At 39.7% G+C, this 123,160-nt stretch overlaps 2 protein-coding genes across 10 annotated transcripts; both read right to left on the reverse strand.

Annotated features, from left to right (window-relative positions):
- Nucleotides 1-4,085: 4,085 nt before the first annotated feature.
- PDCD1LG2 (programmed cell death 1 ligand 2) lies at nt 4,086-60,994 on the reverse strand. Of its 5 annotated transcripts, none has more exons than XM_043891469.1 (7): nt 60,665-60,994; nt 48,603-48,668; nt 40,084-40,389; nt 26,804-27,070; nt 19,445-19,498; nt 16,178-16,227; nt 4,086-4,819 (listed from the first exon to the last, which is right to left on the reverse strand). In XM_043891469.1, exons 1-7 carry the CDS (start codon nt 60,684-60,686, stop codon nt 4,814-4,816), a joined length of 771 nt encoding a protein of 256 aa, XP_043747404.1. In that variant the 5' UTR covers nt 60,687-60,994; the 3' UTR covers nt 4,086-4,813. The 5 variants fall into 5 exon arrangements, with proteins under 5 accessions (XP_043747404.1, XP_043747402.1, XP_043747401.1 ...); XM_043891467.1 differs by having other exon boundaries at nt 16,202-16,227; nt 19,445-19,582; XM_043891466.1 differs by having other exon boundaries at nt 19,445-19,582.
- An 18,670-nt stretch (nt 60,995-79,664) lies between these two features.
- CD274 (CD274 molecule) lies at nt 79,665-109,364 on the reverse strand. Of its 5 annotated transcripts, XR_006338662.1 has the most exons (9): nt 108,633-108,793; nt 104,314-104,379; nt 102,850-103,191; nt 96,695-96,979; nt 94,641-94,748; nt 93,173-93,232; nt 91,943-92,140; nt 79,828-79,914; nt 79,665-79,710 (listed from the first exon to the last, which is right to left on the reverse strand). XR_006338662.1 is itself a non-coding variant. In XM_043891383.1 (7 exons), exons 2-7 carry the CDS (start codon nt 104,363-104,365, stop codon nt 92,118-92,120), a joined length of 870 nt encoding a protein of 289 aa, XP_043747318.1. In that variant the 5' UTR covers nt 104,366-104,379; nt 108,633-108,793; the 3' UTR covers nt 89,012-92,117. The 5 variants fall into 5 exon arrangements, 4 of the variants coding, with proteins under 4 accessions (XP_043747318.1, XP_043747317.1, XP_043747315.1 ...); XM_043891383.1 differs by lacking the exons at nt 79,665-79,710; nt 79,828-79,914 and having other exon boundaries at nt 89,012-92,140; XM_043891382.1 differs by lacking the exons at nt 79,665-79,710; nt 79,828-79,914; nt 91,943-92,140; nt 108,633-108,793 and adding exons at nt 92,150-92,727; nt 109,322-109,364.
- Between the last annotated feature and the right edge of the window lie 13,796 nt (nt 109,365-123,160).

Here is a 123,160-nt window from a genome sequence, read left to right on the forward strand (position 1 = left end):
AATTTTCCACAGTGTGTTGTGATACACACAGTCAAAGGCTTTGGCATAGTCAATAAAGCAGAAATAGATGTTTTTCTGGAACTCTCTAGCTTTTTCGATGATCCAGCGGATGTTGGCAATTTGATCTCTGGCTCCTCTGCCCATTCTAAAACCAGCTTTAACATCTGGAAATTCATGGTTCACGTATTTTGAATGGCTTAGGGAGATAGGAATAATGGAGTAATATATCATGTAACCTATGTGTCTTTCCTCACCTTGAAAGGGTCCAAGGAATGTTTCCCTCATTAAAGCATTGAGAAATGTGTTAGTGAGGGAGCCCCAGCAACCTTGAATACCTCCAAGGAGCTGTTTTCTGTAGGCCAAAGTTGATGCTGGGTAATGCTGCCACTGAGATGGGCTTCCTGATTTCAATGGAGATGAAATCTGGATCCCAGAGTGGGGGGTGGGGCGGTGGGTGGCTGGCCTACCAAAACACTACTTGACCCGGATGATAGAAATTTGACTTAGCACAATTGAGAATCAGCTTCTTACCCAGTTCCTAGACCCAACCAGTTCACAGATCTGAATTTCCTGGTTGAAGAGGAAAATTGGACCCTTAAGAAAGGACTGTGCAACAATGCTGCAAATACTTAGCGGAGGTCTTCCTCTAAAATATCCCTAAAGGGACATAGTCATTTACTAAGGTGTCTGTGCATTGGGAGAAATGGAAATACCCAAACTTTTCAGGGATTCCAAAACACTACTCTGAAATCACACTAATCCTTAGGAACCCCAAATACCACTGTGATCTAATGGTCAAAATAGGGGCCTAGAGTGATCAGGTGATAAACAAAGTTTGGGCCCAAATCCAGCTCATCATGGATCTGTGACCCATGCATCCGTTAAAAATGATAATTAGGAAGCCTAGTCAGCAACGTATTTGTGGTTTTACTCATGCGTGCTCAGTCGCTTCAGTCATGTCTGACTCTCTGAGACCCTATGGGCTGTAGCCTGCCAGGCTCCTCTGTTCATGGGATTCTCCAGGAGAAAATACTCGAGTGGGTAGCCATGCCCCCCTCAGGGGGATCTTCCCAACCCAAGGACTGAACATCTCTTATGTCTCCTGCATTTGCAGGCAGGTTCTTTACCACTAGCACCACCTGGGAAGCTCATCTGTGAACTTATGTACAATGATGGATTTGAAAAAAGGACAGAAAATGACATGTTAACAACTATACAGAGATGATGTACAAGTCTGGACAAAGCAAATGCTAACAGCAAAAATGAAAATACTTGCTGGATGATGGCGTCATAGGTGATTTTTGCTTGTTTGGCCTTTCTTAAGTCCTCAAACTCTCCCAAATGCTGTTTTTGCTTTCTTTGTAAAAGGGACTTTTTTTTTTTTTTTTTTTTTTAAGACTTAGAACTCATTTAGCTCTTCTTCTTTGAGGATTACCATTGTACAACTTTCTGGCCAATCATATTAACGTCATGGTAAGTAAGAACGTTAAGTGTAGCCACTCTGTCCAGTGTTGTAATGAGTTTCAGAGCCAGTCATGCATGAGGCATTGATCACATACAAGATACTGCAGGAATAACAAAATCTCACTCTTTCTCTGCCCTCTAAGAGCATATAGTCTCAGGGGACGATATAAAATGTGCTCAAATCCATATGATTCAAAACTGAAAAAAGAGAACTGTTTCAGAGAGGGACAAAGAAAACACTGCCGCGCTCAAAGTAAAGAGAGCTCATATTCAGCAGGGAAAAAAAAAAACAAACAAACAGAAAATATTCACTGGCAGAACTGCCATCTAAAGAAAGCATAGGGTTTTGTGAAGGCAAATTGAGGCCCCAGAAAAGAGGTGTTCTGGGTGCAGGGGACAGCACGAGGCATACTGGAGGACTGGAGAGCCCCTTGACTTAGCTGGGGTATGTGGCATGTACAGGAGAGCCTGGGGACAAAACCTCTTGGCTGGAAATCCTTGGAGCACAGCTCACTTCTCCCTTAGGGTTAGGATTTAGGAGAAATATCCTGCAGACAGACGAGCTTAACAGTGTCCAGACATTGCCCATTTAGCAAGAAATAGTGGCTGGTACATAGGGGGATTACCAGTGGTACTTGTCATTTAACAGGTACTTACCATGTGCTGTACATGCTAAGTGCCTGATAAAGGAAGATGCTAACTGCCTTTTTTATATTACAGTTGGGCCTTCATATTGAGTTTCCACATCCAACTGAGGATTGAAAATATCAGAAAAGAATTGCAGAAAATTCCAAAAAGCAAAACTTAAATATGCTGTTCAACTATTACATAGCATTTGTATTGTAGTTACAACTATTTTACTTAAGCACTTACTGATTGGGTCTTATAAGTAATCTGCAGATGATTTAAAGTATATGGAAGAACATGAATAGATTACACAAAAATATGGCACCATTTTATACAAGGGACTTGAGCATCCACAGATTTGGTATCCAAGGGAGTCCTGGAGCCAATTCCCTGCAGATACTGAGGGAGGACTGTATTCATCTTTTAGATAAGGAAACTGAGGCTTAGAGATCAGATGATATGTGCAAAGTTGTGTAATTCATATACAGTTGAGGTGGGTTTGGAATCTCTGACATCAGAGTCTGTCTTCTACCTCCTGTAGTGCCTGTTTGGAAACAGTAAGAGTGAAATTAATTCTAGACCAGGAAGAAGGACTACAGGGTGTATGTAACCAGTAAAATTCCACCTTAAATCCCATCCAGTAGGAAATAAGGACACATGGTGGGGTGTAATGAATATGGTTCCATTGTTCTAGTTCTATCCTTTCCAAGCTAACCAGGCAGCCTTAGCCAAATTTCTTAACCTCTCTGTGCCTCAGTTTCCTTATCTTTAAAATGGAGACATAAATAGTGCCTTTCTTAGAGGGTTTTGAGAGAATTCATTTTAGTAATATGTATAAAATGCTAGACAACCTCAGTAGGAAGTACTTGGTAAATGTTAATCATTATGGTTGTTAGGCTGTAGTGCAGAGCATTTCTCACACTAGGACACAATGCCTAGTGGTCTTCTTCCCCAAAGAACCCTGAATTTTGGGATATTGGAGCTAGGGAGCCCTGTCCCAATTTGGTGTTTAAGAAAATAACCCTGATCTAGGACTAAAGATGGTGGTATTTTGACAGAAGCCATTATTCCACCAGGTTCCTATAGAGTTAAATATTACCACCCAAAGATGCAGCAAGCCAATCACATATCAGTGGATATGTGTAGCCCACATGGACAGACCTGCTTCCTCAGGGAGAAGGTCCTGTTTGCCTGCTCTGACATCTGCACAATTAGGAGGTGCTGCTTCCCCAGCAGGGGCCCCAGACCAACACATGGGACCTGGGAGACAGCCATGGGACCTGCCCTTCTAAATAAGGCATTCGGGTGTGCTGCAAAGGCTTTTACACCTATGGGAGCCAACTGGCCTGATGGAATGTTAAACTCACTGGATGGGCCCTGAGGAAATCACTTAGCCAAAAGCAGAAAGAACATCTGGAACATTTTGAAGAACTGAGTTTTATTCTTCAATGGTATTCTTTGATTTTGAACAGAAGAAACTAAGATGTTACATAATTGTCTGTTACTTTCACCCCCCTTCATTCTCATTAACCTAAAATTATTCTTAAGTCTGTGTATCAGTTAAAAGAGTTTGCTTGAAGCCCGTTCATCATGTTATGCTTGATAATGTTTACATTTGGATAGTTCATAGGTTAGCTAATGCCTTGAATGTTCTAGCACAAAGACCAAATTGAACATGATCAGCCCGATGGACCACATTCAGCTACCCTCCTCCTTGACACGTGATAATGCAGTCCCATAGGATTTCTAGTACTGACCATCAGAGGCCATAGCTAGTGGCCATCACTCTATCACAGACTGAAAACTGAGCTACTGAAAGGTTAAGTTTAGAGTCAAAGAGAAGGCTAGGAAAGGAGCCTTAGTTTGGTGCTTTGACCATTATAGCTACTCATCTGAAATTTTTGCAGAAATAGTATATTAGTATGACAAAACTCAAAATGTGTATGATTGGCTTCCAAGGTTAAGAAGACAGGATTTTTTGAAGGAAAGATGTAGTTTGCATTTGCTTTTAAAATACCATTCAACACAGTGCCATTACAAGTTAAAATCAATGCTTTGTGATTTAGATCTCAGAAAAATACTCAATGGTTTTTCTCCACAATCTGTAGTTGACCACTCTGTGTACCTCAATGCTTAAACACTTCATTAAAACAACTCAGATGTTTTCTGGCTTCCTGTAAACCATAAAACATGTCAATTATGGCTTGACTTTATATAAAGTCCTGTCTGTGAACTCAAAGTCTCAACAGGTTTGTTCAGTATCCAGAGGAAACTACACATAAAAATAACTCTACTGGCAATCTTCTGTCCATTTCTGTAACTGGAAACTTCTACTTGTCTCTGCTTCTGGAAACCGCTTTGGAAACTTAAGGGGAAATAATTCCCTCTGTTTCCAGTCTGGAAAAAAGAAAGAGCCAGAGGACCCTCAGTGGGGTCCAGGATCCAGTGTGGTTGTTTTCTAAAGTGCAGTAGTGTGTGCATGGAGCCACGGGCTGTGGGGGAAGGAGCCCAGATCAGTGGAGGGGCAGTCGCCTGACTTTCCGTTACACGGTGGTAGGTGCTGCCTAGTCGTGCTGCAGTCTCCAGAATAAAGTGCTGGTTTATACAAAGACAATTGAAAAGTACAAACAAGAAGTTCTGCAGGCCAGGGGATTCTTGCTCAGAGTCTAGAAGTTTCTTGAGGATGTCCTATCAGGTCACCCCAGCTCCTGAGACCACAGGTTCAAATCTGGAGAGAAAAGTTCACAAACAGAAAAATCATTTTTCTGACCAGAAAATATACAAACTCTCAAAGTCTGATTGGAGTGAGAAAATTGGAGTTAAAAAAAATAAAAAAGCTCAAAAGGCAGCAGGGCTTAAAGCTTTCTTTCCACCCCCTCGACCATTTGCCCTGGTCCAAATCTTTAGTTTCTCTCCCCAGACTGATGGCAAGAAGCTTCTCTCCTCTGTTCTCTGAGCTGCAGGCAGCTGAGCAATACTGGAGCAAAGTTCAAGGGGCTTCCCTATTCAGACCTTTGAGTTCCCCATTGTGTCAGATATTTCTGCTTATTCCTGGAGATGCATTTTTCTCCACCCTGCTCAGCCTGTGCACATCCTAGGACTGCATCACTGGCCTCTCTTTCCTCTGGTTTCCATTCCATTTTTTTCCCTCAAGTCTCGGAGAGGAGATTGCATGGGATAGGAGAGTAAGGTTGGGAGATCTCTTCTTCAGTCACCTCCTGGACAGGCTGCAGGTTTGTTTTATCCCTCCGTTAAAGCCTACAGCTCTGTGGTCTGCCCTTTCCTCCTGCGGTTCTCACTAGGCTTCTGGAACTGCTCCCTTCCCTTTCCCCTTCAGTTTGAGGATACTGGGCCTCCTGAGACTAGCAAGAGCAGGGACCAGTGTCCATCTGTATCCTTTATCATATCCTTTTATAATGAATGGATAAAACATGTACACTATTTCCCTGAGCCCTGTGAACAGCTCTAGCAAATTAGCTGAACCCAAGAAGAAGCTCGTGAGGACCTCAGATTTATAGCTGATTGGTCAGAAGTACAGGTGACAACCTGAACGTGTACCTGGCATCTGAAGTGGAGTGGGAGCACTCCTGGGAACTGAGCCCCTAACCTGTGGAGTCTCATGCTCTCACCGGTTATTGTAGGACACTCACCGTGTGATGCAGAGAATGGTTTGATGTGGGGAAAACGTCCACACATCTGGTGTCAGATATGCTTGAGTTTGACAGTAGTATGAGAGTAAAAGAGGAATATAGCAGGAAGACTCAAATTTTTTCCTACTCAAAATATATATTTGTATGTATATTAAGGGTTATAAGAAAAAAGAAGAAAAAAAATTAGAACCATTGGCATAGGAAAAAGAAAAGGAGACATGTCCATGTTGCTATAATAGAATGCCAAAGCTGTGGTTGGTTCTCTGGTGGAAATTCTTAGAGGAAATACAAGAGACTCAAGTGAAAAAGCAAAACAAAACAAAATGCAGAGGCTGGACCAATTACTATATAGGTATATATAGGAAGCTGGCCTCATATTTTAATATAAGGTATATAGAAGTATATAGAGGTATACAGAAAGAGGTATACAGAGGTATATAGAAAGCTGGCCTCATATTTTAATCTTAATCCAAACTATGGCAATGAGAGCAGTTTTTTGAGTGCCTCATCTCTAATACTTCATTGTAAGACTCTTAGATGACTAATGTGCTTAAGTCATTTTTAAAATTCTCCCATGGCTTACCTGACACAGAGTCTTGCAAATAGCAAACACAATACATGTTTGAGAGTGAATGCATAAATAAGTAGTATCACACTGGGGATCACAAGATCTTTTAAATTTTTTTTGTCATTATTTCATCAATAAAGTCACTTAACATGCCTTAAACTCAATCTCATGATCTCTAAAGTAGAGAAGTCAAGCTGCATGGTCTGGATGATCTAATAAAGCATGACATGGATTATTAGAATAACTTTTTTTTTAAGGAAGCATGACACCTATCTGGCCATAGCAAACACCCTCTTCCAACAACACAAGAGAAAACTCTACACATGGACCTCACCAGATGGTCAAAACTGAAATCAGATTGATTATATTCTTTGCAGCCAAAGATGGAGAAGCTCTATACCGTCAGCAGAAACAAGACCAGGAGCTGACTGTGGCTCAGATCATGAACTCCTTATTGCCAAATTCAGACTTAAATTGAAGAAAGTAGGGAAAACCACTAGACTGTTCAGGTATGACGTATATCAAACCCTTTATGATTATACAGTGGAAGTGACAAATAGATTCAAGGGATTAGATCTGATAGACAGAGAGCCTGAAGAACTTTGGATGGAGGTTCGTGACATGGTACAGGAGGCAGGGATCAAGACCATCCACAAGAAAAAGAAATGCAAAAAGGCAAAATGATTGTCTGACGAGGCCTTACAAATAGCTGTGAAAAGAAGATAAATGAAAGGCAAAGGAGAAAAGGAAAGATACACCCGTTTGAATGCAGAGTTCCAAAGAATAGCAAGGAGAGATAAGAAAGCCTTCCTTAGTGATCAATGCAAAGAAATAGAGGGAAACAATAGAATGGAAAAGACTAGAGAGCTTTTCAAGAAAATTAGAGATATCAAGGGAACATTTCATGCAAAGATGGGCACAATAAAGGACAGAAATGGTATGGACGTAACAGAAGCACACACTATTAAGAGGAGGTGGCAAGAATACACAGAAGAACTATACAAAAAAGATCTTCATGACCCAGATGATCACAATGGTGTGATCACTCACCTAGAGCCAGACACCCTGGAATGTGAAGTCAAGTGGGCCTTAGGAAGCATCACTACATACAAAGCTAGCGGAGGTGATGGAATTCCAGTTGAGCAACTTCAAATCCTAAAAGATGATGTTGTGAAAGTGCTGCACTCAATATGTCAGCAAATTTGGAAAACTCAGCAGTGGCCATGGGACTGGAAAAGGTCAGTTTTCATTCCAGTCCCAAAGAAAGGCAATGCCAAAGAATGCTCAAACTAATGCACAATTGCACTCATCTCACATACTACCAAAGTAATGCTCAAAATTCTCCAAGCCAGGCTTCAACAGTACGTGAACCGTGAACTTCCAGATGTTCAAGCTGGATTTAGAAAAGGCAGAGGAACCAGAGATCAAATTGCCAACATCTGCTGGATCATCAAAAAGCAAGAGAGTTGCAGAAAAACATCTATTTCTGCTTTACCAACTATGCCAAAGACTTTGACTGTGTGAGTCACAACAAAATGTGGAAAATTCTTCAAGGCATGGGAATACCAGACCACCTGACCTGCCTCCTGAGAAATCTGTATGCAGGTCAAGAAGTAACACTGAGAACCGGACATGGAACAAGAGAGTGGTTCCAAATCGGAAAGGAGTACATCAACAGTGTATATAGTCACCCTGTTTATTTAACTTATATGCAGAGTACATTATGAGAAATGCTGGACTGGATGAAGCACAAGCTGGAATCAAGACTGTCAGGAGAAATATCAATAACCTCAGACATGCAGATGACACCATACTTATGGCAGAAAGCAAAGAAGAACTAAAGTGCCTCTTGATGAAAGTGAAAGAGTGAAAAAGTTGGCTTAAAACTCAACATTCAGAAACCCAAGACCATGGCATCTGATCCCATCACTTCATGGGAAATAGATGAGTAATCAATGGAAACAGTGACAGACTTTATTTTGGGGGGCTCCAAAATCACTGCAGATGGTGACTGCAGCCATGAAATTAAAAGACGCTTGCTTCTTGGAAGAAAAGTTATAACCAAACTAGAGAGCATGTTAAAAAGCAGAGACATTACTTTGCCAGCAAAGGTCCGTCTAGTCAAAGCTTTGGTTTTTCCAGTAATCATGTATGGATGTGAGAGTTGGACCATACAGAAAGCTGATAGCCAAAGAATTGATGTTTTTGAACTGTGGTGTTGGAGAAGACTCTTGAGAGTCCCTTGGACAGCAAGGAGGTCCAACCAGTCCATCCTAAAGGAAATCAGTCCTGAATATTCATCAGACAGACTGATGCTGAAGCTGAAGCTCCAATACTTTGGCCACCTGATGTGAAGAACTGACTCATTGGAAAAGACCCTGAGGCTGGGAAAGATGGATGGCAGGAGGAAAAGGGGAAGACAGAGGATGAGATGGTTGGATGGCATTACTGACTCGATGGACGTGAGTTTGAGGAAGCTCCAGGAGTTGGCGATGGACAGGGCGGCCTGATGTGCTACAGTCCATGGGGTTGCAAAGAGTCAGACATGACTGAGTGACTGAACTGAACTGAGCTGAACTGATACATATATATGTTATCAGAATTCAGTTCTAATCGTCCAGTCATATCCGATTCTTGGTGGTTATACTAAAGTTATACTGGTTGACAGCTTGTTTGCCTGCATAACAAAAAGCCAGAGGCCTGAATAGCCCCACAAGTGAGTCAAGTTAGCTGCAAGGAGAAATTCCACAAATGGAAAGAGTAGTATACCACAGAAGGATTCAGGAGGTCTGGACTAGGACTTGCATCATTAAGTTATAACATAACCTTGTGCAAGTTACCTTGTCTGTTACATCTTTGCAGTATGTGTCCATTCCTTCTTGGTTGCCTGAGCTCGGAATCTGTGAGAGGTAGCTGATACATGTCCTTGAAAGGGAGTAAAAGCGTTTCCCTCCCAAAAGTTGAGAAGGACCCTATGAAGAGCCCTACATAATGCATTTGACTACTGAGATATAGAGAGATGAGTGGGGGATGGTTAACAGGGCTCAAAAAACTCCTTTCTTCATCTAACAGGCACCCCTGGGTACTTAAAACAGTGACACATTGGGGAATTTAAAAATGTATTAAGGTACAAACAGAATTCAGGAAAAATGAAGAAAATAATATGAGGTTCCATCACACAATGATAATTATTATGGACATTTTTTATGATTATGAGCAGTTTAATGTTTTTATTTTTAATGTTTTATGTTTTTGTCTTCATTTTTGGGGGAGAAAGCAGGTGTGGTGGGTATATTAAAAACTTATTTTAAATAGAGAACTAATTATATGGTGAACTAATTATAAAGTATATCCTTATACTTTATCCTTTTTTCTTTTTTTATATAGAAAGCATTTTTCCTCAGAAACAGAATGTTAAATGGTAACATACGGTCTATTGTTTCCCTGTTGTATCAGTCAGGATAGACTAGATTATGCTGCAGTAACAAACAACTCTTAAATCTCAATATAATAAATAAAGGTTTATTCTTGCTCATGCTCCATGCCCACCAAGGGTCAGCCGGGCACCCTGTTATTTGTTGTTACTCAGAAACCCAGGCTGATGTAGAAATCACTACCTTGAATGTTTCAGATGAAAACAGAAAATACAGCAAAGCACAGGCTAACTATTATATATTCTACCCCAAAGTAACACACATCATTTATGCTTACATTTAGTTGATCAAAGCAAGTCATATGACCACACTTATGACCTAATTAATCACAGAGAAGTGCAATCCTATTGTGTACACAAGAGCAAGAGACCTAGAAATGTGTGAAATAACACTGATGACTACCACACTCACCATGGAGAAGGATGGGAGAGGGCCATCTCCTTGGCTACAGTTAGTTTTTTCTGAGTTTTTAATTTAATAATATTAAGGTTAAGGCCTTGAAGGCCCATCCTGGGTGATTGAGAAGTCTGGATTTTCACAACAATAGGAACAGGCATTACCTTTCCCAGTATTCCCTAGAAAGTTAGGGGTAGAAACATGGAGTGGAAAACCCAGCCCAGAGCAGCTGTTACTTGAATTACTGAGCCCTTCTGGACACTCTCACAATAATCAGGCCTCACTTCAGTCACCGGTCAGTGAGGCAAAACCAGCAAGCTCTTCCTTTCTTAGGTGGGAAGCAAGAATAATCATTTGAATAAGAAGTATGTGTGACATATATCTCAATGTTCACAGAAGCACTATTTACAATAGACAAACATGGAAGCAACCTAAGTGTCCATTAACTGATGAATGGATTAAGAAGATACAGTGTGTGTGAGTGTGTGTATACACACACACAATGGAATATTAGCCATAAAAAGAATGAAATGTTGCCATTTGCAGCAACATGGATGGACCCAGAAAATATTATACTTAACGAAGTAAGCCGAAGAAAGACAAATATCTTATGATATCACTTACAAGTGGAATCCAAAAAAATAAAAATAAAAATGAACTTATTTACAAGACAGACTTACAGACATAGAAAGCAAACATGATTACCAAAGGGGCAGGAGCGAGGGATAAGTTAAGAGCATGGGATTAAGAGATACTACCATATATAAAATAAACAACAAGGATTTACTGTACAGCACAGGGAACTACATTCAGTGTCTTATAATAACCTACAATGGAAAAGAATCTGAAAAACTATGTATGTATTACTGAATCATTTTGTTGTACAACTGAAACTAGCACAATACTATAAATCAACTATACTTCAATAAAAATTAAAATCAAATAAATGAAATGAAATATGTCCAAAGGACATGCTCAGAGCAAGTCCCAAGACTTTATCTTCTGAGATGATAGTGAGTAAGAATATGAAGGCCCAGGATTGCTCCTGGAAAGCCTAGAACCTAACACTGTCTCCCAGTGGTGGTTTTTGGGGGTGAGGCAGAGCTAGGGTAGCAGCGACTGTGTGTCGGAGAGTGAGAGGCTGGCTCGGCCTAAGAACTTCCAGCAGGCTCTGTCCTCAGACTTCACGACGCTGACATAGGAGTGGGGGTGACATTGCATCACTTAGCACAGTATTTGGTTGGCCAAAAAGTTCATTCCGGTTTTTCCATATCTTACAAAAAACCCTGAACGAACTTTTTGACCAACCCATTACATTTACTGTGGAAGGAGGTGCAAAGCCTGGGAGAACCTCTAGGTCAGAAGACAGCAAACTTTTTCTGTAAAGGGCCAGATTATAAAAAATTTAGATTTTTATAGGCTATATGGTCTCTGTTGCAATTACTCAACTCTACCATAAGAAGCAGATGAATGGATGGCAAATTAGGGGGAGGGACAATATGAAAACAGAAAGCATGATTAAGTTTTAATAAAAATTTTGTTTACAGAAACAGGTGGGGATTTGACCCCCTGGCCATGGTTTGCCTACTCTTTTTTTTTTTTTAATTGATACACACCAGTGGGTGGGAGAGTGTTAACTGTGGTTGATTCTCATTAATAGGTGCCTACTACAGTGTGACAAATGTTCTAGAAATCATTATAAGTTGTTCTCTTTTAAGCTGGCAAGCTCAACTAAAATTAAACAAGATTTTTTAGTAGCAAGCCTGATTTGGTCAAAATCAGTCACTTTCTTTTAAACTGATCATAGAATAAGCTAAAAGAAGTATAGAAAAACAGAGAAGAAAGCAGACAAAACCAAATACCCAATAGTTTTATTAACAGTAATATCTCACTTCATTTCATTGACTAAGTAGATATAAAATATGTACACTTAGAAGAAGCCAGGAAATAATGCTGTGACCACGCACTTGAGAGTGGTACAGACTGTGTGTACAATGCAGAGGGAAAAACAAAGAGGGCTGAGCTGCAGAGACAGTCTTACAGACTAAGAAAGGGAGTAGAGTTTAGTGTATAGGCATGGGCTCTGTACTGGCATACTTGGGTCCATTTTCTGGCCCATGCATTCACTAGTCATACGACCTTGCACAAGTATCTCCTCACCTCTGAGACTGGAGGTGGTGGGGAGGAAGTATATACCTCGTAGGGCTACTGTGAAAATTAAATGTACCTCTAGAGTGTTTAGAACAGTGGTCTGGCATTAAAACAATAATAATGCTAACTTATTATTCTATACAAAGGCAGATCTTACAAGAAGTTTGAGTTTGAGTCAGCAAGAAGGAATGAGGAGGGCATTCCAGGCAGGAGACACAACACAAACAAAGGGGCAAAGGTAGGAATGAGCACGGCTTGGGAACAGGAAAGGGAGAAGGATGGCCTGAAAAGCCATGCAAAAGAGCCCAAATCTAGAGACAGGAGATTGGCCTGATGATGAAAACAGTGTAGGGGGAATCAGATCTTGCAGTGTGTGCTGCTCCGTTCAAGGGGACTTCCCAAAGCTATCCATACACAGCTATACATATCTATCTATAGTTCTCATTGGGTATTGGCAATGAAACAAGATATTAGATAAGTCAAATCCAGCTCTTATAATTTGTTCATTTTACTGAGAAGTAAAAAAATTTTTTTCAAAAAATTTGTTTGACTTTATCAAGTAATTTCTTGACTACAAGTTTGGAGTTTTTTTTTACCCCTCTAGATCTACTCAGATATTCATTACTGCAAAATATACAAAGTAGTAGATTCTGATGTCACAGATGCCTTTTGTTACTGAATGGTTGACAGGCAGGGAGTTGAGGGAAAAACATCTTGCTGAAATAAACAAAAAACCTTAAATAGTCTACATGCAAATCTGGAGTGGCAGCCGCATGGATGAGCAGGTATTAGACAAAGTCCTGGTCATTTGGACAACTCCAGTGACCAGAAAATAGATGGCCACATACTTGTATTTTCAAAGACTCAAGGAAGTCTGACAAACTGACTTACTCCGGGCAAGACTGTCTCCCTCGTTTCTTGATGCCTGTGATGGTTTATTTTATGTTAATTTGGCTAGACTGCTGTGCCCAGCTATTTGGTGAAATGTTAGTCTAGATGTTGCTCTGAAGGTATTTCGTATAATAGATGTAATGAGGCTCTGAAGAGACCGGCAAACAGAAGCCAAATAAACAAAGGGAACCGCTTCAGAAGGGACTGGTGCAACAGATTAAAATCCCTGTAGAAAACACCGACTTCACCGGAAGGGCCCTGTAGATATCGAGAAGTGTAAGCTGGAACGAGGAGCTATCTGAAACTGAGCCGAACCCACACTGACCGCAACAGCTCCAGAGAAACTCCTAGATATATTTTTACTTTTTTTTTTTTCTAAGTAAGGAAAAAAAAAAAAAAATTTTTTTTCTTTTTATATTTTCTCTTTTATTTTCCTTTAAAATTCCCTATTACTCCCCCATTACTCCTTAACTTTCATTTTCATAGATTTTTATGATTTTTTTAATTAGGGGAACATTTACCATCAGCTAACTTTAAATAGATTACCTTCCACAATGTGGGTGGGCTTCATCCAATCAGTTGAAGACCTTAACAGCAATCAGAGGAGGAGGAATTTTGCCTCAAGATTGTAATATAAAAAATCCTACCTTAGTTCCCAACCTGCCAGCTCTACAGATTTCATACTTTTCAGGCTAAGAATCTGCCTGTAATGTAGGAGTCATGGGTTTGATCTCTGGGTTGGGCAGATTCCCTGGAGACAGAAATGGCAACTCACTCCAGTATTCTTGCCTGGGAAATCCCATGGACAGAGGAGCCTGGCGGGCTACAGTCCGGGATCACAGAAGAGTTGGATGTGACTTAGTGGCTAAACAGCAAGTGGTTCTGTGGTTGTTTTTCTGGAGGAGCATGAAGTGCCCCTCATCCCCAGCAACACATTCCAAGTTTTCTTAGCTGTCCAAACACTTGGTCCCAGATCTCTTCTCTTTCTATCCCTCAAATCAGTATTTCCATGTCCTGTTCCCTCTTCTTCCCAGGGGATATTATTCCAAATGTTAAATCAGTTCTCAATAAAGAGTTAATAACTGATGAGCAACTTTTTAGGGAAGAACTTTAAAAAAAGCATCTACTGAAAATCTAACACATTTGTATCTGCTTTGACAAAACCATAATACATTATACTAAATAAAAATAATTTTTCCTTTAATACTTTGCTAGTGATTATCAACCAAGTTCTATATTTTATGCAGCTCTAAACAAGATTAGAAAGACTTCAATCAATCTGAAAATAACTTTGAATGCAATCAAAACAAGTACTAATAGACCATAAAATAATGTCATGTACGCATGTACATGATAAAGATCAGTTCCTCAAATAGGTGTTTCTGCCTTCATTACTCAGATTCTAAACTCTTCCCTTACAATATTATGTTTCTAGGAAAGGACTTGAAAACTGATCGACAGGCTCAATTAACCTACAGGCATGTTTTGTTTAGTTTGTTTGCTATTTGAAATACTTTCAGCTAGCATTTAATAATTAAGATGTTTTATATAAAAATCTGGATTTCTATCTTCTCTGGCAATGTAAGGCTAGTGCTAAACTGACATGGAAAATGCTCTCCAATTTGTCACAATCCCTCCCCTCCCCCACTCCCTATCTGGTTATACTAGACAGTTGTTACTCATTTCATCACTGGCCTGAACGGCATCTGAGTTTATTACTTCTGTGCTCACATTTTTCACTATTTCTTCCTTATTCTGAGCAGCTGAAGGAGTCACTTATTCAAACATTTTGACCTCATGAAGTTTAGTAAATGTTGGGCCTCTCTCATGGGAACTCACCTGGAGGCCAAGGAGATCAATTTATAGGAATACGGGATTTTTGTTTCCCAAGAAACAAATATTTGTATCAGAACTTCCAGTGTTGATCTGAAAGTTGTCTCATGATTCAGAAATCTCAGGTAATGGGATGTCAAGCACAGCAGGCTTAGGCTGCATTTCTTCCCTGGCACTGGGTCCAGGAATGAGTCTATAGCGACAGGATGTATTTTCAAGAATCTCTTTCAGGGGAGTGGTGGAGACAGGGAGGGTGCAGGAGTCTCTTTTCATTTCATTCTTTTAAGTCGTATTTTGTGCTTATGAACTGCCATGTGTGATAGATAAGCCAAATGCAGACCCTGGTATTTGAACGTTTTCTAGGGTTATTTTCACAATCGGTGTCACTGGAATCTGGGCAATATATTCAAAAGAATTTAAAAGTAAACAGTTCTTAATATTTTGAGCAGCTGAAAATACTAAGTTATTTAGAAATGTCTACGAATTGCCTATCACTATTTTGGTGAACTCATAAAGTCATGTGTGACACCATGTGATCCTTAGATTACAGGCAAAGGCAGCTTTCCCAAGAGAGCCAGAAATACCCATTTTACAATGTGACCTAGATCTGTGAATCTCGAACAGACCACTTCCCCAGTGTCTATGCTTTTCATCCGATGAAGCTGAATGGTTTCAGCAACCCTGCTTCTCCTGACCTCTAGATCACATACTCTCCCACAAATTCCAGCTCCAAGCCTTTCAATCTCATGAAGAGGCTTCTACATCTCCAGAAATATCCTTAACCCACAACCCACAGTGTACTTAATGACTAAAAGCCCCAGCTGCTGATTGTGTAACAGTAGACTATCTTCCTTTTGCTGTTAAATTTAACCATGTTTCTAATTTGAGCCCAGATGTCCGTGCATCATTTTCTAGGAGTGCTTAGGAATATAGACAGACTAAAGGCTATATAGTTGTTCTGTGGCTATTCAACTGACATCATCTTTATTTTCCAAAAAAGGTATGGAACAATGCAGGATTGCAAGAGAAACTAAATGCCACTTAGCAGGAAGATTCTGCCCAGGCTATTTGCCCTTGGTGCAACAAAGCAGAGGTTTTATTTCTTAATTTAATCTGGAAGAGAAAAGAAGGTGAAACAGAAAAGAAAAATCATGATTACTCACAGCTCTGTCTACTTCTTTCCTTACCATGGTGGCAGATCTTTTTGTTGCATCTGAAAAAGAAAAATTCCAGGGATGGGTTAAGATTAACGAGGAAACTGTTCTGTTTATAGGTGAAATGATGGCAGAACGAAAAGTAAATCCAAATAAATCCACATAGAGAAGAATAAATTTCCACCATGGTTTGAGACTTCAGGCTGGATACAAACTAAAACCATACCCTTAGGAGAAAATTGTGAAGAAAGAAGGCCTCCGCTTACTTCCCATTCCCTTGTCTGCCTAAGCCCCCAGGTCCTCAGAGGCTGAGGGACTGCTAATTTGGGTATTTGGCCCAGGAAATACCTTTGAAATTCTCTCTCCCTGTTTTACTTTAGTCTTGAATGCCACTTCCTTCCTTTCTCCCCTACACAGAGCAGAAGGTCTAATCAATAAATCTGCACTAAGGTGTCATTGACTGATACTGGTTCAAAGTAACTTTGGTAGCAGAAACACAAGTTCACAAGATGGGTTGCTGCTCATCATTGTTTCCGTGGCTTTATCTCTTTATCAAGCCCTGATTTCACATACTCCCTCTTATTCTGTTTTTCTTACAGGGTTCAATACCCATGTCCTGCAGTTGCTTGGGTTCCTGAACTCAGTCCATCCCTAATCTGCTTTTGTTCTGTTTGTCAGCTTCTTAACAACTCCTTTGTATTCATCCTGACCTTGGCCCAGATTTAGAGAGCTTCTATCCAGCATTGCAACCTCCTCCAAAAGCATTTGTATTTGAAAGGGGTCAATGGCTAAACTATAGGAATTGCCCTTGAATGTTGGAGATTCAGTGAAGGACTCTGATGCCTGAGGTCAGTGCTGTCATTCTCTGTGGTTCTCATGCAAGCATTAGTCAATATATTTGGCCTTTGGTTTAAATCTCTGCAAAGCTCTGGCTCAGTCTTTTAGGGCAAAATGTGGTGCAGAGGCTAGTACTGGTGGGCGAGTTGATTATTAACAGTCCACAAGGATATAGGTATAGAAATAAAGTGCAAACATTAGAAATTTTTATAGTAATTCTTCTAATATGTTAGGTTTTTTATGATCATATTTATTGAAATACCATATTATGTTTATTAAATCCAATAGAAATTAGAAATACTTCTCTATCCCATACAGTAGCTACTAGCCCCATGTGACTATTGAACACTTACAATATGTGAGCACTTAAAATATGACCCAGGACTTGAATTTTTGTTTAATTTAAATAACCACATATGGCCATGTTGTACGGAGCAGGTTAGCACACATATCTGCATATCAGAGGTTCAAAGTCTAAAATTTTATTGAACAATTTTGTTGTATATGCCAGGTAATGTTTTAGACACTGGACATATACCGATGAAAAAGAGAAACCATAGTCCTTGAATTGATGTGTATTTGTGTACTCCCTTCTAAGAGAGCAGATCCCAAAGCACAAGAGTTACAGAGGAGGGCTATTACATAGCAATGGTGATTTCGCTCTAGTTTATTAAAAAATAAATCACTTGAAAATGTATTTACTTAACTCTTGCTAGTAACAAATCTCTCCCACTCTATTTGGTGCCTGAGACTCACACTCAGCTTGGTGCTACTTACACTTGAAATTGGGATAAGGGATGAGGGGAAGATTTCTTTTCTCCATTCTATCTTTAAGAAATGTGGCTCTATTTCATTTCCTCAGAGAGTAAGGATGAAAAACCTGCTACTCATTTATGAGGTGCCTAATGGGTTCTCAGGCCCCAAGCCTGGAACCTTGGTTGTAAAATTGCGTCTGAGGGGTACACATGAGGAAAGTACTAGAGGAATGCAGGAGTTTCCTGGTGGTCCAGTGGTTAAGAATCTGCCTGCCAGTGCATGGGACATGTTTCTGATCCCTGGCCCAGGAAGATTCCACATGCTACAGAGCAACTAAGCCTGCATGCCACAACTATTGAAACCCACATGCTCTAGAGCCTGTGCTCCACAGCAAATGCCACCACAATGAGAAGCCCACGCAGTGCAACTAGAGTAGCCCCTGCTTGCCACAACTAGAGAAAGCCCATGCAGCAATGAAAACCCAGTGCAGCCAAAGAAAAAGAAAAAGAATACAGAAGATAAGGTTCTGATGAGCTGCATCTGTCATGCCTCTCTGAAGTCACAGATTTGCAGAAGAGATTCTGTTTAGTCCAAGATTTTTTGGGCAAGACCCTATAATTCCTCTAATTCCATTCTTTCTCCCCATCCCATTTTTTCTCCTTTCCTCCCTCCCTTCTTCCCTTCTTCCTTTCTCCCCAACCCCCCTCTTTCTTTTGACAACAGTTCATGGATCTTGGATTCTACAGAAGAGGGTTTGTGGTCACTACCCAAGCTAATGCACACATAGGTCAACGGACAAATAGATGATGACAGTATTTCATGGCAGATGAGAATACAGAAGCTAGATTGTAAATGTAGGATAACAATCACTGAAAAGCACCCCCGTCCTCAAATAGTGACCACTTCAAATTCTTAGTGAATTATTCCTAGCTGTTATTTCCTTTACTATAGGCTGTGTATAGATCTTGGGAAGAGGCTCACTGGGTGCTGTGTAGGAAAGCACCAGATGGGCTTGCAGGTATTCTGGCCTGGATTTAGACACCACAGGCATGCTCTGTCTCACTGTCACAGTAGAATGGAGTGGGTTGGTGAGCCTGTGACGGGCTGAGGAGGGAGCTGCTGAAACATCTCAGGATACCACCAGTCAGGTGCTTTCCCTACACCAGATGGCCTCACACTTCTTTCCTTTCCTTATCCAACCAGAAGATTCAGATTCCTGTGGGTAAGAGGACGGCTCAGCCCAGCTCAGACCCAGAATGGGCAAAGGAGGAATGAAAACTAAAGGAGTCCTCATGAAGGATCCTGCCATCTTCCCACCAGTGAACTCTGACTGTACAACTGTCTGCATTGCCCAAATAACACTGATCTCATGAGGCTGATGACACTTCTTGGCTCAGAGAACAAAGCAAACCATTTCAGCTACAGGAATGAAACACTCATTTAAAAATATTCAGTTTCTTAATTTTTACTTTTATCAATATTTTTATTCAAAAAAAAAAAAAACATTGCATCTTACTGAAGACCAGAGGCATTTTCTTCTGGGAAACAATCATCAGGACAAGCCCCAAGAAACTCATGAGCCCTGAGTGGACACAGTGTGAAGCTACAGGTCGGTGGGGCCAAGCAGGGCCTCACACTGCAGACACCCAGACTACTTGGTTACCATGAATAAAACTCACTTACCTTCTCTAGGATACAACTTCTGCAAGAGTCGTTTTCTTAGGGCTACCATTGTGGCTATGAACATGAAAGCAATGATGAAGGAGAGAATGAAAACATGAAGCAGTGAAGATGGAGGGATCTTGGGGTCTTCCATAGGACCTGGCAGAAAGAAAAAGCACCAGAATCCCATTGCATGGTAACTCTGAGGCAACCCAACAATGTAGCCAAGTAACTGAGTTATAACCAACATGACCAACTTGCATTGAACATTTACTCCATGCCAGGTATTTTTCTGTGAATGCTGAATGTATATGAATCATGTCTGTATTAGCTCCTTTACTCTTCATGACCACCCTATGAGGCAGGCTGTACTATAACCGTCATTTTACTGATGAAGAAAGTGAGGCATGGAGACCTAGCACACTTTCCTAAAATTACACATTAAGTGACATAGCTGAGATATAGTCCAGGCTGCCCAAAAAACATTCCATGTTTTTCACCATTCTTATATACTTATTGTATTATGTGCTCTTTCTTTCTCTTCTTTCTTCCTCCCTCCCTTCCCCTTCCTTTCTCTTCCTTTCTTTCTTTTTCTTCCTTCCTTCCTTGCTCTTTTTCCTTCATCATCTCTCTTTTTATAGTAGGATAGTCCCTCAGCCCAAATATGTCTCCTTCTCCACTGTCAAGCATTCATGATGCTTAGAATATATCTGATCAGTTATTCAATCTCCAGGATTAAGAGGATCCTTTTGAAAAAACAGAATATCATACCTTAACGTGAATCATTACAACTAGTCATTTTCCTTTTCTCAGAGAATCAAGGTCTGGCACTGAGGAAGAGATGAGTTTAGTAGAGAGGTGGATGAGAAGAGTAAGTTTGGAGGTTGGGGAAAGCCTTGTAAAGGAGTGCTCTGGTTAGAATGAGGGCTCCAGACTGACCAAGGACAGGCCTGGATGGGGGTTCACTACAGGGAGATGGAAGCATACTCAAGTAAACTGTGCCCTTTCCAACAGGCTGAATTTTGCCTTATGGAGTAACTCATAAAGAATAAACATAACAGGGAATTCCCTGGCTGCTCAGTGGCTGGGAGTCTGCACTCTCACTGCTGAGGGCCTGGGCACAGCCAAAAAAAGAATAAAGGTCACAGCCTGGTCTTGGAAAAGTCTGGCAGAACTGCTCTTGAAGAAGGGCTCAGTCCTGCCATCTGTCTCCCCCCTTCCCCATCATAGTGTTATCTGAGTACCACAGACAGTTTTAGCTAAGAAGGGACTAGATGTCATTTAATTTGAGGCTCTCATCTTAGAGTTGAGGAAGTAAGGCTCCAAGCTCTAAGGTCATCACTGCTAATGGGCTGGTGGCTCAGTTGTAAAGAATCCATTTGCCAAGTAGGAGACGCGGGTACGATTCCTGGGTTGGGAAGATCCCTTGGAGAAGGAAATGGCAACCCACTCCAGTATTCTTGCCTGGGAAATCCCTTGGACAGAGGAGCCTGGGGGGTTGAAGTCCACAGGGTCACAAAGGGTCAGACACAACTTAGTGACTGAGCACACATCACTGCTAAGTAAGTGGCCAAACCAGGACCGCAAACCCAGATCTGTCTGATTCAAGGCTCAGGCCCCACAGGTATTTGTCTCTAAGTTTAAGATTGTAGTGAACATAAAGATAAAAAGCATTAAGAAGTTTGGTTCATCTACACGTTGGAAAATCCATATTTTTAAATTTTAATTGAGGTATAATTGTCATATAACATATTAGTTTCAGGCATACAACATAACGATTTGATATTTGTATACACTGTGAACAATCACCACAATACATCTAGTTAACAGCCCTTATCACACATAACCCATAGTAACTGATATCTTCTTGGAAGTGCTTACTGGGGCTTCCCAGGTGGCGCAGTAGTAAAGAATCTGCCTGCCAATGCAGGAAACGCAAGAGATTCAGGTTCAATCCCTGGATTGGGAATATCCCCTGGAATAGGAAATGGCAACCCACTTCAGTATTCTTGCCTGGAAAACTCCATGGATGGAGGAGCCTGGTGGGTTATAGTCCATGGCGTTGCAAAGAGTTGGACACAACTGAGTGACTGAGCACACACACACAGGAAGCACTTATTAAGCACTTGCTGCGTGCAGCACCATAAGTCAAGGAGTTCTTACTGTTCCCACAGCAGGAGACATCCTTACCTCAGTGCCTTTATGCAAAAACCCTTGTCCTGTAAGGTTCCCTCACAGTTCCTTCCATACACAAATTCTACTTATTCTTAAAGATTTTCTAACACTGAACATGCAATAAGACATCAGTCTGCTTAGAATGTAAGTACATGAAGTTACAAAGACTTTTGCAAAGTCATCTCTGAATCCCCTATAGAGCCAAGCACCAGCTACATGAAAGGTATCAATAAGGATTTGTTGGACTGAATTGACTATCTGTCCATCTGGTCTACCTTGCCCAATCTTTCTTATCATTAAATCTTGTGGCAGACTGCTAAATCCATTCTCTGTTTCTTCTCTAGTATTAGCTAGGTGTTAGCTGGACACATGGTTTCTCTTGAGGCTACATGTCTAAGCCTTCCCTGCAGTTAGGTGTGGCCAGCCTAGGTGTGAACTAAGTTCAGGCCTAGAGAACGGGCTTTTTGTGTCTTGGCCTTCAAAACACTGGGTGTATCTTTTTCTTTCTGTGGGCTGAAACATGAATGTGGCAGTGACCCAGCTTTGACAGTTCAACAGGGTAACATCCTGGAGAGTGCCAGAGCAATAAGATGGAAAGAACCTAGATTACTGAGTGACTTTATAGAATACAGCAACTTACCTGCTCTGACCCACTTTCTATCTCTAAATGTGACATCAAAGAGAATACTCCTGCTTTACACCACTGTATGTCGAGGTCTCTTAGCCTAAATCCTAATGCATATTATTCTAGACTATTTTATAATAATTGCATGCTACTTAACAATGAGATGTCCTCATTGGATGGGAAAAATGTTGGATCTGTCCTTATCCACAGTCTCACGCACTTATAAGGAAACCAGACTTCTTGCTGGACAAACCATGTTTGTTTGTTTGTTTGTCTGTTTCTATCCTTTCTGACTGCTAAAGACTTTACGTATTTCATTTAATCCTCATGACAACTCTATTAGGTATCTACCATTATTTATCCTTATTCTACAGATGAGAGGCTGAGTTCTAGAGTGGCTCAGTCATATGTTCATGTTCTCAAAGCTAGTAGGTAGCAGAGAGAGGATTTGAAATTATAGTCCATCTGACCTCAGAGCCCGCGCTCCTGAGCACTGCCAGAGAGTCACCTCCAAGTCTCCTGGGAGAGCTTCTCTGCTAGCCCTACAAGGGTCTTGTTATAGTTATTTCCTGTGCTCCCATCTCATTATATTTCCTAATGAAAATGCATCACTGGCTGAGTGGAAGGAATCCTGTTTCAAAAGGAAAATGGTGTCACTGCTCCTTAATTTCTGATTGAAAATTAGGAAGTTTAGTCATCTATTCTGGAGTTACTGGAGCACCTTGCACCCCAGACTCTCACTGCTGTATGTGTTTTATTCATTGACTTCTGAAGAAGTATGTGTGGGTCACAGAAGTCAGCAGTGAGGAGCCAATTTATGAGAAAGAGCACAGTCATAAGACAACTTAAAAATGTCTTTGAGAAATAGGAGCAAGGAACCATGGGAGGATGTGTGACTTTGGTCATCTTGTTGCTGGTATTTGTACCACAAACTAGGCAATCATTTGTATCCACACAGACTGGCAGCTGGGATGATGGGACTGGGTTAGTCCAAGAGTAAGTCTCCAAGCCATTAATCTAACATTTACTGAGCACTTACCATGGGCAGAGCACTCAGGTTTTACTTTAGTTTGGATATAAAGAAGACTCATGTGAACAATTAAAATCCATGGAAAATAAAAGAGCAATGAAAGAGAAAAGACAACCATAGTTGCAGGCAAGCAAAGAAATAGGTCTTAGGAGGTGAGATGAAGGAAAGATGCCTTGTACTCTGGAGTTACTTCAACTACCCTGAGAGCTGGTGAAGACAATGAAGAATGATATTTTGTGTGGAAGAAACTGCCTGAGCAAAGAAGTCATGGTGACCAGAGAGGTGCAAGTAGGTTCAGAGAGTACAGGGTAAGGAAAGGGTACCAAGGATGCTGTGTACCAAGGGACATGTTGTACCACATGTAAAGTTATAGCTACTGCCTAGTCAGCTTGAGCTCTATTCACTGTCAGGCCAGCGGGCAAAGCAAAGAATCATAATACTGGTAGAGAAACTGATCTTGATTCCCATGTTGTTGCTGTTCAGTCTCTCAGTCATGTTTGACTCTTTGTGACCCCGTGGACTGCAGCATGTCAGGCTTCCCTGTCCTTCACCATCTCCCAGAGCTTGCTCAAACTCATGTCTATTGAGTCAGTGATGCCATCCAACCATCTCATCCTCTGTCATCCCCTTCTCCTCCTGCCTTCAATCTTTCCCAGCATCAGGGCCTTTTCTAATGAGTCAGGTCTTCGCATCAGGTGGCCAAAGTATTGGAGCTTCAGCATCAGGCCTTCCAATGAATATTCAGGACTGATTTCCTTTAGGATTGACTGGTTGGATCTCCATGCAGTCCAAGGGACTCTCAAGAGTCTTTTCCAACACCACAGTTCAAAAGCATCAATTCTTTGGTGCTCACCCTTCCTTATGGTCCAACTCTCACATCCATACATAATTACTGAAAAAACTGTAGCTTTGACTATACGAACCTTTGTTGGCAAAGTAATGGTTCCCATGAAGAACTCCAACGCTGCTACACAATGGAGGCAGGGAAGACTGTCTGGAACTCAGGGATCCACTGATTCTCTGAGTCTCGTTACTTCCATACTCAGTGATAACAATAAAAAGGCAATTGCAGCAACTGCAGTCTGCTGAGGGTGAGGCGACTAACGGCTCAGGTCTCCCAGTGTTGAAAGTCTGAGTAACCCCCACACCCCTCCTTCCCTCCACCCTCCAGGCAAACAAACAAATTATTCCATCTGAAATGCTGAGTGAGGAAAAGCTAGAATGTGTGCTGGCTGAGAGAGATGACAAATATCAACTATGGCTTGGGATCAGTTGCAGCAGCAGAAACTGTAACTTGTTTCATGAACTCTGGTATATGTATCTTGTGCAGAGATAGTAGCTACTTACCTGCCCAAAGGCTTGGAGACAGTAGTTTGAATATAGGGCATGAAGGGACAGACTTGAGCAGTGCAAGGGATTGACTACTGTTGTCCTGCCTCATTTTCTCTCAGCCTCTCTTCTGAGTTTAGCCACACATTGGGTAGAAGTCTGGGTGGGCCTCAAATCACTTCATGGTCAGTGACTCCCTCAGTTGGACACATTGCTTCCTGCCCTGAAATGACTTTGATGCCATAGACGCTGGGGGAGCTCTCTCAGCCCACATGCATGCATAACTCACAGCAGAAGGAAGTTACGCTCCTGGGGACAACTGCCCACCACTGGGGGTGAAAGCAGATAGATTAGTCCTTAAGTCTGAAGCTCTTTTGAGTAAACATCTTAGGAGATGATCTATACACTTCTCATGAGGTTCTTGAGTATTTCAGCTTCTACTGTTCATGCCAACAATTGGGATAATGCACGCTTCTATTTTCTCTTCCTTCTTTCCTGTCTTAATTTTTGAACCTCTCACTTCTGCCCCTTGGGGTCACCACCTAAATGCCTGCATGCCACACAAGTCCTCATCATAGGCTCTTTTATCATCTAACTAAGATAGACAGCAAATAGTGGAATATAATGACAATATAGCAAATCTTCTGTAAAGTCAAATTTAATCATTACTAAGGACTGTCTTTGTTCTGAAATTATATCCTTTATTGGTAAGATAGCAGAATAATGGCTCCTCTTAAAGATGTCCATGTTCTGAAACCTGTGAATGCATTACCCTACATAACAAAGGATTGTGCAGATGTGATTATATTAAGGACCTTGAAATGGGAAAACTATCCTGAATTATCAGGTTGAGGCATGTATTGGGGGGAGGCATCTAATGTAATCACAATGGTCCTTAAGAGGTAGAAGAGAGAGGCAAGAGAGTTAAAGAAAGAGATGTGATGACAGAAGTAGAAATCTAATGCTGGCTTTGGAGGTGGAAGAAAAGGCCATGAGCCAAGGAATGCAGGTGGCCTCCCAAAGATGGAGAAATCCAGAAAATGAATTCTCTCTTAGAGCCTCTACAACCCTGTGACACCTTGATTTGAGCCCAGTAAAGCTCTTTTCAGACTTTTGACCTCCAAAAGTATGAGCTGATAAATTTGTGTTGTCTAAGCCCAGAGTGGGGACTCCCCTGGTGTTCCAGTGCTAAAAAATTCACCTTGCAATGCAGGAATATGGGTTTGATTCCTGGTCGGGGAACTAAGATCCTACATATAGTGGGGCAATTAAGCCTGTGTGTCACAACTAGGGAGTCCATGCATTGCAAAGAAAGACCCACATGCCACAACTAAGGCCTGACATGGCTAAATAAATAAATAAAGTTCTTTAAAAAAAAATAAAGCCCGTGATGGTTGTGGAACAATAGGAGACTTATGCCTCTGCAAAAAAATGACTTGTCTCACAAAGTGATTATGATACTAAATGTTAGCTCATACTAAATGATCTGATACTAAATGTCAGCTGCTCTTATTCGTCAAATGAATGTTCTTAGCAGATAAACAATAAGCAGACCATGAGAACTGTTATAAATTTTACTGATGCATGAAGTTCTAAAATATAGGATTCAGCGTAGCCACAGAAGTCTGTAAATAATATTTTTAAAGAGGTCAGTTTTCCTGGAAAACTCTAAAACCACTTGGCTGGCAGAAAAGCCAGCAAAGTAATATTCATACTGCTGACTCATGGCATTATGCCTGAATCAAAGTGATCAGCCCTTATGCTGGGTATTTTCAGTTTCCTCTTTGGGTCCATTCACTGCACTCTAACACTCTAAGCCCTGAGAGGCTGACCTTATGAACATATCAGAGGACTTCCTTGTTCTCTGACCTCACCTGGGTTCTGCCAGTGGAAGGCTCCAGCAGGAGACTGGAGGGTGGGAGAACAAGGTTGGGGCATCCATTCATCACCTTCTGCTCTTGGGAGTGGCCGCAGGTGGCAGCACCCCTGTACTGGAGGCCCCCGGTCCCTTTTCCAATTTCCAGCAGTCTCTCCTGGGTTCAGGCGCGGTACAGTTCCACGATTTTGGAAGTCCCGGGTGTTCTATATTCCTTTTAGTAGTTTCTCTAAACCTTAATCACTACCTTTACTACACTCTTCTCAGCTTATTCATTCTGACTGTGCCATCCATTTCTTGCCTGAACCCTAACTCGTAGAGCTAGGAAGGGTGGGCAGCTCTTACCTTGGACAATGGTGGCCGAAGTGAGTTCCTTCATAGCGGCATTCCAGAACACACAGGTGAAGTTCCTGCCTGGGTGTGGCTTTAGGCGCAGAACACTGGTGACCTGGTAGAGGCCTTCAGAGATCTTGGTATGGCTGGTGATGGCAGGAATACTGATGTTTGGCCAAGACACTTCTGCCAGGGGATAGCCTTCAGCCTGGCAGGTGAGCTCCACCTCATCTGTCCCTGGGACCTTGAGGTGGCGAGTGTGTATTTTCTTGTAGGAAGCTGGGACAAAAAAAAAAAAATGAAGAAATAAGTCTTTCTTTTCCTGATTCCTATAGATCCCTGTACTTAGTGTCATATGAAATAAATTATCATTATCAATATTAAATAATAATGGTTTTAACTTTTAAAACATTTCCTGTGTCCCAGATATCATGCTCTTTTACATCACTGATTTATTTAATTTTTACAACAAAACAGCATTGTCAATATTCCCAATCTTTGTTGAAGGTAATTGAGGCAAGAGAGGTTTATTTCAGCCTAAGTCACAGGGTTATTAACTGGTGGAGCCAATTATGCACAATCGAGGCTTGATTCCAAATCTCAATGGTGCTTTATCCTATCACAATCTGTGGCTGTAAATTATCTCACAGTCAGAGATTGGAGAAAAAAAGAGGATGGATAAACAAAATCATTAGATAACCTCTACATCCCACTTTATTTAGTATTTTCTAACATCTTCGGGAGGAAATTTTCTTTCCACTTCCCCCTTTCCTCTGTCTTCTTCAAGATTAGGAGGGGAGAAAAATAAAGACGTATACATCTGTTGGAGGTCAAATTCATTGCCATCTTGGCCCCAGCTGGTTCCATCTGGATTTGGGTTTTTTTGTGTTGTTTGTTTGCTTTTGTTTGCAGCTTCCTTTCTTATCTCTGGACCCTTTAATGTAAAGATTTATTTTCACTCCTGCTGAAGGTGGGGGTTGATGGGTTTTGAGCAAAGACCTGGAGCAGCTCTGGCAACACTTTGAAGACGAAATGAGTTAATACATGCAAAGTGTTCAGAAAAGGGCACGTACAGTAGGTACATGATAAGTGCTATTACTTTTTAAAGACCTAGATTCTGTCTATAAATATTCAAGAATAGAGTATATTTATTAGTTATTTCTCCTCTCTAACACCCCCCCACACACACACACCATTCTGTGCAGTGGATGCTGAATGAATTAACCAGATATTCCTCCTTGCCCTTAGAAAACTGAGATCTAAAACAGATACAAGTGACACTGAGAGCACCAAGAAGACACAAGGACAAATTGTCCAACTGTTTTAGACTATAGCTAAAAATAAATGTTAGCCACATATGCAAGTACAAGGGAGTGCAAAAAGTAACCTGTTGATTTTTGGTGAAAGGAAGAGGGAGTGGGCACTAGCTTTCATTAGGTAGGAAATAGTTTGTTTAAGAAATAGAATTTCAATACAATCTTTGAATTAAAGATATAATATGGCACAGATATGAATAAACATTTTTTTCTTAAATTTTTGGGAGGAGTATAAACGAGTACAAATGGTGAAAAGTGATTTTTCTGCTAAAATAATGGTAACAGCCACATGGAAAACATCAAATATATATGACTTACTAAGCATTTTCTAGGTACTGAATTCATGTTCTGCACTTTTACATTCTGTGGAGGTGCAAGGAATATTCAAGCCCCTCTCCACAACTTTTGCCTTTTGAGAGCCTCCCTTGTGTGTCTATGTTATGAGTTGCTAATTTGATTGTGCTAGTCACTCAGTCGTCTCTGACTCTTTGCGACCCCATTAATGGTAGCCTGCCAGGTTCCCCTGTCCATGGAATTCTCCAGGCAAGAATACTGGAGTGCATAACCATTTTCTTCTCCAGAGGATCTTCCCTCCCCAGGGATTGAACCTGGGTCTTCTGCTTCACTCCCTGGGTCACGGGTCACCAGAGAGGAGGATGACTGCACCTCGAAGAGCTGTTTATAACCGTGGCCTTTTCTTGAAGTTCTCTTTTCCATGCCACTAAGCATACTTGGCCAGGCCTGCTGGGTTGCCTGCCTGAAAAAGCTCTCACATTTTCCTCACTCACACTACTCCAGCTTCTGTTTGTGACTGAGTGGTGGGGCAGATTTTCTTATCTATGAGGCTGGATGAATGAGTGACTTCAGGGTCTGATTTGCAAATCTGGACTCAGTTTAAGACAAGGGAATAAGAAACTAGAAGTCCCTATTCTGAGTCATGTTCTCCAGTGCAGATTATAAGAGAAGGCTCAATGTGGGGAGAGGCAAAAGGAAAAAATTACGTGTTAATTCAGTTATTAGTTTAAAAACTGGGGCTCATTTCCCCTTTGGCTACTAATTACTCTGGGTATAGCTCACTTAGTCAAGAACTTGGAGACAACCAGGGTGAGTAGTTCTAAACCTGACTCCATCCCCTTAATATACCTCCTCTCACTTAAACCATGCAAAGACCCTATGTGGTAGACTAAATTCATACTCCAGGAATAAATAAGGAAATGGCTGGAATCTGGGGTGACTGAGGGGACTTGAACTCAAGCCCTTCATGGGTACAGCATTCTGAATTCTGCACTGGAATCATTAGAAGAGGATGGTTCTCTAAGTAAGTACAAAAGTCTAGGGATGAAGCATTAAATATGGGAAGAGGGATGTTTTCAGAGGGACTTGGGAGTACCCAGAAATAGAAGAAGATGAGAAGAATTAGGTTCTGAAGAACTTGAACTGGTTAGACTCATCGGTCTCCTTGGAGCCAATTTTGGTCTGTCTCTAGCAATCCAATAGTACCTGAAGCATGCATTTTAAGTACTTGCTTTATCTCATTTTGTTACTTTATCTACACTTATTTTTCCTTGGTTTGATGTCCCCTTATTATCATTTCATCCTAGTATGTTGTAGATTATGTCTGTAAGCTCTAGCATTTGGGAGGGGCATAAAGTAGAATAAATGGATTCATAGGAATAGTGTCTTATGGATGAGGACTTGGCCTACTCCAGCAAGGCAGCTTAGGACAAGATACAGGTCTTGGATGCCAAGTTGACAGGTGATTTCAGAGGTAGGAGGGCCAGGAGTCAGGAGCTGGGCTGAGGCTTTGGCTATATAAATAAGGGAGCAGATGGGAGAGATGTTCTCCTAAAAGAATAATCAAGAAATGATGCAACTGACAAGGGATTAATTTCCAAAATATAAAAACAGTTCATAGAACTCAACATCAAAAACACAAACAACCCAATTAAAAAATAGGCAGAACACCTGAATAGACATTTTTTCAAAGAAAACTTACAGATGGACATCAGGCATATGAAAAGATGCTCAACATTGATAATTATTCAGTTCAGTTCAGTCGCTCAGTTGTATCCGACTATTTGTGACCCCATGAATCACAGCACGCCAGGCCTCCCTGTCCATCACCAACTCCCGGAGATTACTCAAACTCATGTCCATCGAGTCAGTGATGCCATCCAGCCATCCCATCCTCTGTCGTCCCCTTCTCCTCCTGCCCCCAATCCCTCCCAGCTAATTATTAGAGAAATGCAAATCAAAACTGCAATGAAGTATCATCTCACACAATCAGAATGGCTATCATCAAAAGGCTACAGAGAATAAATACTGGAGAGGGTGTGGAGAAAATGGAACTGTCCTACATTATTGGTGGGAATGTAAATTGCTATAGCCATGATGGAGAACAGCATAGAGGATCCTTAAACTAAAAGCAGAATTACTATGATCCGGCAATCCCACTCATGGGCATATATCCAGAAAAGATGAAAACTCTAATTCGAAAAAATACATGCACTGCAATGTTCACAACAGCACTATTTACAATAGCCAAGATATGGAAGGAATATAAATGTTCATCGACAGATGAATTGATAAAGAAAATGTGGTGTATGTATGTGTTCAGTTCAGTTCAGTCGCTCAGTTGTGTCCGATTCTTTGTGACCCATGGACTGCACAGCATGCCAGACTTCCCTGTCCATTGCCAACTCCCAGAGCTTGCTCAAACTCATGTTCATCGAGTCGGTGATGCCATCCAACCATCTCATCTTCTGTTATCCCCTTCTCCTCCAGCCTTCAATCTTTCCCAGCATCAGGGTCTTTTCCAATGAGTCAGTTCTTCGTATCAGGTGGCCAAAGTATTGGAGTTTCAGCTTCAGGATCAGTCCTTCCAAAGAATATTCAGGACTGATTTCCTTTAGGAAGGACTGTTGGACCTCCTTGCAGCCCAAGGGATTCTCAAAGTCTTCTCCAACACCAAGTTCAAAAGCATCAAGTCTTCGATGCTCAGCTTTCTTTATGGTCCAACTCTCACATCCATACATGACTACTGGAAGAACCATAGCTTTTACTAGACAGATCTTTGTTGGCAAAGTAATGTCTCTGCTTTTTAATATGCTGTCTAGGTTGGTCATAGCTTTCCTTCCAAGGAACAAGAGTCTTTTAATTTCATGGCTGCAGTCACCATCTGCAGTGATTTCGGAGACCAAGAAAATAAAAGTCTGTCACTGTTTCCACTGTTTCCTCATCTATTTGCCATGAAGTGATGGGACTGGATGCCATGATCTTAGTTTTTTGAATGTTGAGTTTTAAGCCAACCTTTTTACTCTCCTCTTTCACTTTCATCAAGAGTCTCTTCAGTTCCTCTTCACTTGCTGCCATAACGGTGGCCATCTGTGTATGTGAGGTTATTGATATTTCTCCCAGCAATCTTGATTCCAGATTGTGCTTCATCCAGCCCAGCATGATGTACTCTGCATATAAGTTAAATAAGCAGGTTGACAATACACAGCCTTGACATACTCCTTTCCCAATTTGGAACCAGTCTGTTGTTCCATGTCTGGTTCTAACTGTTGCTTCTTGACCTGCATACAGATTTCTCAGGAGGCAGGTAAGGTGGTCTGGTATTTCCATCTCTTTAAAAATCTTCCACAGTTTGTTGTGATTCTACACAGTTAAAGGCTTTGGTGTAACCAATAAAGCAGAAGTAGATGTTTTTCTGAAAAACTCTTGCTTTTTCTATGATCCAATGGATGTTGGCAATTTGATCTTTGGTTTCTCTGCCTTTTATAAATCCAACTTGAACATCTGGAATTTCACAGTTCATGTACTGTTGAAGCATGGCTTGGAGGATTTTGAGCATTACTTTGCTAGCATGTGAGATGAGTGCAATTGTGCAGCAGTTTGAACATTCTTTAGCATCGTCCTTCTTTGGGATTAGAATGAAAATTGATCTTTTTCAGTCCTGTGGCCATGGCTGAGTTTTCCAAATTTGCTGGCATATTGAGTGCAGCACTTTCACAGCATCATTTTTTTAGAACTTGAAAGAGCTCAACTGCAGTTTCATCACCTTCACTAGCTTTGTTCGTAGGCATGCTTCCTAAGGCCCACTTGACTTCACATTCCAGGATGTCTGGCTCTAGGTGAGTGATCACACCATTGTGGTTATCTGGGTCATGAAGATCTTTTTTGTATAGTTCTTCTGTGTATTGTTGCCACCTCTTCTTAATATCTTCTGCTTCTGTTAGGTCCATACCACTTCTGTCCTTTATTGTGCCCATCTTTGCATGAAATGTTCCCTTGGTATCTCTAATTTTCTTGAAGAGATCTCTAGTCTTGCCCATTATGTTGTTTTCCTCTATTTCTTTGCATTGGTCACTGAGGAAGGCTTTCTTATCTCCTTGCTATTCTTTGGAACTCTGCATTCAAATGGGTATACCTTTCCTTTTCTCCTTTGCCTTTCATTTCTCTTCTTATCCCTGCTATTTGTAAGACCTCCTCAAACAACCATTTGCCTTTTTGCATTCCTTTTTCTTGGGGATGGTCTTGATCAATGCCTCTTGTACAATGTCACAAACCTCCATCCATAGTTCTTCAGGCACTCTTTCTATCAGATCTAATCCCTTGAATCTATTTATCACTTCCACTGTATAATTAATTGTAAGGTCTTTGATTTAGGTCATACCTGAATGGTCAATTGGTTTCCCTTACTTTCTTCAATTTAAGTCTGAATTTGGTAATAAGGAGTTCATGATCTGAGCCACAGTCAGCTCCTCGTCTTGTTTTTGCTGACTCTATAGAGCTTCTCCATCTTTGGCTGCAAAGAATATAGTCAATCTGATTTCGATATTGACCATCTAGTAATGTCCATGTGTAGAGTTTTCTCTTGTGTTGTTGGAAGAGGAGAGGGTGTTTGCTACGACCAATGCGTTCTCTTGGCAAAATCTGTTAGATTTGCCCTACCTCATTTTGTACTCCAAGGCCAAAGTGTGTGTGTGTGTGTTTATAAAATATAACTCAGCCATAAAAAACAATGAAATAATGTCATTTGCAGCAACTTGGATGAAACTAGAGATTAGCATACTAATTGAAGTAAGTCAGACAAAGACAAATATCATGACATACTTATATATGGGATCTAAAAATATGATACAAATGAACTTATTTACAAAACAGAAGTAGATTCATAGGGGAATGGGGCAGAGGGATAATTTAGGAGTTTCGGATTAATAGATACACACTGCTGCCGCTGCTGTTTAGTTACTAATTCATGTCCGACTCTTTACTACCCCATGGACTACAGCCTTCCAGGCTCCTCTGTCCATGGGATTTCCCAGGCAAGAATACTAGAGTGGGTTGACATATCCTTCTCTGGGGGCTCTTTCCTCTTTCCAACCCAGAGATCAAACTCATGTCTCCTGTACTGGTAAGGGGATTCTTTACCACTGAGCCACTTGGGGAGCCCTAGATATACACTACTATATATAAAATATATGAACTACAAATAGTTACTGTATAGCACAGGAAATTATATTCAATATATGTAATAACCTATAATGGAAAAGAATCTGAAAAAGAATATATCTATATGTACAACCACATATATATATATACACACACATATATATAAAACTAAATCACACACGAAACTAACATAACATTGTAATTCAACTATTCGTCAATGAAAAAATAAAATAAATTTTTAAAAAAAGAACGAGCAAGATCTGGGGGAGGGGCATGAGCCCACATCTTCCATTTACATAACATTAAAGACGTCTCCCCATCTTATTTGGGAAGTGGTTGAAAACACATCATTATCAGCAACACACAATGGGGAAGCTGGACTGAGGGTGATATTCTTAGGAAAACATGAGTAAATTTTAGAATTTCAGAGGTGGCAGTGATCTTAAAATTCAATTAGTCCAACTTCCTGCTCAACAAGAAGTATCTTCTCCAGCAGCTTTGCTAGATGACTATCTTGATGAATGTTTCACATGCCCTTGGAAACAATGTATATTCTGTAGTTGTTGGGCATGAGTTTTATATAAGTCAATCAAGATGGCTAATGCTGTTCTACTCTTTTGTTCTCTTTTTAGGTATTCTACCAGTTGTAATAGAGATGAGTTGAAATCTCCAAATATGATTGGATTTGTTTATTTCTCCTTTTAGGTCTGTCAAATTTTGTTTCCTAGACTCTGAAGCTATATGGTTAGATGTACACACATTTAGGATTGTTACATCGTCCTGCTGAATTGATTTTTTTCTATCATTATGAAATGTCCCATTTTCTCTTTAATAATTTTTTTTTTCTTGATATTGGTAACCTGCTAGATAACTAACTTTTGGTTAAATATACTTACCAATGGAAGCTCCTACTTCCAGAAGTGGTCCTTGCAGTGATTAGACAATAAGAAAGTTAAACTGTTATTGGGAAAATTATCTTTAACGCCAAGTCAAATTTTGCCTCATGGTAGCTTCAACCCATTGGTACTTACTTGTCTGGTTTAGCAAAACACATGGTAAGCATAGTAGCTAAGAACACGGGCCTTAGAGTCCAAAAGTTTTAACTAGATTTAAGTTATGCTTACGTAAGTTGTCAAGCCTTAAGCCTCATTTGTAAAATAGGCACAGTAATACTTATCCTTAACTGTAGTGTTAGAATGATAAATGAGTTAGGTAGCTAGAACATATTAAATAGTCAATTTGTACTGGTAATTATTATCTCTTCCTGCTTTCACTAATTGCTGACTTGCCTCACTATTCTCCATTTGGCTTCTCAGTCTGTTTCATCAAAAGAATTACTACTTTCTGCTTTCAGTTGCCACTGGTTTAAATGCTTTCTGTTATCCTGCTATCTCTGACTATATGATTCAAATGTTACTGGCAACTTTAGCATTTCTGAAATAAAGATAAGCTTTATTATCTTTACTATATATTATAGCACTATACTGTCTACTGTACATAGTATTATCTGCTTTATCATCACAATGACCATAACTAAGGTGAAAAAAATGTAATTTTAAATGCCTTAAACTTAAAGAGTCCTGGCAGGTTTCTAGCAGTCATTAAAAGAAATATTTTAGGACTGCTCTCAATTGCTCTGTTAAATGACCTGGAGAGGAACATCAGGTTAAACAGTTTGCAATTCACAGGAGCTTTCCCATCCCTCAAAATTCAGGATATTGTTTTCTTAACTCAGGTTTTCCTTATTCCCTTCTGTTTCCCCAGGAAGAAAAGACAGAGCAGAGATTTAGCCTCATTATGGAGTTCTTTTAGCAAATGCTTTTCTCTGGGTCTAGAAGCTAAATGTACAGACATCATTTCACTACTAAGATGTTTCTCTTGGGCTGTCTCCTCCCTATTCTGTTTGTCTTCCCCTTCTTAGGGTGAAGACTGTATCTCTCTATGCTGCCTTCTTCCTCCACTTTTTGATGAAGTTATACCCTATCCTGGGCCTTTCTGTTGATTTAAAGAAATTCTGCCAAGACTCAGCCTGCTCAGGCCTTCAGGATGGTTTGGCCCTTCTGTTCTTAGTTTCTGCTCTGTGTCTGTCTGGGATCCATGCACAGGCTGGTTCTCAACCGCTGGGCTCAATCCCTGGCTTCTCAGGGCTACTCTGCTCTCCTCTTCCGTCATGCTGCCTGGCCTTCCTCTGACAGATATCTAATCTTGGGTTGCAACCTGGCGTTTCAAAAACTGCAGCGTTCTGTTACTGTCTTTTATAAGCTCTTTAGCCATGCTATCTGGTATTTTTTTCCCCTGTCCTTATGAAATCAATCCTCTTTTCACCATATTTATTAGGAACTGTTGTCCAGACATCAAAGAAAATATTATAAATCTATTTTCAAGTGTATGCCAAAAATCAGGCATTTTAAAGACAAACACATCCTTCCTCTAGTCTTGTTCTATTTAAGCACATCCTAACTGGGGTCCCAGATCTCCCCTGTTCCTTTCAGAGACCTCCGATTAGGGCAGAATACCCTTAGGTGCTTGCCTTCAACCTCCTTTTTTTTTTCCTTTTTGCTTGCATTCCTCCTAAAACAATCGTGATGCAGTGTGCTCCTTCTCACATATTCATTGAGTTTATTCTTAGAATATTTCATAGGTTTCTATATTGTAAAAATATATAATGTTTAGCATTTTATGAACACATATTTTCAGTAAGGCATTTCACTTTTTCACAAATGTATCCAATGTCACCTAGATAACAAAGAATGTGTCTTTAAAACACACCACCATCCACTGAAAAATACAGGGCTTCCCTGGTGGTCCAGTGGTTAAGAATCCTCCTTGCAATGCAGGGAACACCTGTTCAATCCCTGGTCTGTGAAGATCCCCCATACCGCAGAGCAACTAAGCCTGTGTACCACAACTACTAAGCCTGCGAGCCATGACTACTGAAGCCCATGTGCCTTGAACCTGTGCTCCGCAATAAGAGAAGCCACTGCAATGAGAAGCCCACACACCACAACTAGAGAAAGTCCACATACAGCAACAAAGATCCAGTGCAGCCAATAAATAATAAATAAGTACGTTTGTAAAAAAAAAGAAAAATACATATATTCTACTCTAATGGTCAGAACTTTTCTTTTTATTAATATTCCTTAAATATCAGTTCTCATCACACTTCTACAGAATTTTATCCTAATGCAACATGTTTGATCACTCCTTTGGTGGTTATCCTTTTGTTTCTTTGCAACAACAAAAATGTATAGCTATTGAAATTAAATTTTTTTCTTGTGACCATGAGGCTTTAAGTGTTCAAATTTTTCTTCAGCACCGAGGTCTAATTTCCATTATTATCAGCACATGTAAAATCAAAACAAATATTATGAATATTGACAATTATTAAACATAAGAAAAGTTTACTGGAAATGTATCTCTTAATAGGATGGATGAGATTCTCATTTTCTATCTGTGCATGAGGATGCAAATGACTTAATGGTTGGAATGAGACAATCTTCAGAATCAATTCTATTTCTGTTTTTCATTTTTTGTAGCTATAAGGGCTAAGGAATCTTGCTCATATGAATAAGTAGGTGGGCATGGAAGGAGTTCAGTTATAGTGATACTTCATTCTTTGAAAGCCTTATGATTTATATAACAAAAGTACTTCATTTTTTTATTAGCTATTAATTCTATTAGGCACTCCTTCAATTTTGCTGAAAACAGAGAATTTGATACTTCCTGGTTTGCTGAAGGATTCGTTAGTCATTACAATTTGGTAAGATATCAGTATTTCCAGTCATTCTTTTGTTTGGCACTATGGAAGTTTTCATACCTCGGAGCAAAGCACTATATTCATGATGGGTGAGAAGCAGGCTTTATATGAAGTGGGTAAAGCAAAAATAAAAGAGGAAGTGTTTTAGGGGAACCCCAAGAGCCTTGCCTGGAAGGCACATTCTCAGGCACAGTCAATTTAGGGAAAGAGTATTTGAGGAAGATGAACATCTAGAAAATAATTTCCTAAACTGTCTATGTGTATGCATCCCATAGAAAGTCTTTGCGATCCCATATAGTCTAACTGGACAATCATTAAATGTATAAGGGATTAAGAATTAATTAATTAAGGTTTGAGTCATCCTGTCGAGTCATCCCTGGTCTAGGTGAGGAAGCAGGCAGAGTGCCTTCCCATGGAAGAGGGACAACTGTCAGCCAGAGCAAGAAAGATTGGGACTGGTGTCAAATTGCCCAAAGACCCTAGATGCATTAAAGCACACCCACAAAGATCAACAAACACGGAGCAGTGATTTTGGGGTGCAGATATCCAAGAACACTAGGAGATTGTGAGGATGTTGAGCTCTCTCTCCTCCCACTGATTAAACTCAGACTAAGGTCAATGTCTGGAGCTCCTCCCAGCCAACTGTAGAAAATGCAGTAAAGGTAGAAGGAGGTTACATCCAGGCTGAGGGCTTTCTCGATGATTCACTGTTAGCTGAGGTGTAAGAGGGCACCATCCTTGCGGTAACTGAGGGTCTTTGAACCAAACCTCTGGACACCCACCATATGCCAGGCATCATGCTCAATTTTTTACATTACCTCTTTTAATTTTTATAATAATCTTATATGGTGGATGCTACTATTCCTAATCTTTTACAAATAAGAAAAATTCCAGATTATGATAACCTCAGATATGCAGATGAGGTTATGGCAGAAAGTGAAGAAGAACTTAAGAGCCTCTTGATGAAAGTGAAAGAGAGTGAAAAAGTTGGCTTAAAACTCAACATTCAGAAAACGAAGATCATGGCATCTGGTCCAATCACATCATGGCAAATAGATGGGGAAACAATGGAAACAGTGACAGACTTCATTTTGGGGGGCTCCAAAATCACTGCAGATGGCGACTGCAGTCATGAAATTAAAAGACGCTTGCTCCTTGGAAGGAAAGCTATGACCAACCTAGACAGCATATTAAAAAGCAGAGACATTACTTTGCCAACAAAGGTCCACCTGGTCAAGGCTATGGTTTTTTCAGTAGTCATGTATGGATGTTAGAATTGGACTATAAAGAAAGCTGAGCACCGAAGAATTGATGCTTTTGAACTGTGGTGTTGGAGAAGTCTCTTGAGAGTCCCTTGGACAGCAAGGAGATCCAACCAGTCAATCCTAAAGGAAATCAGTCCTGAATATTCATTGAAAGAACTGATGCTGAAGCTGAAACACCAATACTTTGGCCACCTGATGTGAAGAACTGACTCATTGGAAAAGACCCTGATGCTGGGAAAGATTGAAGGCAGGAGGAGAAGGGGATGACAGAGGATGAGATGGTTGGATGGCATCACCGACTTCATGGACATGAGTTTGAGTAAGCTCTGGGAGTTGGTGATGGACAGGGACGCCTGGAGTGCTGCAGTCCATGGTGTCACAGAGTTGGACACATCTGAGCGACTGAACTCAGACTGACTGATGAAAATCAAAATAATCCACTCAAGGTCACAAGTGAAAACAACATTCACCCTCATGTCTAATTATACCAATTTGTCCTTCTTTATACCAGATTGTAAAATCACACCACAGCTGTCAAGGTCAATGGTCTTTAGGGAAGAAAATTAGGAGACTCTCCAGAAGACAGAATAGATCCTCTGAGGTCTAGTGGCAGAGGAAAACTGATATAGTTTACCTCAGAACAGTTGGTAAAGGCTGAGACACACAAGCCGATTAACAGAGCCAAATATACTTTTCTATAGTTGCTATGTCTTTCCTCAAGTGACCTTTCCCAGAACAAACAGCAACTTGAAGATTCTCTTCTGATTTAGGGTTTTGGCTCATGTTGTGGTGGAGAGAGCCCTCAACACAGAGGAATGAAGACAGCTACTGAACTGGTTCTCTCAGGCTACCCGTTTCAATTCTCTGAACTTCAGCTGTTTTCTGTGCAATAGATAAGACTGAGGCCTGAGTAGCATTTCCCAAACATTTTAGACTATGACCCAGAGTGAGTAAGAATTTATTATACCACAAGCCAAGATGCACACCCACATGTGTGCGCGCGCACACACACACCCCCTCTGAAATAGTTTGTGATGCCCTGATATATTCAATTCTATTCATTTATTAATTTTATTGGTAAACCCACTTTTGTCACTCTTTAAATTGATATTTTAGACTTTTAATGGGTGGCAAATTATGGTTTAAAAAACTCTGGACTCTGAAAGAGTAGTATAATATCAAGCCAATATCATTCCTGTGAAGTAGGCAAAACTTACCTTTGGTACCCTCCCAACTTACAGGGAGTCATTTTCCTGGCTTTCTCTAGACCTGTTTTATTTCCTCTACCCCTATTTACCCTCACCTCCATTGCTTTATACCTATATATGAAAAACTACTTCTGAGCAGGTGCTTTTGTCTTCTCTGAGGTAGCTTTTTCTGTTTATAATCATCATCCCAGTTTTTGCTTGGGCTAGCTTCAGTGGACTTGTTACTTGCAACTAATACAGGTCCTACATTAGAGAGGTGCCTCCATGGATCCCAGTCCCTGAAATTACTCACCTTTGACTTTCAGCGTCAGGTACTTGTAGTCCCAGGCAATCCCATAGATGATCAGGCAGCGGTACTGCCCTGCATCCTTCAGCTGGATTTGGGGGATGAGGAACAAGGCCTTCCCCAGGGGCAGCTGCTCCTTCAGCAAAGTGGCTCTTTCACTGAGCAAGACTGTATCATTTTCCACTTTTTGCAAACTGGCTTTTAAAATTTCAAATTCCACATGACCTCCAGTGTCAAAATCACACTCCAAGGTCACATTGCTGCCATAGTCTACCACGTACATTTCCTTTGGGACGGTCACTGTGAACAAAGCTGAACAGAAAATAAGACATTCTCCCATTGTCTGCCTTCACACTTCAGTTCTGTTCAGAGTGGGGGAGCTGAGGAGACCCGTACAACCTCCATTTCCCAGGAGACACCTATCATTATCTGGGCATTTGCAGAGGTTCCTTTCTATCCCTTGCCCCATCCACTTTGGGGAAGAGTGTAATTGTTGATCCCTGCTCTGAAGTAGTTCTTGCCTCTCAACACTCCTCACCTGTACAGCTGACTGCCCTCCTGCTCCCATTATCCAAGCTCAGTTTCTTTATATGGATCAAATTACATCATTCCCTGCCAAATTCTACCTCCTCTCAGCAGAGACAGTAATAATGACAACTATCAACTGTTGAATTCTTACTAGGTGGTGGGGCTCTGCTAACACATGATCTCTTTTAGTCTCCCCAGCAAGCCAATGACATAGAGCTAGCATCTTTTTAGAAAATGAAACTGACACAGAATGGATAAACAACTTGCCTAAGATTGCACAGCCACGATCAGACCTAGGTATTTCTAAGTTCAAGTGCTGTTGACCATCACATCATACAAGCCAACTGTAGAAATGTCTTTTCTACTAATACTAATACTTAATGTATATCTACTACGTGTTGGCCACTGTTCTAGGCTCTAAACCATATCATTCAATATTGAAAATGCAACCATAAAATATGCATAATCATTAGTTTTATAGTTGAAGAAACTGGGTCAAAGAGGTTTGTTTCAGGATGAACAATTAGTAAGGTTAAAATTCAGAGCCAGTCAGATGGTTGACTTCAAAATCCATAGTTTTTGAAACAGTAGTTCCCAAACTGTGCGGCATATACCTCAAGAAGTATGCACAATGATTTTAGATATGAAAGAATCAAGGCCCAAAGGGAGTTGGGTTATTCAGAGAAGAATTTATTCTCTCTTCAATTCTATTTCAATCTTTCAAATTACACACAATTTGCAACTAGACTTTCACATCTCTAACAATGATTATTTTTCCTTTTAATAAAACAAGAAGCTCTCAGGCAGATATTATCAGGGTAGACTTTAAAGCACCACTTTATTTGAATCAGTTCTGATGAGATGGATGAAACTGGAGCCCATTATGCAGAGTGAAGTAAGCCAGAAAGATAAAGAACATTACTAAGATATATATAGCATACTAACACATATATATGGAATTTAGAAAGGTGATAATGATAACCCTATATGCAAAACAGAAAAAGAGACACAGAAATACAGAACAGACTTTTGAACTCTGTGGGAGAAGGTGAGGGTGGGATGTTTCAAAAGAACAGCATGTATATTATCTATGGTGAAACAGATCACCAGCCCAGGTGGGATGCATAGGACAGGTGCTCGGGCCTGGTGCACTGGGAGGACCCAGAGGAATCGGGTGGAGAGGGAGGTGGGAGGGGGGATCGGGATGGGGAATACGTGTAACTCTATGGCTGATTCATGTCAATGTATGACAAAACCCACTGAAATGTTGTGAAGTGATTAGCCTTCAACTAATAAAAATAAAAATTAAAAAAAAAAAGCACCACTTTACTTTTATAGAGTTTATTTTTGCTCATATCTTCTATTTACTAGTACCATTGATACTGGTTTTCCATTTACCACAGGGGTAGATTGTTTTGTTCAAAAAATAAAAGATCAGTTAATTTAGATAATTCTATAAAAACAATAGTGCAAAGAGTAGTCAAACATGGCAAAAGTAATGAAAGTAGTGTATGCATGAATAAATTGTGAGAAACTGTACATAATTATGCTGTTTCCATCAATAATGAATGGACAGTCATTAAGACTGAGTGTACAATCTCGAAGTAGCTTCTGAATTATTACAGAAGATTAGAGCAAATTATGTTCAGTAGGACTTGCTTCACTAATCCATTCATTTAATTAATTTAAAACTTTCATTTAACAAATATTTGGGGATGGCTTCTAAGAATATGCTATTCAAGGGGTTGCTTCCACATAAAACATAGTATGAAAAGAGCTTGGGATTTAGTGACAGATGAACCTGGGTTCAAATTCTGAGTGTATCCAGATTATGAACCCTTTGATCTTGATCACGTCATTAAATTTCTATGAGTCTTGGCCTCTTTATCTGCAAAGGTCCAAGGTTAAATCTACCTGTCAGCAGTGCGGTGAAAACTACATAAACAGCACAAAGTGACTTATTTTGGCAGGTAGTAGGTAGTCAGCAAACATTGGTTCCTTTCTTTTCTACCATGCTTTAGTTCTTGAGAAAGTGGTATTCTGACCATCCTGGACAACAGATTTCACAGTAAAAATAGTTTGGGGGTTTTCAGCTGCTCGAATGATTCACATTGAAATTCTCTTCTGACTGGAGTTTTTCCTCCTACCATCCTGCAAATCTTTGAAGGCAGTGCAGGTTGAATTTGTTTTGGTGTCTCCAGTGCACATACTAAATTCTAGTTAAAGGTCTAACATATAAGTGACGAAAAGGAGGAGAGGAAGAAAAAAAAAAAAAAAGGATGAGCCTACCCATACTTGCAAAGAGTAGGACATGACTGAGAGACTGAGTATGCATGCACCCATATTCACTTCTGTTTTCCTCTCATCAAACTGCATTTTGCCCTAAATTGCACAAACTGGCTTTCTTAATCACCACCCAATGCACCTGTTAGTGTAGTGCACAAATATGAGTTTTATTAAAAATAAGTGATGAGTTTATATCTTTCTTCCAAACCCTGTTTTAACTACAACTACAACATGAATGTGCCTTTCTAACAGAAAGGAGTTCACATCTGCCTGGTATTTTTTTGTGTAGAATAGGGGTCGGGGCAGTGCTTCTGTATAAACAATGCTAATTAAGCTTGCATTTTCTTGGCCACATTGAGAAGACTCTGGGATGATACATGTGAAAAAAGACACTGTGCTTCTAAATTTCCCACATGATTCCATTTTGTGGAACGCCCTGAAACACTTGTAATAACCCTCTCCCAAGTCTCCATAATAGGATACTCCTAAAAGTAGATTCCTAGACTCATCTCCAAATATTTGTTACTAAGTCCTCTTATAACTAAAACAGAGCTACCTGTTATGAAATCGACTCTGCCCTGAAGAGTAAAATATTTATTTATTCACTCGTCAAATATGTATTAACTATCTTCTATGTGCCTGGTTTAGAAATTTATACTACTTTTACTATCTTCATAGTACTTCCTTCTCTTTTATTATACAACGAAAAAAGAACAAGAAACAAGATAAAACAAGAAACAGGGAAGAGAAATGGGGCTTGCATGGAAAGTTACTTGCTGAGTCTGAGATTTAACAAGAATCAGAGGACTTTGGCGTAGTCTCTATTGGATTTATTTAGCAAATTTATTTACCACACTTACACTTTCTTCTCGTGAGAGAAGGAACACCTGTAACTTCCTCTGGAACTCCCCACAGCATACAGCAGAACTCCCCTCTTCACTGTCTGGGCCTTTGACAAAAATCCATTTTCTGCTTGCTTTTCCCCTCTGCCTTTTACAGAGTGTATGTGTATATACACACATGGAACTCTTTATGGAAAGCATAAAGTGTGCTATCTCTCAGACAGGTGACATTTTCAAGCTAACATTCACAAGAGGAAAGGGCAATTGGCAAACATGAGTCATGTATCTGAGTCACCCATAATAACTAGAAGATTGTTAGTTGGTCTAATTTTGCCACAATTGAAGTTTCTAAGACATGCAAAGCTTTCAGCCTGACTACTTGATATAAAATGACAAGTTTAGGAATGCAATACACTTTTGCAATCCTAAAATATTCTTACGTATCATAAATTACAGAGGAAATCAAAACCCTCTTGCAAACAATTCTGTGAAGAGGTTTTTCTCAAGCTTGGCCGCATATTAGAGTCACTAATGAGAAGGCCTCAACCTTAGCCATAGTTGGTATCAACTGGGAAGCTTTTAAAACATACTAATGCTCAGACTCCACTTTGTATCCTATAAAATTAAATTCTAATCATCTTGTGAGGCCAGCATCAACTAAAAATAATTTCCTGGGAGTTTCTAATGTGCAAGGAGCATTGAGAAACCATTGGTTAGACAAATAAAACACCTGCACTTGCAAACATCTTCTACCATCCTGCCATTCAAAGTGTTGTTCTCAGTTTTCTTAGGCAGCTAGTTAGGAATGCAGAATCTCAGTCCCTTCCCAGGATCTAAAGAAGCAGAACCTGCATTTTAACGAGGCTGGGGGATTCAAATGCATATTAGCATTTAAGAAACAGTTATAACACTGGTTTGTATTTGGTCTGTTGTATAAGATAGAGTGATAGTTAACATTTATTAAACACAAGGAACCACACACTGCTAAACTGTACATCTCATTTGATGTCCCCAAAGCTGCAAGACTGGAGTCACTGCACTCATTTTACAGATGGGGAAACTGAGGCTTAAAGAAAAGATATAACTCACCCAGGGTGAAAAAGTGGGAGCTCATGGAGTTGGAATTCACATTCATATCTCTGTGCCCTGAAAGCCTATACTTCTAACAGATATGGCTATATATCTACTGGCCTGTGTATACTACATACATAAATGAAACAGATATACTTTTCAGCTTTATACTAAGTAAAAGACATTTGTGTTCTATTTCATATGTCACATGGTTATTAAACTAAACTTCAACATAGCACTGAACTCCTGATGTCATCAGACAAAGGAGAACACTGGAAAAGTTTCCACAACTGCAAAACTAAGCAGACAAAATATTCGTTTGGTCATCCTGAGTAAATTAAAGGGTGAAGGATGTGGCTAGAGCATGAAAAATTAATACATGAAGGTTCTTTAGACAGATGAAAATAGCTGACTTGAGTAATGCTAGAGCCTTTTTGAAAGTTCTTGGGAGAAGTTTGCATTTTATTTGCAATCAGGAGTCAGCACCTGTCATATCTCCAGGAAACACAAAACAATTTATTTGCATTAACTCCCAAGATAGCTTCCTCTTAAAGCTAATTTTATACTTTTCTTCTGAATTAACAACAGAAACTTAAATGTTTACAGACTTCCTACCTAAGGGATTTGAAAAGTGAGGATGGGTCTAGGCAGGGAGGTGAGAGGAGACTGCTTCACACAGCCAGTCTTCAGAAAACTCTAGTTACTGGTTCTGGATAGATGCTGCTCTGGACACCTGACTCATGCACTCCTCTTTGCAGGAATGCTGCATGAGACATCTTGTCTACTTGAAATCCTTTCCCCAACCTGATTCTTTTGCTTTGTATATCTTAGGGATCAGCAGATGTAGTTTTGAAAGCCGGCTATAACCTAGGCAGAATGACCCAGGGTGTGGTCCCTCTCCTAGAGAGATGTCAAGCACCATTCTGGCCATGTGCCTCCTGGGTTTTATTCTTCTCAGACGGATGAAGAAAGAAGGAAACATCAATGAGAGACATAAGGTTGGGGTTACTTTTTCTTCCAAGACATGACAAAGTACAAAAATAAATATTTTTCCTTGAATGTGTCTAAGTTATAAGAAGGTTTTGAAATGAAAATATAAGGAAAAAAAACTGAACTACAGTAATAAGAGAGTGATATGAGTGAAAGTATATATACATAGATCAATAGAACAGACAGAGGGTCCAGAAAAAGACTCACATAAAAAGAGCCAGTTGATTTTTTTTTACAAAGGTGCAAAGGCAATCAATGGAGAAAAGACAGTCTTTTCAATAAGTGAACAAATGGGGTTGGAGCAACTGGATGTCCATATACCAAAAAGAAAAATCCCAGTCTATACTTCACAGTATACAAAAATCAACTGAAGGTGGATGGCAAACCTAAATGTAAAGTGTACAACTATACAATGTTTAGAACATAAAATATAGAAGAAAATCTTTCAGGTCGTGGGTTAGGCAAAGAGTTATTAGATATGACTAGCCATCAGGGAAAAAAATTGATAAATTGGATAGCTTCAAAATTAAAATCTCTCCTCTGCAAAAGACACTGTTAAGAGAATGAAAAGATGAGCCACAGACTGGGAGAAAATATTTGCATATCACATATCTGATAAAGAATTTGTATCTGGAATACATAAAAAACTCTCAAAACTGAAAAATAAGAAAATAACCCAATTAAAAATGGTCAATGATTTGATATGCACTTAAGAAGATATATGGATGGTCAATAGGTACATGAAAATATGCTTATCATTACCAGATACTAGGGAAAGGCAGGTTAAACCACAGTGATATACTTTTGTACACCTATTAGAGTGACTTTAAAAACAAAAATGACAATGTCAATACCAAGTGATGTCAAGGATGTGGAACAATTGGAACTCTCATACTTTGCTGGCAGGAATGCAAAAACAGTATAGATACTAAGAACGACTTGATGGTTTCCTATAAAATTAAATATATATTTAATGTATGTCTCAGCAATTCCATTCCTAGGTATTCACCCAAGTGAAATGAAACTCTATGTGTCCACAAAAACCTATATACAAATGTTTAGAGCAACTATATTTATAACTGCCAAAAACAGGAAACAACCCAAAAGTCCCTCAGCTGGAAAATGAATAAACAAAATGTGGTGCATACATATAGTGTGATACTAATCAGCAACAAAAAGGAATGAACTACTGATTCATATAACAATATGGATAAATCTCAAATGCACTGTGATAAGTGAAGGAAGCCAGACAAAAAGAATGTCTTAAAATGATCCCATTTATATAACATGCTGGAAAATTTAAAACTATCGGATAGAGTTGGGGGACGGCTGAGGGACGGTTTTCAGTTGTTTGGTGACGGAACTGTTCTGGGTCTTGATTGTGGTAGTGGCTATATGACTATGTGTGTGCGTCTGTGCTCAGTCATGTCCAATTCTGCGGCCCCCTAGACTGTAGCCCACCAGGCTCCTCTGTCAAGGGAATATCCTGGCAAGAATACTGGAACAGGCTGCCATCTCCTATTCTAGGGCATCTTTCTGACCCAGGGATCAAACCCATGTATCCTGCATTGTCAAGTGAAGTCTTTACCACTGAGCTGCCTGGGAAGTGGCTATATGATTATGCATATGTCAAAACTCATAGATGCTTTTATTTTTAAAAAGTATACATTTTTACTTCATGTCAATTTAAAAGTAATTTTAAAATGAAAATATTTTCTGATAGCTTTTCACTTCACACTTTAATAAATTATTTTACAGATAACACAGTAGACTATCCACAAAGCATTCATATAAGGGAAGAGTTAATTTCACACCTGTCTCTAAAAATCCTAGCTGGGCAGGGTCCCTTAGGAAGAAAATATCAAGTGTTCATTTAGCTGCCACTGCAAGGGCAGGGCTGGAGTAAGCAGAATATTGGGGTGTTCTCCAAAGATGGCCCCAAGTCAATGACTCTAGTGCCAGACCCTGCTGAGCAGCCCAAGGGAGGGGGAGGAATGCTACTGGGATCACCTGGAAGAGAGGGAAAAGCTCCTCAAAAAGTTATCAGTGCCAACAAAGGCATTCTTTCTCAGTCACAGGCAGCATGTTGGATGACTTCCCATGGGATTGGGGCTGCTGTTACAGAGGACCTAATTCCCTGTGTCCATCTCTGTCTTCCTCTCTTACATACTGGTGTTCACCACTATAAAGCGCTCATGATCCTGACTGAACATGTGAATGGTCTGAACTGCCTTTCTCAGGAAAGTGAAACTCTGAAACTGCTTTCCTCCTTGCCATCTATGCCCTCGAGTAGAGTATCTTTCTTCAAAATCCAAAGGCATAGCCTAAGGTTCATTTTTCATTTAGATGCAAGGAAGACTCTGATTTCCCAATTCAAGTAACCCACATTAATGTGTGAATGACCAATGGCTGCTACTGTTGCTTTTTAATAGAGGAAGTGTCCCTGACAGAAGAGAAATGGACAGCTGCTTGGCATCTCATCTTTCAGGACACTTAACCCATGTTCTCTTGGGTCATTTCAACAATGCATGGTCTGAATGGTCCTGTCATCTTGTTACTACGTTTACTGGAGAGTGGGGATAGATGGACCAATATTATCAGTCCCTGTTTCTGTAAGATAGGGAAACAGGTGTGCACAAGCCACCCTGGGCACCATTCTTTTGACTGTGCTTGTTTATAGCTGGTAATCACCCTTTCTCTTACAGAAAGTCTGTAGCCCAAGGACCACATTCTCATTCTCAGCTTCAGCTAGGGGTCATCATCTGCTCCTCCTTCTCAGGACCCTCCCCAGCCTTTGACTTTTCTTACCTACTGTCTGTTGAAGCTGCATTCCCAGGCTCAAAATTAGTAGGAGGAACATGTTCTGTACTGGATCTGAAACAGACAATTGAAAGTCTCAGAGCCTTCTGCAGTTGTACTGGATCTCATGATCTGGTCATTTGCTCACTCCTGAAAACAATGAAATGACTGTAAACAAATCTTTGGGGAGGCAGCGGACCGTAGTAGAGTAGAGTTAGGAAGAAAAGTTAAAGGCTGATTGCCTAGAGGAGATGAGAGATAGGGTAAGAAGAAGTGAGGCACTCTATCGATCCAAATTAGAAGCCCTTCTTCCTTTTCTTGCAACATTTTCTGAGTATGAACCAGTCCTCATGACTGGTAACCACAAAAGCTGGTCATCTGCACCTCTTTGTTTCTTCCATAGCTTCAGTGTAGGCCTTTGAAAATCAGTCTTCTTCATCAAATGGATACTGTACACCATCATTTCCAGCTGGACTGCAACTCTGGGAACAGAGCTAGATACTCTATAAAAACTTGCTAGTTGACTGAGCAGGTAAAGTTGTCAAGCTCTTTAGAATGCTGTGATCTAGAACACCCATCACTTGAAGGACCTGTTACTAAGTACTGAGAGAGTGCCATAGCTTAGTCCTGCTTCACCTCCTGTGCTTCCATTTTTGCTCACAAACTTTCCCACTTAAGGACTTCTCACAGCTAAAGCAAAAGGGACAGGGTATGACACTGTCAACTTCTTTGTCCTCAAAGAGGCTTTAAATTTTAAATTTTATTGGCCTTGGAAGTATTTCTTCAAGGGGAATTAATCAGACAGAGCCATACATTTGAATCAGGTAAAAGCAGAGCCGCTCCGAGTACAATGGAAAACCAGTGAAGGATTTGGATCAGGAGAATGATATGACCTTATTTACATTTTTAAAAGAGGACTTGGTTTTGGTGTAGACAATAGACTACTGTTGTAAAGGACAGTGGGATGGGCAAGATTGGAAGGAGAATGATCAATAAAGAATATTTTTGCAGAGATGATAATAGTTTAGACCAGAGCAGTGGGGCCAGTGGAGATAAGAGGTGGTCTGTTGAAGGTTTTTTCCATTTATACATTTAAAACATTTATTCAACTTTTAAAATTTGTCCTTTAAATTATTAAAATTTTAACAGCTTTACTGGAGTGTATTTGACATGCAATAGAGGATTATGTGTGTGTATGGGGTTGCAAAGAGTCGGACACGACTGAGCGACTGAACTGAACTGATACATATATATTTAAGACACAGATGATACAGTGGTACAGCTCAGTGGTTTTTAGTATATTCTACAGAACTGTGCAACCCATACCACTATCTAATTCTGGATCAGTCTCATCACTCCAAAAAGGAACCCCATGCCCATTAGCTGAAACTCCCCAATTCCTCTTCCCTCTTCCTCCAGTCCCTGGCAATCACTAACCTTCTTTCTGTCTCTATAAATTTGCTTATTCTGGTTATTGCCTAGAGGAGATATAAATAGAATATTTATAGAATCACACAATATGTGGCCTTTTGTGTCTAGCTTCTTTCACTGAGCATATTATTTTCAAGACTCCTCTGTGTTGTAATGCATTACCAGTACTTCACTCCTTTTTATGACAAGCTGAGCACTGAGGAATTGATGCTTTTGAACTGTGGTATTGGAGAAGACTCTTGAGAGTCCCTTGGACTGCAAGGAGATCCAATCAGCCCATCCTAAAGGAGATCAGTCCTGGGTGTTCATTGGAAGGACTGATGTTGAAACTGAAACTCCAATATTTTGGGCACCTGATGCGAAGAGCTGACTCATCTGAAAAGACTCTTATGCTGGGAAAGATTGAGGGCAGAAAGAGAAGGGGATGACAGAAGATGAGATGGTTGCATGGCATCACCGACTCAATGGACACGAGCTTGGGTAGGCTCCAGGAGTTGGTGAGGGACAGGGAGGCCTGGCGTGCTGTGGTTCATGGGGTCACAAGGAGTCAGACACTACTGAGAGGCTGAACTGAACTGAACTGATTATTCTATCAGTGCATGTTCACACCACATCTTTCTTATCCATTCAACAGTTGATAGATATTTGAGTTGTTTCCATTTGTTGGGTATAAGGCTGCTATGAACATTCATGTACAAGTTTTTGTGTAGATATGTTTCTGAATCAATTGAGTATATATGTAGGAGTGGAACTGCTTGGTTAAATGGTAACTCTGTATTTAACTTTTCCAGAAACTGTCCAACTGTTTATCAGATATATGATTTGCAATTGCTCTCTCCCATCCTGTGATTGTCTTTTCAGTTTCTTGATAGAGTTCTTTGAAGCACAGATATTTTAATTGTAAAGTACAAATTAATTTTGATGAAGGCTAGTTTAGTTTAAAAGTTTCTCTTTTAATTGCTTGTTCTTTAGGTATCATCTCTAAGAAATCATTGTCTAACCCAAGGTCACAAAGATTTACATCTATGTTTCCTTCTGAGAATTTCACAGCTTTAGTTTTTCTTTTTACATCTTTAACCCAGGTCGAGTTAATTTTTGTAAATGGTGTGAGGTAAGGTTTCATTCATTCATTTGCATGTGGACATCCAATTGTCTCTGCACAATTTGTTGAAAACAGTATTCTTTTTCCATTGAATTGTCATAGCACCCTCACCAAAAATCAACTGACCTTAAATGCATGGGCTTGGCTCTGAAATCTCAATTCTATTCCATTGACATATATGTCTGTCTTATGTTTGTACCACAGATTGCTGATTATGTGGTAGCTTTATAGTAAGTTTTGAAATCGGGAAATGTGAATCTTCAAACTTGCTTTTCTTTTTTTAAGACATTACTTTTATTATTATTATTTGATGTGTGGCTATTCTTGCTCTCTTGCATTTCCATGTGAATTTCAGGAAAAACTTCTCCATTTCCACACAAGAAAGCAGCTGGAATTTTGATAGGGATTACACTAAATCTGTAGGTCTATTAGGGAATACAGCCATCTTTATAATATTAAGTCTTCTAATCCATGAATGCAGCATGTTTTTCCATTTATTTAAGTATTCAATATTTTTAAAGAAGATTTGATGGGAATTGCTGACAGGTTGAAAATATAGTTTAACAAAAGTAAATAAGTCTAGGAAAATTTCCAGGTTTGGGGCTTGAATCACTAGGAATGGACATACTTATTAAAAAGAAGAAAACTAAGAAAGAAGCAGATTCAAGAGCAGAAATCAAGCACTGTGTTTGGAATATCTTTGGTTTGAAATGACTGTTAGACTCCAAGTAAAGATGTTTAGTAGGTAGGTGGAAAACTGGTGGTCCAAAGTTTAGGGCAGAGATACACATTTGGGAGTCATTAATGCCTAAGTGTTACTTAAAGCCATAGTGCTGCGTGGTGTCTCCTAAAGAGAGACAGAGAAGGGACAGTGTCAAAGGACTGAGATATGGGGCATTCCAACATTTATGGGTCTTTGAGGGGGGAATACTAACAAAGAGAACTGGGTGAATGAGTATAAAGGCAAATTAAGCCTCTCTTATTTTCTATATTCTGATATTTTGACATCTGGAGTCTTGTTGACTCTAGAGGGACTGCCTTCTCAGGATTAGACAATTCCTAGAGACAGTAAACAACTTACCTATTTCATATGCAAATCAACCTATCCAGAGCCCTACCTCCAATCACCTCCTTTTGGGGCTTTCACACTCTGGGCCACTATATATATATATATATATATATATATATATATATATCTGCTCTAATCACCTTAGGGCCAAATAACAGATTATTCAAACTAGCCCAATTCCTTCCTATGGAAACCACAGTGAGGGCTCCTGCCCACTTTGCCCCCCTTTCCTTCTACCTCCTGTGCAACACTGGTATTTGCCTGTACGGCCCTCTGTGGTATGGCATGCCCCTTTCTTTTGTGATCTGTGACTATAACAAACTATTTTTTCAATTACAGTCACCTCCTGATCTGTTGGCTTCACCACTACTAAATAATAATAAAATAACAGATGAAATAATGAACAAAAATTTAAAAATAATAATAATAAAACCTAGAGTTTAAAACATAGAAGGAGGGAATTATCAGTTGAGCCAAATGCTCCTGAGCACTGGATTTATCAGTATGAAGGTCACGGATGACCCTGATAAGCACAGTATCAGTAGATTTCATACAGATAAAAATAGGAAGTAAGGAAGTGGAGACAACAGAATATGGGCAACTTTTTAGAGAACAGTGCTATAAAAAGGGGAAGAGATATGAGGCAGTAGCTAGAAGGGAATGCAAGGTCCACAGGGGGCTGTATTCTTGTTTTTAATGTAGGGAGGGAGATATTAAAACAGGTAACAACTGGGTATGGTAGTCATGTATGGAACAGTAGTCATGGATGGATGTGAGAGTTGGACTATAAAGAAAGCCGAGCACCGAAGAATTGATGTTTTTGAAATGTGGTGTTGGAGAAGACTCTTGAGAGTCCCTTGGACTGCAAGAAGATCCAACAAGTCCATCCTAAAGAAAATCAATCCTGAATATTCATTGGAAGGACTGATGCTGAAGCTCCAATACTTTGGCCACCTGATGTGAAGAACTGACTCATTGGAAAAGCCCCTGATGCTGGGAAAGATTGAAGACTGGAGGAGAAGGGGACGACAGAGGATGAGATGGTTGGATGGCATCACTGACTCGATGGACATGAGTTTGAGTAAACTCCGGGAGTTGGTGATGGACAGGGAAGCCTGGCGTGCTGCAGTCCATGGGGTCGCAAAGAGTTGGACATGACTGAGTGACTGAACTGAACTGGGAACAAAATCTAGTGCTTTCCAGCAGGAAATGCTCAAGACACACCTTAGCTGAACTTGAAAACTCTCTTCCTTATTGAAAATGCAAATACATCCAGAAAAGATATCATTTTAAACTGCATCTGTAGCCTAGCACTTTCTGAGCATTTTTGTTTCTAGAGTACAAAAGGATAGCGTGTAGCATATAGTTCTGGCAACAGAAAGGACTCCGGATTCACCCAATACTGATTCTAACTTCCCCTTCTTCCCTCCCCATCCAAGGGGACTTTCCTCGCACACTGCTTCCTTGAGCCAACTAAGAGAGAGTCACTGTCATAAAGGTACTTTCCAACCAGAAGTCTTCTTTCTTCTAAGGATAATGTGCCCCATGCAATGATTAAGAGTTCAGGTTCTAATGTCAGGAACATCTTGAGTTCAAATTCTGAGTACAAATTATTAGCCTCTTCCCTTGTGGCTCAGATGGTAAGGAATCTGCCTGCAGTGCAGAAGATGCAGGATCAATCCCTGGGTTGGGAAGATCCCCTGGAGAAGGGAATGACTACCCACTTCATTATTCTTGCCTGGAGAATTCCATGAACAGAGGAAACTGGCAGGCTACAGTCCATGGGATCACAAAGAGTTGGACATGACTGAGTGACTAACACTTTCACTTTCAAGACCTTAGATAGTTTATAAAAACTTCTGTACCCCATTTCCATAAAGAGTCAATAATAATAACTCTTACTTCAAGCCAGAATCCTGGGGGGGTCATCTTAAACCTACTCATCTCTCATCTTACACATCCAGTTCATCCCTCAGTCCTATTAATTCTACTTCCTGGATACTTCCTGGATGATGCCTCTTCTTCTCACAGCCCTACTGCTATCACCTTAATTCAGCTTCACATCATTTCTCCTTACACCATAGCATAGTCTCCTCATGCCATTTTTACCTTCTAGTCTTGCTTCCTTCTGTTCCATCCTTCTCTATTGGTCACAAATCTTGGAGTCATCCTTGATTTCTATCTTCTCTCACCTACATCTGATTCACGAACAAATCCTATAAGCCATTCTTTCAAATATATCCAGAATCTGACCACATCTCACTGCTTCTATTAATATATCAATCTCAGCCATCATTGTCTCTCATGGTGATTCTAACTTTGGCTTCCTACAGGTGATTCTCAACACAGGAACCAGAGCGAGTCTTTGAAAATATAAGTTGAATCATGTCTGCTCAAAACATTTTGATGGCTCAATATTTCACTGAGAATAAAATCACAAGTCCCTCCAATAACCCAGATAAGAGAGGCCTCTGTGTTAAGCCCCTCCTGCCATGCTTTAGAAAACCCTACTGTGGCCATGCCCCTTCTGCAGTGTGGGGTGTTTGCTGGGCTGAGAGGTATCATCTGGAGCCCTCGACCTTACCCCACGACCAATTACAATCTGTGTCCTTGGGATGCTAGAATTCCCTGCCAAATGGCCCTGAGCCCACTTCCAGCCTGTGCAATGCCTTCCTCAGATCCACCCCTTCAAGAGTGGATCTTGCTGCCAGTGTGCCTATCCCTACTCTTGAATGCTTTCTTTGCTCTTTCTAGTGAGACTGCCTTATATAAAATTGCAACAGCACCACCTCCCCCCTCCCCAGCATTTCTAATTTTCCCTGTCTGTCTCTCATTCCCAAAACTTTTTTTACCATCTAATTTACCATATAATGTACCTGTTTTATTATATTATTAATATTACCTGCTAGAAGACAGGTAATATCTTCCATTATAATATAATCACACAAAGGGTAGGGATCTTGTCTGTTTGCTTACTACTATGCCTTCAGCCATAGAACACAGTCTGGCAATAAGGAAGCATTTAGTTAATATTTATTGGATGAACCATCCCTTTACCTAGCAGGCAGAACAATCTCTTGAAAACTGAATAATCAAACCTAAACCATGTCACTCCTGCTTAAAAGACTTCAACAGCTTCCACTGTTCACAAGGCGATGTCTTCCAGGCTAGAACAGGAGATCTTTGTACAGTCATCCCCTGGTATCTTGCAGGGTATTGGTTCCAGGGTTGTCTGCAGATACCAAAATCCTGGGATACTCAAGTCCCTTACGTAAAGTGGCATAGCCTAGCTGGCCATATACATAGGGTTGTAGAGCCCTTTGGATGCAAAAGGTTGACTGCACTTGATTAGGTCCTTATAACTGTGTGCTGAACAGACAAGTGAATGAGTGTTTGTATGCATGACAATTTAGCATCATACTCAGGAATCTTAAGTCTACAGACTCCCAATTGACACAATTCTATCAGAGAAACGAAACTGTATAGTGGCTGTTTCTTTTGGCTGCACACAAGAACTTTCTATCAAATAGAGCCACTCACAATAGAATGGGCCATTCATGCATGGGGAGGCCTCCTTCCTGGAATTATTTAAGTACAGGGTACATGCTGAAACAAAAGTTTCCACAAGAGGTGGAAGGTGATCCCTTTTTAAGAGTAAGATTATTGACAAGATTATCTCCAAGAAGAATGTTTCCACAGGTATCTCAAGCCCCTCACCAACCTCCCTCAAAACATGGCAATCTGGATAAGACTTCTGCCTTCTGGGCTCCTTAGGAGAGACACATTTTCTGAAAACAAAGTGGGTTCCTAAAGCATTTAATGTTAGGGAAGTATGAATTCTTTCACACTCAGTCAGGCAGGGCCTGGAAGAATTTATTTGGAGAACTTATGGAGTGCATTGCCTAAATCAATTAACTTGATGCATCATTTACAGAGCGCTGATGTGTGAGGTACTTCTTCGGCCAAATGAGCATTGTGATGACTCTTCTCCACAATGCAATGGACATGTTCAAACAATCACAACCTTCTCTAGCTTTCTCTTTTAAAACTCACCTTTGTTTTGAATATAAATATTTTCCTATGCCTGGCCTATGCCTGGTCAGTTGTTCATTTTCATCTTAATTATATATTCTTTATGTACGCATTTGGTTTTGCTAGTCTTTGCATCAAGCAGAGGAAGATTATAGTTATCCTTATATCAGGCAGGGTAGCTTCTAATAAATACTTTGGAATGTGAGTGGAAAAATAGTTTTTAATTAGATAATCAGTTTAGCTGAATTTCTTAATTTCTGGATAATTCTTAATGAAGTTCTGAGAAGTCCTTGATAATTCTACCTCTGAGCATGTCGTACTAGTTGAGGGCAAGGCAAGTAGTTGAGGGAAGTATGAACTCTTTCATACTCAGTCAGGCAGGGCCTGAAAGAATGACCTAAAATGGAACAGAATGGCATAGGATAAGCTTTGAGAACATTTTCTTGTGGCTCCAGGAGGAGTCAAGAAGGGCCCTCTTGGTCAGGAGATGATCAAGCTTGAGAGTAAGAAGAAGTGAAAGCTACCATTTTTAGATTTGTGAAAGGTCCTGCTCAAACTGTTGTCCTCTTTCTGTTGTCACCCAGACCACTAGAGAAGCTACTGCTCTTGGTGGCATAGTGGAAGGTTTTAGGAGACAGGAGATTCAGTCTTTGCTCTGTCTCTGCTGCCTTAGGAACTTATTCTCCACTTTCTACAAAAGAAGGGTGAACTAGGTGATTTCCACAGTCCCTTCTATGTGCCATCTATGCAGCTAACAACCAATCTCAACTATTTTGTTTCACCATGTTAGGTAATCCTCAAGTGTGTAACATCCCAAGATTTTTGATGAACCATGAAAACTTTAATATTTTTAGGTATTAATGTGTGATTCCATTTCTAACTACCAAAAGTACTATTGGCATATCAGTAACAACTGATCACTAGTGTCCAAGATAAAGTTAATGATAAGTAAGACTGGACTTACTCCAGCTAAAGTCTTTCACTCCTCTTCTCTAAAAGGCATTTAAGAAAGAGAGTTAAGATGATATCATAGAGATAATTAATACATTTTAACTTATAAATGTGTATTTATATGAATGTGTGTGCGGTTCAGTCGTGTCCGAGTCTTTGCAACCCCGTGGACTGTAGTCCACCAGATCCCTTTGTCTGTGAGATTATCCCAGCAAGAATGTTGGAGTGAGTTGCCATTTCCTCCTCCAGGGGCTCTTCCCAACTAAGGAATCTAACTCACGTCTCCTGCGGCTCCTGCACTGGCAGGTAGATTCTTTACCACTGAGTCACATGGGAAGCCCATATGAATGTGTACATAGACATAAAGCTGAACTTTTGATCCGAGACCCAGGTAGACTATCTGTAGACTTAAGACACAATTCTAATGAATTTAACTTAGCGGTTCAAATTTAACTTAAATTCAAATTGAATCTCAACTTTTTAATCAATAAATACTAAGCTCCCATTTTTTGCAAGTTTTTGTATTAGACTGTGAGAATCAATAGAAGGATTCACCTAAGAAAGCATCGCTACCTTTAAAGACATTATAACACAGCCAGAAGGTTAAAACTTGTACACATTAAAAATAAGAATAAGTGGCATAAAATATTTTGCATGAAGATGCAAAAACCCTAGAAGCTGACTGGTAGTGATGGGATTTGAAGTGAGTCTTTGAAGCACTGATAGGAATTGGAGAGCTGGAACAACTTTTAAGGGCACTGCAGACAGCCCAGGAGCAAACACGTAGGGCATGTTGAGGAAGACAATGAAGAGTAAAACCTGGCTGGAAATACAATTTGAGAATGTTAAGAGCTTAATGCCAGGTAGAGCTGCCAAGAAAGACAGTGACAGTCACTCAAACGCTGAGTGACAATAACAAAGAAGTTTGAAAAGATTAAATCGGAGTTTTTTTTTTCCCTTTAGTATATAATGGTGGGAAAGTGGAATTAGAGGCCAGCTACTTAATTAGGGGGTTCACAGTATCCATCCAGAAGTCTGGTAAAGCCCCAGATTTAGGGTCAAAAAAAAAAAGGAAGAAAGGGAAAGGAAGGAGAAATTTATTATAAGACAACTGACAGGAAAATTGACAAAACAATTGACAAGTGATCAGCCACATGGGAAAGAAAGAGAAGCAACAAGTTGATTGTGGTTTTTGAGGCCAGACTGTGAAGACAATATTCATGTTATTGGGGGTGGGGGACAAATATAAGACCAAGAACTCATTTTTAAAGGGAAGATGATGGGTTGAGTTTGAGTCAAGAAGTAAGGCAAGGCAGTCAAGAAAACTGTAATAGTTTGGGACACTATTTGGGACTAGAGATAAAAAAGTTAATTCTAATAAAGATGTGAGATGATACTAGGGAATAAATTAACTTTCTGAGAGGGAGAGTATAAAAAAAGAGATTAGAAAGAAAAAGTCTGAACTCTGAGGAATGCTCCAAAATTTGGAGAATAGGAGTAAGAGACCAGAGAAGAAGGCAGAGAAGAAATTATTTAAGAGTGAGAAGCTTCATTATCACAATATCTCAAAATCCCAAGAAGCAGAAGGGGCTGATAATAGAGAGATCAGGAGAGTAAGAACTGGGAATCAGTCCCAGGGGTATTCGAAAGGGCTGGTGAGAACTGAGGTGATTGGAGCTGGATAAACTTTCAGATTCCTCCATCTATTCTAGAATTCTGTGAGTCAATTTGAAAATTAGGGGAACACAACCTGAGGAAGCCCCACTGCAGAGGACCCAGGATGGGATATGAGGAGGCCAGGATGCAGTTGCCTCATTACAGGGTAACCCAAGTATGACACAGTTGATGCCGGTGGCATATTTGGATGTTGCCATGTGGAATAAAACTGACACACAACAACCTAAGGATCACTGTCCAATGCATCTTAAAGCAAGTCAATCTGAAGTATGACTCCTAGTACTGTCCCTGAGGAATCTGCTTCACTTCCATCAGCCCCATTGCCTGCTATATATTATGCAAACATCCCACATCTGATGATTTACCTGCCATTTCATCAAATCAACTAATTCAACAACTGAACAAGCACCCAGTGAGAACCAATGCATATACATACGCATATACACTGTGATAGGTACTCTGGATTCAGAGAACCTAAAAGGTGTGTCTTTGCCTACAAGGAGCTGAAGTTTAATGGAAAGGTTCACAGACAGAAGAAATCTGAAAAGACACCTTGAACAGGAAGCAAGGAAGATATGTTGATAGTGAGAGTTCAGGTAATGAAGGCAAATAGACCAATTCTGAGTGGCAACAAATACAGTTCATCTATTCATAAACTCATAGACTTCAAAGGGAGCTTAAAGAACATCCAGGTCAACTGGCATTTAACTCCTGCTACAACTGTCTGAGGGCTTCCCAGGTGGTGTTAGTGGTAAAGAACCTGCCTGCCAATCCGGGAGATGTAAGAGCCGCAGGTTTGATCCCTGGGTAGGGAAGTTCCCCTGGAGGAGGGCAAAGCAACCTACTCCAGAGTTCTTGCCTGGAGAATCCCACGCATAAGGAAGCCTGGCAGGCTACAGTCCACAGGGTCACAAAGAGTTGGACATGACTGAAATGACGTACCACACACACACAACTATCTGATTACTGCTCACAGTGAATATTCTTACTGTACATTTTATCAATGTATGTCATTCATTTCCTTCCACAGAACCACAGAATTTCAGGGTTAGAAGACCTTATCTGTAGGTAATTTCATTCAAGTTTCACCTCCTCACTTCAACCATTTCTCACATGAGTTCCTTATCATCTCTATTCTATTACGTATACATGGGTAGTGACCAATAAATAGCAATAGTGGTTTTCCTTCATTTTGCTAAACTTTCTTTTATCATTTTATGTAGAATAGAAGCCCTTTAGTAGGCCCAAGTCACACTGTTGTTAAATAATGGTTGCCTATAAGTTAATGAGCATGGCTAGGTTTTTTGCCTTGTCCCTCAGTATGTGGGCTCTTCCTTCCCTGACTAGGAATCAAACCTGCAACCCCTGCACAGGAAGCTAGGAGTCTTAACCACTGGACCACCAGGGAAGTTCCAGTTTTGTTTTGTTTTTTAAACAGTTGATTTTTAGAACATATCTTGTAAACACAGGCTACTGTGGAATGTTGACTGCCTGCCAAAGGGTTAATCACAAACAGATGTTGGATATAAAAAACCAAATTTTTAAGTTCCATTAACCTTCCAAAATTCTAAGTGGAGTGACAATTTCAGGAATATTTCAATTTTTTCCATTCACACTTATTTTGTGCAGAAAAAAAAAAACCTCACTTTTTAAAACTTCTCAACAAGAATAATAAGCATAGGACCAACAAAAGAAATCCTACTGTTTTGAGGACAGGAGGAAATTGGCTTGTTTATGCCCCTGAACACAATTTCTGAGGCAGTTTCTCACATGTCCAATGGTGTGGAGAGAAAATGTGCCTGCACTTACCCGACTGTGGCAGCCTCATCATGGTCCACAACACCAACTCACAAAACAAGACAATCACAGCCCACTCGATACTCCCATCAGGCCTTGGTGAGGTTCCTCAGGCAAAGACTCAAAAGAAAATAAAACAACAGACAGTTGCTGTTTGTCAGATTTCCTCACAGAAGCCAGCAAAACAAACAGCCAAAATGAAAATAAAACCCAGGTTGCTGCCGAGACCACTGGGTTCTTTCTAGCTGGCAGAAGGACATACGATGATGGCTGACAGAAAAATATGGAGATAAGGTACATTAAGCAAGAGGAGAAAAGATATCATCCCTATCCAGCTCAGGCTTTCTCTTAACATGAGGACAATTCAAACCAAAACTGATTCTAAGGAACTGATTATAGCCCAGCCTACTGGGAAGTTTTGGTTTCACTTTCAGCGTTGCATGTTCTAGCTACACACCAAGAAGTTTGCATAGATATTATTTGTTTTCTTAGGCTGCTGTAAAAAATCACCACAACCTGGGTGGCTTAAAACCACAGACAGTGTACCTACATTTCTCTCACAATTTCGGAACTAGAAGTCTGAGGTCAAGGTGTCATGGCCATACTCCTGCTGCAGGTTCCAGGGAAAAATGCTCCCTCGCCTCTTCCTACCTTCTGGGGGCTCCTGTCAAACCTTGGCATTCCTTGGCTGCAGCTGATCATTCCAATCTCTGCCTTCATTTTCACCTTATTTATGACCTTATTCCTTGCGCATATTCTTTGTGTCTTCTCTTCTTAAAAGAACACCAGCCATTGGGTTAGTGCCCACCCTATTCCAGTATGACCTCATCTTAACTAATTACATCTGCTAACACCCTAGTTTCAAATAAGGTCACATTCAGATGCTCCAGTGGGCATGGAATTTTGGGGGAACACTATTCAACCCGCTACAGAGCTTCATTTCATTCTTGGAGCAACTTGTGGTCTAGATACTGTTAGACCCATGATACATATGAGGAAACAGTTGACATCAAGGAACCTTGCCTCAGTTGCATGGCTGTATTTGAACTCAGGCCTCCAAGGCCCCATTACACCATGAGGCTTTTCAATAGGGAGACTCAAACCTGGTGGCAAGAAAAGGACAACTTGCATACAGTCCTGGAAGACCAACTTCATTCCTATGACTGCGTTTCCCTTGGTTCATAGGACTGAGGTCAGAAGAGACAGGGTAGGTTTTCTTAGTCACATTTCTCTGATGTGTTCTAATCCTCTTAACATGTCTTGCCTCTAAATCTCCCTTGCCTAACTGTTTTTCTTCTGAAAAAAGCAGTATTCTCCTTTCCTCTTTCTCATTCTTTTTATTTCATCTCTTAAAGAAGAAGGGATGAAACATGTAGTAGCTGCAAATAGGAGTGGCTGCCTAGACCCCAAGAATGGGGCTGTGTGGGGAACCGCTTCTCCACCCATAAGCTCCAGGCATATGCTTTCAATGAGAGTTGCCTGCTGTTACTTGACCTCCCTTCGGAGAATGGATGGATGTCCCCTGCAAGACTCTAAAAAGTTTAGCATCTGTGGGGTCCACATGCCACCCACCAGAGTTCCTGCCCTTCTTTAGGAGGGAGATATACTCTCTACTGTTTCCCTTCCTCTACCTTATCTGGGCTCCATGGCATTGGTGAGGCTGCCAGCAAAGTGGCAGACAGGGAACTTTGGGACACATGATGAAGGTGCTTCACAGGTAGGATTCAAAAATGTGAAACTAAGAACATGGTGATCTAACCATCTCCAAGTCTTCTTAAGGGAGTGTTCTTAAGGGACAAGGCTTTGCATTTAAAGCTAAAGATTCAGCAAGATTATAAGATATTTCTATGAAGGGAAAAGAAGTTTCAAACCTCATAGGAATCTCAATTCACAGAGTGATACCCTGATCATCAGAAACATCTCTATTCAGCTGAAGAGGAAAGACTCAGGAAGCAACTTAGAAGAGCTGACTGGGGACTTCACTGGTGGTCCAATGGTTAAGAATTTGCCTTGCAATGCAAGAAATGCAGGTTTGATCCCTGGTTAGAGATCTAAGATCCTTCATGCTGTAGGGCAAATAAGCCCTCACTCTGCAACTACTCAGCCTGTGCCTCAGAGCCCGATGAAAGATCTTGAGTGCCACAACTAAGACTCAATGAAGCCAAACAAATTAATTAATTAATTCAAAAAAGAAACAAAAGCTGACTAGTCTTTGTTAGAACAAGTTGACCTGCTTTTGTCAGAAGAGCAATGTAGCATTGACCAGGTATTATCTGAAGAATGTTTTAACAGAGCAATCTCAGCTAGAAACAACTCTATTAATATGCCAAATAAAAACAAAAAGAAAAGTATCAAATCAAAAAACACATGAAGAATATAAACAGGTAAGAGCTAAGCTTGGCACTAAGAAGCAAGAATTTGAGAGGAGAAAAGAGAGAGAAACTCAAAGTCTTTACAAAAAGAAAATCAAAGTGTTCAAAATACTGAGCAAAAAATTATAAAGGGAAAACCAAATCTGAATTTACAAATGGAGTTTCTTCTTAAAAAAATACAAGAACATAGGACTTCCTTGGTGGTGCAGCAGATAAGAATCTGCCTGCCAATGCAGGGGACACAGTTCAATCACTAGTCTGAGAAGATTCTACATTCTGTGGAACTACTAAGCCCATGTGCCACAACTTCTGAGCCTATGCTCTAGAGCCCCTAAGCCACAACTACTGAAGCCCATGTGCCTACAGCCTGTGCTGTAGAGAAACCACTGCAATGAAAAGCCCGTGCACTGCAACGAAGAATAGACCCCACTAGCCACGACTAGAGAAAGCCCGTGTGTAGCAACAAAGACCCAGTGCAACCAAAAAAACAGAATAAAATTTAAAAATTAATTAAAAAAAAAACAAGAACAAATTTAAGTCAGACATGTCACTCTTAATCAAGGGTTAAAATATATCTACCATTTACAGAGTTTTTCCTATATATAAACCTCCTAACAATTAATTAAATTTATCAACAGAAACTAGGATGCTAAGCTGTACTAAATTTAAAATGTCCAAATACTTTTGTATTTATAAGAGAAAATTTTCTATATTTTACATAATATTATTTTTAGAAAAATGTATTTGCCTCTGAAAGAAGGTTGTCCTAGAGAACTGAAAGAACCTCCTATTTGAGTGACAGGTTCAAACATATACTTTTGTATGTTGGAAATTCACATGAAATAAAATGTTAAAAAAAATTGAATCATTATGTTGTGTTCCAGGAACTAACATAGTGTTATAGCTAAATTATCCTTCAAAAGCAAGCAAACAAACTTATAGGAAAAGTTGAGATTTGTGTTTACCAGAGGCAAGGGCAGATGGAGGGGGAATTTGACGAAGGTGGTCAAACTGTACAAGTTTCAGTATTATAAGGTAAATAAGCACTAGGGATGTAATGTACAAAGGATATACATAACGAGCACTGCTATGTGTTATATAAGAAAGTTGTTAAGAGAGTAAATCCAAAGAAAGAGAAAATTTCTAATTTTTTTTTTTATTTTTTTTTTTAAATTTCTAATTTTTTTAAATTTTGTATTTATATGAGATGATAAATATTCACTAACTTGTTGTGGGCATCATTTCAAAATGCATGTATGTCAAGTCATGATGCTGTACACATTAAACTTACACAGTGTGGTTTGTTAATTATGTCTCAATAAAACAGAAGTAAAAGGGAAAAGAAGCTCACATAATACACTTAGAACAGTGCTTGTCACTCAGTTCAGTTCAGTTCAGTCTCTCAGTCATGTCCGACTCTTTGCGACCCCATGAATCGCAGCACGCCAGGCCTCCCTGTCCATCACCAACGCCCAGAGTTTACTCAAACTGATGCCCATTGAATTGGTGATGCCATCCAGCCATCTCATCCTCTGTCTTCCCCTTCTCCTCCTGCCCCCAATCCCTCCCAGCATCAGGGTCTTTTCCAATGAGTCAACTCTTCATATGAGGTGGCCAAAGTATTGGAGTTTCAGCTTCAGCATCAGTCTTTCCAATGAACACCCAGGACTGATCTTTAGGATGGACTGGTTGGATCTCCTTGCAGTCCAAGGGACTCTCAAGAGTCTTCTCCAACACCACAGTTCAAAAGCATCAATTTTTCGGCACTCAGCCTTCTTCACAGTCCAACGCTCACATCCATACATGACCACTGGAAAAACCTTAGCCTTGACTAAACAGACCTTTGTTGGCAAAGTAATGTCTCTGCTTTTTAACATTCTGTCTAGGTTGATCAAAACTTTCCTTCCAAGGAGTAAGCGTCTTTTAATTTCATGGCTGCAATCACCATCTGCAGTGATGGTGGATGTTGGCAATTTGATCTCTGGTTCCTCTGCCTTTTCTAAAACCAGCTTGAACATCTGGAAGTTCACGATTCACGTATTGCTGAAGTCTGGCTCGGAGAATTTTGAGCATTACTTTATTAGCGTGTGAGATGAGTGCAATTGTGCAGTCCTGCGGCCACTGCTGAGTTTTCCAAATTTGCTAACATATTGAGTGCAGCACTTTCACAACATCATCTTTCAGGATTTGAAATAGCTCAACTGGAATTCCATCACCTCCACTAGCTTTGTTCATAGTGATTCTCTCTAAGGCCCATTTGACTTCACATTCCAGGATATCTGGCTCTAAGTGAGTGATCACACCGTCATGATTAACTGGGTTGTGAAGATCTTTTTTGTACAGTTCTTCTGTGTATTCTTGCCACCTCTTCTTCATATCTTCTGCTTGTTACTGCTGCAGCTGCTGCTGCTAAGTCGCTTCAGTCGTGTCCAACTCTGTGCGACCCCAGAGACGGCAGCCCACCAGGCTCCCCCATCCCTGGGATTCTCCAGGCAAGAACACTGGAGTGGGTTGCCATTTCCTTCTCTAGTGCATGAAAGTGAAAAGTGAAAGCGAAGTCACTCAGTCTTGTCCAACTCTTAGCGACCCCATGGACTGCAGCCTACCAGGCTCCTCTGTCCATGGGATTTTCCAGGCAAGAGTACTGGAGTGGGGTGCCATTGCCTTCTCCTCTGCTTGTCACTAGCAGGTGCTAAATCAATGTTAGCTACTTCAGGTCCAAAAAATAAGTCCAGTGTTTCCCACTTTACTAGGCCTTATTCGGAAGAAAAAATTAAAAAAGAACACAAGCCTAAGTGTGAGAAAGAAATGTTCCCTGGGTTTTGGGGACTTGGACAAAGAGCCCAGAAAGAGCTTCTCAGGAATTGCAAGAAGCCAGCAATTTAGCTAGAACTAGCCTTAGCAACCTTTGTAAAGTCAGGGGTCAACGTCTTGATACGAATTTACCTGGAATGTGACACAAAGGAATGATGGCTAACCTCCTCTCTCAAAAGATGGGGATAGGGGATTCAGAGGTGAGGAAAAAGTCATAGGCAGAGGGACTCAGATAGAATCCACATGTGGGCCACCCTGAAAACTAGACTTCTTCAGTTGCAGTCAATCCAGGGGCTGAAGGGTGGTCATTTGCCATCATATTAGAAGTCAAACACCTAGCTTGGAATCCCACCTGATCTCTACCTGTGAAGGAAAGCCCTTGCTCAAAGTGAGGGAAGGGCAAGTGTGGATGAATATTCTGGCCACAGCAACTGAGATGGTTGTTTTAGAAGGAACAAGGCCCAGGTTTCCTTCACTTTCTGAAAGAAACTCATCTAAATGGGAGGTTTATTGTAAGTTTAATAGTTTGATGTAAAATACTGATTAAGTACTTTTCCTGCTCTAGCAATCCCCATGTCACTGAATGGGGAAGAAATAAGAAATATGGCTCCTCATAGAGAAAAAAGTTACCAAAGTCACAAAAGTCAGGTTTCATTAAGGTCAAATTCCCCAGAGAAATCTCCCAAGTGCAAGGGTGGGGGCAGGAAGTGAGGATGCAGAAGAGAGGACTATGGGAGAAATTGAACTGCTTCACTGGCTTTTAACAAGGAAAACTAAATGAGAGGGATTCAAGAGACAAGAAGGAGGTTGTGGAGGGCCTGGATGGAATGTTTACTGTCTTCTTCTCTGGTTCTTGGGAGAAAAGGGGGTGCTAAACATACATCCTTGATGCTTGAGAGTGCCTTTATTTAGACATTAATACCTGCTTCTTGCCTGAAATTCCTGAAGCGGGGGTGGGGTTTCACTGGAGTATCCCATACCTTGTGTGTGTGCTAAGTCGCTCAGTTGTGTCTGACTCTCTGTGACCCCACGGACTGTAGCCCGCCCGGCTCCTCTCATGGGATTCTCCAGGCACGAATACTGGAGTGGGTTGCCATTTCTTTTGCCAGGGGATCTTCTGGACTCAGGGATCAAACTCATGTCTCTTATGTCTCCTGCACTGGCAGGTGGGTTCTTTACCATTAGGGTGTGAAAAACTGTAGAGTGTTTTCAAGGATGAAGAAAATGGGGTCACCCCTACTTCCAGGTCCCGGAGCCTTCAGTGGCTTCTGAACACCCCCAAAGTTACTGTGGCTTCAGGTGACACAGAGGGAGGGAAATCAGGGGCGCAGGAGTTCTGGGCCCTTATCAGGCCAGACTGAAGCCTGGAAATATTCCCCTCCCTGACTCCAAGAAAATAGAGCCACACTTTAGCCTGTTCTGGGAGAACAGGGGATATGTGAAAAGGATATATGATTAGAATTTCAAGTGGGACTGGATTCTAGCAGTTCCCCTCAAAGTTAAACATAGATTTATAGTATGACTCAGCATTCTATTCCTAGGTATATATACCCAAGAGAAATGAAAATAAATGAGACTAAAGTCATGCTCTACCCAACAGGCTAGGAGGTTTGATGGGATACTATTGGCAACACTTTCTAAAAAACCGTTACCAGGTTGGATGCATGAGACAAGTGCTCGGGGCTGGTGCACTGGGATGACCCAGAGGGATGGGATGGGGAGGGAGGTGGGAGGGGGTTCAGGATGGGGAACACATGTAAATCCATGGCTGATTCATGTCAGTGTATGGCAAAAACCACTACAATATTGTAAAGTAATTAGCCTCCAACTAATAAAAATAAAAGGAAAAAAAGAAAAAAAAAATAGAAATAAAGTGCACAATAAATATATATATATATATAAAAAACCCCATTACTAGCATCTTTGAACATGTAGCCCAGATAAACTCTTCAGAGAGAAACTAAAGAAAGAAGTAGATGAGAAACAGAGGGGCCCTGACCAGAATTTTGGTACTTGTTCCAGACCTTTCTACAGTCTGGGTTGTGGTCCCAGCTTCTGGTTTGACCAGATACCTGTATGGAATTATGATTTTTGCTCAAGTGGGTCTCTATTACATCAAACAGTTCTAATAATACAAAGGAACAAAAATGCCTGAGATTTACCTACTGCTGCAAGCTGACTATGCCTGACCTCATTTTTAGGGTGGTTGGGAGGAGAAGAACAAGATAAACCTACAGAACCAAATAATCTTCATGTGTTCTAAAGTCTCCCTTTCCCTTGTCCTGGCTCATCTCTGGGAAGACAGAGGGAGGCAAGACTGTTGAACCCATACATCTAGGCTTGCTCTAAGATCAACCCGGTGTGGTCCCAGCCAACTCAGGACTGAAGGATCCCCAGAGTTCCAAACTTTTTTAGTAACTCTGTGCCAGAAATGAAGACAAAAGACCAAATAGATAAGTCTTATTATAAATCAAATATCAAACAGCCATTTCACCCAGGGATTTTCTAACCAGGGCTGATCAAGACTACAACATCTTCCCAGGACTAAACAGCGGAGGGAGTCTATCACCTGAAGCCTCACCTGGGGAAGCAGATGCAGTGCTTGGACCAAGTGAAGGGGACATTTGAACTTACAGTCAGGTAAAGGAAATCTGAGGTTTGGCTCTTTAGTTTCAATTCAGTTTGGGGAAGAAAAAAAAGTGAAATGATGATTCATTGCATCAAATGCAGACAAGGGCAGGACGAGACAGCTGACTCATGTTTTGGGGTCAGATCAGTGATTCCCAGATCTGGCTGCACAGCAGAATCCCCTGGGGAACTTCAAAAAGCATACAGATGCCTGGGCATTACTCCAGACCTTCTGGTTCAAAATCTCCAGAGGTGCGATCCAAAAATATGTATTTTTCAAAACTTCTTCCAGCTGGTTCTAAATTAACCAGTCTGCCCTAATTGGTGACTCAGCATTAGGAAATTCCTAGGTGATAATGGTCACAGTAATCCTTGGGAAGAAAAGTAAGTGAAAGGGAGAAAAAGAAGGTGAGTATCCAGAGATTAACAGTGACTGTTTAAATATATCTGTCTGTGCCTCTTCGATTTTTATTTTTTTTTTGGCTAAAAAGAGGTGATATCATGAGCCTTAGTTTACCAGTGGGGAGAAAAGTGTAAGCACTCAGATATGAGTTGATCTCTCCTAAGATGCCACAGTTAGTGGCAGATTGGCTTTTAGAAACCACAGTAATAGGTTAGAGGGGTGGTGCTGTGTAGAAAGTGGACAGCAGCTGACACAGGGGCTGAAAAGCTGGATGAGGTTCCACTCCTCACCAGCTATGTGAGTTAACTGAGCACTGAAGGTAAAATGCCTGAAACAAGAGAAGGAGCTCTGTTCATGATATTTTATAATTTACATAGAATGACTAGAATCTTACTTTAGATCATCAATGTAAAACAGAGCCTTCTGGTCTCTTTTGCTTAAGTGGCATGTTAAAAATTAGTGACTTCTTTATGGAAGCAACATAGATGTCCATTGACAGATGAATGGATAAAGAAGCTGTGGGATATATAACTGAATACTACTCAACCATAAAAAGGAATGCATTTGAATCAGTTCTAATGATGTGGATGAACCTAGAGCGTATTATACAGAATGAGGTAAGTCAGAAAAAGAAAAACAAATAATGTATATTAACACATATATATGAAATCTAGAAAGATGGTACTGATGAACCTATTTGCAGGGCAGCAATGGAGACGCAGACATAGAGAACAGACTTACGGACAAGGGCCGGGGAGAGGAAGGACCAGGTGAGATGAGTAGCATGGAAGCATATACACTACCATATGTAAAACAGACAGCCAATGGAAATTTGCTCTATGACTCAGGGAACTCAAACTGGGCTCTGTAACAACCTAGAGGGGTGGGAAAGGGTGGGAGGTGGGAGGGAGGTTCACGAGGGACAGGATATATGTACACCTATGGCTAATTCATGTTGATGTATGGCAGAAATCAAACCAATATTATAAAGCAATCATCAACCAAATAACATATATATTTGGAATTTAGAAAGATGGTAACGATAACCCTATATGCAAAACAGAAAAAGAGACACAGATGTACAGAACAGACTTTTGGACTCTGGGAGAAGGCGAGGGTGGGACGTTTAGAGAGAACAGCATCGAAACATGTATATTATCAAGGGTGAAACAGATCACCAGCCCAGGTTGGATGCATGAGACAAGTGCTCAGGACTGGTGTACTGGGAAGACCCAGAGGGACTGGGTGGAGTGGGAGGTAGGAGGGGGGATTGGGATGGGGAATACATGTAAATCCATGGCTGACTCATGTCAATGTATGGCAAAAACCACTACAATATTGTAAAGTAATTAGCCTCCAACTAATAAAAATAAATGGGAAAAAAAAATAAATAAATATTTAAAAAATAGTGACTTTATTTAATGACCATTCTTACTCTGAACTTGGTGTCAGATGAGGTAGAAAGCAGAAAACAAAAAATAAATTAATATGCAAGTACTGCTTTCCCTATTACTCTGGAATCTTAAGGCCACATGGCTGTGATTTTCAGATATTCAGTCCACAAAGAATGTTTAATAATTGAACAATGTTATGTTCCAGGCATGAAGGACGCAGAAGTATCTAAGACATTGTTTCTGCCTCAAAGGGTTCATGTTCAATGGAGAGAAAGACAAATGAACAGGATTCTCATAGAGGGTGGTAAATTTAGGCACAGAGAGTGTGCAGCTGTCTTCCAGCCTCTGTGACAACTTGTCCACTGGGGAACACTGGGGCCTGCCTCTCAGCCTGAGATGGGATGTTGGTGGTAACAGTAGGGGAGCAATATAAGTGCCACAACAGAAAGAGCTACCAGGTCGGTACACAGTATCGAGAAGGGACTAATTAATTCTAGGTTGGATGGCTTAAGAAGGCTTTCTTGTTTTACAAAAGAGGAAGCTGAAGCTTAGAGGGGTTAAGCGAACAAATGGACAGTGGGAGGCAGAGGAGCCTTAGGGAACAGCAGGGAAAAGAGGACAGAGTCACAATCCTGTCACCAGCCCACTCCTCAGACCTCAGCACCCCACTCCTCCCTGCCGAGAAGGAGCAGATGAACCATACTCAGAGGAGCTCAGGGCTCATAACCAGAGATCTCTGCCTAAGTCTTTGTTTCATCACGTCCTGGCCCTGAGACCTTGAACAAATGACTTCCTCTCTTGGATTCTGTTTTATTATTTATTAAATACAGATAATAAAAGGCTTGCCTCATTACACTGTCATATAGATTAAATGATTTGAGACATGGAAAGTGCTTAGAACAGGGTCTCTGGTGCACAGTAAGTGCTCAATAAATGTTAATTATTATGATGTTGTTGTTACCTGGTTGGTGTGGCCAACCCAAGATCTCACTCTGGAAACCTAAAACCTAGCTCATTTTCCCCCTCAGAACTAAAATGTAGCTTTTTTTTAGATTGTAAAATGATATACTGTATCATTGTAAAATATTTTTAATGAAAAAAAGTAAAGATTATCCATTACCTAACCCCAGAGAGAACTGTTTTTATATTTTGGTGGACATAATTCTCTATAGCTCTCTGGACACATCTATATGAATACAACTTTAATAAGTAGCATTATCTGAGGATACTATCCAGTGAATGGCTATTGTTACTCATCAAAGATATTGTGGGTATCTTTCCATGTCAATAATTATAAATCCCATACTTATTTGTAAAGACTGATAAGTATTTCATTGTATGACTGCAACATAATTAATTTATGCCATTCGCTAGTTCTGGTTAGTTAGGTTATTTCCAGTGTTGATATTACAAGACAGTTGGCACCACTGATTGAACCCACACAGTCAGCCATGGGCATTTGTCTGATTATTTCTTGGGACAACTTGCTGTAAGTGGAATCTCTGGATCAAAAGGGTATTAACCTAAAGACACATGTCCCAGTAAAGTAACTCATATTGCAAGGAAACAGACTGGCCGGTCAGCTGACTTGACAGATGTTTACGTGAATGCGGCTTCTGCAGCGACTAGTTGTGGGAGGACAACTAGGCCAGTGGTCAGTTTGTGGGAGGGTAAAAATGGGGAGGCAGTCCCTGCTGTCAGGTTCCCAACATGTTCCTATGTGAGCAGGTAATTTTTCAAACCTGTGAAGGAACTCTATGGAGAGTTTACTGACCTCTTTGTTAGAGCACCAGTACCCTATAATTTCTCTGAATATCTGGCTTTTCTAGGAAACCCATTAGGGAAGTTCAACTGGCTGAAAAATGTCACTTAACTTTTAAGGAACCTTCTAACAGTATAATGTCCAAGGGTATTTTGTACCAATCAGACGTGGGAAAGATTCTTCTTAGCCCCAAATTCTCCTCATCACTTGCCCAGTGATCCTGAGCATTTTCTTTAGCAAATGAAGCCAGAATGTGGAATGGGAGTGGTAGCCTTGAGACTCAGCCCCTTCTACTGACAAGGGAGTAATGAAAAGAAGAAGAGAAGATGGAAAGGAAATGAATACAGACTGAAATGCATCAAGGGTTGGCTGGATCAGACTTTCACAGGTAGAGGAAGGTGAGGAAAATGCTTGGCCCACCACTGTAACCAGAGGTCTGCCATTGCACACATTTCATTCCAGCCTCCCTGACCACTCAGACACTGTCTTGGGATGGATATTCTGACACACAGGCTTGGTGTGGGTGAGGACTGATCAGTAGGAGTTAGGGGAATGTGTAGTCTGCTACTACTTTTAGTAATTCTTACCGAAGTGGAATGCAGTAACAGGCTAACATTCATAGTCTAAACATTGCCCGGGCAGTTCCAATAACTTTATGTATATTAACCCATTTAACTCTCACAGCAAACCTAGGAGGTAGGTACTCTCATGGATCCCATTTTATAAATAGGGAAACTGAGGCCCAGAGAAGGCAGACAATTTGCTGAAGGTCACATAGCAGGTAAATGGAAGAACTGAGGTTTAACCCTCATGTCTAATTCTGGGGTTCCTTTATTTACTCTCACTTTTCTTTACTGTGGTAAGAATGGGTGTCTCTGATTCTATCTTCAACCAGACACTCTGGAAATAATCAGAAATATATATATATACATATATATATATATACACAAATATATATACACACACACACACATATATATATATACACATATATATATATGTACATACATACCAGGGGTAACCTTAGAGAAGCTAATGGGAGTTCTTGAGCCTGTTGGTCAAAGTGAAACCTCTTAAGATTGATCAAAAGTAAATAAATAGAAGAAGACTGAATGGAGCCCCTCCAGGTGTGGAATTAGGAAAGAAAACACCATCTTTCAGGGCAGAACCCTGGGGATTCTAACTGGAGGATATGTGATATTATCTGACAGCTACATGTTTTGCATTAAAAGCCAGAGATAAGTGGGCATCTTTGCTTTTTCTCTTTGTCAACTTTAGTTTCTTTACTTTTCCTTCCTTGTTCCTTTTGTCCCTTCCTCATAGGCTGCAGCTGCTTTGTACCTAACAGACATACACACTATTCATTTCTCATTCAGGCACACAAATTTACAGATGTATATATTTATGCATCTTTGTATCCATTTCCATCTATACATATATATATTTCATACAAACACATTTGTCTCCACGAATTGTTCATTTTCTAAAAATATTTTAAGTCATCAGGTTTAGGAAATGTTTTACTCCATGTACTGTATTTACAAGGTCATGAAATTATGACTTCACTGCTCAAGAAAACAGGACAAGAGTTGGGTCAAATGAGGTACCTAAGATGCTTAGACACCCAGTCAGAAGCCAGAGCCATGATATGATACTGAGAATGAAGAGACAGAGATGCTGGGAGAAGTGACTAAAGAGCAGACACGGTCAGCAAGTCATTGAGCAGTGGATGGGAAGGAAGGACACTGAGTTGTCTGAGAGGTATGGTCTAAAGAGGCGGAGTACTGTACTTCCATTATGGGTATAGCAGCCCAGATTGTTACTCCCTGTTGACAGCCACACTGGGCAATCAACGCCTCTCCCCCCTAGTAGGTGATTTTAAGTATAATCATGCTAGTTTAACTTGCCACAGGCTTACCTGTTATGTCTTCTTTTCTACAGATGTGCATGTGTGAGTACACGTGCATGTGTATGCAACTATCCATTTCCAGTAACCTCTTAAAGTTCAGACCAGAGCCTTCTCATAACCCTCCTGACTTTGAGGAACTAGTCTCCTGTCTTACTTCACCCTTTCTACCTTCACCACTATTTCCCCAGTTGTAACTCTTCTCTTCATAGCTATCAAACTTGAGGTTTCCCTGGCTGTCCGCAGAATTTCCAAGTGTTGTCCTTTCACAAAAGCCTAGAAAAATATCAGAAAAGCTTTATTCCAAGGTTTATGACCAACCTTCATAAATTGTTCTTAGTAGCAATTCAGGTTTTTTGGATCCCCTTTCTCTAAAAGTCCCAACTATCTTCACAGCTTGGACTAAATCAATCTACCCAGAAATGCCAACCCTCTTGAGAAACAATAAGAAGCAGTATTTCTTCTTCTTGAGAAATATAATGAAATAATTTTGGATCAGAGAGAGATCTATATCATAGGATTTGAAGAGTATTTGGGATATCCAGGAAGGATTTAAGGCTGTTTACAAGGGTCTATAACATACAACCAAATAGCAAAAATAAAAAGTGGGGTAAGGAAGGGGAGGGAAATAAGAATAGACCCTAAGCCACACAGTCTCCTCTTCTCCCTAAGCACATGACAGAAACACATGCTCCCTGTCACGCTGAGCAGGCTTGCCATGGCTGAGCTACCATCAGCTTATGACACCTGTCACCTAACTGTTCTCTTTGTCTCCAGGCCCCTTTAATACTTCCTCCATACTGCAACAAAAGTGATCTCATAACACAAGCTGGATCAATCATTCCCCTGCTTGAAACTTTCAACAACTTCCCACTACATTTAGAATGGAATCTAAATGCTTCACTATGGCCCTCAGGGTTCCAGCTCATCTTTTACCATGTCTCCCCTGATTTCTCTACTCTCCAGTTATTTATTTCACAACATTATTTCACCCCTTTATCTCCCTCACCTATTCCTCTCCTCTGCTGCCTCTCTGGCAACCACCTGTTTGTCTTCTATGACTCTTTTGTCAATAAAATTTTATTGGAACATAGTCACATGCACTTATTTACCTATTAAGTATGGCTGCTTTTGACTATAATGGGAGAGTTGAGTAGTTGCAACCACATGGCCCACAAAACCTGAAATAATTATTTTATGGCCCTTTATAGAAAAAAATTTGTCCACCCCTATTATAAGGAACTAGAGAGAAGGAAGAATAAAGCCAGCGGATTTTAGAACACGCTCTCACACCATACACAAAAATAAAATGGCTTGAAGACTTAAGTATGAGACACGACACCATAAAATGCTGAGAAGAGAACATAGGCAAAACATTCTCTGATAATCACACCAGTATTTTCTTAGATTGGTCTTCCAAGGCAATAGAAATAAAAGGAAAAATAAACAAATAGGACCTAATCAAGCTTATAAGCTTTTTCAAAACAAAGGAAACCATAAACAAAACACAACTTACAGACTGGGAGAAAACATTTGCAAATGATATGACCTACAAGGGCTCAATTTCTAAAATATTCAAACTGCTCATATAATTCAATAATGAAAAAATAAACAACACAATCAGAAAATGGGCAGAAGATCTAAACAGACGTTTTTCCAAAGACATGCAGATGGCCAAAAGGCACATGAAAAGATGCTCTACATTTCTAATTAGAGAAATGCAAATCAAAATGACAATGAGGCACCACCTCAAACCAGTCAGAATGGCTATTGTTAAAAAGTCTACAAATAATAATGTTGGAGAGTGTGTAGAGAAAGGGGAACCCTCTTATACTGTTGGTAGGGATGTAAATTGGGGCAGCCGCTATGGAGAATAGTATGGAGGTTTCTGAAAAAACTAAAGATATTGTTGCCATATGATCCAGCAACCACACTCCTGGGCGTATATCTGGACAAAACTATAATTCAAAAAGATACATGCACCCCAATATTCATAGCAGCACTATTTATGGCCAAGACATGGAGACAACCTAAACATTCATTGACAGATGAATGGATAAGGAAAATGTGGTGTGTGTGTGTGTGTGTGTGTGTGTGTATACACACATACATACATACAATGGACTATTACTCAGCCACAAAAAGAATGAAATATTGCCATTTGCAGCAACATGGATAGACCTAGACATTATCATACTAAGTGAAGTAAGTCAGACAAAGGCAAATACCATATCACTCATACATGGAATCTAAAATACAACCCAAATGAACATATTTACAAAACAGAAACAGACTCACAGACACAAAAAATAGGCTGGTGGTGGCCAAAGGGAAGAGGGTGGGGGAGAGACATATTGGGAGTTTGGGATTAAGTGATGCAAACAAAGCACTGTATATAGGATGGATAAATTATAAGGTCCTATTGTATAACACTGGGAAATATAGTCAACATCCTGTGATAAACACCATAATGGGAAAAAAATACATATGTATATGTCTATATAACAGAATCACTATGCTGTATAGCAGAAAGTAACACAGCATTATAAGTCAACTATACTTTAGTAAAATTTGGGGGGAAAAAAAGAAGACAAAAACAGGCATAGGGTAGAGGCTGATTATGGGGATCTTGAATGGAGAGGCCAAAGTGTTTGGACTTTATCCTTCAGTTAGAAGGGAGACACCTAGGCCCCCGACCAAGAGTGTCTGCCTATGGTGACAGAATTATGTTTAAAGAGGACTGCACTGGCTTCTCAACATTATAAATGTTGAGAGAATGGGGGCTAAAAACAAAAGGCAGGGAGCACAGTTAGGAGGCAGCTGCAATTATTTAAAGTGAGGCAGACACTGTTGGTTATCCATCAGCATTCAAATGCTATCTTCCATGGTACAAGACCCTGATTTTGTTCAGGTATCTTACCTATGTGACCCAGAAGAAGATGATCTCATCCCTGGCTACTGGGTAAATCCTTGCCAACAACTGGTTTGAGGGCAGATATGCGGCCTGGAATGCCGATGAAACATGAGGTATGATCGGCTGGGTATCGAACCTAGAACTGCCTCAAGCTTGGGTACAGAGTCAGGTCACCAGTTTGGTGGGGCCAAGAAAATTGCAGAGAAACAGAGACAGTGTCATTCTCTCTGTGTATTTCTTGTTACATGGGATAATAAACTTCCTTTTCATTTAAGCCAATATGAACATCCTGATATAAAGGCTAAGAGAAGACAGTAACAGTGAATTCACAAAAGAAGTAACTGGAACAAGAGATTCTGTGCGAGGGAATTAGGTCAATATTGAAGCTGAGACATGAGGAAGAGGGAGGAGTAAACTGATGGTAGTGAGGTTTAGTTCTGGAAACTTGATAAACCGTAGGCAGAAATGGGGAACTGCTGGACAGGGCCCACAGTCTCTGTTTTAGTCAAGTCTTCACCCTGCAAGTGAGCCAGTGAGGCCAACAGACATCAACAGGGGATCTGCTTCGCATGTTACTAACATGAATCTACTCTAAATCAAGGAATATGAGATAAAGTTTATTTGATCCTACAATATTGCAGCTGTGAGCAAACATTCTAGGAAGCCACAGTTATCACAATATTCATTTTTTATTAAAGATTTTAAACTTATAATAGAAAGGACATATTTTGTAATGGTTGTTAGATTAGAACAAAATCATTTCTTTGTAGAATTCAGATAACCATGTTGTTTTAGGGTGAGTGGAAAATATTTTTCTAAAATAAAAAAAAATTGAATTCATAGTAGAAAACATTTATTTATAGTAGAAAACACTTTATTGAAGCCTATATAGATAAGTGTAATGTGATATCTGTTTCATTTTAAATATATATTTAAATCCCTTATTTGTCTACTTCTGAAATAATGCACAAGGAAGAGAAGACATTCAATAAGTAAAATAAATGATGAGAGTATGATTTTATCCTTTTGGAGAGACAAACACATTCAGAGAGAAAGATAAGAGACTGAATACAGACCTAGGGTGAATGTGGGACAGATAAACAGTGGGAAAAAAAGATTGGGATGTCTTTTGCACAGCATCATCCCCAGGATGGAAGTCTCAGGTGAGACTTTTCACTGCAGGTGAAAAATCATAAGTTCAAGTACTGTCCTAGCCACAAGAGGAAAAATTAAAACTCAAAATCTTCTAGATACAAAAACAAATGAGGGGATCAATATAATAGAAAAGAATTCAGAGACAGGGAGAGAGAGATAGAGATACTAGTGAGATAGAGATACAGATACAGTTACCTGGATTCTGCTAAAGGTGAGACAGCGGTATAGGGAGGGAAAGTATGGTCTTTTCAATAAATAATGTAGGGACAATTAGATATTCATATAAAATATGTACTTTGACCCCTCTCTCGCATGATATGCAAAAAAATTAATTCCAGAAGGATTGCAGATCTAACATGAAAGACAAAACAAAGACATTTTGGAAGAAAACATGGAGGGAGTCTTCATGACCTGGGAGTAAGCAAAGTTTGCTTAAATGGGACACAGAAGGGACTTCCTTGGTGGAGCAGTGAACTAAGAATCTGCCTGCCAATGCAGGAGACAGGTTCCTTCCCTGTTCCAGAAAGATTTCACATGCAGTGGAGCAACTAAGCCTGTGTGCCACAACTACTGAAGCCACGCACCCTAGAGCTCACATGCTAGAGCTCACATGCGTGCTATAATTACTAAAGCCCGCGCACAAGAGAAACCACTGCAAGAAGAAGCCCAGACACAGCTCCGAAGAGAAGTTCTCCCCCACCCCAGCCCCACCTAGTTGCTTGCTGCAACCAGGGAAAGCCCATGCAAAGCAGCCATGACTCAGCACAGACATAAATAAATAAAATTTAACAAATGTGACAGAGAAGTAGAAAAATAGAGAACAGAATAAAGAATACAGAATTTAGCCTATCATTCACTATTAAAACACAAAGATACAAAAGATTATAAAGAATGCTAACAAATGGATAATAAATATAAAAAGATTCTCTAATTCTATAACATTCCAGGAGCATGACAAGATGAGAAGAGAGACACAGCTAAAGACTGACTGCTTAAAACAAAAAGAAATTTGGCTGTTCTAGAGAATGATATAAAAAATACAATCAACCCTGAGGCTCTAAAACCGAGATGTTGAAATAACAGTCCATTTCTTGTCATGGCATCAAAACTTGGAATTTGAATCAAAGTATAGTACTCTTGCCTGGAAAATCCCATGGAGGGAGGAGCCTGGTAGGCTACAGTCCATGGGGTGGCAAAGAGTCGGACATGACTGAGCGACTTCACTTCTTATAGTGCCGATATGTTATATCAGAAGAATAGAGCAAAGATGTTAGCCATGCCAGAATAGGAAGAGTCTATACCCTATTCCACGGCAAGCCTCAAAAATTCAGTTTGAAGATAGGAATGAATAGCAAAATTTCCTGGGAATTGTCTGGTAGGGTAATAGAGAAATAAACCCATGGTTAACTCCCAAAGGACAAAACAGAAGTTTTTAGCATCTGAGGACAATAAAAGCCCTAGCCCTAGGCAGTAAAAAGAGTATTTGGTGACACAGGAAGGCACGTGATCTTACAAGGAGTTACAACGACACTTTTCAAAAGTGGCTGTTTTCCATGCCCTTATAGTTCCTTGAAAAGTCAAATGGACCCCTAATCAAAATTTGGTTCACATTGAGACACATGAAAATGGTATGAAAAAGTTTATTACTTACATAATTGAGGCCTCTAAGGAGTACAGTACAGTCAAGTCTCTCATGCAGGTCTGAAAGGGCTCGAAAAGGCAAAAAAAGGAGATGGGTTTTTTTTCTTTTTTAAATCATCTTTACAGGATAGAGCTGGAGTGGGGGTTCATGTGCAAGAAGAGGCTTGCATGGTTTGAATCTCTCACCTGTGCCAAAGGAGGGCAACCCAGGTCTCCTTATCAGCTTGACTAAATGTGGGGCACCAGAGGAAAAGGGAGAAGCGTAGCTTAAATCTGTCAACAGTCAGACATAAAAAAAAAATGGAGTCAGACTTCTCATCACACATACCAGCCCACCCCATACCATTATCACCATTTAAACTATGCATCGATCAAAACTGAAAACACATATAAAGAATGCATGCATACTGAGTCACTTCAGTTGTGTCTGACTCTTTGTGACCCTATGGGCTGTAGCCTGCCAGGCTCCCCTGTCCCTGAGATTCTTCAGGCAAGAATACTGGAGTGGGTTGCTGTGCCTTCCTCCAGGGAATCTTTCCGACCCAGGGATCAAACCCTCATCTCTTAAATTTTCTGCATTGTTAAGTGGGCTCTTTACCACCAGCACCACCTGGGAAGCAAGAAACTATGTAATAATCCTATCCCACAAAGACATTCATAGCTAACAACTTAGCAGATAGTTCTGCATCCATAATTCTCAAACCTGGGTTCATACTGGAATCACCTTAGAAGCATAAAAATATTATCGATACTTTTATCTCATCTCCAGAAAGTCTGACTGAATTGAGTATTGGTAATTGAATTTTTATAATTGAATTTTTATAAAAAATAGTACTAAACGTAAAGCAAAAAAATTGATGATTTGCACTATGTAAAATTAAGAATGTTTGTTCATCCAAAGGACCCACTAAGAGAGGGAATAGAAAACCCACAGAATGGAAGAAGGTATATTTAATTCATATGTCTGACATATCTATAATGTGTTAAGATTTCCTACAATATCAGTAAGATAGACAACCTAATAGAAAAGTAGACAAAAACACTGGAAAAGACACTTCATAGAAGTTTACTGCCAGGTGGCCAATAGACATATGAAAAGGAGGTCAACTCTATCAGTCAACAAAGCAATGTGAATTAAAACCATAAAGTAATACCTCTACGAATCCATTTCTTTTAAGAATGAAAGAAACAGAAAATATCAAATGTTGCTGAGAATGTGGAGCAACTGGAATTCCCATACACTGATGTTTAGGAATGCAAATTAGTACACTTTTCAGTAATTTCTACACTAAGCCCAAGAAATTCCCATACACTGATGTTTAGGAATGCAAATTGGTACACTTCCCAGTAATTTCTACACTATGCCCCAGAAATTCTACTCTTAGGTATATATCAATGATTCAGCAATTGTACAATTGTACAATCATATCTGAACAGATATGAATTTAAAGATTCACTGAAAGACCCATACTAGAATATCTATAGTAGTGCTAGTCAGATTATCCCCCATTGCCTGATAAAACAAAAATATATGGGCTAACAAACCTCAGGCTGCTTCTGGAATTGTTCAACCCAGCAGGTATCACTATACTGTACTGCTCCAACAGTATTAAACTTTGAAACCTCAATTAACATGACTCAGTCACTTATTTGGCTGTAATATAGTGCAGAGTTTAAGAGCACAGGCTCTGAAGGCAAACTCTTTACATTCTAGCAGCATGCCTTTGGCTAAGTTACCTAAACTTTCTGTTCCTCAATCTCTTCATCTGTAAAGAGAAGATAATAGTACTTTCCTCACAGGGTTTTTAGGAAGATTAAATGAATTAACACACATAAAGCACTCACAACATTGCCCAGTGTGTAGTAAATACTAAAAAACAAAACATCTCCCAAACAAAAAAACTTAATACCAGGTATTAACTCTCCTCCATGTGTTTTCTAGTACTGTGATAATGTACCAGAACACATGGAACTATCAACACAAAAATACTGTATTTGGATTACAGTCACTGAGGTACCAAAATATATGAATTAACTAACAGTAGTTTGATAAAATATAACTCAGGTGGTAGAGGGTATAAAGGTTGAGTTCAAAGCACTTAAATTATTTTCTGGTGATTCAATGGTTTGTGTTCTTATTTCTAACAAACTCTTACTTGTGTCTTTTGGTTTGTTTTGTTTTTGAAAGAAGAGGAGCTATGCCCATAACTAATAATGGTATGTTTCAATCTTCATGTTCTTAAGGCAGCTTGGATATTTGGGTCATAGCTGTATTCTCCACAATGTCTAGAGGATACAGTAGGTACACAGCCAATGTTCAATAAAGAGGAAACATTGTTTATGGTGTATTCATTTCTGTGTAGTTAGAAACAAGCTGGGTCATTGTTTTGCTATGTTTTCAGTTTGACTGAAAAATAGACAAATATTTAACCTGAGGTGTAAAAAGAGGAATTGCTTTCCACTGTAAAGCTGTTTGTTCTGAAACTAGCAAAGAATGAAGCATCCTTCTTTAAAAACAAACAAAACATGGTTCATTAAAATAAACATTTACTAAATTTCCCCTAAATAAGTTTTAAGTTATCCTATGTAACTAACTTCTGCTTTATAGTAGCTCATCATTTATCAACATGAAGGGCCTAGATGAATCAAAAAAGAATGTCAGAATTTTGAATGTGCAAACTAAAAAAGAAAAGGAATTCTAGTTAATTTTGATCTTATGAAAGATTCAAAGATGATAGGCTACCTACTTAGTCCTTTAACTTGACACAATTTAAATTCAGTTGTTTTGACTTTTAAGATAGAAAAATTAAACACTTCAGTTTTCAATTTTTTATTTTTAAAAATAAATACAATTTTAATAGTAAACTCTTAATTTTTAAAAAAATAGTTTAAGTCATCCATAACAATAACAGTTTGACTAGATTCTTAGCCCTTGAACCTGAAAATAATAAACCATTTCTTGACATCAATAATATCAACACACAAACTGTAGACTTTCTAAGCACCAGGCACAGTACTAAGTACTTTAGGTATGCTGCCTCATTTAGTCCTAGCCCCATTTTAGTCAAAAGAAAATAGGTTCAGTGAAGTTAAAAAACATTGCCATGGTCATAGAGTTAAAAAGACTAGAACTTGGGTCTGGATGACTCCAGGTGTTTAAAAGCATTCTCTCACTCTTCCCAAATACACTTTCATCTCTCAATACAGCTTTTTTTTTCTTTGATAGTCACTTGGAGTGAAGCAACTTCAATAGAGCTTGTGGTAAGTATAAACATTTGTTTGTTGCTTTTGTCTTTTGCAGGTTTTTGTATTTTTTTCTCCTAGATACCCAAATCATTTTAATCAAGTTTTTAAGTCTCCAAACACCTTCATGTCCTAGGAAGGGACCATTCTATTGTTGCTAAATCATCATCTGTGTCCAGAAAGGAAGAGAGATGATTGACAGATGAAGGCTGCTCTCGGTCATTTGCTGAGACTAGTATTAGTTTTTCTATTACTCGGTCCTGACACAGCATTTTCTTTAGTTCTCACAACAAAAAAGTTCTTCTAATCAGTTTCAGTTATGTAAATTTTGTTGTCTATTGAGGAACTTCTCCATGAGCTCTCTTTTGATTTTTCACCACTGCAGAGCATTTTAGGCGAAAACAGCTTTTTGTGCCTTGTCAAAGGCTGGATGCTTGATGTCAGGTTAGACAGCCAAAGTTTCTCATGCAGAAGCCAAGATGCTGAAAGGGGAAGCCTAGGTCTGGGAATTTTGATAGTCACCAATAGCCCCAAAAATGCTGATCAAAGCTACACTTTGCAGTTTGCAAAAACTTGACTAGTGCTAAACTCAGTTTTCCAACTGGATAAATATAAGTTGGGGTCGTTCTTGCAAGCTTTCCCAAAGTACAAATATTTTAGTTAGTTCATACCTATGGAAGCATATTACTTGTCTATGGCTCTATAAACAATGGGTTGATTTGGCCTACTCATTCTTTATAAAGTGTCCTTTATTACCTTGAGGATCCAGACCCACAGCTACTTAATGAGAGCCCATAAATAAACTGATCAGTCTTCCACATACTAGAGGCTGTGCTGGCAGTGAGGCCAGGTAAAAACAGGGAAAATTACATGAAAGAAAGTAATTCAGTACAATTGGGCTCGAGTATGGATTGAAATCCAGTGGTGGTTGAATTCAGTTGTTCAAACTCCCTTACCGCTGATGCTTATATTTAGCCTTATACATTAATGAGAGTTATCATTTCTTAAAAGTACATGAAAGTCCCTGAAAGTCAAATAATCGAGCTCAGACTTTTAAAATTATAATTTTTTGGCATAAGTAATCATTTAATTCAAAAGGTTATGCCATAAAATTCTCGCCACTATAAACCCAATATGCCCCTTCAAAGGCAACCAGTTTTGGATGCATCCTTTCAGATATGCATTTTTGCATATACAAGGAAATATGTGTCTATATTTTTTCCTTTCAAAAATGCAAAAATTTTATCTGAAAGGATGCATAGTGTACATAATATACAAATTAAGTATACATAGTATACATAAGGTACTAAGTACTTATTGTGAAAAGTGCTCATAGTATACATGGTGTATACATAATTTATATAATGTACAAAGTGGAGCATATCATACTCTTTTATACCTTTTTTACTTAATAAATGTATCTTGGAGATTTGTTTCATGCCAGTGCAGGAAGAACTTCCTTATTTGTTGATACAGCTGTCTAATATAGTAGTCTGTTGTTTGGATGTGCCACCACACTTATTTAACAAGTTCCCTATTGATGGACATTTGGGTTGTTTCCAGTGTTTTGCTATTAGAAAGAAAGCTGCAATAAATAGACTTATGCATATGTCATTTTGCACGTATGAGCATATAACTGTAGGGTAAATTTCTGCAAGCAGAATTTCTGGGTCATTTATAATTTGATAGATATTGCCAAATTATGTTTTTCCAGGGGTTGTGTCATGTAAGGGATTGCAGATTTTCTTTGTTAGATTTCTCCTGTATGAAAAGAAACTGCTTTCCACATGGTTACTCTCTGAAAGTTTGTGGTCCCCACCATTGATACATGTTAAAATTCTAACCCCCAAAGATGATGATATTAGGATGATGGGGCCTCTGGGAGGTGCTTAGGTTATGAGGATAGAGCTCTCATGAATGGGATTTGGTGTTGTTACAAAAGAGATCTCACAGAGATTGCTTGCCCCTTCCATTATGTGAAGACACAGTGAAAAAGTGCCATCTATGAACTAGGAAGAGGGTCTTGGGCAGAACACAACCAGGCTGGTACCCTAATCTTGGATTTCCCAGTCTCCAAATGATGAGAAACAAACTCTGTTTATAAGCCACCAAATCTGTGGTATTTTGTTATAGCAGCTCAAGTGGACTAAGACACACATCATCAGAACTAGGCATCTGGGGGGTTCAAGGCGGGGGATTATGTATACTTATGGCCGATTCACGTTGTTGTATGGCAGAAACCAACAATATTGCCAAGTAATTATCCTCCAATTGAAACAAATAAAGAAGTAGGCATCTTCTCTATTCTCCAGGGTCCAAGTTGAATCTGGCTTACTTGGTGAAGGTTTTCTAGCCCTTACTATTTCTTCCCTCCTTTACTTCACAGCATTTGCTGTCCTCTCTTCTGTCTTGAGACATTTTTTAAAGTCTCATCTTCTCTCTTATTGTTTAATTCTTCCTAAATTTATATACTGTCTCCTCAGACTGTAAGCTTCATGAGAGCACGAGTCACGTTAAATATCTTTGATTCCCCCATAATACCATGTAAACACTTGGCATGTAGAAGAAGTCTGAAGAGTTAGTCACCCACTGAGAAGCTTGTAGTAGAGCTGTGGGAAATGGGAGTGAAATTTACGTATCAAAGTGGTACTTTCTAGGTCTCAGCTTTGGCTTGGGCTTGGGAAGGAAAACTGACCCTCAGATGCCCAAGAGGGAGGCAGGAAATACACAGAGAAAAATAAGATTAATATGTTGAGATATAACACAATCCTGCCAGAAGAACTTATTCTGGTAAACCATTTATTTCTTATGTTGAGAATTTTCCTGTCCCAAAATGGAGGCATTGGAAAGCTGTCCTAATTCAGTTCTGCCACTGTAGTCATCCTCAGGGTTCTCAAAGTGTTGAATGTAGCAGTGTGTGATTCTTTGACTAGTCTCCAGCCAAGAGACGCTGCAAGTGTAGAAACTGGATGCATCTTCACCTCCTTTTACCTCCCCTTCAACCAGGATGATGATGCTGCTCGGGCCCCAGCCTTGCAGTGGGTGTCTCTTTTTATCATTTTTGACCTCCTTTCCCTCTCTGGATCATTCCTTGGTTTCCCATCTGGACTGAAAAGCTCTGATGAGGAACTGAATCCTGGGGTTGTGGGTGAGATTTCACTCTACACTCTAGGCTGCTGCCCATCTCCCCAGCCTGTCTCCCTTCTTGGTGAGATAGTATAAGCCACTCTCATTTTTTACAAAAAGAGATATCCTAGAGAGGGCACATCGACTGGGAAGTGGAGATTGGTGATCTGTTTACTGATAATATTTACTTGAGTGCAAACAGATATTCAGAACTTCCTGTCCATCCAACTGCATTGTTATACTATAGAATCATCACTCAGATCACAAATCGATGGAAAACAGTCAAAATACGATAGTTTCACAACAGTAAGAAACTGAGAAGTATATATCTTAGCCAATGTTCCACAACTTACTCTCCATTAAAAATTAATGTTACAGTTTTATATATATATAAAACATTTGAATGACCATTGTATTTTTATCTCGAGGAAAAATAATTAAGTAAATAATCAGCAAGAATTATAATACAAACTCTTAAGAAAAAACCTTCCCATAATATCATTGCAATTATGTATTTTTATTATGTATTTTTGCCTTGAAAAATTATTTTTGGCTGCGCTGGATCTTCATTGCTGCATGTGGGTTTTCTCTAGTTGCAGCAAGCTGGGGCTACTCTTTGTTGAGGTGCTCAGGCTTCTCACTGCAGTGACCTCTCTTGTCGAGGAGCACGGGCTCTAGATGCATGGGCTTCAGGAGTTGCAGCACGCAATCTCAGCAGGTGTAGCACACGGGCTTAGTTGCTCCACAGCACATGGAATCTTCCTGGAGCATCGATCAAACTCATGTCCCCTGCATTGGCAGGCAGATTCTTATCCACTGTACCACCAGGGAATTCCAATTTTGCCTTATGAACACTCCAGTTTTTCTTAACTTTCCTGATTTGGGAGCTTTCCAGGTAAATGTGGTGCACTTTTGTGGCACACCTCATCACCAGGCCATGACATTAAATGAGATAATGTGTGTAATCCTAGTGCCTGACACAGAATACATGCTCAATAAATAGTAATTATCATAATTATTTTATTTTCTTGGGCTCCAAAAACACTGTGGATGGGGACTGCAACCATGATATTGAAAGACACCTGCTCCTTGCGAGAAAAGCTATGACAAATGTAGACAGTGTATCAAAAAGCAGAGCTATCACTTTGCTGAGAAAGGTCCATATAGTCAAAGCTACTGTTTTTCCAGTAGTCATGTACAGATGTTAGAGTTGGACCATAAAGAAGGCTGAGCACTGAAGAATTGGTGCTTTTGAACTGTGGTGTTGGAGAAGACTCTTAAGAGTTCCTTGGACTGCAAGGAGATCCAACCAGTGACTCCTAAAGGAAATCAGTCCTGAATATTCATTGGAAGGACTGATGCTAAAGCTGAAACTCCACTACTTTGGCCACCTGATGCGAACAGCCAACTCATTGTAAAAGACACTGATGCTGGTAGAGATGGAGGGTAGGAGGAGAAGGGAGCAACAAAGGATGAGATGGTTGGATGGCATCATCAACTCAATGGACATGAGTCTGAGAAAACTCTGGGAGACAGTGAAGTACAGGGAGAAGAGTCGGACACAACTGAGCAACTGAACGATAACTGCTTCAATCTGGTTAAAATTTAACCTCTTAAAAATATTTATTTATTTATTTATCTGGTTGCACCAAGTCTTAGTTGTGGCATGTAGGATCTCCCATCTTTGTTGCAGCACGCAGGATCTTTGGTGGCAGCATGCAAACCCTTAATTGTAGCATATGGGATCTAGCTCTCTGATCAGGGATTGAACCCAGGCCCCCTACATTGAAAGCACAGAGTCTCAGCCAGTAGATCACCAGGAAAGGCCCTAATCTCTTTCAAAATACAGATAATTCTGAAAATATTTAAATTACAATAGGAAAAATTTGGTTTGTAATATTAATTTCCTTGAAACTTAGGGGCGGGACTGGAATAGGGAAAAATTATAAAAATGAAATGTAGCTATCTTCACAAATTTGGTTTGGTATATGTATAGTGGAAAAGTTAATTCTGAATTCTAAGTTTTAAAATAGTAGTAATCTATCTGTTTCTAAAATACTTAGATAAAAATATATTTGGTCCACTTATGGTGGACAGTCACATGCTTATAAACGGGATTGGAGTAAAAGCTTAATGAAAGCTCATGATCCATTTTCAGGCTAACTTCCAATGTCACAAAATTTCATCCAGAACCATGACCACCAAAGCCAGCCAGAAAGTCTGGTCAGAAAGGTGAAATATTCTGATGTCAGCTAAAGATTTTTATTGTTTTCATTGCCCAGCAGTAGCATAAACATTATATCATCATTCTACAAAGATACTGATGCTTGTAGAATCATCTATAATCTGTCATATATTCTTAGAAATAGTCATCATTATCTTTTAAGAATATCTGATTTAGAGAAATGATTAAAAGTCTCTTTAAGATTGATGACTACATAAGTTAGTTGACACATTAAGTCTTACTGTCTCACCCTGTGACAGGCCTTAATCCTCAACTTTGTTCTAGGTTTCTCACTTCCTTTTCAGAACCTGATGACTGAATAAATCCAGCTTCACATGCATGGGGTTGCATATCCATGTCTACTGATCTGAGAAGAGTACTCTTGTAAAGGAAAGTCCCTTCATTTCCCTATAGTTCTCTCGAAGATCACTTTTCTCTCATCTCCCTTCCTTCAGATCTTCACAATAGTAATTTGAACACTTTTCAAAGTGAACAGAGTGATTTGACTCTTTTCTTCATACTATTCTAAAGGAAGCCATCGAGTGAGAGAGGATGAAAATTTTCAATACATTCTTTAAAACACGCTTTTGATATTTTTCATCATATGGGTTGCAAGAGTATACTGTGTAAACATAGAAGCTATGTTTACACAGCTATGAAAAACAGAGCTAAGAACGTAACTGAAGATATTCCAAGTAACTGTCTCCATCGCAATGTTAAACTGAGAATATTTTTATAAAACATGTAGGAAACAAGAAAATTGATATGCGGATGAACTGAGTAACAAAATAAATAAGAATATTTTATTAAATTAATGCACATGTAAACAATGACAAATGCAGAATTAGATATCACCTCTGCCTATATCATTTACAATGAAACACAAGACAAAGGAATAAAGTGCCTTAGAAATCCAACACCACAAAAAGGCATTAAGATTTAGGAATGGAGAGAACAGACTTCACATCTTGCTGAACCAAAATTCTTGCTTGTACTTCACACAAAAGATACTGTCACCCAAACAAGGGATATTGTGCAAATGAACATGTACAAAAAGATAACAGAAAAATTTCTATTGGAGATTCTGTTTCTTCAGCTTTGATATATGGCAAAGCAAAGAATATTTTCCTTGTCACTGATCCAGGTAAGTGAGGAAGGAAGAAATATTCTGGGATCTCCTAGAGGGCATCTGAACATTTGGAAAGCAATATCTTAGGAGACCTGTGTAGTGGTAAGACCTGGTTGGACTCAAGGGTTCAGACAGCTCACAGGCCTCACAAGCCTTTTCTGGCACAAATGAGGATCTAGGGTCAAGGTTCTTGACTGGAATTTCCAAAAAGAACACAATTTTGCAAGTGCAAAATCAAAGTCAAGTTTATACTCAAGAGAAAACAGAAAAAAAAAAACCCAAGTTCCAGACATGAATCTGTCATACAGACTTAACAATAAAGTCATCCTTTAAGGCCAGATTGACATGGTGCATTCTGGAAAATCCATTGTGAGAAACACATTCTCTCTTTGAGAAACAAAAAATAAACCAAATCCAAACACAGTCATAGAGCAAGGACTCGACAAAGGCTGGTTGTCTAAATGTAGTAACTATTTGGTATATACTACCGTGGGGAAGTAGCCTGCCAGGCTTCTCTGTCCATGGAATTCTCCAGGGAAGAATCCTGGAATGGGTTGCCCTGCCCTCTTCCAGGTGCTCTTCCCAACCTAGGGATCGAACCCACTTCTTTTCTCCCGTAAGATCAAACATGGGTTTGATTCTTGGGATGGGGAGATCCCCTGGAGAACAGCAGGGCAACTCACTACAGTATTCTCGCCTGGAGCATTCCATGGACAGAGAAGCCTGGCAGGCTACAGTCCATAGGGTCACACAGGGACGCAACTGGTGACTTAGCATGCACACACAACTTCTAGGAGGCTATGGAAAAGATGACCTAGAACAAATAAGACAGTGCCCAGCCTCTGGGAACTTCACATTTGTTCTATCTACTACATAAGAAATAGTACATTAAATAAAAATAGCAAAGTGCACAGCAGATGCATAATGCATTACCGCTTATGTGGAAAAGAGCAAAAATCAAAAACATATACACATTTTACAAGTATTTTCACATATATCCACAGAATATCTTTAGAAGACAAATGAACAAAAGATAAGAGTGGTTGCTTCTGGAAAGGGAAACTAGATGAGTAGGAGGATGGAATGGAGACTTTTTAATGTCTCCTACTGGACTTTTTGAATTTCAAATTATGAAAAAGTATAAATTCAAAATTCAGTTGCATTTAAATAAAAAAGAAAACTGCTATTAACAATACCAGGCCCTATATAAATAAGCATCAAATTTTATGGCAAAGCAAACCAATCAGGGGTAAATACAGTGATAGAAAAGGATTTCAAGAGCCATTTTCCATGGTTTTAAAGAATACTGGCATCTCATAAACTGAAATTGCTTTGATTTTTAAAATATTTATGCTTTTCAATTGTCCAGGAACACACTGGCTGGCTACCCAGAGAATCCCCTTCTTTGGAAGCTTTCTAAATTTTCCTCCTCACAACATTTTTCTCCTCTTATACCTTGTGCTGTAATGGACCATATTGTAGCGATATATTTTCTTATTGATGTCCTTATTATACTATGAGCTCCTAGAGGGAAGTTTCCTTATCTTGCTCACATCTGTAGACTCTGCCTGGCACAGTGACTGACATGCTAGGGCACTTCCTAAATGTTCGCTGAATGAACATGTCTTAAAGCATAGCTGTAAATTATATTCTAAAGGACAGAAAGTAAAAAAGTGTCTTTATTAATTTTTTAATAATTAAAAAAGAGTATATATATATGTATAACTGAGTTATTTTGCTTAACAGCAGAGATTGGCACGACACTGTAAATTGACTATACCTCAATTTAAATAAATAAATAAATAAAAGGACAGGGGGTGACAGTTTTGGAAATCTGAGGTCTGCTATGTATTGCCTTGGTTAAGTTTCTTTACCTCTGCTCCCTCAGTTGTGAAATGGGTAGAATAATAGTGCTTACCACTAGTGCTTACCACTATTGCTACAGGAATAAAATGAGTTTATGTGCACACATAGTTGTAAAGCTGATATTTAAGTGTAACAGATATTTTGGTAACATATCTTATTTTGAGGTCTGAGAATAAGATTATCCAAGACAATTGAAGTATCAGTGGGTTAAATAAGGTATTAAAAATATCTTATACAAACTAATGGTTTGTTCTCTATGATTCCTAAGTACTAACAGTTATAGAGGATAACAAGTACTTTACAAATGCTACAAATACTACTTTACAAATACTACATTTTACTTGACACACACAAGTCATTGAGCAGTAAATTTGGTCTGGTGAAAAAATGTTAATTTCTACTACAGCATATCTTCAAAAGAAATCACTCACAACCACACTCACAGGACAAGACCCCATAGACTCAAAATAAATAAAAATAAATCATACTCAAAACACTGTGGCAACCAGAAGACAAATCAAAGCACTGAGTAAAGGCAAAGGGCACTTCTGGAGGAACTGACCATTAAATCAGGGAATCTCAACCTGTTTTCCTAAGATGAGTGATGGATAATGTACATGGAGGTTCATCATTTAGAAGTGTCCTTTCTCCTTTTGACATGCATTGATGAGTCTTCCATCATTCAGAAGTACCAATGTTTCCTTCCACGGTACCTTTATTCCTTCTTCCTTTGTTCTCCTCTTCTTTCTCAGCTTCTGTCTTCAGAGCTTGGGCTTTTTAAGTTCTACATCATCTGTAGCCCCCTGGCCCACTGCATACCTCTGGTCTGATAAACCCAAACCACAGGCTGAGAATCCCTGTTTTAAGATCAGAAGTTTTAACACTGGATTACGTCTCCTCAAACTGTGTAGCTGGAAAGTGAAAATGAGAAACAAAAGAAATATTTGCTAGATGATATAATAAGCTTTCAACAAGACAAAGAAACATTATATTTATGCCCAATTCCCTTTATATGACAGACTGTAACCACCTACCATGGTTTGCCAGGAACTGTCCTGGTTATGAAACTGAAAGACTCATGCTCTGAGAACACACTTACTTCTTGGCAAACTGGGATGGTCTGTCACCCTAAGAAGCTCCAAACAACACTCACTAATGAGCTTTACAACACAACTGAGTGCTATGGACTCCAGAGTGAAACACGCCTGAGCTTGTCCAGGGTGATTAGACTAACTTGGGCTTATTGTGAAGTTTGGTTTCAAATTACATAAGAAGAACCAGAAGCCTTAATATAGTTTTCTTCTTAGTTCAGTGATCTTGACTGGGCGTGGTCTTTCTGGACTTCTACAAATGTAGACATTTGTGGTGAAATAGATTTAAGTGAACAGGTTAAGAGTTAGGTTCCATGGTCAGGTTAGCAGGCTCCAAAGCCTGATATTTGTCAAGGCTTGTGTTCTTGAGCAATTCATATTATCTTCTTGACTCTTTGCTTTCTCCACTATAAAACAGGAATAATCTAGTATTATCCTGGGATAATAAAAAAATAAATCTTCTTTGATATTATGGAGAGAGAAGATTGAGGTATTGTACATGAAGCAGTACACACAGTGCCCTATATAAAGTTTTATCTATCTACCCATCCATTCATCTATCACCTATTCACATAAATCAACTTGGTCCCCTAATGCAGGGAGATGTTAGGATGCAAAGCAAAGGACCTAGCAGAGAGAAGCTGCCTCCTTCTCCCACCTCCCCAAAGGGCCATCCCTCTACTCCCCTCTGCTATCCCTAAATCTCAGACTGTGGGAACCGTTCTTATATCAGATTCGTGAGACAAATAGGAGGTGGTAGTTCCAACACTCAGCATTCAGTAAAATAAGGGGAGATTATAATGATAGCTTTCCCCTTGTTCTTCAACTTCCAATCCCTGCTAAAATTCTTACCATTTTGTTGCTTTGAATTCATATCTTGGGTGCAGCATTTTTCTACATCCATCATTCTCACTTGAAGAAAAAAGTTATTTTTATTTTCATGTAATACAACTATACATCCCACAGAGTGACTCAAGTTTAAATCCTAGATTCCTATGAAATATTTCTAATCCCTTAGGAAATCTGGTAGACTTCCATTTTCCAGGGGTCCCAACAGTTTCTAGGACACATACTTTTGTTCCTAAATTTTCTTCAGGGGTATATACTTTTATTTTTTATTTTCCCCCCACAAATGTACCATATCCTGAGACACTTTATTATACTTTAGTTTTCTAGCCCTTTCTAATGCCAGTTAATGATTTTTCACATGGAAATGCAAGTTGTGGTCACAGCCACTTCCTTGAACAAATCAACACCACCTCAGGATCTTCCTATCACTGAAATTTGATCCATATAGTCTGGCTGTCTCAGTTCTCTGTTCATTAAAAGAAGCTGACCTCCACGCCCTCAATTACACCACTTTCCCAGATCCACCCACCTCTTAAGGGGTTGTAGGGAATTTCTCAACAATTATTGGAATTCCCTTCCATTTTCCACTTCCCTATTTGCCATCAGATAACTCTATATACAGATCATCATCGGATCCTTTGGTATGCTTCTCAAAGTATTGGGGAAATGTTTACTCTGAATCATTTTAAAATGAAAGGAAATTATTTGAATAGACACATTTTCCTGAATTTTAATTGTCCCCTTGGGTAAACAAAGAAATATACACATTAAAATTATTTTGAAAACTATATAATACCTTCAGCAAACTGCTCTATGGCAAAAGTACCACTGTTCTACATAAGGAACTATTTTTATTATTTAAAGCTCCCAGAAGCCAGCTCAATATAACAGTGTAACTAACTCAAGACAAATTCAACAAGCATTTTAACTTTTTCTTTCCTGTAAGTCTGTGGTTATTCCCATGATAGAAAGAAACTCTTTAACACTTGGTCTTCTTCAGCCTCCATGCACACCCTTTTTCTCAGGATCTTCACCCTGCAATCCTGCCCAGCTTCACTATAACTGCTGTGAAACAGTGGAGTGTCTTTGTGCTACCTTGCAGAGGCAAGTCAGGTTTGCCTGCAGCCATGATCCAACTCTCACCCCCTTAGAAATGTTACTACAAGTGTTTACTGCCACCCTCCAATTCAAATGATGCTACAGAACCGGTAGCTAAAAATCTACTTTGCATAATTGAAAGTTGGCCCTGGAAGGGAAGGCTAATAGAAAGGCATTTTATAAATCACTGTTTCCTGTCAGGGGCACCCCTAGCATTTGGGGTAGAATAGTCTTCCGATACATGGGACTGTCCTGCACATTACAGGAGATGTAGCATACTTGACTCTGCCCAGCAAGTGCCACCATGACAACAGTAGCACCCTCATACATTTTTCCACAACCCCACCAGAGTCTGTCACAATAAAGGAAATACCATTTCTTTTCAGACAGAAGATGACTGCCAGCGTTACATGCAGGAACAAGAACACAGCTCCCAGAATCACCAAGTGATTCCTCTTTTTTGCTGGATCTGGATATGGTTCTGAAAAACAAAATAAAATGAAACTGACTAAAGATAAAATTTTCTTTGGGAGGGACCAAGAGAATAATCATCTTTGAAGTTTAATTTAGGTTAGCATTTTCTTAAGTACCAAAAGTTCCCTTCTAGTGAGTGACTGGAATGGTGAAATACCTCAGATATGAACATGGGGGCAACATGGAAAACTGGAAGCAGCCCAGGTGTTGGACAGGTGCACCTCAGCTTAAGTTCTGCGGCTACTCACTAGTTTTGAGTTCTCCGGCAAAACATTTAACCAGTCTACAAAATGGAAATGATACTGAAATTTTTGTGAAGCTAAATGTTAATAAAATGCTTTTCACAGGGTGTGGCAGCTCAGTATTATATGATAGCCTTGATTGTTTCACTTCTTGCATTCCTTAATACAAAAGCTAGCAGTCTACTGCACATGGCAAAGATGCAGTGTGATGGCTAATTGGCACTCCCAAAAGAGCTCCTTCTTCCCCACATCTGTGGCCATGATTGTGGATCATGGTTTGCTTTTTTCCTCTCCACCATTTGAACACCCTGGGATAGCTAATCATTGGTACTTTTCACCAATCTCTCTATCTCCAGCCCTCTGCAGGAAGAAAAGCAGTCTTATGGCACATGATGCTCAGAGACTAACTCCTACCTCCCACCATTAGCCATGATTCGTGATTACCTAGTTCAAGTTTTAAAGCCACAATCATAGTCAGTCTTTCTCTAGTAGCTGGCAGTTTACAAAGTCTGTTAATAACTTTATGAGTTAGGTGTGCCAAGTATTAAAGAAAAAACCCCCAGGTGACAGATGAGAACACATATTTCAAAAAGTTAGGTGAGTTAACCCTAGGTCTTCCCACAAGTAAGTTGTTATAAAACAGCTTTTAAATGGCAGTGATTCACTAATGCAGCTCCTCCCAAAGTGATTCTTTAATTTTCTAAACTGCTTTTGTTCTTTTTGTTCTTAGGACTACCCTGGATTTTCTTTTCCTATTGTTTGCCTTTTCTATTCAATTTTTGGTTTGTTTTCTCTGAAGTACCAGAGCTTTACTGTCAACATCTAGTGGGGGTGAGGAGAGTGTGGTGAGAAGTGCCTCTGAGAAGACCTCTGGGTTTATATTAACATCATGCTCTCAAAGCTCACCTTCTCTAAAGGTCTGAGCCTCTCACCAGATTATATCCTGCCTTACCCACTTCTGTAGGAAAGTGAGATAAAAACATAGCTGATTCTGTGCAAACAAGAGTCTCAAATCATTTTCATACATTGAAGCCCATGTATTTCCAGGATGCTGTTGCCCAATAGGTTATAACTATGTAGGAAATGTGAAAAGCACAGAAGAAATCAAGTCGCTTGCCCAGGGGAATACAGATTTATGCACTAAGACGACTACCTTGGAGGAGACAGAACGGGCAGGAAGACACTCTCCCATCGGGAATAAGATAGAAAAGTACATCCTATTTGTTTCCTGCCACAGAAACTCTGGAAAGAAGCAAACAGCTGTGATGTACTCAGATCTGGATTTCTGAAACATGGCCTGAGTTGAGCCTTCCTCTCAGGTGCTCGCCCAGATTCCCCCAGCCACAAGACCATTTCTAACATGAAATGAGATTGCCTGTTTTACTATCCGTTTCCTGAAGAGTGTTAACTGTTTCTTACTTTTCTATGAGCCTCCAATGCCTAAAACATACAGCATATTGAATAAATACTTGCTTAATGTTTACTAAGTAGAAATATGACTTGGATGAATGGAGGTGAGGAAGCAGAATGCATTTTGTAAATGTAGTTCATTCATATAAATATAGTTTATTCATTCATTCAACAAACAATGAAAGTTTATGATGAGCAGGCATCAGGCTATGTACCAAGAGACAATACTACTAAAAAAAAAAAAGAGAGAGAGAGAGAGACAATACTAGGCACATTTTAATTGAGATGTTCAGAATATTACCTGGGATGACCAACTCAGCTGTGTTGTTTTCCTCATGACCTAATCTCCGAAAAGTGCAGTAGAAAATTTCGTCAGCTGTTGTGTTGATTCTCAGTGTGCTGGTCACATTGAAAAGCTTTTCCTCCCTCTTGGAACTGGTGATGCTGGTTTTGCCACTCAGGACTTGGTGATGGCTGCTTGTCCAGATGACTTCAGCTTCAGGGTAACCCTCAGCCTGACACGTTAGTTCATGTTCAGAGGTGACTGGATCCACAGAAATTGTGTGGTAGATTTTGTGGTATGGAGCTAGGTCATGAACAAAAAGAAGGCATGGCTTTCATTTAACACAGAACTAGACATGTGGCTTTTTGGTCTTGTCAACCTTAGATAGAATGCCAATCCAGGCTGTTCTCAGAGAAATAATCTTAAAGCTCAGATGTCTCAGCAGTGGAGACATGCCGGTAGTTTTGCCTCAACTCTTCCACTCATACTTGGGCCAAGTTTGGGCTTAAAGGAATACCTATCTTGCTATAAAAAGTATACGGCTATTTTTATTGAGCTTAAAGTAAAGATACAGATTGTTTTAAAAGTGAACTTTCAACTTTAAAACAGTAGTCTTTCTATCCAAATATAAATCATGTCTGTCCATTTATTCAAGTCTCTATATGTTTCTCAGTAAAGTTTTATAGTTTTTATAAAGGACCAAATTCTTAAATTTATTCCTGTATATTTTCCCTTTGTTGTTGTAAAGCTGTTTTCATAAACACAAACCTCTCCAGCTGTTCAGCCCTGTTTTCTTACATTTAATTTAATAAACAGAAATTCCATTTTGACATTCCACTCACTTTTTCAACTTTAAGTGAATGATCAGAAATTAGGAGTGAAAATAGTATTATGTCATTGTAAAAGTTGATACATGTTCCTGAATGATACGTTTTAAAGTTTAAGTGCATTTATAGGATTTTAGAATAGTTTTAGATTTACAGAAAAGTTGCAAAGATAGTATAGGGTACCCGTGTACCTCTCCCCCAACTTCACCTACTGTTACCACCTTACATTACCATGGTACTTTCGTCCTAACTAAGGAGCCAACACTAGAACAATACTGTTAACTAAATCTTATACTTTGTTCCATTTCACTAGATTTTCCCTACTGTCCTTTTGCTGTTCTAGGATTTCATCTAGAATGCTATATTATGATACTTATTTTTTAAACTTTTTAGCTGGTTATTTTAATAAATCATTTAACTTTGATTAAATTTTAGATCATTAATTCGGGATACTTTTAGGATTAAGATATCCAATGTACTGAATATTTTAGTAGATTAGTGCTCTTATATTGCTTAAGAGCTTTATTTCATGTTTATTCGTTACAACTATGTTAACATGTTATTATTCCGTTGGCATAATTTTTACTCCTAATAGTTTAGTGTTACCACTAATGGTATAAGAAGAAAATATTAGAACTTACACTCATATGTATTTTTATCATAACAATTAAGAAATAATCTAAGCTTAACAAATTTTACTGACACTGCCTCTCACTTCATGCACCTCATGAGAGTCTTAAAGGAATAGAGGAATTTTATAACACCAAAGGGAGGACAGTGACTTGTTTGAGATTATTATAGATATTCAGGTTCTCTTATCTAATTTTAACTAAACTAACCTGCTTACAAAATGAACAACTAATTAAAAGGTTTTCCACAAAGAAGATGAGCATTGAAGATATTACCAATAATTCAAGCAAAAACAAAAAGGAAAGGGCAGGAGTGATACTTCTTACCACAACTTTATGAAGTAAAACAAGTACCTAACTCTCTAGGACAAGGCATTGGTTAAAAAAACACTTCAAGATTGTCAAGATCACCCACTTTGGGTATTGACGAATTTCACCTGAGATACACTCTGCTTTGAAATATTAGCTGATGATAGTGAAGCATCATAATTAATAAGACATTGAAAATTATGTTTATTAAATTCTCATGTCATCTTTTTAAAATTGTATTTTTTATATTTATAGATTGTCCAATGTATTTTCTTATGAACCATATGAAATTGGTGGTGTTCAATTTCTTTTGCCTTTAAAACTGTTAATTTCTTATGACATAACCTATATACTAGCACAAATATATTCTTTATAAACACACACACACATAAACATATTAGTTTAACAAGCTTTCCTGATGGGATAGGTAACCAAAAACATTTGCAGATGACTGGTTTACTAGATCTGGAGTACACATGTGCTAATCCAGACCATGAAAAGTTAACAGTAGTTTTAAGTCAATACATTAATATAGCTCAATACACACTTTGGAGGTAAAAACACAGAAAATAAGAGTTTTCAAAGGATGTGAGGCCTCCGGTCGCGATGAGGTGGGGAACTAGGTCTTTCTCTGTGGTCTCCACAGGGGATTCAGACATCCTTTCGTCTTGGGAGATGCAAGACGAGCCTGCATTCAAGTCACTGCAGGGATATCCGGCCTTATTTCGAGTCAGGGCATCTTGGTAAAACCTGGCTGTTAAGGGCAGGCCTCAGAGCCAAATTGCTTGAGTTTAGAACTTGGCTTCATCACTTAATAGTTGAATGAACTTGGCAAATTACTTAAATTTCTTTGGATCTCAGTTTCCTCATCAGTGAAATGAGGAGTAACACCACATGTCACTGATTCTAAGATGTTACCTACTGAAAGATACACTCAGATTTCAGAGCTAGTAAAATGTGAAAAACATGCATTTTTAACATGATAAGCTCTGACTCCATAGAGTCATTTGAGGATTAAATGCAGTAATACAGGTTAAGTGCTTAGGGTGGGGCCTGGCCCTTAAGTACTACAGAATTACTGCTAGAGTTGTTCTTCCTTTTCTTACTGCTACCAAAGTGAACTCATGTGGTATTCTTTAGAAAGTACTGACAGCTCCTGACGAACAGCCTTGGAAATAAATTTTCATATATCGAAACTTGCTCAAGTTTCAAAAATTTTAGATTTATCCTATTTGAGGAAATACATCATTCATTCATTCAAGAAATATTTTTTACATGCTCCTGTCTTACTACTACTCTTATATGCCAAGTCCTAGGAAAACAGCAATGAATATAACAGACCAAAGTCTCTGTCTTTGTGGACTGTATGTTCTAGAAGAAGGAAAGAGATAGTAACAAAATACATAGGTCCATTTATGTGATATGTTACACGATATGGGGTCCAATGCTACAGAAAAAACTTAAACAAGACTGGTTGGTGAATATGGAGGAGAGATAGGGGTGGTAAAGCAGTTAATCCTTGGTCCATACAAACAAATTAGCTTTATCAGGATAACTACACATACTTTGTTCTTTCAGTTGTCTAATCCCATCTAAGTTCTTGAAAGTATAAATGGGCACTTCATTTTCCTGGCTATAGAGTTCAATGTTTAAGGAAAAAATAACATTTTCAACTGAAAAATCAAATGTCTGAGAATCTGGTATTTAAACAAAAATGAAAGGTGCACTAACACCTAAGTGGTAATAATAATTGAGTTAATCTAAAACTAAACTCAAATTTTAGTTTTGAAATGCTTCACCTTTAAAATCCCATGGTGACTGAACTCCCTGTGGGGAAGCTATGAGACCACATATTTGCAGTGATGGGAAGAGAAGCTCGACAGCTTTACTGGTGAAATTATTTGCATATGGAAATGACTGAGGAGTTATACTTCCCTGAGTTGTAAAGCTCATGTAAGCCAGCATGGCTTCAGTGCAATGAAAGCTTGGTGTCTGGCTTGCTTTTAGTGCAGCTCAACGTAACCTCCAAGACCACTGTGTGCAAATGACAATGAGATGTTCTGGGACTAGGATGCCAGTTTAGTAATTTACAATATGAAATGGAATGGTCAAACAAATCACATCCTCAAATCTGGCTGGTCATCTGTTTTGCTCCATCAAGGACCCCACCTTGGAAAAATTACCTGTGCTGAAAGGTTTTCTACTGTGTTAAACTACAGCAACTGCTACTGCTACTGCTAAGTCACTTCAGTGGTGTCCGACTCTGTGCGACCCCATTCCTGGGATTCTCCAGGCAAGAACACTGGAGTGGGTTGCCATTTCCTTCTCCAATGCATAAAAGTGAAAAGTGAAAGTGAAGTCGCTCAGTCATGTCTGACTCTTCGCGACCCCATGGACTGCAGCCTACCAGGCTCCTCCGTCCATGGGATTTTCCAGGCAAGAGTACTGGAGTGGGGTGCCAATGCCATCCACAAGGGACATTACAGAGCCCAGAAAAACTGGAAGAACAACTTTAGGACAGGGACAGCTTTCCCACTCTCTGCATACTCCCTACAGGCTGATGAGAGACTCTTCTTATGGAAGCAGAAGCTTATACTCTGTACTTCCTTCTAATCCACTTATGCCAGGCTGATACTCTTCCTACCCACCCAAGATCTAAAAATGCTGGCTGTTCATGGAGCTAAGTCTTGATAATTTCTTCAATACCTTGAAATATAGTATGCCTGATAACTGCTGATAGACTGAAGAAAACTTAAAAATCTTAACTTGGGATTCCATCAGCTTGTTTTTATAAATATCTGCTCTGGAGAAACATATGGTAAGATATAGTTAAATTAAATCTATTTCATAGGACAAGTGAGATTTTGACAACAGGAGCATTAACTGAGCCAAATTCAGAGGCCCAGCAATGCACCATGAAATAAGACACATTCCAATATAAATTTTATTTTGAGTGTATAATGATTAGTTACTCTTTTATGATAAATGTAAACTTTTCCTATTTATATTACAGACCTTCAGGTTGATGCTTAGGTCAGGAATAGAAACACCAAGGAATGACTATTTAACTCTAGTCACATATTAAAAGGTCACCATGTGAAAAAAAGAAGCAAGTAGATACTCTCAAAACTGTGACTATAGATGGCAGATTCCAACTCAATATCTGAAAGAAATTACCAAAGGCTATGGAAGGGAGGTCCAAATGACAAGGGTTTCATCACAGTAAGTATGTGAATAGAAGATCCTTTGTGGAGATTTCTGTGGGTGTTTGGACTAGCTGCTCTAGTCTGGGATTCTTTCAGGTCTCAATTTTGTGTATCATAACAGTGAAAGCCGAGGTGGTCAACTAAGGTGTTTTCCTTTATTTAGCTAGCTGTGCTGCTAAGTCACTTCAGTCGTGTCCGACTCTGTGTGACCCCATAGATGGCAGCCCACCAGGCTCCCCTGTCCCTGGGATTCTCCAGGCAAGAACACTGGAGTGGGTTGCCATTTCCTTCTCCAATGCATGAAAGTGAAAAGTGAAAGTGAGGTCGCTCAGTCGTGTCTGACCTTAGCGACCCCATATACTGCAGCCTACCAGGCTCCTCCCTCCACGGGATTTTCCAGTCAAGAGTACTGGAATGGGTTGCTATTTTCTTCTCCGTATTTAGCAGAAGAAACCCCAAATTTTGAACCCAAGTGCCCAGATATCATATTTATAGGTCAGTACCTAGGAATTGGACACTCACAGTTCTTCTTCAATGCTCCAACATATTATTGGCACAGATTTTTAAGATGAAAGTACGCCCAGTGAGCACAGTTCATACTCTCTTCATTTATTCAATACTTGACATGATTATTTTTTGCCTTCATAGATTGACTTCAAGTTTTTTTGAATGTGAACTTTACAGTGGGATTTGTTTTTAATATATATATCTTTACATTTGACATAGAGAGTTTCCAAGGAAGGAAAATCCTGGCAGACCTCATAAAACTGAGAAATAGGTACTAAATTAAAAAATTCCTGGAGGAACATGCAAATAGTGATTATTACCTTTGCATGCCATGGAAGATATAGTGGCAAAGGGAGGAGAGACATTTTTGTAGTTCATTGTATCCTCTTCCATAGTATGTGAATTATTTGCAAGTATGTGTATACATATTACGTTTATAATAATAAAAAAGTGAAGATTAGGAATTTTTAGGAAAACTGAATGTACTGTGAAATATGACTGTCATGTTTGGCTCTAGATCTCTGGGGACTATCAAATAGGATGTGCTCAAGCAATGCTCATTGGATGAGTGTGCGAATGAATGAATAACAGACTGCTGCTGTGGAAAGTGAAGCTGGACTTTCAAGAATGAAAAGTTCAACACTGAGATATGGTTTTAACAAAGGTTGTGCCTTATTAACTATAATAAATCTTACCATTGACTTTCAAAGTAATCCGCTTGTAGTCGGCACCGCCATAGCTGATCAAGCAACAGTAAACCCCTGCATCCTGCAATTTCACATCTGTTATCTGAAGTGCAGCCTTTCCCAAGGAGAGTTGGTCCTTCAACAGCTGGGCCCTCCCATGGTAGCTACTGTGCTGAACGTTCAGGTCTTCCTTCCCATTCACAAACTGAATAATTTTCTTATCCTCCATTTCCCAGTAAACAACTAACGCAAGCAGGTTTAATTGTTTGTCTACTGGAAATCTGCATTCCAACGTCACATTGCTGCCATATTCTACCACATACAGGTCCTTGGGAACTGTGATAGTAAATGCTGAAAAGAAAGATAACCAATCCTTAGAAGATGGAAAATTCCTCAAAAAATTTATAGAATGAGTCCAGGATTTACAGAAGCTTTATCTGGTCACTTACATGATAATTACACTTACGGACTTACTTCCCTGAAATGTTTATTTTATCCAGTGAGCTTGAGACATGTTTTGGGATGCTATATTTCATCCCAAGTTAGAATAATAAAATCAGCTAAACAAGTTGTCCCAAAATTCATAAACATACACTATTGTAGAACTATTAAATGGTAAAGGGGTACTTATAACCAGGAAGACTTTGTTTCATGTGGACATCCCCAGAACGTCCTTTGACTGGACATTTATTTGCCTTTTACATAGTCTAAATCATAGATTCCAATGGATCTCTCTATTTATTGCCCCAAACTCTTAATCAGTTGTCTGGCCAGAGGTAGATGAGTACAGAGATTTTGGGAGCATCTCAGGCTGATGCAGGTACTGTATTACCCTGACATTCCATGTATGCTACAATTCTTCCTTAGAATATACTTATTAGAAAAAACAGGTCATAGAGCAAGGTGGATAGAATGATCCTGTCCTTATTTAAAACAAATATGTGAAAGTATACACATAGGCCATTTCCCCAGATATTTTCAGTAATTATTCTTGGGAAATAGATAATGGATAATGAGTAACGGATGGGCTTCCCAGGTGGCACTAGTAGTAAAGAACCTGCCTGCAAATGCAGGAGATGTAAGAGACGCAAGTTCGATCCCTGGGTTGGGAAAATCCCCTGGAGGAGGACCTGAAAATCCACTCCAGTATTCTTGCCTGGAGAATCCCCATGGATAGAGCAACTTGGCGGGCTTCAGTCCATAGTGTTGCAAAGAATCGAGCATGACTAAAGCGACTTAGCATGCACACAATGAGCAATGGACATGGGTTAATTCTGTTTCCTTCAGTGTGTCCATACTCTTTGTATCTTTGCCCAGTGAAATAGATACATGAAATATGTTTCTCAATTATAATGAAGGAAGAATAGAAAGTCCTCTATATAAAAATTATATATCCATTTTAGTATTTCACTTTTGATCTTAAGATTAAAATATTTAAAATATAGAACCTAATGAAAGGATTTTGTGCCTTACCTTTCAGCAAACAACAGTAAGCCATGAATGTTAAGACACTATATATCCTCATCTTTCTGGAATGACCTAATTATGGAAAACAGAAAAAAGGAAACTCCTTTACTCAATAATTGAATACCCAGACATTATGGGACTTGGCAGTTCTAATTGAAACTGTCTACTGATAACCAGACAATGACTGATTTGTAAGTGTTAAAATGCAGCAGGGAATTTAGAAGCTCAATACCTTCACATAATATCCCATAGTCATATGAATCTAAATGAAAAAAAAAAAAGATACTATGATGAGACTTTAAAAATTTAACTACAAGGTCTGGAAAAAACTTGTACACACAAAAGAAACCAACATGAAAATATTGCACCAAAATCCTCTCAATTATCTTACGGGTTTTTTTCTGCAGTGTAACATCTCTAGAAATCTAAGCCTGCCCTATACAAAATTTCAAAGCAAGCAGAATCTGACTTCCATGTCTCCCACCCTTCAGTGCCTTTTCCCCCCAGCAGCTGAATACCTTCATCCTACTCTTCCAGATTATCATCCAAACCATGCCAGTTCTCGTCAAGGTGCCATCTTTCCAAATCTCCTCTTTTGTCCTTTGCTTATCCCAAATTATAAATTATATTATATTTCCTCACTAAACTGATTCCACTAGCAGCAGGCAGAGTGAGAAGGAGAAACCATTGGTTTCAACCACTTCATACTAAGATGTGGCTCACTCACAGCCTTCTTTCAGTGATATCTGCCTTGATTCTACTCTTCATCGTGTCATCCTGCTTGAAATTCTACCAATTCTTTAATTTAGCAAACATTAATTGAGTACCTTTTCTGTGCCAGGCACTATTTTAGGCATTAGAGATATAGCAGTGAACAGGAAAGAAAAATCACTCTTCTCTAGGAGCAAATATTCAGTAAAGGAGTAAATAGAGAAGATCTGCGCTATAGTTCAGCAAATCTGTTTACTTATTAACATTTTCTCATGCTATACATATATTTACACACTTTGATGAGAAAAGCCAGTTTTCCCCCTTAAGAGTCCCTGTGACCTTTGTGTACATACAAAAACTCACAATTGATCAATTAATCAATGCTACACATATGTAAGGCAGAAGATTTATGCCATACATATATAAATAGCTCTAAAAATCAGTAAGAAAACTACGCACAACCCAAAAGGAAAATGAACCAAAGGTTCTATTATACAGTTCAGAGAATAAGAAATACAAATGATATCTAAACAAAGGGAAGGACTCTCAATCTTACCAATGAAGAAAAGATAATAGTTTAAGACACGAGACATCATTTTTCACTTACTTGCTTGATTAAGATATTCCTAATATCTAGTGTTTATGAGGATATGAACAAATGGGTTTCCTTACCAACTACTGGTAGGAATGTGAAGTTATATAACCTGTTTTTTGGAGGGCAATTTGGTAATCTCCATTAAAATTTTAAATGTATATGCCATTTAGCTTTCACTTCCTCTCTAAGAAATATATCTTACAAAAACAAAAACACAAGCATATGACAACAGACATCAAAAGAGGTACTATCTGCTACTATCTAGTGGTAAAGGCCAGCGATGCTGTTAAACATCCTAGAGTGCCCATGACTACCCCTGCAGCAAAGATACATCTGGTCCCAAATGTCAACAATGACAAGGTTGAGAAACCTTGCAACCAGTGTGAGTATTTCAGTATATATTTTCCTTCCAGATTTTTCCCTATTAAGTTTTTAAAAACAACTAGACACATAACACCCACTTTTTTCATTTAATATTTTGATGAATATTTCCCATTTTGCCACACAGTATTTATAAGTATGTTATTTAGTGGCCCCATAATGTTTAATTTCCTGTTGTTACGTATAGTATTGTGTTTAGTTTTTAAAATAACGTAAGTATTTGTGTATTCAGCAAATATTTGTTAAGTGCCTACTGTGTACTAGGTCCCAGGCTAGGCCCTGAGGATAGATTTTCCCCAAGTAGAACTGCTGATCAAGGAGAAAGAACATTTTCCTAGTTCGTAACACATGTGGATAACTGGTGCCAGTTACACTGTGTCTTCACCTAGCACTTATTATATACATATATATACACACACATACGTATATGTATTCTAATTTAATTTAAAAAACAAGCAAAGAACTATTGAATAAAATAGAGGCACATTAAATCCACTCACGGATTTCAACTAATTTTTCCAGTGTTTATGACATTCCTTGATGGAGTTCCTATCTCTTGACGAATCTGTTTGAAAATTTCAGAGGTAATGAATGTTTACTGGAAGGTGAGGGATTAGATCTGATATTTACCTAAGTCCTCATTATACCTCCTCTTCCAGGGCTCCATTACCTTGGAGTACAGCTATTGTTAGTGAGGGAATAGTGGGGGAAGATAAGAGACCATGTAAATAGACATGGTCTTTGACCTCTAACAGTTACCTGGTGGCTCAGAAGGTAAAGTGTTTGCCTGCAATGTGGGAGACCTGAGTTTGATCCCTGATTCTGGAAGATCCCCTGGAGTATGAAATGGCAACCCACTCCAGTATTCTTGCCTGGAAAATCCCACGGATGGAGGAGCCTGGCGGCTACATACAGTACACTGGGTCGCAAGGAGATGGACATGACTGAGCAACTTCACTTTCTTTCTTTCTTGACCTCTAAATCACACATCAGGGCAGTTGGTCTAAGATAAGAACACTAACATCTTCTTCAGGTAAGAAACTCAGTATAACTAAATTCCCAGACAAGAACTGAGACATTCAAAGAGCAAGAAAAGGTGAACTAGGAAAGAAGTGATGGTTCATTCAGGATGGGGAAGCAGGTTTGTCCCTGGGGGAACCCAGTATACCAACATGGAACTGATACTACTTCTCTATCTCACTAAGGTAGGATAGACAGGACAAAAAGTCAGGGAAAATAACTCAAGTTTTCTTAAAAGCAAGGAGTGTCGTATTACCTGTTAGTTCAGGGTTTCCTTTGATTTTTATCTGATGTACATGAACTACAATTTGATTTTTTAAAATTCCTAGAGTTTGAAAATGTCTGCAAGCAAGGGGAAAACCTACTCAAATGACAGATCAAGACAGTTGACCTATTAAACCTCTGTGCTCACATTCAGTCTCTTTAGTTGTGTGCGACTCTTTGCAAGCCTATGTTGTCAAACTCTATTAAACTTGACTAAACCCTGTGCCCAGACTCCCTCCCTTCAGTCACACTGAGCTAGTCTACATTTCCCAGGTGTGGCTTCAGTTCCACAGTATTTCTGTGGCTTCCTTTAAGAACACACTCTAACTATTGTCCTGTAAACTCTGCCTACTCTATTCCCCTGGAAAAAAAAAAGTTGATTATTATTATTTTTTTAAAGAGCATCGCAGTTCTAATAAACTGCTGGGCAACTGTCAATATGAACTGGCACCTTTCTGGAAGGCAATTTTCAATCTGTATCAAAGGCTCTTAAAGCATTCAGACTTGGATTGGTAGTTTACTTGTAAGAGCTCCTCTGAAGGAAATAATAACCAATGTTCCAGCTTTTATAAGCAATGAAGGTGGGTGAATGGCTAAAATAGTGAACCTCTAAATAATCCTGATGTCCAGCATGAGGGGATTAATTTTGTTTGGTTATACAGCACCATGGAATGTAGCCATTAAAAAAAAAATCACATTTTTAGAAAGCAATTTAACCTGTAGAAACTCATCCACATTAAGCCCCCCCAAAAAACAAGGCGTAATAATGATATGACATTCCTATAAGACAAATCCAAACTCAACTGTGATATAGGCTAAGCTCAAAGTGTTAAGAAATGCTTTAACATTTTTTCCCTCAGGCCCCTCTTTCCCTCCTTCAGGACTCCTTTAGTCCTCAGAGCAGATAGAGCAAAGAGCTCCGGTTCGGGTATCCTGGCTGTTACAGCAGGAAGGGTCCTCAGGAGATGCTGCGGGTGTGAGGACTTACCCAGATCAGACTGCTAGTGAGCGGCTGAAGGTGTACTAGGACTCAGGTGTCCTGACCTCCAGCCCAGAAATTTCCCTCTGGACCCGTTTACCCACTTCAGGACCACAGTCATGAACGCACAGAAACATGTATGTACTTAAAAGATAAGCAAAACTAAATCCCGCCTAGCGAAAAGCTAAATTTGTTACTTATTCTTATTAATTTAAACAAGTAATCGGCTCTACAGCACCGAAACCATCACATGCTTTCCTCTACCCTTCTCCTCTCTCCATCCCAAAGAAAGGGTCTGTGTGGCAGTCCTGTTTTAAAGTGCCAAGCGAGTGAAGCAGCCAAAGAGACTGGCCAGTGAGCGAGAACGCTCCCTACCTGCCGGCGGGAGAGTCGCTGCTGGCGTGGAGACTTCGGCGCTGTGCTCCGGTCTGCCGGGGCCACCCGCAGCTATTGAGCTCGCGTGGGTGTTTCTCCGCCCACTTTCTGGCCCGCCCCGTAAGCGCCGAGGGGACTGGATTTTTCTTACCCTGACCCAAGTACGTGAGTTGGGAAATAAGCGCGTTTTCCATTCTTGGAAAAGATAGATAAAAGAAACCAAAAGTGAAACTTAAATCCGGCTTCCCGTAAATCAGCTTTTTAAAAGAAAAGTTTCAAAGATGAAAACAAATCATTACCTGATGTTTTAAACAGTATTTAGAAACAAACCAACATCGGAAATCATCACAGATGTCCGACATTGGTTTTACCTTAAGAATCCACACTCTAAATTCTGCCATGAGGTTTCCCCTTTCTGCTAAAAGCTCTTTTACAAGATGTCGGATCATCCTGACATAACTTGATCTACAACATAATGAAAGTAAAACGATATTTCCCTAATTACTCATTATACCTCCTCTTCCAGGCCCGTTGATTGGCGTTGATTTTTTATTTAGAAAGTAGGTGTATGCGTATGATTGGAAATGTATTTTTAAAACGTGGATTTTTGTCACTTCCTCAAAGTTCCTCGACATAGTGAAACCATAATTGCATTTGTCATTAAAATAACTTCCCATCAGGACTGATACCTTTTAAGAATGCTCTGGGGATCCTGCTATTTTGCTTCTTTGAGTTCCAGGTTAGGGTCGCACATTCTAGGTATGGGTTGAGAAAATCCTCTGGTAACTCCGTATCACTGGCTGAGGTCAAGCTGAAACCACGTGACTCACACTGAGGAGGCTGCAGGATTGTTTTAAGCACCACCGAACTTCTAGGTGCCTCTCTTTTGCTCTTTCCTTCTGGCTCTCTAGGGCGGTCTCACTGTCCTGTTCCTCCCTCCCTTCTTTCTTTTTATAATAATTTTAAATTGATAAATTGGACTCATCATTGTTTGCCTTTCCTGTTTATTCATCTCATCGGGCAATTCAAAATAGGGATAATGAATGAGTATTGAGATGTTCATTGTCATGGTTAGGCACCTGCTTGCCAAGTAAGGCCTTTCACATTCTTAGAATATCACATTTTTTTAAAATTATTTTTTTTAACTTGGAAAAATACACAAGATGATACTACCTTTAAAATCTGGTGGGGGGTAGGAAATTCTCTTTAGCCTTAATAAAATTGTAATAGACTTGGAGATTTGGCTTAAATCTCTTTGAGGCTACATGGTGGAATAGAATCATGTTTTTTCAACTTTATCCCCTGTGATATTTTTTATTTAACCAGTTTCATTTTTCTAAAAATGACAGTCAAGACCCAGGATTTTCAAGACCTGCTATTGGGGTCATGATTGTCACACAGGAAAAAGCTGGCTCTAGAGCCACCTACCACTAACTCACTGAGTTTTATGGAGCAAATAATTTACTGAGTAGGCAGATAAGTAATATCCTCTTAGATAGCCTCTATGATGCATAAATAATTTTTAAAACTGGGGGCCAGAGGGATTATTTATTTGTTTTACCAAAGCAGTGTTCAGGGTCTACATAATGATCAGCAGGGAAGGCAGGAGGTGAGTGGAATTTGCCTTTCTCTGAAGCTGTTGATGGGAATGGAAGGTATTTACTCAGCTTTCTGCTTGATGATACACATATTAGTAATCTGAAGGTTTGTGATTTTGTTCATCTCACCCACCTGTTTCCACCCTTCAACCATTCATATTTTCCCATACCGTTTATCAAGCTTAATGGAGGTTGTATATCTTCTGGAGTTAGAAAAATGGGATGAGTTAAGAAAAAAATAGATTTTTTTATCACCTCAAAGAAGTATATGAAAATTTAACAACCAGGGGGGCATTACTCCCAAAACCTTGTTCAGGTTTTGTGATTTGGGGGAAGTGGATGGAGGAGTGCTGAGACAGGAGATGAGCAGTGGGAAGCCACAGCTGTAGAACTAGTCACCTACCTGATCATCTCTAGTATCACCATGTCCTGTTCACACCCCCGTCACTCTGTTCATCTTTAGAGGTGAAAAACTCATCATTGCCAACATCCTGTTTCTCAGAGCATTTCTGAGGGTCACTTGCATCACAGTTGACTTGGGATAGTTGTTTAAACACAGATTCCAGGTCTCTGCCACAGGCCTGTTAAATCTGGAGGTGGTCCTGAGAGTCTACATTTCAACACCATCCCCACATGAAAAAAACTAATAGCATAATATTTAAGGAAAAAAACTGAATGAATAATTCTTTGCAATTACAGTATAAACCCCCTTCCTTCAGTTTGGTTAATTGGTATCAACACCACTCTTCACTCTACCTCTGCCCTTTCTACTTTCACTCTTGCCCCTGAAACAAGCAAGATGATCTATGTTTGTCCTATCTTTAGAGAGATAGAATTCAGGATCTTACAAGTGGGCCTGAAGTGATGCTAGCAATTTCCTGGTGAAGGAGCAATTTCCAGTAAACTTTCTTGATCATCAAGAACAGAACATAATAAAGATACTTTAAAAAAAATTGACAAACTGCTTTGTTTTCACTAACAATGTAGATAATGAATTTTATTATTATATATAAAGACAACATCCAGATTTTGCCTCATGTTCTATTTCTTGATTACCTAGATTTATAAACCACAGTTGTACACTATTCCCATTTCTCTCTCTGTCCCCATTTACCAACTCTCACCATCTGTTGCCTCCACCTTTGACATCTATTCATACTCCCATAGTGAAAGTCAAAATGAAGTCGCTCAGTTGTGTCCAACTCTTTGCGACCCCATGGACTGTAGCCCACCAGGCTCCTCCATCCATGGAATTTTCCAGGCAAGAGTACTGGAGTGGATTGCCATTTCCTTCTCCAGGGGATCTTCCTGACCCAGGGATCGAACGCAGGTCTCCCACATTGCAGGCAGACGCTTTACCATCTGAGCCACCAGGGAAGCCCCTAGGCTGGTGCCAAACAGATCTCATGGAGCAGAACACTTAGCCACTACATGGCTAAGTAGTGTCCGACTCTCTTGCGACCCCACGGCTGTAGCCCGCCAGGGTCCTCTGTCCATGAAATTTTCCAGGCAATTTTCTGAAGCTGTTGCCATTTCCTACTCCAGGGGACTCATCCTGCCTAACCCAGGCATTGAACCCGCATCTCTGGCATCTCCTGCATTGGGAGGCAGATTCTTTACCACTGCACACAACTTGGGAAGCTCTGGTTATATATCTGTTTAAAATACAGGGGCAATTAATATGTGTGGATGCCCTAGGGGTAGCAGCTGTCATCACCTGACGCCCATACTCATATGCTTCTCTTACTTAACAATGACTGTTTTTGTTTCCTTCCTTCCTGTCCTGAACTGGAGAAGAGCTGGTCAGGTGAAGAGCTCTTGGCTTCAAAGGGCAGCTCCCACATCATGGATACTTTAAAAGAAAGACAAGGCCTCCAACAATGTCCCTTATCCTCAAGGAATTCACAAACACAGATACAGATAATTATGATTCAGATAAGTGTGGTGGAAAGTTGGGAACACTCTATGGTAAATAATTTCAAAGGATCTCTATAACTGAACAGAAGACTGCTAAAAACAGAATCTACAATAGGGAAATACCCTTTCAGAGGATACTGGGAAATATTTTATAATTTAATATCTTTAGAACTAAGTAGCCTAAGTGAATGTTGAACAAATGAAACAGTCCCCTAGTGAGTCATTTCACTTGGTTTGAGGACATGATTTAGTTTAAACATCTCTGTGGAATTGCCTCTATATTATTTTATACTCATTCTTGATTTTAAACTAAGAACACTATGAGTTCTAAAAGTCTAAAAATCTTCAAAATCTCTACTTGAAAGCGAAAAACTGACTTTTGTTTCCTGGTATGAGTAAATGGTTGTTATTCAAAGGCCAGTTATAGTCACATACAGGTTAGTGGATCTAGAACATAATTAATCTGCCATTCATGATTATAGACTCATCATAAAAGAATGAGAAGTAGTCTTTTTCTTTTCAGCTACCCTATCCTGAAAGGATAGCAAGACCTTTCTATTCATGGAGAAAGAGACAGAGAGAGACGTGGTCGGGGGGAGCGCAGGGGGCTGTTCTAGCATAAACTAATAAATAGAAATTTCAGATACTGGAAAGTCCTATAAAAACAAAAAAATAAAGAAAATGAGGCGACAATATGCTAGAATGCCTTGATGTGAGTCTCCTTTAGTGTAGTGGCCAGGGAAGACTTCTCTAAGAGGTGATATTTGAGAAATGAATTATGAAGACCAACATGAAATGACTTGCAGGAAGAACATTCCTGGTAGAGCGGTCAAGAGATGGAAAAGGTTTTTCCATCTGTAGCAAAAAACTTGGCAAGTTCTTGGAAGGAAGGTCACTGTGGCTGGGAGTACAGAGTGAAGTGGGGCTGGTGATCAGATCATGAAGGGTTCTGAACACCAAAGGAAGAGGGTTGGATTCTAATTGCAATGGAAAACCACTGGATAATTTAAAGCAGGAGGGTTACCTGATGGATATTCCAAAAACCCATGCTGTGGTCTCAAGTATGGAGTACTGAGGGGCTAGCATGGAAGCTGGGAGACCTTAGGAGCTACTGCCATAGACTACATTCTAAATATAATTTGGAAGTAAAATTAATAGAACTTGTTGATGGATATTAGTGGTAAGAAAGAAAAGGGAATCAGGGATGATAGATATGATGTAATATGCTGTTCCAGAGTAGGATATTATATCCAGAGTTACAGGTTTTCAAATATTTGTGAGCTCTTTAAGGAAGTCTAAAAATGAAACACAAACACTACTATTAAATTATAACTGGAAACTGGTCATAACCTATCAAGAGACTCATAATTTTTTGAAGAAATTACAATCCCTTTCAGAAATGGAAAGTTGGTGGCAGTATGCTGAACTGGTCCAAGGCCTTGGTCCTGCTCATGGGACTTAATCAGGGTACAACATGACTGGTCTAGATCATTTTCTATCGTAAGCTGAAGAAATTGACTGGGAACACTATGCCAGAGATGAGAGGAAAAGATTCTGAGTTATAGGTAGAGCATTCCTTTGACAAGTATGCAAAGAGGTTGAGAAAGACCATCAGCCAAGACATTAGCATCAAGGTGTGCATGCGTGTCTGTGTGTGCGTGCATGTGTGATGAACTGCTTTACTTCCTACAGAATATGGCAGTGTGTAAAGTAAAGGGAAAGCATAGGTTTCATTCGTGCTTGTGCACGAACAAGCCAGGTAGAAACATGTGAATTACAAACTAGAGTAACAGACATTTTACAACCCCAAGCAGAGGCCCCTGACCCAGAAACTCTTGCTAATTTTGTGTTCATCAGAGTTGACAAAGCCCAAAGAGAAGATCATAGCAGCATTTTAAGAGTAAGGTAGGATAGCGACACTCTGATCTCAAATGCTGAGGTAGACTTGGAAAGTCAGAAGCAACATGGGCGTACTTCTACCCCTTGAAGTTCAACTCTCTCAAGGCAAGGCCCCAGTGGGTGAAGATAAGCAGTTTCCACAAACCCAGTGAGGCCTAGTGAGGTGTGAGTTGGAAAAGGTGGTTCTAGTTTGGAACTGGTATAGTAGGGTTGATATCAAGCAAAACTATTGGGTATCCTTACTCTGTATGTCACAGACTCCAACAGTTATGAAGATAACCCTCATTTGCTATGTTTTGATAAGAGGATAATTAATGCCTGCTGTAACCACAGAAAAAATTAACCCAATGAACTCATCAGTTTTGATACGTTCTTGGAGGTCCTAAGAAGAAGATGAGGGAGTTAGCATGGGGAAGAATAAAGTCTAATATTGACATGCTGCTCCCAGGTCTACTTGGAAGAAGTTTAATAGACACTGTAAGGCCAGGCTGTATAGCATTTCCAGGGATCCTTGCCACAGAAGAAAGAGAAAAAGAATAAAGAATGAAAACTGGGAATGGTTTTTGGCCATCTCTGGATGGCCCAAACAGATGTTGTGTCCCTCTTGTGAAGAGCTGCAAAAGAGAGGGAATATATAATAAGGTAGACCATTTTATTCATCAAATTTCAGGGAATGGTTTCAATTTAAAAAAAAAGGGGGGGGGGTGTTTGCAGGTGGGAGAAATTCCAGGTAGGAGACCAGGCTGAATTTCTCAGAGGTACAGGAGCTGAGAGTCAGTGGCAAGGAACAGGGTTATGTGAGTGGCATAGGCTGTAGCAGAAGGAAGTTATCAGGGATTTAACTACTTCCATAACAGTGATACGGAAACCCCATGTTTGAGAAGTAGGAAAAATACAAGCAGCTACTGTTAGTGGAAAAATACTTGGAAAGAAAGCAATATGTAGAGAAGATTTTAGGAATTCCCTGTTAAATAAGCTGTACAGATCCTTTCCAGGGACTGCTTAAGAAAGTTTATGTACTATTCTTAAATGCTTTAGCAGTCTGTTGATGTTTTCTTAGAATGCTATTACATGCTTGGAGTGAACCATGTGAAGCCTCAGGTTTATTCAGGTTACACTCTAAAATATAACTCCTCACTGCTCATAAAAGCTTTACTTGACTTGGCTGCCTCCATGAATTACTGTTGTCTCTGATTATCCCATTTCAATGGAAAACCTCAACAAGTGATTTCTTCATCACTTTTTCAACTATCAAAACAAAATGCAATAATTATAATAAATATTAAAAGTAACAGTAATAGTAAAACATGTAACATTTTTTAATATGTCAGACGCCATATCTTGGTGATTCACTACACTGCTGTTGCTGTTTAGTCGCTCAGTCATCTCCTACTCTTTGTGACTCCATGGACTGCAGCCTGCTAGGTTCCTTTGTCCTTGGGATCTCTCGGGCAAGAATACTGGACTGAGTTGCCATTTCCTTCTCCAGGGGAATCTTCCCAACCCAGGGATCAAACCTGCATTTCCTGCTTGGCAGGCATATTTTTTACCACTGAGTCACCTGGGAAGCCCTCACCATTAGCTAGCTTTAATTTTACAACAATCCTATAAAAAAGATACTATTATTGCCACTATTTTAGGGATGTGGATACTGAGGAGCAAAACTTATGTAACTTATCTAATCTTACATAACTAGGAAGTGGTACAGAGAGATTCAAACCCAGGTACTCTTGTTTCAGTGTTCAGCTCAGTTCAGTTGCTCAGTCGTGTCTGACTCGTTGCGACCCCATGAACCACAGCACGCCAGGCCTCCCTATCCATAACCAACTCCCAGAGTTTACCCAAACTCATGTCCATTGAGTCGGTGATGCCATCCAACCATCTCATCCTCTGTTGTCCCCTTCTCCTCCTGCCCTCAATCTTTCCCAGCATCAGGGTCTTTTCAAGTGAGTCAGCTCTTCACATCAGGTGGCCAACGTATTGCATTTTAAGCTTCAGCATCAGTCTTTCCAATGAATATTCAGGGCTGGTTTCCTTTAGGATGGACTGGTTGGATCTCCTTGCAGTCCAAGAGACTCTCAAGAGTCTTCTCCAACACCACAGTTCAAAAGCATCAATTCTTCAGTGCTCAGCTTTCTTTATAGTCCAACTCTCACATCCATACATGACTACTGGAAAAACCATAGCTTTGACTAGATGGACCTTTGTTGGCAAAGTAATGTCTCTGCTTTTTAATACGCTGTCTAGGTTGGTCATAATTTCCTTCCAAAGAGTAAGCGTTTTTTAATTTCATGGCTGCAGTCACCATCTGCAGTGATTTTGGAGCCCCCCAAAATAAAGTCAGCCACCATTTTCACTGTTTCCCCATCTATTTGCCATGAAGTGATGGGCCAGGATGCCACAATCTTAGTTTTCTGAATGTTGAGGTTTAAGCCAGCTTTTTCACTGTCCTCTTTCACTTTCATCAAGAGGCTCTTCAGTTCTTCTTCACCTTCTGCCATAAGGGTGGTGTCATCTGTATATCTGAGGTTATTGATATTTCTCCTGGCAATCTTGATTCCAGCTTGTGCTTCTTCCAGCCCAGCATTTCTCATGATGTACTCTGCATATAAGCTAAATAAGCAGGGTGACAATGTACAGCCTTGACGTACTCCTTTCCCGATTTGGAACCAGTCTGTTGTTTCATGTCCAGTTCTAACCGTTTCTTTCTGACCTGCATATAGGCATCTCAAGAGCCAGGTCAGGTGGTATGGTATTCCCATCTCTTTCAGAATTTTCCACAGTTTAGTGTGATCCACACAGTCAAAGGCTTTGCCCTAGCCAATAAAGCAGAAATAGATGTTTTCCTGGAACTCTCTTGCATTTTCGATGATCCAGTGGATGTTGGCAATTTGATCTCTGGTTCCTCTGCCTTTTCTAAAACCAGCTGGAACATCTGGAAGTTTACGGTTCACATATTGCTGAAGCCTGGCTTGGAGAATTTTGAGCATTACTTTGCTAGCATGTGAGATGAGTACAATTGTGTGATAGTCTGAGCATTCTTTGGCTTTGCCTTTCTTTGGGATTGGAATGAAAACTGACATTTTCCAGTCTTGTGGCCACTGCTGAGTTTTCCAAATGTGCTGGCATATTGAGTGTAGCACTTTCACAGCATCATCTTTTAAGATTTGAAATAGCTCAACTGGAATTCCATCACCTCCGCTAGCTTTGTATGTAGTGATGCTTCCTAAGGCCCACTTGACTTCACATTCCAGGATGTCTGGCTCTAGGTGAGTGATCACACCATCGTGATTATCTGGGTCATGAAGATCTTTTTTGTATAGTTCTTCTGTGTATTCTTGCCACCTCTTCTTAATATCTTCTGCTTCTGTTAGATCAATACCATTTCTGTCTTTTATTGTGCCCATCTTTGCATGAACTGTTCCCTTGGTATCTTTAATTTTCTTGAAGAGATCTCTAGTCTCTCCCATTCTATTGTTCTCCTCTATTTCTTTGCATTGATAGCTGAGGAAGGCTTTCTTATCTTTCCTTGCTATTCTTTGGAACTCTGCATTCAAATGGGTATATCTTTCCTTTTCTCCTTTGCTTTTCACTTCTCTTCGTTTCACAGCTATTTGGAAGGCCTCCTCAGACAGCCATTTTGCTTTTTTGCATTTCTTTTTCTTGGGGATGGTCTTCATCCCTGTCTCCTGTACAATGTCATGAACCTCCATCCATAGTTCATCAGGCACTCTATCTATCAGATCTAGTCTCTTAAGTCTATTTCTCACTTCCACTGTATATCATAAGGGATTTGATTTAGGTGATACCTCAATGGTCTAGTGCTTTTCCCTACTTTCTTCAACTTAAGTCTGAATTTGGCAATAAGGAGTTCATGATCTGAGCTACAATCAGCTTCTGGTCTTATTTTTGCTGATGGTATAGAGCTTCTCCATCTTTGGCTGCAAAGAATATAATCAATCTGATTTCGGTGTTGACCATCTGATGATGTCCATGTGTAGAGTCTTCTCTTGTGTTGTTGGAAGAGGGTGTTTGCTATGACCAGTGTGTTCTCTTGGCAAGACTCTATTTGCCTTTGCCCTGACTCATTCTGTACTCCAAGGCCAAATTTGCCTGTTATTCCAGGTGTTTCTTGACTTCCTACTTTTGCATTCCAGTCCCCTATAATGAACAGGACATCTTTTTTGGGTGTTAGTTCTAAAAGGTCTTGTAGGTCTTGATAGAACCATTCAACTTCAGCTTCTTCAGCGTTACTGGTTGAGGCATAGGCTTGGATTACCGTGAAGTTGAATGGTTTGCCTTGGAAATGAACAGAGATCATTCTGTCGTTTCTGGGATTGCATCCAAGTACTGCATTTCTTTTGTTGACTATGATGGCTACTCCATTTCTTCTAAGGGATTCTTGTCCACAGTAGTAGATATAATGGTCATCTGAGTTAAATTCACCCATTCCAGTCCATTTTAGTTTGCTGATTCCTAGAATGTCGATGTTCACTCTTGCCATCTCCTGTTTGACAACTTCCAATTTGCCTTGATTCTTGGACCTAACATTCCAGGTTCCTATGCAATATTGCTCTTTACAGCATTGGACCTTGCTTCTATTACCCATCACATTTCAGTGTCTACGTCCATACAAGTGTGCAGTGAAATTAGTATTCTTATTCACTGCTGATGAAAACATAGGTACAAAAACTTGTATGAAAATGTTCATCTCAGCACTGCTCATAATAGCAAAAACATAAGAACAATCCAAATGTTGATCAATTTTGAATGGATAAACAAAATGTGGTACACCCATACAATGAAATATTATTCCACCATTAAAAGGAACAAAGTGCTGATAGACGTTACAACTCGGATGTACCCTGAAAACAGTATGCTATTAAAAAAAAAAAGACTTATGCTATGTGAAAGAAGACATATACAAAGGCCATATATTGTATGATTCTACTCACATAAAATGTCTAGAATAAGCAAATCTATTGAGACAGACAGGAGAAGGGGGTTAACAAAAGAAGGGGGCGACAGAGGATGAGATGGTTGGATGGCATCATCAACTCAATAGACATGAGTTTGAGCCAACTCCAGGAGACAGTGAAGGAAAGAGAAGCCTGGGATGCTGGAGTCCATGGGGTTGCAAAGAGTCAGACATGACTGAGTAACTGAACAAGAACAGCAATGAGACTGAAAGAGATTAAGATATGCCAGGGGCTAGAGGGGAAGTGCCCAATGAGGAATGACTGCTAATGGGTATGGGGTTTCTTTTGGGGGTGATGAAAATGTTATAGAATTAGACAGAGGTGATAGTTGAACAACATTTTGAATAAACTAAAAGCTGCTACTAAACTGTATAATTTTAAATGGTGAATTTTATGATACGTGAATTATATCTCAATCTAAAGTTTTCTAGGCAGGGAGAGAATAAGTCCACTGCTGCCATTATATTACAGGGCCACATGGTGTCACTAGAAGAGTCCAAAGAAGGCTATACAAAGCTCAGTGATGCTCTGCTGGTTCAGATTGTGCCCAGGCTAGATTTTAACCAACAGGGTGCCCCATGAATGAAGTATAAGGTTAAAATTCAGACTGTGTTCCAGAATACAGACAACACAATTCCAGAATAGCTTAATACTGAAGAGTTTCTGTCCTTAGCCCCACACATGCTCTCCTTCACAGACTGAAGTTCTTGGCTAAACTTGGTTCCCATTTTAACGGAGAAAGAAATTCATACTCCTTTAGAAAGCATCTCTTTAAAAGGAAATACATCTGAGCACACCCTGAACTTTCAAAAACTTTGTTTGATCTACAATTCTGTGCCAGCTTCAGGTGCAGAGCAAGGTGAACCAGCTGCATATACACACATGCGCACTCTCCCTCAGATTTCCCCCCCACACAAGCCACCATGGAACGCTGAGTAGAGTTCCCTGTGCCACACAGTAGGTCCTTGTCAGTTGGTCCTCATTCCATACATAGTGTGGAATATGTCAATCCCAATTCTCCAATTAAAAACATAAAAAAACTAATTTATGGATACACAGGGAAATGTTGAGTAATTTTATTGTCCTGAGGTAGGGGATTTTTCAGTAAGTTATGGATTTTATGCATTTTACGTTGATTCTTTCTAAAATATGTGTACTATTTAATTCAGTACTTCCAATCAAAATATTTAAAAGTTATATATATACACACACATATATATGAAGGTGATTATCATGTTTTTTTTTTTAAGGCTCTGGGAAGTCACTTAATCCTATTTTATAAATTTTTACTTTACATTGGAACACAGTTGATTAACAATGATGTTATTGACAGCAGCAAAAAAAAAATCAGAAATATCCAATGATGAAAATTGAATACATACTTGCTGAAAATCTTATATATGTTAAAAATGGTATATATGAATGCCATTTAATAAAATGAAAATTCTTATGCTATAATGCAAACTGATTTTTAAAAGTACCTGTCTGTATGTGTGTGTAGAGCATATACACATACTTTCACAAATTCATAAAATTGGAAATAATGCACACACTAAGTTAGGGTTATATGTCGTTTGGTATTGAAATAATTTTCCTTTAATCTTCTCATCCCACATTCTATGTGTTCAATATCTATGCCAATATTTCTCTCAATTCCCAGAGTAGATATTCTTATGGTCACTTTTTTCACTTATATTTTAAAATACATACAAGAATATTTATAATGTATGTGTATGAAGTGTATCCATTGGGTTTCCATCAGGAATTGGAATTCTACGCAGTTACTTTGACTAAAGAGATCTTAGACGGTAATTAGAAGGCAATTAAAGGGAGTAGGATTAAGAGAACCATCCAGTTGAGGCATCTCAATTACCAATTTGAGGTGAAGAACCATCAAGTTGAGAGTAATAGCAATGGCAAGAAACCCATATCATCTCTAGGCCGAAAAGTAAGGAAAGAGAGTATCCCAGAGCTCTGTGACCTAAAGCCACAGAAGAGGGCCTGCTGATCAAGAGCTGCAGTAGTGAAAAGACACTACCACTGCCAGATCCTAAAACAGAGGAAGAATGGGCAAAATGTACCCTATCTCTCTTTCCTCCTGCCTCCTCTCTCCTGTGGATGCCTTCATAGTCCAAAACCAAATATAAGTCAGCTGAGAAGAGCCCAGGTGATGTTTTCCAAAGAGGTCAGCTTCTGGGGTATAGAATAAGGCAGGCAAGGGAGGAGAATAGGTATGAAGGGAGGCAAACAGAAGACCCAGATAGTTTACCTGTTTTGCCACCCAGGATGGAGAGAAACTCATCCCCTAAACATGAGAATCAGAGAGTCCTATCAACTACTATGTTGCTTTGAAGTGATGTCAATACTCTGAGCTAGAAACTAAATTATATGTTTGTCTCTACCAGTACTGTTCATACAAGGAAACAGAGAAAGGAAGGGCATGGAATAAATAATCAATTAACATTTTATATATAGAGTTGAGCCTCCCAGGTGGCTCAGATGGTAAAGAATCTGCCTACAATGCAGGAGACCCAGGTTTGGTCCAATAATCCCTGCCTCTATAGCTTGTTGCTAGGTTAAAAGAGATAAATTGATAATCATAATTTCCTACTTCATTCACTTCTGGTTTTCCTGCCCTATGCAGTATCTTAGTAGATTGTGATTTTTTTTTTTTAACCTGGTGCAGTGATACAACATTTCAATTCCTGCATGGTCTGAAATTGAAGTGCTCCCGATATTATCAGGTTACTGTAGTTATCTAATGATCATCATCATTGCACATGGGAGTATTACGATGTGCCCAGTTAATCTTTGTGTGTCATGCACATTTCTCCTTGCTCACATTGTATAGCTGTAACCCAGTTTCCTCTTGGTAACTGGGATCAGTTATTCCAGTTCCATGAGGAACCAAAATGATCAGAAGGAAGTTTCAGCTTCCAATTCAGTGGCACCATGGCTGGGTCCTCTAGTGGAAGCATTTCTTCCTTTTGAACTAGGACTTCAAAATATGATAAACCCAAGGCTGCAGAAATGGTATGCTGGATATTTTCATTTGTCAGAGGTCTTCGTGCCTAGCGAGCTGACCTCTATAGACTATATAAACCTGGCTCCTTCATCTTCAGGCTTTCTAGTGGATCCAGAAATCCACCAGATTTTTCCGACGAAAGATTTCAGCAGGATATCAGAACATGGAAGAACAGGGGGATGTGTCTTTCTTTCCCACTCTATCCCCATTTGGAGTTAGCTAGCAGTGGCTGCAGCTATAGGATCTTACCCTGTTGGGCCAAAGGTCAGCATCTACTGCTTTCCTCTACTGAACAACACAGCTCCTGTTGGGTAGCCCTCTCATACAGATACAGCTGGTTTTAGTAACTGCTCCCTTCCATTTGTCTCTTCTGTGGAGGTTCTGCAGGGCAAGGCCCGGTCCTTGTTGCCATCTCGGGGGACTTCAGAGTTAGTAACAGGTTCCCACTGTTGTTCTTTACTACTGTTAACTTCATGCTGTGTGCTAGACATGGTGCTAAGTGCCTGAATATAGAATTATCTCATTTAGTTTTCATAATCCAATAAATTAGATGGCTTCAGACCTATTGCAGAGATGATAAAAGTTTTGCAGAGGATGAAGAGTGACAGTGATGGAGTCGGAGATCAAATCAAATGTAGGTGTGCTTATGGCAGAATCTGTGCACTCAGATGCTATCGTTATCAGTTGTTATCCTGTCTTAAAGGGCCAAAATTCCAAATGGCTTTGCTCTTGTGGTTCCCAGGTCACTCTGGCAGGTCGGTGAGGTGTGCACTCACATACAGAGTCTGGGGAGGTTAGATGCTTTCTCCACTGATGTGATGGCAGCCAGGACTAAGGGCAGGAACTTTCCTCATAGACCTTCTTAAAGGCCTGGTGAAGTCCATGCTATTTTTCCAAATTATTTAATAACAAAGAACAGAATGCCAATATTTCCTCAAGTATTCTCTCAATGAAGCTGGGAAAGAGGTTGGCTTACTCAAGACAGAAATCAATGATGGGGGTGAGAAGAAATGAATATCTCTCAGAGCATAAGTTGAGAAAGATGGCTCTGTTAAAAATTTTAATTTTTTATTTTTGGTTTGGTAACTCTGGTCAAGTCTTCTCGGTTTC

This window comes from Cervus elaphus, chromosome 29 (genome assembly GCF_910594005.1).
Source record: "Cervus elaphus chromosome 29, mCerEla1.1, whole genome shotgun sequence".
Classification (NCBI taxonomy): domain Eukaryota; kingdom Metazoa; phylum Chordata; class Mammalia; order Artiodactyla; family Cervidae; genus Cervus; species Cervus elaphus.

Excerpts from the sequence above, each read along its gene's own strand:
- CD274 (XM_043891382.1), bottom strand. The coding sequence starts at position 104,365 with ATGAGGATATATAGTGTCTTAACATTCATGGCTTACTGTTGTTTGCTG. Across the intron at positions 103,192-104,313 it reads TTACTGTTGTTTGCTGAAAG|CATTTACTATCACAGTTCCC; the intron begins GTAAGGCACAAA and ends CTTTCTTTTCAG. Across the intron at positions 94,749-96,694 it reads AGCTGAGTTGGTCATCCCAG|AACCATATCCAGATCCAGCA; the intron begins GTAATATTCTGA and ends TTTGTTTTTCAG.
- PDCD1LG2 (XM_043891466.1), bottom strand. The coding sequence starts at position 60,686 with ATGATGAGGCTGCCACAGTCGG. Across the intron at positions 27,071-40,083 it reads CCTGACGCTGAAAGTCAAAG|CTTCCTACAAGAAAATACAC; the intron begins GTGAGTAATTTC and ends TTTTTGTCCCAG. Across the intron at positions 16,228-19,444 it reads GAAGTTGTATCCTAGAGAAG|ATGCAACAAAAAGATCTGCC; the intron begins GTAAGTGAGTTT and ends TTTCTTTTTCAG.